We start from the raw sequence: 143,343 nt of genomic DNA on the forward strand, positions 1-143,343 counted from the left end.
GTACACGTATTCATACCGAACTGTTCATACTGAGACCTCGGTTCGGTCAGCACTGTGAACCTGAATGAATACATAAAATTAAAAATTAAAAAAATTAAAAAACAAGCTGCTTTTTATGCCTCTTGAGTAAAACATTTCAGGCTATTCCGTTAAAACAACTAAAGCCTATGCACACATTGTAATCTAAATTAAAATCTTAATTGGCGCACTTCAAACTGTCCTTTTGTGAAGCACAGACAGGAACTAGTTCTGTATAGTTCTGTACGATGGCTAGTGGTGGGTTCGATAAACGATGAGGATTCTCTATCATCGTTTAAATCTCCAGTTTGCGAACATTTTGGCTTCCCAGTAGATTGCAACAGCGATGGACAGAGAGGGTATGTCGCTGCTGCTAAATGAGAATAGCCTACTGTACGCAGCAGCCAACACCTCAAACATATTGACACATTTACGCCGACATCACCCCAGTATTCCTACCACCGGAACAAGACGGAAACGCAAAAAAACAACACGACTTCTCCCCCTCTGCATTCAAGCAGGCCTTTGCAGCTGATTCTGACCGGGCCAAATCAATTACAAGAGCGATAGGTATGTTTATAGCCACGGATATGAGCCCATTCTCGGTGGTTGAGAAGAATAGTGGGTGTCAGCACCTCATGGAAGTGCTCGAGCCACGTTACGAACTTCGCCCTCTCGCACCCTTTTCAGGAAACAGGTAGTACCCGCTCTACATAAGCAAGATAAAGCCGAAGTTGTCAATGAATTGCCCAATGCATCCTGTGTTGTGCTTACTACAGATATAGTTATCCAGGGCTACAGAGAGCTACTTAACAGTGACAGCTCATCACATCACCCCGGAGTGGGAAATTAGATGTACCACGCTACTGACACGCCCCATTTTAGAGAGTCACACAAGCGCACATCTTTTTCTCTTTGTAAGAAAACATTATAGAATAGGCCTATACAATGTCTGAGCCATGTTTACATATTGATTACACACGGATATTGCATTTTATCTTAGTGTTGTTGTTGATGAGTCATTGTGTGTTTTCATGTATGAAAATCCAAAGTGTTGTTATCCCCGATTGTGCTCTCATCAGGCATTATATGACTCATGATCATATATGGAATCAGGAATACCAACACTTAGAATGTTCTTAAATAAACAAAAATTAACTACAGTAACCTTTAAAAGGATTTGTCTTGCATTCAATATGAAATAAAGAGCATTATAGAAGGTTACATGAGTCTATTATGGTAAGGCCTAGCCCTCTTCCATAAAGCCATATCAGACAAGTGGATCATGTTCTTATATAATACGTCTTTAAAGAAGACGTCTCTCCAGTGCCAGGGTCTGGACACTCTTGGATGTCAGGGAGGAAATGGAACTTTACAAAAAAAATACTGAATGGCCGCAGCAGAACAGGTCCAAAGCCAGACTCTCCACAACACAATGAGCTGAAACCCAACCTATCACACCACAGGATGGAGAGAAGGAGTGATGGAGAGTTCCACTATATGTAAGGGAAACATCAGTACATCATGGTAAGTTTTTATTCGGCCTCAACATTTGTTCTCTACATGCTATATTTTGAGGGAGACAACATTAACCAATGGGAGCTTCATATTCCATCCCATGACACTGAAGTTACCCCAGTTGAATTGGAGTTCATGGTGTTGTCATGAGAAATTGAGACCTATGGTTTGTAATCAGCAGAGTCTACAAAGGCCCTGTCCCCTTCAGAGGTGAACTCTAGTCCCACTCCTCCTCCTGTTCTCTCCATCCTCCTCTCCTCCTTAGGCTTCACAACCTCCACCCTTTATCTACCACGTCCTCTCTCTTTCTCTCTAACTCACACACACACACACACACACACACACCTGCCATCCTGTGTAGTTTTCCACCCCACTGCTCTGATTACGGGTTACACTGTCTAGCCTATTTCTACTTACAGCACCTTGTCTTCCCTTCTCTTTATGATATTATTAGATCTCTTTATCACCGCCATCAATACTCCTCCACCACCCAGTGTGTGTGTGTGTGTGTGTGTGTGTGTGTGTGTGTGTGTGTGTGTGTGTGTTACACCATATGATAGTGCTAGTTGGACAAAGCCCTAAAGCGTTATTTAGGATTGTGTAAATACAGCATATGTTACAATCCAGCTTGTAGTTTATGTATTCTCTATCCCACATCGTCACCACTTCAGTTATGTGGAGAAGATAATCAGTATTGATCACTGGGCTTGGATGTAATTTTCTTGCATGTTAATACAGGTTGGCTGCTCAGTGCTGTCCTCTGCGGAACGCAGAGGTTCGATAATTTGACTAACCAAGCATGTGGAGGGTTTGTTATAGGCCTGATAAACAAATTAATCAAAAGGAGATTAAATAGACATCATCGAGAAACCCAACTCCATTTCTCAAACTGTTACCTTACACAGACAAGACAGGGACAGGAATAATGACAGGGAATCACAAGAAGAAGAGATGAAAGAAGAAACCAGGAAGAAAGAAAGGGAAAATGTGTTCCATCATTTCCATACCACTCCTCTCACACAGTATGTGTGTAAATCATATCACATGTTTTACACACATTTAAAAGCGGACACTTTAGAAACACACATCTCTCCTCTAGTCATTTAATATCGTCACCACAAATCAATCTGCCATTTCCTTCCTCTTAGTCCAAGTCAGTCTTTCCAAGTCCAGACCCAGAGTTTTCAACCAAATACAAAACCCATATTGAATGCAGATCATGTTTTTGGAGTCTGGAACATTTCCAGGTGTCGGCCAAAGGGGAGTGGGCCGATGAGGGATGGAGGAGGGGTAAGAGGGGATGGGGGGTGTCCTGAAAAAATTCCAATTAAATCTTGAATAAATCAAACCGGCACACAACCTAGCAAATAACTCAAATAGTACAGAGATGTTCACAGGCAATACTGTATACTGGGTCTCAGTGCTGAGTCTATGAACATTGTTTCAAAATGGTTTACAAAGACGTTCAATATCAATTGATATGGTAAAGCTATATTGTCAAAATAAACCTTTTATTATTGATATTTTATTGCTTATCTATTTCAAACACTTCTAAAACATGTGACTGAAATGGGTAAAAAGTGGGAGAATATTTTCACTATAATGTTGTTGATGGTTATCTGACCAGGGGCGTGGAGACACCAGTAGGTTGCCTGTTGAGGCATCAAACCACAGGAGATGAGGCTGTTGTCCATGACAGAGGGACAAAGTAGAACAAATGAGCTCCTATTCTGGACTACCTTAACAGACAGAGATCGATTGAGGTGAGGAGATAAATAGAGCTGGTTTATAAATACACACAGGCCTACCATGAAATGGAATAGTCACATGTACATACGCAGAGGTCATCATACATCATACTGTTGGCTGTGTTGCACACACAGAGGCACATTCAGTGGAAGCTCAAACACAACTTTAACTTCACACACCATGCAGTACATGTGTAAGTCTAAAGTCTGTGTACAAAAGGCATAATTCAAGTACATAGTTCCATAGTCTTATCAAACCAAGAACTCTCAGTAGCAGACACTACTCCATCCTTATCATACAGAACATTATGAGGAAAACCACAGCGCAGGCCCAGGCTTCCAGCTCTGTAAATAACAGTTAGGCCAATGGAAGGGAATTATGGACGAAGGGACGACAGAGGCAGGTAAGTAACAGTCACTTAGGCCAATGTAAAGGAATTAGGGGTGAGGAGAAGACACAGGATTACTAATGGGGATGAATGGTAGACATCAGCCAGAGAGAGAGAGAGAGAGAGAGAGAGAGAGAGAGAGAGAGAGAGAGAGAGAGAGAGAGAGAGAGAGAGAGAGAGAAGAGAGAGAGAGAGAGAGAGAGAGAGAGAGAGAGAGAGAGAGAGGGCTGGATCTGCCAGTAAACTGCAGAAGAAGCGGGTAGGGGTGGAACTGCCAGTAAATACCACAGAAGAAATAATGCAGCAGGAAATGCTTCCTTGGATTATTTCCCTGTTAGATAATGTTTGATTTTTTCTATCTTTCATCTAATACTGTAGATCTGCTTGTTCTCTCACAAATGCAGTGTGGGCGTGCAGGGCGTGCATGCGTTGTGTGTCTGTCTGTCTCTCTTTCTGTGTGTGTGTGTGTCTGTCTGTCCCTCTTTCTGTGTGTGTCTGTCTGTCTCTCTTTCTCTCTCTCTGTGTGTGTATGTGTGTGTGTGTGTGTGTGTGTGTGTGTGTGTGTGTGTGTAAATCCCCAAACGTCCCCACAAGGATAGTAAAACAAAGAACATTCTCCCTCGTGGGGATATTTCCCATGTCCTTACGAGGACAAAGGCTATTTTAAGCTTAGGGGTCAGGTTTAGGGTTACAATTAGGGTAAGGGTTAGAATTAGAGTTAGGGGTTAGGTTTAGGGTAAGGGTAAGGGTTAGGCATTAGGGAAAATAGGATCTTGAATGGAAATCAATTTTAGGTCCCCACGAGGATAGAAAAACAAGTGTGTGTGTGTACACAGTAGCATGCCTTGATTAAAACCGGGTGAGATTAGCATGTGCGAAGCGTAAGCACGGTTTCACAATAATGCCGTTTGAATGTCAGAGGAGCAGTGCACTCGTGGCAATTACTATTGACATCTTGCTAATTGTAGCTGAATAATTAATATTTAGTGTTGTGGAGAGGAGGGGCCAGGAAAGGTGAGGTGGATACAGCAGCCCTGAACCCTGGTGCAATAGCAGTGACGCCAGTCGCTAATTGGAAATAGAATGATAATATTGTTTTATTGTATTATTTTACTGTTCCCCAACTCAGTTCAGGTCGTAGTTCATGGTTAAGGAGGCGAGACATTATCCATATTTAAATCAGGAGGCTGTTGCTGCTGCATACAGATGACCAACAAATACAGAATGTGTTCAAATTATTCAAATATTCCCATGCTCTTAAGTGCTCGTAAACAAATTCACCAGTCACAATGTACTAAATTCCTTAGATGGAAACAGTGTGTGTACAGTATGTTAGCACGGATGTAGATATAGTGACACATTTTTCTCCATAAATTATTTGTGAAGGACTTGTCTGCCCTCTGCAGGGTGAGAAGAGACACAGTCATCTCATTATAATAATAATAATAATATGCCATTTAGCAGACGCTTTTATCCAAAGCGACTTACAGTCATGCGTGCATACATTTTTGTGTATGGGTGGTCCCGGGGATCGAACCCACTACCTTGGCGTTACAAGCGCCGTGCTCTACCAGTTGAGCTACAGAGGACCACACATTCATCAAACTCCTATGATGATGGGACCACCAAACACCTCATTTTTACTACGTTATGAAATAGAAAACAATTTGTTACATTCTAATATCTAGATGTCATTGCATTGCAAGTTTAGCTACAAGTTTAATTACAAGCTGAAAAGGGATTTTCATCTTCATAACAGATTAGAGTGGCTTGTGAGAGGAGTGACTGGAAAAACACACATCACTCTTTAGGTCTAATTTCTCCTATCTACAAGCTAATTCACACAACTGCAAATAAGATGTAATGGAATTTCCAATTCGAACATGACACTGCCAATCATTCAGTCAAATGTGGTGGAGGGGATGCATCTGTCTAAAGACCATTAGATGAGAAGCATGTGATGATGCTATCTGTTCTGATGAACAATGACATCACCTGATTCAGCTGGGCTAATGACGCTCTATTCATTCGTGGTACTGCATTAACATGTCATTAAGAATGTTGAGCATCCATCATAGAAATGCTGATCTGTGAGAGAAATGATTGAGAGCGTATAGTAGTAGGATGGAGTTGTACTTCTTCACTGATCTAAGGTTACATTTCTACCCCCTATAGTTATGGTTAAGATTGGGGATGGCTAGCTGATCCTAAATCTGTGCATGAAGCCAAGGCAACATCTACCAACAGTTTTATGTGGTGGTCTGTAGGAGAAGTAGCAGTGTAGCAACGTTTTTTTCTATGATACAACATCGCCATCTAGTGAGTGATCAACTGAACTGTGCCGTGCTGTACCGTCTCAGTCAATCTGTCCTCAAATAAACAGATCATGTAGAGTAGACTACATTAAGACCAGGGACTGGTTAACAATTAGAGGTTATATTGTTCTTTACCTTGATGTATTCAGGTGGTTCCTTGATGTCCTCCTCTCATTCCCCTCCTGTACGGCCTCAGTTCTTCATGTAGAGCCAAGCAATACAGCTCTGCTCCCTCTCTCTCTCTGAAAGTCCTGTTGTGGGATTTGCATGTTTGCATAGTGTTAGACTTTACAGCACCGAGGACGAAAATATAGCCAAGAACAGTGGTGGGAAAAGTACCCAATTATCGTACTTGAGTAAAAGTAAAGAAACTGTACCTTAATAGAAAATGGCTCAAGTAAAAGTGAAAGTCACACAGTAAAATACTACTTGAGTAAAAGTCTAAAAGTATTTGGTTTTAAATATACTTAAGTATCAACGTAAATGTAATTGCTAAAATATACTTAAGTATCAAAATTAAAAGTAGAAATCATTTCACATTACTTATATTAAGCAAACCACACGGCACCATTTTCTTGTTTTTAAAGTTTACAGATAGCCAGGGGCACACTCCAACACTTAGAGATCATTTACAAACAAAGCATTTGTGTTTAGTGTCCGCCAGATCAGAGGCAGTAGGGATGACCAGGGATATTCTCTTGAGAAGTGTGTGAATTGGACCATTGTCATGTCCTGCTAAGCATTTGAAATGTAATGAGTAATTTTGGGTGACAGGGAAAATGTATGAAGTAAAAGTACATTATTGTCTTTAGGAACAAAGTGAAGTAAAAATAAAAGTAGTCAAAAATGTAAATAGTAAAGTAAAATACAGATACCCAAAGAAATCACTTAAGTAGTACTTTAAAGTATTTTTACACCACTGTCCAAGAACATAAATATTCAAATGAATATAAAAGTTGTAGACTCTCGGACATAATATAATTATTATTAAATCGAAATTGTACATCCTACTCATATGTTTAATAACCCTTTCAACCAGGTGTACTTAGAGTATATATTTTTAAGGCTGTACAACAGCTAAGTACCATGATTCAACATATACAGATATTGATGATGAATTGGTTTAGTGTGGCAGTGCTAGACTGGGACAAAAGCCCACACACACTGCAGCTCTGCATGATCAGGAGTGAAGCACACTGGCCTAGATAATTCAAACAAGCCTGGAGGTAGAAAGTCCTGCGGTTTAAGTTGGTTATTACTGCGTCTATGTGTTATTCCTGTCAGACCAGGGAAAAGTGTTTGGTAAGGCCTTGTTACGGCTGTGTTTGGTAACACTGTTGCTAGGGGAAATTGTTTGGTAAGGCCTTTTTACGGCTGTGTTTGGTAACACTGTTGCCAGGGGAAAATGTTTGAGGTGATGTGTTTATGGGGGTTCATTTTCTCAGCCTCAGCACTGGAGATGAATAAGAAATGGCCCTGGCTGGCAGGACCTCTGCACTACAGAATATATGAAAGACATTATTGCCCTTAAATTAATTGCACGCCTACATAACTTTTCGTTGACCTGCAGCTTTTGGCAGACGTCTGGAGACATTTGCATACAAAATGTATTTTGGCAGAAATGTGCTACCTGGATCAGCAGGTGATTAAAGCTTGATTGGGAATATACTGTATGGTTCTGATTGGAACAGCCGCTCAATCCGTTTGTTGCCTTCTATTATTTGAGTGCTGGCTGATTTAGTACCAGAACAAAAACCTGCAGGCCCATGACACCTCTCGGCCAATCAGATTGCATGACCGGAACTAACTGTTTTATAAGCTTTTTGGGTGAAACCTTTTTATATGAAAAGTACAGACCATTAAACAGTTGATTCACTATTAAAATATGTATTATTATCATAATGATACAATCTTAATTAATTAATTGGGTTATGTGCGTCACAGCACCAGGGTTTTGTAAGATATCTCCTACAATGAAAAGCTTGTGAAAAGTTAGGTGAGTACTGGTACAATGTGGCCAGTCTGTTTTATTTACTGGTCAATGGAGTCTGTAAAGTCCTTTTATTTGAAGCGCTAGATGAGGACTCTGACAGGGAATTCATGCATCATGTACTGGCCATTCATTGCCTTCGAGATGAACTAGAGATGAAGACAAACAGCCGTGAAACCCTGAATGTTTCATGACTTCTAAGGTTTCCTGCCCTCCTCTCCTCCTCTTATATGTCCTCTCTTCCTCCCTACTTCCCTATCCTCTCTCTCTTCTCTCAAACTATCCTCTCCCTTAGTGTTGTCAGGCTTCTCTAGCCTCCATCCAACCTTTCAAATCGTATTTTCCGTCTGTGCTCTAGGATCCTCTCATCTCCTCTAGGTATCCTCCCCTCCCCTCTCCTCTCCATCTGTATATCCATATCTATCCTCTCCTCTCATCTATTGCCACAGGCCCTCTTTAAATACCTAAAATATAAGGAGGGGGTTCTTATGTTTTTGAACAGGGCCCATGTTTTGAAAGCACCACCGAAGAGAACACCCAGTGAGATTTCTCAGGGCATAGATGTTTTTAGCTAAGGTGATGTGTGATATTGTTCATGGACATGAATAGCAAAATTAGATTAGGAGTTTAATCAGCCATGCAAATGTTTACACAATTAAATGCAAATCAGGCACACATTTGAGATGAAGGACATTGTCTGCCTAAAGTCACATTCTATTCAGCAAGTAGTATCCTTGGGGTAATTTGAATGTTCACTGGTATTGCTTAAATATTTTATATTGTCCGAAGATAGAACACGGGGTGCAAAACGTTGATTGCAGCATGTCTAAAAGTGATATGGCCTGCATTTGACCAGCACTGCAGGACAAGCCCTCTCTTACAATTGCCTCTGCTAACATTAGCCCTAACTATAGGCCTTCTCATGAGTCATTCCACATCCCTTTTGATTAGCTGAGATGATTTGGTCAACTGTGAAATGCATATCTAGAAAGAATTGATCCTTGATTGCGATTGGAAACCTTGAACACTCAACTTAATTTTCATCCAAAAATAAATGTACAAATACAAAATATACACTTATTGTTTTTTCCAGAGTTTTTTTTTTTGTAACAGCTTCGAGCCAAAGTATTTTTTACAATGCAAAACACCTCAGTGGGAATATGTGTTAAAACAGTACACAGTAAGTGCATCTTTTGTATTTATTAAATTATTTGGGGGTGATATGAAAGTAGAGGTTCTGAGGTTTCCAAAACCATATATATTAAGTGATCAGGGCCAGTCCTAGCCTTTTGGGGGCCCTAAGCAACATTTTATTGGAGGGGGCCCCCACCTCCAGGGCAAAACATTTTAGTGGCCCCCCTCTTGATGGTGGATACTTTTTTCCCCCTGCAATTCTACATATTTTGCCATGGGGCGTAGATTTTATTTTGCAGTTTTAAAGCAAGTTTGCTGCAATTCTACACATTTCACCATGGGACGGAAATAAGATTTTGCAATTGTATAACAGATTTCAGGCAATTCTACACATTTTGCCATGGGCGGAAATACTTTTTTTTGCAGTTTTAAAGCTAATTACCTGCAATTCTACACATTTTGTCATGACTTATGCCATGTTAATATGATATGAGTGACTAACGAAATCTATGTGGGCCCCCTGGAGGTCAGGGCCCCTGGGCAAGTGCTCTGCGTGCCCGGCCGGTAATTCGACCATGATTATGTTGACAAGTTTAGATAGTTGGCTAGACTAACTTACCAACCTACAAACAATTTACATAACATGTTTACATAACATAACAAGAGAAAAAGTAATGATGCACAACCTCATTTTCAAATAGCACATTGTGTATTCTAGTATTCTAACTCTCAACATTAAAGTTAAGACATTCAATTATAAAAACATTTGGGGTGGGGGGCCCCTTAGCGACCACGGGGCCCTAAGCGGTCGCTTATGTCGTATAGCGGCTAGCAGCTAGATAGAGGACTCAAAAGCCAGTTTTATCATGGGCAGCGCCATTGGGGACTTTCACCATTTTTAAGCAGTATTCTGGGTGGGACTTCCTATGGCTTAAGGAAGGCTCAAATAATTCCTTCCAGGTCATCAGGAGGGATCAGCCAATGAATTATGCTCGTGAGCAAACATTCAATAACTGCAGGTGGCATTAAATCGCCAACCTTGGCTTTATTCCTGTTCAAAAACACACTCCAGGTGGCAGTATATTTCCCACGGGGGGCCAGTATGAAAATGTATGCACTCACTAACTGTAAGTCGCTCTGGATGACTAAAATGTAAATGTAATGTATGCACCCTTTCAGTTAATTTACCAACTCATAGAAGTAGTAGAAGAAGAGATGGCCTCAATAGCGCTGCCTGTCCGGGGAAAGAGAGCGTGAACAGGACGGGACTAAAGTTGGGGAAAGCTGAGCTTTATGCAAATGCACAGCAATATCGCGGCGTGATTGACCAATCAAAGCTCACCATAGCTTCCAGATCCTACTGGATTGGCTGTTGATACCTAGCACGACGTGCCATGCTGTCGGCGTGCTAGCACCCACATGACGGGCGAAACTAGCGTGGCTAGGCGAGGTATCGCTGTATAGGGTTCTCCAGAGCTACCTTAACTACAGCAGAGCAACCATACAGACGTCATGAAGCCAGTCCGCTTACATATCAAGGTGCAGACACGAGCAATAAAATAAATAAATAAGGAGATTAATTATTGATTTCATATTTATTCAGTTAAAGGGAGAATATTATTTCTATTTTGTATTCAGCAATATACTGTGTTTGTTCAAGGGCAGACATGCCAAGTCTCTATCTGTGTCTTATTGTGGCCAAACCATTGAACAGCTGCCGATGACAGTGTGTAGGCCGATGTCAGAGAACTCAAAATACAAAGACAATATTTTCTACGTTTCTACTCTGACGTAGTCGTTCAATTGGTTTTGGCGCCAAACATTTGTTTGTTGCTCCGCTAGCTTAATTTCTCTTATCATGCATTTTGTTAATTTAAATGTTATCACCACATATTTTGGGGTAATGAGATCACGATTTTTATATTGAGAAGTGTTTAGAACTTAGGCCTACCTGCCTTCTTCGTAGCTGAAGTGGTGAAATTTGGGGAATTTCTTTCTGTCTTGTTTGTGGGTAGGTGAATCAAACAGAGCGGCGTTCAGAATTGTTCAGAAGCTCCAATTATCACGTGGTTTGTGTGATAATAGGCCTTGTTGCTAACCCTAGGGGAGAGTGTAATGTGTCGCAGGCAGGTGCACAGATAGGGCTCTATGCACATGCCCTTTTCCCTTCCAGTCTCCAAAGTGCCCTTTTAGGTGGCTTTTGGGTAGTGGTATAATTCCACCCCCCCCCCCCCCACACACACACACAACTATTATTGTTTTTATAAACATTTTGTCATTGTTGTTCGGAACCAACTACCCGCATAGCATCATCAAGTTCATCACTCCCACCCTTCTGTTGGTTCCACCTGTTGACCTGCCCTGTAGCCTACAGAGCTTGTGTGCGCCCAGTTGCGCCTTTTTCCAAGTCTGGAAAACATGCGACTGGTATCCAAACATGCATGGCTTGAGAGATGTGGTTACCGGTCGAGTGTGTGTAGCTAGCTAGCTACCTAGTTTAAATATCAACAATACTGCCACAGCAGCATAACATTTCATTAACACTTGACAACACTTGATTTAGCCTATACCATCATCAATGTTCGGTCTGGTTGGCTGATACGCAGCAGAGAGAGGCAAAAAGACAGAGAGGTAGGCCTAAATCACAATCAGTAAAATAAATGGCACTAGCTAACTAGCAGATTTACATCAATTATCATCATCAATGATCAGCTGATAGCCCACCCTCTTTTCCTTATGTCAATCATGTCTTTAGGAGGCACTCTTACTAGCTTGCTTACAATTTGTGATTATGAGTGAGTGTGTTGTTGCAGAAATAAATAGGCCTATGCAACAAACAAACAAAAAATATGTTATGAATTTCGAGATATGATTTATGAAAGTATTTCATTTTTATTTTGAGGACCTGCCCCCTGAAAGGTCTGCACAGCCCTGTACCCCTGTCACGCCCTGGCCTTGAGAGACCGGTTTTCTTTAGTTGGTTTGGTCAGGGTGTGTATTTCTATGTGTACATTCTATGTTTGTAGATCTATGTTGGCCGGGTGTGGTTCCCAATCAGAGGCAGCTGTCAATCGTTGTCTCTGATTGGGGATCATACTTAGGCAGCCATGTTGCCTACCTATGTTGTGGGATCTTGACTCTTGTTTGGCTTGTTTGTGTGTAGCCATTGTGAGCTTCACGTTACGTTGCTTTTGTTGTTTTGTCGTGTGTTAACTTAGTTAATAAACATGTATACGTTCTACGCTGCACCTTGGTCCAATCCTGTACTCAACAAACATGACAGAAGATCCCACCACCAACGGACCAAGCAGCGTGCCCAGGAGGAGCAAACTCCCTGGACACAGGTGGGGAAGATGTGGTCTTGGGAGGAGATATTTGCGGGTAAAGGACCCTGGGCGAAGGTAGAAGCCCAGGTAGGAGAGGATCAATGGCGACGCCAACGGTGCCGACGACGAATGAAGCCCGAGAGACAGCCCCAAGAAAATGTTGGGGGGGGGCACACAGGGTGGTTGGCTAAGCAGCCGGAGGCTCGGAGAGACCTGCAGATTAGCACTCTGAAAGAAGAGGCAACCACCTTACGGGGACTGCTCGCTAAGATTGAGCAGGAGAGCTCCCTTCAAGAGGAGGCGCTGCAGGAGGCCCTTAGGGAGAGGGAGTCAATGGTTGCACGGAGAGAGGAGCTGGCCAGGCAACAAGAGAAGCTGAGAGAGGAAATAACCCTCCAGCAGCAGAGAGCTTAGTCGTTAGAGCAGAGGTTAGCAGAGCCAGCTACCCGCACTCGCTGTAAGGAGCGTGTGTTCATTGTGGAACCAGGTTATGCGGAGTGTCGCCAGTGCGCCTTCGTCCTGTGCCAGCGTCCCGCACGTGCCGTGTGAAAGTGGGCATCCAGCCAGGACGGGTTGTGCCAGATTTACACTCCAGACTTCCAGTGCGCCTCCACGGTCCAGTACGGCCCGTACCTGCTCCCCGCACCAAACCAGTGGTGCGTGTATCCAGTCCGGTACAGCCCATACCTGCTCCCCACACCAAACCAGTGGTGCGTGTCGCCAGCCCGGTACGCCCCGTACCTGCTCTCCGCACCAAACCAGTGGTGCATGTATCCAGTCCGGTACGGCCTGTACCTGCTCTCCGCACCAAACCAGTGGTGCGTGTATCCAGTCCGGTACGGCCCGTACCTGCCCCTCGCACCAAACCAGTGGTGCGTGTCTCCAGTCCGGCACGCCCCGTACCTGCTCCCCGCACCAAATCAGTGGTGTGTGTCTCCTGTCCGGCATTGCCCGTGCCTGTTCCTCGCACCAAACCAGTGGTGTGTGTCTCCAGTCCGGCCCGTGCCTGTTCCTCGCACCAAACCAGTGGTGCGTGTCTCCAGTCCGGTATGGCCCGTGCCCGCTCCTCACACCAAACCAGTGGTGCGTGTCTCCAGTCCGGTGCGGCCCGTGCCTGCTCCTCGCACCAGACCAGTGGTGCGTGTCTCCAGTCCGGCGCGGCTCGTGCCTGTTCCTCGCACCAGACCAGTGGTGCGTGTCCCCAGCCCGGTATGGCTGGTGCCAGAGCAATCCACTCTAGCGGTGCCTAGTCCAGCTCCGGTCAGCTGCTCCACTCCAGTGCCAGAGCAGTCCGCTCCACCGGTGCCCAGTCCAGCTCCGGTCAGCTGCTCCACTCCAGTGCCAGAGCAGTCCGCACCACTGGTGCCTAGTCCAGCTCCGGTCAGCTGCTCCACTCCAGTGCCAGAGCAGTCCGCTCCACCGGTGTCCAGTCCAGCTCTGGTCAGCTGCTCCAGTTCAGAGCCAGAGCAGTCCGCTCCACCGGTGCCCAGTCCAGCTCTGGTCAGCTGCTCCAGTCCAGAGCCAGAGCAGTCCGCTCCACCGGGGTCCAGTTCAGCTCCGGTCAGCGGCTCCACTCCAGTGCCAGAGCAGTCCGCTCTACCGGTGCCTAGTCCAGTCCCGGTCGGCTGCTCCAGTCCAGAGCCAGAGTAGTCCGATCCACCGGGGTCCAGTTCAGCTCCGGTCGGCGGCTCCACTCCAGAACCAGACGTCAACCCATCTCCAGGGTCGGGGCCTCCCACACCAGGGTCCAGACAAGGCTTGGTGCATCGCGGGGGGATTGCCGGTCCAGGCCCAGACGTCAGCCCCTCTCCAGGGTCGGGGCCTCCCACACATTTCCTACCATACATCTATACACATTTCAAATAGACTCTGGAGTTCCTCTGAACGCCTTAGAACTGATGTAATATTTTTCTAATGGTCCATCCAGCTAGATGCTCTTGTGGTCTCTTTCTGTTCCTGCACATGATCCTCCCCTGGCTAAAGATCACAGCATCAGCTCCAGAGTGTGCAGTGCTGAGTGTGTTGTGCTCTGGGCTGTGATAAATATTGTATTTCTGCACCAAGGGGACCAAAGGGGTTGTATTTCTATGTTGCACAATAGGATCAATACATTAGCCATCTAACCATTATCAACTTTGAATAGAGACTCTCCACAAAGGCTGGGGTTTTTTTTGTCCAGGTGTTGGCTTCATCTGGGTCCATGAAACTGGATTTTAATTCCCAGATAATTGTTGAATAAAAGGTTGGATAAAAAGGTTTGAATATGGGACATTTAGAGAATCTAGATAATCAGATATATAAAGTTGTTAAAGCTGGCTAATCCATTGATGCTGCTTTGTGACACCCCCTATACTGTTCAGAGCCTGTGTGTACACAGCACACACCCCTGCACTCAATGAGGAAGTGGGCATTTCCTGGTAGTGTTTACATAACTCCAGCTAGATGTTGCCCTTAGGAACTGATGTAGTATCTAGTTCAGCTTACACTCTTTGAATCGTAACCTTTGAGGAAAGGGGAAAATACAAACACTGACCTAAGATCAGTGTTAGGGACTAGTTTATCCTATTGTGGTTACATGGTGTTGTAGGGCTCCTGTCATGACTCCAGCTAACCTGATCCTAAACACACAGAGCATATTTGGCAATGCTAACAAGAATGTGTGTGACCATCTAGGTTTGAAACCATGTTGTATATTTACCATATGACTGTGTTAGCATGCTAGCTAAAGTCTGGGCATTTGCTAATGCAAGTCTGCAGGTCTCAAACAAGGGTGATCACTATGCGAGCGTTGCTCACCCAATCCAGTTCATTTTGCCCTCCCAATGCATTGCTTTAGAGAACATGAGAACATGCCTACCCCAGACAATGGCAATGATGAATAAAAGTAATTCACTTTTTCCCCAGCAAAGGCTGCTCTAGAACGAACAGCCACTTGAGGAGCAAAATAAATCAAAGTTCTGGGAATCTCACAGAAGGCGATAAAGCCTGAAGTTGTGTATTACTTTTGTCTGATGCCTAATGGCTGTTTTTGACTGAATCCTTTGTGGGCCACCAGGAGAGAAATTGATAAGCTATGTGGAGCATGGGGCTGCTGTGAGGAGGAATGGCTGCTGTGATAGACTGGGATGGTTCCTCTTTCCTTGGTTAAGGATTCACAAACTGTTACTGTGTGACCGCACTCTGCCTGTTCCGTGATGCAGAGAGGAATATTCAGCTCTCTGGAAAACATTTGGTGTGGTGCATGTTCCATTTCTCACACAATTGATGATATCGACTCACCATCAGGATGTTGTTTAACCCCAATTCTGGAACACTGCTCATGGCAGCAATTTTTCATTTGTGCTCAAATTATTTTTCTCACTCTTTCTGTCTTTCTCCGTCTATTTCTTTCTATTTCACCCTAACTATCTGTCATTGTCTCTATTGCTTACTCTCTCTGTCTTTCTCTTCTCCTCACTATCTCTGTTGTTTCTCCTCCTCACTAACTCACACTCTTCCTCTCTCTCTAGAAGGCTTTATTTATTCATATGCAGTGCTCCCTGCTTCTCTCTCCTGGCTACCTGCCACATGATTATGGTTTAACCCTGTTTGAGCTGAAACACATTACCCCGTGTCAGGGCCGGCCCTAGCCATAAGAAACTGCTTAGGGCCCCGTGGCCGCTAGAGAGCCCCCGACCCCAAAAAAGTAATACTTTTTTAGGAACTCAGTCTGGGTCTCAACTTACTGTTGAGAATTAGATAGTAGAATACACAAGGTGCAATTTCAAAATGTGGTTGTGCATCAGCAGTTTTTCTCTTGTTATGTCAGTCACTGACAGTCACTCAATTATCCCTTGTCAGCTATTTTTGGGGGGATTGGTAAATTAGTCTACCCAGCTGTCTAAACCTGTAGTAATCATGGTCAAATTACCGCCCGGGCACACAGGGCACGTGCCCAGGGGCCCTTTTATCCAGGGGGCCCCCAATGATTTTGTTAGTCACTCTCACTCAGATATCATATTAACATGGCATAAGTCTTGGAAAAATCTTTAGAGTTGCATGAAATTAGCTTTAAAACTGCAATATCTTGTCTCTGCCCCATGGAAAAATGTGTAGAATTGCAGCAAACTTGCTTTTAACCCTTTCCACTTGTGGAAATTGGGCTATATGTATAGGGCTAAATGTAAATGTTTCTTAAAGAATAAATATGAAAAGCAAATGCATAAGCATGGTAGCAATTGAAAGGGAACCGTTTGGAGATGATGGGAATATTATTAGACCAAAGTTGAGGACACAACAGTTCACCTGACACAAGACCGAATCCCAACATTACACTGTTGATTACATTGTGCATTTTACATTTACTGTAAAAAAAATGTTTTGCCACATTTGTATGATAACGAAATCTGAAAATACTCTGGATACATTCAGTAACATGATAAGAATATTCTTGAAAAATGTGGCGTAGGTGCAACCTAAGACAAAAAGGTGACAAGGGTTTGAGTAAGAGGACACTGGTGTCTCCAAGTGGCCACACACATTTTTACATTTACATTTTAGTCATTTAGCAGACGCTCTTAACCAGAGCGACTTACAGGAGCAATTAGGGTTAAGTGCCTTGCTCAAGGGCACATTAACGTCATTTAGCAGACGCTCTTAGCCAGAGCGACTCACAAATTGGTGCGTTCACCCTATAGCCAGTGGGATAACCACTTTACAATTTGGGGGGGGGGGGGGGGGGGGTTAGAAGGAATACTTTATCCTATCCCAGGTATTCCTTAAAGAGGTGGGGTTTCAAATGTCTCCGGAAGGTGGTGAGTGACTCCGCTGTCCTGGCGTCGTGAGGGAGCTTGTTCCACCATTGGGGTGCCAGAGCAGCGAACAGTTTTGACTGGGCTGAGCGGGAGCTGTGCTTCCGCAGAGGAAGGGGAGCCAGCAGGCCAGAGGTGGATGAACGCAATGTCCTCGTTTGGGTGTAGGGACTGATCAGAGCCTGAAGGTACAGAGGTGCCGTTCCCCTCACTGCTCCATAGGCAAGCACCATGGTCTTGTAGCGGATGCGAGCTTCAACTGGAAGCCAGTGGAGTGTGCGGAGGAGGGGGGTGACGTGAGAGAACTTGGGAAGGTTGAACACCAGACGGGCTGCGGCATTCTGGATGAGTTGTAGGGGTTTAATGGCACAGGCAGGGAGCCCAGCCAACAGCGAGTTGCAGTAGTCCAGACGGGAGATGACAAGTGCCTGGACCAGGACCTGCGCCGCTTCCTGTGTAAGGCAGGGTCGCACTCTCCGAATGTTGTAGAGCATGAACCTGCAGGAGCGGGTCACCGCCTTGATGTTGGCGGAGAACGACAGGGTGTTGTCCAGGGTCACGCCTAGGCTCTTCGCACTCTGGGAGGAGGACACAGCGGAGTTGTCAACCGTGATGGCGAGATCATGGAACGGGCAGTCCTTCCCCGGGAGGAAGAGCAGCTCCGTCTTGCCAGGGTTCAGCTTGAGGTGGTGATCCGTCATCCATACTGATATGTCTGCCAGACATGCAGAGATGCGATTCGCCACCTGGTTATCAGAAGGGGGAAAGGAGAAGATTAGTTGTGTATCGTCAGCGTAGCAATGATAGGAGAGACCATGTGAGGATATGACAGAGCCAAGTGACTTGGTGTATAGGGAGAAAAGGAGAGGGCCCAGAACCGATCCCTGGGGGACACCAGTGGTGAGAGCACGTGGTGCGGAGACAGCTTCCCGCCACGCCACTTGGTAGGAGCGACCGGTCAGGTAGGACGCAATCCAGGAGTGAGCCGCGCCGGAGATGCCCATCTCGGAGAGGGTGGAGAGGAGGATCTGATGGTTCACAGTATCAAAGGCAGCAGACAGGTCTAGAAGGACAAGAGCAGAGGAGAGAGAGTTAGCTTTAGCAGTGCGGAGAGTCTCCGTGACACAGAGAAGAGCAGTCTCAGTTGAATGACCAGTCCTGAAACCTGATTGGTTTGGATCAAGAAGGTCATTCTGAGAGAGATAGCAAGAGAGTTGGCTAAAGACGGCACGCTCAATAGTTTTGGAAAGAAAAGAAAGAAGGGATACTGGTCTGTAGTTGTTGACATCAGTGGGGTCGAGTGTTGGTTTTTTGAGGAGGGGAGCAACTCTCGCTCTCTTGAAGACGGAAGGGACATGGCCAGCGGTCAAGGATGAGTTGATCAGCGAGGTGAGGTAGGGGAGAAGGTCACCGGAGATGGTCTGGAGAAGGGAGGAGGGGATGGGGTCAAGCGGGCAGGTTGTTGGGCGGCCTGTAGTCACAAGTCGCAGGATTTTATCTGGAGAGAGAGGGGAGAAAGAAGTCAAAGCATAGGGTAGGGCAGTGTGAGCAGGACCAGCAGTGTTATTAGACTTAACAAACGAGGATCGGATGTCGTCAACCTTCTTTTCAAAGTGGTTGACGAAGTCATCCACAGAGAGAGAGGAGGGGGGGGGGGGGGGGGGGGGAGGATTCAGGAGGGAGGAAAATGTGGCAAAGAGCTTCCTAGGGTTAGAGGCAGATGCTTGGAATTTAGAGTGGTAGAAGGTGGCCTTAGCAGCAGAAACAGATGAAGAAAATGTAGAGAGGAGGGAGTGAAAAGATGCCAGGTCGGTAGGGAGTTTAGTTTTCTTCCATTTCCTCTCCGCTGCCCGGAGCTCTGTTCTGTGAGCTCGCAGTGAGTCATCAAGCCACGGAGCTGGGGGGGAGGACCGAGCCGGCCGGGAGGATAGGGGACACAGAGAGTCAAAGGATGCAGAAAGGGAGGAGAGGAGGGTTGAGGAGGCAGAATCAGGAGATTGGAGGGAGAAGGATTGAGCAGAGGGAAGAGATGATAGGATGGAAGAGGAGAGAGTAGTGGGAGAGAGAGAGCGAAGGTTGCGGCGGCGCATTACCATCTGTGTAGGGGCAGAGTGAGTAGTGTGGGAGGAGAGCGAGAGAGAAAAGGAAACAAAGTAGTGGTCGGAGACTTGGAGGGGAGTTGCAGTGAGATTAGTAGAGGAGCAGCATCTAGTGAAGATGAGGTCAAGCGTATTGCCTGCCTTGTGAGTAGGGGGGGACGGTGAGAGGGTGAGGTCAAAAGAGGAGAGGAGTGGAAAGAAGGAGGCAGAGAGAAATGAGTCAAACGTGGACATAGGGAGGTTGAAATCCCCCAAAACTGTGAGGGGTGAGCCATCCTCAGGAAAGGAACTTATCAAGGCGTCAAGCTCGTTGATGAACTCTCCAAGGGAACCTGGAGGGCGATAGATGACAAGGATATTAAGCTTAAATGGGCTAGTGACTGTGACAGCATGGAATTCAAATGAGGAGATAGACAGATGGGTTAGGGGAAAAATTGAGAATGTCCACTTGGGAGAGATGAGGATTCCTGTACCACCACCCCTCTGACCAGATGCTCTCGGGGTATGCGAGAACACATGGTCAGACGAGGAGAGAGCAGTAGGAGTAGCCGTGTTTTCAGTGGTGATCCATGTTTCCGTCAGCGCCAGGAAGTCGAGGGACTGGAGGTTGGCATAGGCTGGGATGAAGTCAGCTTTGTTGGCAGCAGAACAGCAGTTCCAGAGGCTGCCTGCGACCTGGAACTCCAGGTGAGGGGTGCGAGCAGGGACCACCAGGTTGGAGAGGCAGCAGCCGCGCGGTGTTGTGCGTTGTATGTGTAGCCTGTGCAGAGAGGAGAGAACAGGGATAGGCAGAGGCATAGTTGACAGGCTGTAGCAAATGGCTACAAAAATGCAGAGGAGATCGGAATGAAATGAGCTAAGCACACCTCTCCAAAGTGTTGACAGTTCCTAAGTCATTTCAATGCACTTTTATGACTCAAAGAAGAGTCTTCAAGGTGGTTTTTTGAGCTCTCCTAGCTGTGCCATTGAGGAACTAGAGCAAGCACACTTGTAGTTATTTTGTTTGGAACACAGCCTTGCATCCCCGCCAACACACAATTTCTGTTGTTTACGCAATCCAAAAACAGTCCATCATAAATCATAATCTGGGTCAGGTGGGCATCAATTGAAAGCTTGTTCTATTGCCAACATGACTAGCTGAGTTATAAAATATGATCTTACAACGTTAGGCTTTCACAAGGCAATTTAGAGAAACAGATTGTAATTTTGGTGCACATAGAAAGGAGTTATGCGTGCTATGTTTGTCTATTTTCTTCACAATAGACAAACATAGGCTCATTCTGTTCAGAACAACCCAGGGTATGACGCTATGTCATCTTGTAACTGTACATCAAACATAGTAATTATAAATGTTGACACTGTATATGACATGAGTTTTATGATGACGAAATGTGAAGTGCACATTTGGCTTGCTTGTATGACAACAAAGCGGGATTTATTATAATCTTCAATGTCTCATGTTTCAAAATACATTGAGTCCTCTTAATATACAGCATTTCCCTCACTCAGACAACAGAACATTTGCAAAAGTAGCCCAATTACCGGGAAGGATGGGGGCAACTTCTTAACGCATGCTGTGCGCAAGTTCAGAACAGCTGTCAGTCAAAACCCATACAGCACTGTGAAGTACAGAGCCTGAGCTCTGACGTAGTATATAGCATGTTACTGTGCAGCCACTATGTTCCAATTTAGCCGCTTATCAGTGCCCAAATCTGCCATTTTCCACCTGTCTACGGATGTGAGTGTAAAGAGTTAAACTGCAACATTATCTCTACTTCCCATGGAAAAATGTGTAGAATTGCAGGAAAATAAATCTAAACCTTACATGTTTTCTCTCCGCAGCCCCCAAACAAAATGTTGCTTAGGACACCCAAAAGGCTAGGGCCAGCCCTGTCCCCTGCTTCAAAGCTGAGGTATCAGGGATGGAATGGTGCATACCCCCTGCTTCTCTACCTTGGTTGAAGAGCCTGGAGCAGAATGTAATAAAAGTAGAGTGGACAATCTCCCAGTTCGTGTGATTGTAGGTCAATGTTGGGATTCTGCCCAATCATTCTCTGGCCTATAGGGTTGATAGGATATCATACTTGATAGGATATCACACACACACAAACACACACACACAGACACACACACACACCATCCCAATAAGTCCTCCAAACCCTCTCAAGGGTTCTATGCAGTGCACCTTTCTCAAACACCTCAGCATGTGTGTCACAGGATAACAGGTGTGCCATCATAGAGTTGAGTCTCTCAGTGACTTCAGATTATTCTGAGATATTTATCATGTGCCATATGTTTACTGCTCTGGGCAAGTGTTATGCACACATCAGTTGTCTATGAAAGGCATCCACGATAGTGCTGATAAATGTGTTGCGTAGAGGTGACACTATCTTTCTGATGGAATGGAACAACAGTGGATTTAAGAAACTGCCTGACATTGTTGATAAAAGACACAAATCAAACAATTACCTGAGTGAAGTCTGTTGGGATGACAGATTGTTTGAGAAAGACAATCTCTTCCATATCACCAAATAATGAGTCATCACTCCCAACTGATACAAGGTCAAATATATCTGTGAGGACTCTGTGGCTCAAACACAAAATAATATTGGTTTATAATGGCTTCAAGGACTGTAAAAGACAGACTGAACTTTGATGTATAAACTACAGGGGGATTAAATGAGATAGATGTTTTAGCAGATGTTTTGATTGTATGAACAAAAAGGCAAAAAGCATAGTTCAAACCTAGCTCTGTCAAAGGAGTAAGCCACATAGGCACCCTGACTTTAAAGGCTTGATGGCAAAACATACAAGTACAGATTTTCTAGAATAGATGTAGTGTAAAATGGGGTTTTAAAATCTAAATAGACTATGGAAAATGACCATTGCTGGGGATTCACACTGGTTGTTTTTTCATTAGACAAACGCTGGTATGTATGACATTTAGAAATTAATCACAAACCGCACACACCCACTACTTTCCTGCTGAGTTTGTCTGAAAACATATAGAAGGTTGGACACAGAGGCTTAAATTCACCGCTGTACAATCAAAGTCATCATTGCAGTTATGTCCCTCCCTCTTTTTTCCTTTCGGTGACAAATGATTTGGGTGTAAGGTATGAGGTGAAAGTGCAAACAGAGAGCTGACATCATGTGTTCAAAAGGGCACACTTTCCGTTGTGCCTGATAATTGTGTTGTCATTCTAACAGTGAAGGGCATAAACCCTTTGTCATGGTCTGTAAATAGCCATGGCTAAACATGTGCGTTTGCCAAAGCAGCAGTAACATGTTACTTAAGGTCAAAAGGTACGATGGGTTATTATGCAGTCATAAGGCATTGTAGCACTTATCAGGAGCACTTATAAGTTATAACCCCATTATATCTTAGTAGTACTGTACATGATAGGCCTACAGCGGTTTTGTAGAAGGTAGATGTTTGTGTCCATCATACCAATAACATATAGTGGTTTCACAACTAGAAATACAGATAATTAAACTTTTACAGGGGTGTAATTTCTTATTATTCCCTCTCCCTCTCTCAGTTTTGGCCTTGCTTTAAAACCTGTCATATAACACTTTGCCTAGTCATGCCAAATAAAATGAAATGCAGAGCCGCTGGCAGCATATGATAGACTTGGTGTTGGTGTACCTCCGGCTAAACAGTCCAACCAGTTTGGTTTTCAGCAAATGGAAAAGGTAACTTATCCTCAGAGGGATCTCATACAGCAAACTGGAATCTATTTAGACTACACTTCCTCCTCTGTCATTTCCTCATTCCCTTAATGCTAGAGATGTCCTTAATTTTAAAGGAAAAACATGTCTGAGGTCAATGTTTTAACATGCCAGTAACATCCCTACAAATCATTCTCACACATTTTCAGCACTTGTTTCATACTCCAAGAGGGTTTGTTATACAGTTATAAATGGTGTCATCCTCTGACCACATTGAGGAAACTCCAGGGTCTATTTGGCCTGTCATTTAAAATAAATGTGGTCATAAAATGGCCACGGAAAACCCATGATTCAGAATGAGGCTGTATGAACTGCAGTAGGAGAGAGAGACGCAGACAGCGGACAGTAAATGGGGTCACAGGAAGAACCACAAGCCCTAATTTCCCATAAACCGTGCTGCTGTGCTGGCTTAGAGGCCATTGTTGCGGGTGGGGTTGAAGGGTATGGTTTGTGGTCAGCCACACACAGCCCTACTGGAACACAAATAACCCTATGGTCTGTCTCTGTGGAGAGAAACCAAGTATCTCTAAATATCTGGTGAGTAGGGGCTAAATGTGTGTTGAGCATTTAATAAGAGTTTAATATGAAACAAACCACAGCCAGTTAAATGGGTATCACAGGACACCAAGTTGTAAGGAGTACCTAAAGTGCTCTCGGATTATAATCAATATAGAGCAATAATATCAAAATGATCTATCTATTTCCCTCATACACTTTCCACTAAACTGTAAACTGTCAATAATTGCATTGTGGCTATTGCCCATTTATCAAGTCAAGGCTGAGCAACCCTGGATGTGGAAAGCAACAGGTTCTGCAGGATTCTGCTTTGAAATAAAAACAAACAAATGTGAGTCCACACTATGTCAGTATCGAAAAAGCAATAATAATCGTATTCTTAATTAAATTAATAACCAGTTGAGTTTAGGCACCAACTAAAACACGAAGGTATTCAGAGGAGCAGGCCTATTTTATTCAGCATATCATTTACACCTAATGAGTAAAGGTAACCCATTCAGTATTGGAAAAGTAGGCCTATCTCATTTAGGGTAAATAAATGTTAACAACTATGTTATTACATGGAGAACATTCATTACAGTGAGTGTCAGGGTCAACATGTCATTTTAACATGGCAGTAAAATGGAAGAGGACAATATGTCTACTATAATGAGCAATGACAGTTCTCTAATCAAATGTACTACTTCGCATTACTCACAATAACAAATGTGCTAGGTGAAATTGATTATAAAACCAATTAGATCTTCAAATGATCATGTCAATCCAACTGGACAGACAGGAAAGGAAAGCAAATTGGACTCATCATTTGGTGTCCCTCAACTGAAGACGTCTCTTCATCATCCATTTGGTTCATGGAGATTGGGCTACCTCTACAGCGCAGGGGACTGGAGCGCATTTCACACATGATTACGTTCATACGTTGACTAATTTCAGTCATCCACTCCGCACTGAATAAACAACACCGCCCCAATCTCCCCTTGGTTGTTTGTTTTAAGTGAAGAGCGATCCATCGCAGAGCGCCGGGCTCGATTGACACTGTCTGATGATCTGCTACTGCGGCTGGCTCAGAATAACAAGGCTGTTCGCTAATACCAGTCTATCGGCCAAAACACCGAGCGAATAGGATCCAAAAAAGCCAACAAGGCAAGCAAGAACGCCGCGCCGCCGAAGTCCGCACCGCAGGATGGCTTCCGGAGACCTTTACGAGGTACTGTGAAACCATGTCTAAGCGAAATACTCTGTAATATCGACGAATACTGGAATTAGGAAGTAAGGGGAGGTCCTCGTTTATAGAGAAAAAACGATGTCCTAAACCTTTTAACAGGCGAAACTAACCAACCCTCTCGAGAAGATGAGGCTCGTCTTTTTTTCAATGTGCCTCGGCGACTTTTGTATCGGGTGAATTGTATAGAGTTTTGAGTGTTCGAGGTCGCGATAAGATCATAAAATATAAACTCCATGTCGGTCGCGCGAGTTGAAAGTCATGATAAAGTGACAGGAGCACTAAACGGACACGGTGAATAGCTCCAGACGGGTGATGGTTAGGAAGGTGCGCATGCCAGAGGATAGACAATTTATGATTAGCCTAGCAAACATTTAGTGGAGGTGACAACAATGTAGTGGAGAAGCTTCGATGGAGTTATTGTGGTTTAACTAGATGATGAATTTGGCGTGCCAGAATGTGCTCCTCAACAATTCCGGGGCTCAAAGTTAGCTAAATGTTGGGTGATGGATGGATGGAATAGCCTAGAAGGTCTCGATGATTACGCGCACATCCCACTGGTCACAGACTTAAGTTCAACGTCTAGTTTTGATTTAGGCCTACATTTGGTTGAGTTTTCAACTAACGTGAATTCAACGTGAAATCAATGACATGGTGCCTTTTTTTGTTGGATTTAGGTTAAAAGTTGGGTGGGAAAAAAATGCCCTTATGTTGATGACTTTTTGCAAATCCAATCAGTTTTCCACGTTGATTCAACGTCATCACATTGATTTCTTTGGGGGGTTGAAATGATGTGGAAACAAAGTTGATTCAACCAGTTTTGATCCAATGGGATGGCATGACTTTTATGGTGATAGATTGGACTTATTGCTGCCAACAACTTGGTCAGTCTTCCATGCTAGTCTTGTGCTTATTGTGGGCCTATTGTTGACAATGTTGCTGACTCCAACTCTAATTTATTGGAGGAGTGATGTCATGCGATCATGTTTTAGTTTATTTTCACCGGTAGCCGATACCAGTTGCATTACAAGGTCATAAACTAGTCGGATTGCCTGATCATCACCAGATACAGTTGAAGTCAGAAGTTTACATACACTTAGGTTGGAGTCATTAACACTCGTTTTTCAACCACTCCACACATTTCTTGTTAACAAACTATAGTTTTGGCAAGTCGGTTAGGACATCTACTTTGTGCATGACACAAGTAATTTTTCCAACAATTGTTTACAGACAGATTATTTCACTTATAATTCACTGTATCACAATTCCAGTGGGTCAGAAGTACACTAAGTTGACTGTGCCTTTAAACAGCTTGGAAAATTCCAGAAAATGATGTCTTGGCTTTAGAAGCTTCTGATAGGCTAATTGACATAATTTGAGTCAATTGGAGGTGTACCTGTGGATGTATTTCAAGGCCTACCTTCAAACTCAGTGCCTCTTTGCTTGACATTATGGGAAAATCAAAATAAATCAACCAAGACCTCAGAAAATAAATTGTAGACCTCCACAAGTCTGGTTCATCCTTGGGAGCAATTTCCAAACGCCTGAAGGTACCACGTTCATCTGTACAAACAATAGTACGCAAGTATAAACACCATGGGACCACGCAGCCGTCATACCGCTCAGGAAGGAGACGCGTTCTGTCTCCTAGAGATGAACGTACTTTGGTGCGAAAAGTGCCAATCAATCCCAGAACAACAGCAAAGGACCTTGTGAAGATGCTGGAGGAAACAGGTACAAAAGTATCTATATCCACAGTAAAACAAGTCCTATATCGACATAACCTGAAAGGCCGCTCAACAAGAAAGAAGCCACTGCTCCAAAACCGCCATAAAAAAGCCAGACTACGGTTTGCAACTGCATATGGGGACAAAGATCGTACTTTTTGGAGAAAAGTCCTCTGGTCTGATGAAACAAAAATAGAACTGTTTGGCCATAATGACCATCATTATGTTTGGAGGAAAAAGGGGAACGCTTGCAAGCCGAAGAACACCATCCCAACCGTGAAGCACGGGGGTGGCAGCATCATGCTGTGGGGGTGCTTTGCTGCAGGAGGGACTGGTGCACTTCACAAAATAGATGGCATCATGAGGAAGGAAAATTATGTGGATATATTGAAGCAACATCTCAAGGAAGTTAAAGCTTGGTCGCAAATGGGTCTTCCAAATGGACAATGAACCCAAGCATACTTCCAACGTTGTGGCAAAATGGTTAAGGACAACAAAGTCAAGGTATTGGAGTGGCCATCACAAAGCCCTGACCTCAATCCTATAGAAAATTTGTCGGCAGAACTGAAAAAGCGTGTGCGAGCAAGGAGGCCTACAAACCTGACTCAGTTACACCAGCTCTGTCAGGAGGAATTGGCCAAAATTCACCCAATTTATTGTGGGAAGCTTGTGGAAGGCTACCCGAAACGTTTGACCCAAGTTAAACAATTTAAAGGCAATGCTACCAAATACTAATTGAATGTATGTAAACTTCTGACCCACTGGGAATGTGATGAAAGAAATAAAAGCTGAAATAAATAATTCTCTCTACTATTATTCTGAAATTTCACAACTTAAAATAAAGTGGTGATCCTAACTGACCTAAGACAGGGCATTTTTACTAGGATTAAATGTCACGAATTGTGAAAAACTGAGTTTAAATGTATTTGGCTAAGGTGTATGTAAACTTCCGACTTCAACTGTAGGTAAATAAGTTGCCTTGCACTTGACCTACTGTGTGGCATGTCACCATCAACTGTTGGCCAGGTTGACATCAGTGCTTGTTCTCAGCTGTGAGCTATTTCCTGTTGTTTGTTGTCATAACTAAAATGTGTGCTTTCCTCTGATTTATTGGCTAGGAATTCTCTGTTACATTGTTTCACTATTGCTTTGAGAAATGGTTGAGTCAATTTAAATGGCTTCTGAAATGATCACCATTTGACTGTTTTCCTTAGGCTGTAGAGATTGATTATAATTCTTATTCATTACATTTTAGGCATTTAGCAGATGCTCTTATCCAGAGCAACTTACAGTATTGAGTGCACACATTTTCGTACTTTTTCCATACTGGCCCCCTGTGGGAATCGAACCCACAACCCTGGCATTGCAACCCCCATGCTCTACCAACTGAGCTATTAGTAATAATGAGTAATTTTTTGTCATGAGTAATAACATTGTCATAAGGCCTACATTTCCTTTTTGCTGACATAGTTGGAAAATGTGCATGTCCACTTTCCACGAAATACTCCTCTTCAGGAGTTTGAATCTATATTCAACCATTTTAATCATTGCACAGTAAAAGGTTGACCTTTAAAAAAACGATTTAGTCATGAGAAATGCACTTAAATGATGGGAGGTCTGTTGCTCTATATACAGTGGGGGAAAAAAGTATTTAGTCAGCCACCAATTTTGCAAGTTCTCCCACTTAAAAAGACGAGAGAGGCCTGTAATTTTCATCATAGGTACACGTCAACTATGACAGACAAATTGAGAAAAAGAAATCCAGAAAATCACATTGTAGGATTTTTTATGAATTTATTTGCAAATTATGGTGGAAAATAAGTATTTGGTCACCTACAAACAAGCAAGATTTCTGGCTCTCACAGACCTGTAACTTCTTCTTTAAGAGGCTCCTCTGTCCTCCACTCGTTACCTGTATTAATGGCACCTGTTTGAACTTGTTATCAGTATAAAAGACACCTGTCCACAACCTCAAACAGTCACACTCCAAACTCCACTATGGCCAAGACCAAAGAGCTGTCAAAGGACACCAGAAACACAATTGTAGACCTGCACCAGCCTGGGAAGACTGAATCTGCAATAGGTAAGCAGCTTGGTTTGAAGAAATCAACTGTGGGAGCAATTATTAGGAAATGAAAGACATACAAGACCACTGATAATCTCCCTCGATCTGGGGCTCCACGCAAGATCTCACCCCGTGGGGTCAAAATGATCACAAGAACGGTGAGCAAAAATCCCAGAACCACACAGGGGGACCTAGTGAATGACCTGCAGAGAGCTGGGACCAAAGTAACAAAGCCTACCATCAGTAACACACTACACCGCCAGGGACTCAAATCCTGCAGTGCCAGACGTGTCCCCCTGCTTAAGCCAGTACATGTCCAGGCCCGTCTGAAGTTTGCTAGATTGCATTTGGATGATCCAGAAGAGGATTGGGAGAATGTCATATGGTCAGATGAAACCAAAATAGAACTTTTTGGTAAAAACTCCTCGTCGTGTTTGGAGGACAAAGAATGCTGAGTTGCATCCAAAGAACACCATACCTACTGTGAAGCATGGGGGTGGAAACATCATGCTTTGGGGCTGTTTTTCTGCAAAGGGACCAGGACGACTGATCCGTGTAAAGGAAAGAATGAATGGGGCCATGTATCGTGAGATTTTGAGTGAAAACCTCCTTCCATCAGCAAGGGCATTGAAGATGAAACGTGGCTGGGTCTTTCAGCATGACAATGATCCCAAACACACCGCCCGGGCAACAAAGGAGTGGCTTCGTAAGAAGCATTTCAAGGTCCTGGAGTGGCCTAGCCAGTCTCCAGATCTCAACCCCATAGAAAATCTTTGGAGGGAGTTGAAAGTCCGTGTTGCCCAGCGACAGCCCCAAAACATCACTGCTCTAGAGGAGATCTGCATGGAGGAATGGGCCAAAATACCAGCAACAGTGTGTGAAAACCTTGTGAAGACTTACAGAAAACGTTTGACCTGTGTCATTGCCAACAAAGGGTATATAACAAAGTATTGAGAAACTTTTGTTATTGACCAAATACTTATTTTCCCCTATAATTTGCAAATAAATTCATTAAAAATCCTACAATGTGATTTTCTGGAATTATTTTTCTCATTTTGTCTGTCATAGTTGACGTGTACCTATGATGAAAATTACAGGCCTCTCTCATCTTTTTAAGTGGGAGAACTTGCACAATTGGTGGCTGACTAAATACTTTTTTCCCCACTGTAACCTAACAAGCCCTGGTCACATTTCGTATGGCATATTAATTGGCTACAACGTAAATGTGCAATTTCTGACGGTCAAAACGATGACGATCACTTATTGAAATTGACAGCACAGGTTCCTTCTAGACGTGCCTTTTTTGCACATAGATCTGTGTATTCCAGTAAGCGAGGTGAGGTGAGCTGGTTAAACCTCATGGTAATAAAAGCATGAGAGGAAGACTTCACTATCAATAGTGTCCTTCTGTATGGCTCATGAATTTGATTCAGGAAATGTAGGTCTGTAAGTGTGTTACATATGAAGGTGTGTTAGGCTACCTAACAAACTATAGGCCTATGATACACTTAGTTTAGAATAACTAAGAAGCTATGATGTGCAGAAGAGGAATTTGAACTATAGTTTTTGTACTTTCCAATTAGGAACTGAAACATCTAGGCCTATACACCCAGTTAAATGCCATGCATGTTGAATCAAAATGGTGTGCATCGAATTTGAAACATTGAAGAGCTTAGAATTATTGATATTTCAAGATCATGTCTCAACTTAATTTCACAAAGATTTCAGAGGAATATCTTTGAAATATGATAGGCCTATGATTGTACAATTATGCTACTTTCTTATGCACCATCACTCAAACATTAATTTCTCTGCTTCTCTCTCTCTCTCTCTGCTTCTCTTTCTGCTTCTCTCTGATACACAGCACTTAATGGGCCGCCAAATACACTGAAGCTGTCTCAGAGACCGTATACTCACAATGTGTTCAAGCCCATTGCTTAATTTGAGATTTGGCTTCTTTCATGAATTCTGTGTTCACCACAAACAAACACAAATTTAATTTAGAAGGACTAAATTAACCCCTATGACACCTTTTCAATTGCAGTACTCGGCCCTGGCAGGCCTCAGTGTGTTCCTGCTATACCCAGGCTCTGGGTACTGTGAACTGGAGGCTCAGAGGCTTTTGGCAGCTCAGGATAGGCATCTCCACCTCCACTGATGCCCTGCCAGCTCATAGTCATGTATTGTGTGTTGTTGAACCCCTCTCCAACCCACTCCCCTTGTCTGTTTTACTAACCTGAGGAAGGAGAGTGTTTTCCCCCTCCTCTCTCTCTCTCTCTCTGAAGTCTGCTTTGATCTGGTTAGTGTGACCGCTGGGCAGTAAGCATCGTAATGGTCTCTTCATGACACCCCTGCTGCTCGCCCATCTTAGGTTGTTTAGTCATACTAATGTGCACAGCACCTCGGGAGGCAGGAGCATTCGTCACTGCTGGAGCTCAACAGCTCCACATCCACACCTAAAACCTTCAACATTAAATATTAGCCTGATAGCCTAGTTGGAATGCAAAGGGAATGGAAGAGGTGTGTGTGTGTGTGTGTTTCTTTTTGTTTCTCGTGTTTATGTCCACTTGTCTGCAAATGTACATGTAATCAGTGTTCTTGGCTTGTGGTTCCTATTGAATAGTTGGCCAACAGGCATACAGAAAGAATCAATTTGGAAGTAAGAACCCAGCAGGGTGACATGTCAGGTCCGGCCACTAACAATGGCCCTTAACGTCAGAGTGAGAAAGAGGATGTTACGGTCTCATTACACCAGCCCAACTGTGTGTGTGTGTGTGTGTCTGTGTGTCTGTGTGCATGCGTGTGTATGTGCATGCACACGTGTGTGTGTGTGTGCGCTACTGAGATTGAACGTCTGCCCCCTGCTGATTGTCCCCCTTGGGGGTGGTCATTGTCAGAAGGAGCAGACTGGCCAGGGCCACCATGGCGCTGTAAGAAGCAGCTGGCTTCAGGGAATGAGGTGAAGACTCTCCACAGCACATGTCTCTTTAATATCACTCCTCTCTCTGGTAATGAGCAAGCTGGGCACAGACCACCATTCAGGCTTAATATGATACACTGTGTACAGTGCATTCAGAAAGTATTCAGACCCCTTCACTTTTTCCACATATTGTTATGTTACAGCCTTATTTTAAAATGGATTAAATACAAAAAAATCCTCATCAATCTACACACAATTCCCCATAATGACAAAGCTTTTATTAGAACTTTTTGCTAATTTATTAAAAATAAAAAACAGAAATACCTTATTTACATAAGTATTCAGACCATTTGCTATGAGACTCGAAATTGAGCTCAGGTTCATCGTGTTTCCATTGATCATCCTTGAGATGTTTCTACAACTTGATTGGAGTCCACCTGTGGTAAATTCAATTGATTGGACATGATTTGGAAAGGTCCCACAGTTGACAGTGCATGTCAGAGCAAAAACCAAGCCATGAGGTCGAAGGAATTGTCCGTTGAGCTCCGAGACAGAATTGTGTCGAGGCACAGATCTGGGGAAGGGTACCAAAAAATTCTGCAGCATTGAAGGTCCCCAAGAACACAGTGGCCTCCTTCATTCTTAAATGGAAGAAGTTTGGAACCACCAAGACTCTTCCTAGAGCTGGCCGCCACTGAGCAATTGGAGGAGAAGGGCCTTGGTCAGGGACGTGACCAAGAACTCGATGGTCACTCTGACAGAGCTCCTCTGTGGAGATGGTAGAACCTTCCAGAAGGACAACCATCTCTGCAGCACTCCACCAATCAGGCCTTTATGGTAGAGTGGCCAGGCGGAAGCCACTCCTCAGTAAAAGACACATGACAGCCCACTTGGAATTTTCCAAAAGGCACCTAAAGGACTCTCAGACCATGAGAAACAAGATTCTCTGGTCTGATTAAACCAAGATTGAACTCTTTGGCCTGAATGCCAAGCATCACGTCTGGAAGAAACCAGGCACCGCTCATCACCTGGCCAATACCATCCCTACGGTAAAGCATGGTGGTGGCAGCATCATGCTGTGGGGATGTTTTTCAGCGGCAGGGACTGGGAGACTAGTCAGGATCGAGGGAAATATGCAAAGTACAGAGAGATCCTTGATGAAAACCTGCTCCAGAGCACTCAGGACCTCAGACTGTGGTGAAGGTTCACCTTCCAACAGGACAACGACCATAAGCACAGAGCCAAGATAATGCAGGAGTGGCTTCGGGACAAGTCTCTGAATGTCCTTGAGTGGCCCAGCCAGAGCCCGGACTTGAACCTGATCGAACATCTCTGGAGAGACCTGAAAATAGATGTGCAGAGTTTGAGAGGATCTGCAGAGAAGAATGAGAGAAACTCCCCAAATACAGGTGTGCCAAGCTTCTAGCGTTATACCCAAGAATCGATGCTGTAATCGCTGCCAAAGGTGCTTCAACAAAGTACTGAGTAAATGGTCTGAATACTTATGTAAATGTGATATTTCCATTCTTTTTATTTTTTTATAAATGTGCAAACATTTCTAAAAACCTGTTTTTGCTTTGTCATTATGGGGTATTGTGTGTAGATTGATGAGGGGAAAAAAAGAAACAATCATCAATTTTAGAATAAGGCTGCAACGTAACAAATTGTGGAAAAAGTGAAGGGGTCTGAATACTTTCTGAATGCACTGTAACTGTTATACACAGGCCAGCATAGTATCAATGTGGAGCGGCTCTGTATTTATGTCCCGGTAATGGGCAGGTAATGGGCAGATGGCCATTTGGGCTCAGTGTCCTACTATGTGTTAATGGACTTGCTGGGAGACAGACGGCCATTCCGGCTTGCTGTGTGTGTTACACAGATGTTAATGTCGTGTGGAGCTCTGTGCTGCTCGCGCTCTCCTGTGTAGGAGCAAATCACTACTTTGTTACTCATTTTTTTCTTTTAAACACTGGACATGCATTTCATTAAACTCTCCTGTGTACACACACAGGCACACACACACACCAACACACACACATGCTGCCCCTCCCACCTTCGATGCTAGGGCTAAATCAAGCTCCATTGAAGTCATGTGGGTGGGAGGATGTTTTCTAAAGGAAAGGAGAAAAGCATTTGAACTGGAGGCAGGCAGCTACATAGCTAGTGGGGAGGGTAAAGTATAGTAGCCAGACTGATGTCTGCATGCTCCTTAGTGTGGGAGTCTGCTTGTCTTCCCACAGCATGTCATCCGCAGCATTGTGTATGAGACCACTAAACACCAAGGAAATGCTGGGGCTAAATGTCAGGGCACTTCCATCTGATACAAGGTTAACTGCTGAAGAAAAACAACTATTGGCAAGATGCGAGGTTGTGTAATGAATGGAGGACTGGATCAAGAAATGGATTACAGTATAAACAGACTCTGTTCTCTATAAAACGCCAATACTCATTTTGTTTCTATCTTAAATGTTGTACTGTCAAAGAACAACATAGGTAATCAATTAAAGTTAGTAGCTGACAATCTATAGAGAACTGTATATTCATTTGCAATCTTAAGAGCCCGTCACAAATTATTGAAAGAGGACACCATAGATATCGAGTTATGTCTATTGACACACTTAAATTCTACAGTGTGTGGCTTCCTAAAGGAAGCAATGTGATAATAAAGATTGAATGAGTCTATTATTACTTTTCTGCAGCATGTAATGATGATTATTGGAATAAACCGTGAATGGCTACAGAGAACCTGAAGCGTCAAGGTCTGCAGCTAGTTTCTCCAGTGCCATTATCAACTGCCTCCATGAGAACAGCAGATCTAGGAGGAACTAGGAACTAGGGGGAAGGTCCCTCCTGAGATGATGTGCTGGAGGGCGTGAGAGCTGCTGCCAACCAATTAGGCTTGTTTCTTTTTGTTTGTCTCTGGGGGTGGACATGCAACCGGTAAACAGGAGAGCACCTGTACCATACGCACATATATACACACACACACATAAACATACTACGAAAACAGAATGTTATACAGAATGATATAGGCTACTGAAAGGGTCATAACTCATGATCCATAGAACATAACCTTTTATTATTCATATGGGTGTCTGTGTGTACAATGGAGAAAGCTCCCCCTTGACTCTTTGTAATGGCTCTGTCAAATGTCATGCTCAACCAGTGTGTGTGTGTGTGTGTGTGTGTGTGTGTGTGTGTGTGTGTGTGTGTGTGTGTGTGTGTGACCATGAATATCCACAGTCATGTTTAAGGGTTCTCCATGATAGCAGCCTACATGTCAGCCTATGGGTTCTTATCTCCTTCCCACAGTGCAGCGGGTCCTACTGTATCTCCCACCAGCAACACGTTACAAATGTACTTTTAGGAATCAACTCTCCCCAGAAGCCGAGAGACATACACTACATGACCAAAAGTATGTGGACACCTGCTTGTCGAATATCTCATTCCAAAATCATGGGCATTAAAATGGAGTTGGTCCCTCCTTTGCTGCTATAATACTCTCTAGTCTTCTGGGAAGGCTTTCCACTAGATGTTGGAACTTTGCTGCGAGGACTTCCATTCAGCCAGAAGAGCATTAGTGAGGTCGGGCACTGATGTTGGGCGATTAGGCCTGGCTCGCAGTCTGCGTTCCAATTCATCCCAAAGGTGTTCGATGGGGTTGAGGTCAGGGCTCTGTGCAGGCCAGTCAAGTTCTTCCACACCGATCTCGACAAACCATTTTTATATGGACCACGCTTTGTTTACGGGGGCATTGTCATGCTGAAACAAGAAAAGGCCTTCCCCGAACTGTTGCCACAAATTTGGAAGCACGGAATCGTCTAGAATGTCATTGTATGCTGTAGCATTAAGATTTCCCTTCACTGGAACTAAGGGGCCTAGCCCGAACCATGAAAAACAACCCCAGACCATTATTCCTCCTCCACCAAACTTTACAGTTGGCACTATGCATTGAGACAGGTAGTGTTTTCCTGGTATCGGCCAAACCCAGATTCGTCCGTCGGACTGCCAGATGGTGAAGCTGCCCCAGAGTCCAATGGTGGCTAGCTTTACACCACTCCAGCCAACGCTTGGCATTGCGCATGGTGATCATAGGCTTGTGTGCGGCTGCTCGGCCATGGAAACCCATTTCATGAAGCTCCCGATGAACAGCTCTTGTGCTGACGTTGGTTCCAGAGGCAGTTTGGAACTCGGTAGTGAGTGTTGCAACTGAGGACAGACGATTTTTGCGCGCTAAGCTCTTCAGCACTCGGCAGTCCCATTCTGTGAGCTTGTGTGGCCTACCACTTCACGGCTGAGCCGTTGTTGCTCTTAAACATTTCCACTTCACAATAACAGCACTTACAGTTGACAGGGGCAGCTCTAGCAGGGCAGAATTGTGACGAACTGACTTGTTGGAAAGTTGGCATCCTATGACGGTGCTACATTGAAAGTCACTGAGCTCTTCAGCAAGGCCATTTTTCTGCCAATGTTTGTCTATGGAGATTGCATGGCTGTGTGCTAGATTTTATACACCTGTCAGCAACGGGTGTGGCTGAAATAGCCGAATCCACTAATCTGAAGGGGTGTCCACATACATTTGTATGTATAGTGTAAGTAATTCATGAAGTTTGTATATACAGTGTGTCTTAATCTGTGCTAGAATAGTCTGAGATGTTAGGTTTTGCTCTATTTTTTAATTGAGATGGGATATGCTGCCCTGAAGTTCCCAGCTCTCTGGAGTTGGTACTATTGGCCGGCTTGAGTAGTGTTAATATAGAGTTTAGGAAGAAGAAGTGCTTTGTGCTTCTGTCTGTGGCTCCCGAGTGGCGCAACGGTCTAAGGCAATGCATCTCAGTGCTTGAGGCGTCACTACAGATCCCCTGGTTCGATTCCAGGCTGTATCACAACCGGCCGTGATTGGGAGTCCCATAGGGCGGTCCACAATTGGCCCAGCATCGTCTGGGTTTGGCCGGTGTAGGCCGTCATTGTAAATAAGAATTTGTTCTTAACTGACTTGACTAGTAAAATAAAAAATAACAATACTGTAAGTGTCTATAGGGCAAAACCAAATGATTTGGTCAGTTTTGAAACAGATTCTTCCCCCTCAGAGATCCTTCTGTTTAGTCAGGGAAGTATGTGTGTGTGTATACTATTCCACTGACATCTACTCTTTATCAGTACATTTGCGTTCCTGTGCCAGTCCTTCTGTGTTGGAGCCAGGATGGAATTGCTTCTATTGTCAGTTTTTCTGTTTATTTGTGTGCTGTTCTTGTTGAGTCTGTGCGTGTCAGTCTACACTTTAAGGTTTGTGATTTGTATTATTTGTGTATTCCAGATATAGCCGCTGAACATTTGAATGGTTCCTCATTGGTAATGGACTTGTTCAGTGCTGCCAAACATTGTCTCCATCATTACCAGCTCTCCTGAGTCTAATTATTGTACATTTGAGAATATGTCCAAAACACCCTGCCTGTCTGTTACACAATGGACAAACTAGACTGTAGTGTAGCCACTATAATCACCCATTTCATTTCATGTTTCTAAAACAATGAAATATCTTGAGTGAATGAGAAAGTGCCCATTGCTTTCAGACAGCAGTTTGGAGTCACGCTTCTCACTTGTTTATAGCCACAACATGGCTTTCACCTCTAAAAGTGATTATAAAATAGTTTGACAACCCTGTTTGTAAGCTTTCAAATGATATCAAACCCAACTGTTTATCTTTTCCAGTGATGAAAACATGGATGTCTCATGTTGGGCGGCAGGTAGCTTAGTGGTTAAGAGCGTTGTGCCAGTAACCGAAAGGTCTCTGGTTCTAATCCCCGAGCCGACTAGGTGAAAAATCTGTCGATGTGCCCTTGAGCAAGGCACTTAACCCTAATTGCTCCTGTAAGTCGCTCTGGATAAGAGCGTCTGCTAAATGACCTATTTATTTTTTTTATTAATTTTTTCATGGTAGGGTGGGTATGCAAAATGGGTCAACTCTGAGCACCTTTATCTCCTGAATGTTTTGGCAAGTCACTTTCTGACCACTTCTACCATGGGCAAACATTCATGGAAGGTTTCGTTCAGTCAGAAAGTGATTGAATTCATATATAACTACCCTTATGCCAAAAATGCTCAGTGTGTCAGCTCCACATTTTACATTATTGAAGTTAGATAACTTTGTTGAAATGTCCCACTCTGACTTGCTGATCAATCCTATATCATCATCCACAAAACAGATATCTGGTTCATCTGTAATGGTGTGATCACAGTGCTGCTTCCATCATTCCTCTCCTAGAGCCTATCTCCCATAACAGCTCTCTCTAACGCATGACGAGAGCTTGCCTATAAGCACAGCAATTCCAGAACAGATTCACTGATAGACTGGTTATGTTAACATTAAAGAGGAGAGATTCAAAGTGGAGCTCTATCCTGGTCACACTTTATTTTACATCCCTATTACACATGCTTACTAGAGAATGACATGGTAACAGGTGGTACCTTTTTGGCTCTGATTTGAAATCATTACAAATGGTATCATGTGCAAATGTTTTGAATGAATGGCGAAGGAACTGATTTATTAGGCAAGGATAATGTCATTGAATTGTGATCATGTCATTTGAAAATCTCTTTCTTGATTTTCTCCCTCTAGGTGGAGCGGATCATGGACAAGCGGCGCAACAAGAAGGGCAAGTGGGAGTACCTGATCCGGTGGAAGGGTTACGGCAGCAAGGAGGACACCTGGGAGCCTGAGCACCACCTGCTGCACTGTGAGGAGTTCATCGACAGCCTGCGTCTACACACCCAACACAAGCAACCCAAACCCCCCAAGCTGCCCCCTGGAGCGGCAGGGGGACCAGGGAGGCCGGGAGGGGCCCCAGGGGGGGTTGGACCACACCTCCTCACCGCCTGTCCTCCAGCCCCAGACACCCCGAGAGCACGAGCAGAGGCACGCAAGAAGAAAAGGACTAGTGGTAGTACAGGGGCCGGGGTTAATCCTGGGGCAGGAGTAAGGGTGGACATGGGTTTGGGGGTTGGCACTGGAGCTTCTCAGAAGCAGAAGAAGGTGAGTGGAGGAGGAGCTGGAGGAGGAGGGGGAGGGAAGCATGTCTCTCCACACAGGATGACCAAAGCTATGCCGTACAAGGCTCCTCCGGGGGGACTGCAGTTTGTGCCCCCAGTAAGGGGCCCTCATAACGGACTACAGAACGGAGAGGTGGACCCTGACCTGTACAGGGCAGCAGCCAGGACACACAGACTGCCCCAGGACACGGTAGAGATGGTGATGGGGGGCGTGGAGACCACCGGGACACCACTGGTCAATGAACTAGGTAAGTGATGCGCTCTGAATGGAATATATACCTTATTATAGATAGTAGGGCCATGAGTTTGTCCTGGCCAAGTGACCTGGCCAGAAAACATTCAGGGCCCTAGCTATTGATTGAATGAACATGTGCAGTGAACTATAGGATTTCTAGTAGGATTGATAGACAGAGGGAGAGATAGACGGAACATTTACATCACAGCTTGAGGTGATGCTGGTTTGTTCTGTCAGCTTGCTATCTTGCCAATATGCCAGCCAAAGCTAGCTTACATAATAGCCCAGTGGAAATGACATTGTTATATTGTTGTTGTCATTTTGGTTTTCACTCAATTCCGATTCAATGTAGTTTTGTTCTCTATTGAATTACAGTGATTCCAGTGGGATGGGAATATTCATTTGAAATGGAAACGCATTGTATCCTGGACAGTTAGCTACATGCCATGGTGGATTTGGTAAACCAGGTTGTATCTCTGCAGAGTACCAGATGTATAAGATGTAGATGAGACTGCCAGAGGATGCCTCTGTGACCTACAGTTGAATACATGCTCTGTGAGGTCCTTATGGCTCAGTATTGTACTACTGAGAGTGGTGATAAGGACAGTGAATTCCACTCCTGGGTCACAGTCCAAGACTAGCCTCATTGAGTTAATGATTATATTTATAAAGTCCTTTCCACCTCTGCCAGGGTCAAATCACAATGTGTGGGGGCTGTTTGTCATCACATTGATAGTTAGATTATTTTACAAATGTCTGGATAGACTGGATGTTTGTCAGTGGTAGTATTTTGCCCTCTTATTATGATTTTGTTTTAGTCCAACCTCATACCCAAGCAAATCAGTACCATGTGGCAAATTGAACAAATTACAGCATACTGATGATCTACTGAAGGCAGTTAATTGCCACATTACAACAGTGTGTTACACTATACAACTTGAAACACAGTACTATTGTACACCTCATATTTATGTTAGGTGTGAATCATGTTCAGTAATGCATTTTATTGTTACTGTTAGTTCTCTATTAGCACTCAGGATAAGCTGGAGCCCTAGGCCACGGGAGAGCTTTGAAGATGTTGAACAATGTTTGGTTATCTGACTAGAACAAGAGATGGGAAGTCACTGCATTTATTTGCGTCAAACTACGAAGACAAGCCAAAAGCAGGCATGCTTGTATTACACTTGCACAGTGATTTTCGCAGAGCACACATTTGTCTCAAACCCTTGTAAAAAGCATAACAAATCTGTGCGTTTCCACAGAAACCCTTTGTGTGTTTCCACAGACAATACGCTGTATGGCGTGACTCATTTTACACCTATTGTTTTCCTCTCCAGAGTCACTAGACCCCAGCTGAAAGACACAGCACTGGGCTCACAACTATCTACCTTTGCTTTGCAGCTGAAAGGCACAGCAATGGGCTCATAAATGTGACCCGTTCAGGAAGCTAGGCGTATGTCATACGTCACTACTTCACAGGAGAGGCATTTGAACGTAATCGTTTTATTTTGATCAAAATATGTGTTGGGGCAGAAATGCCTTCTGGAATATGTGAACTTTCATGTGTCTTAAATACAAATAAAATTGTTAAATTACGAGCCTAGTTGGTTTAGCAACGGAAAAAGACAAGAACCTTCCTGCTAGCCATGATTGGCTGAGATAATGGATGGGCTGGACATGCCAAGAGATGAGTTCGGATTGGTCTGCCATGTAGCATGTTTCTGTCAATAACATGAGCTAATCAGTAAGTGTAAATAATCCTTCCTACCGCAGATTTTTTGAAAGATAAAACATTAGCCACAGAGAACTGCAAAAGTGTTGCTACTGCTCTCAACAACTTTGCTGCCCTGAATTGAGCAGATCAGTGGGGAAAAGTTGTAATGGACTACTTTCTGCACACGGTCAGTGTGAACCGGAGTGACTTGACACAACACGGGCCAAACAAGTTGTACAAACAAAATGGTCAGCTAAAGGGGTTCCAGACTGCTATGAAGCATTCATCCATGTTTACGGGTAAGAGTTAGCTACATTTTCAGATATTATATGTTTCTAATTTTGTCAGAAAGTCATTTTCATTGCAAGTTAAAGCGTACTGTTAGCTAGCTAACGAACGTTAACTTGCTGGCTTGCTAGCTAATGTTGTGTGTATGATCTGTGTAGTAATATTATTTGTATCTCAGAAAGCATTTTGCATTGGTAGTTGTAGCATAATGTTAGCTAGCTAGCTAACATTGAACCTAGTTGGTTAGCTTTAGCTACCTGCAGATTCATACTACAGCATTTCATGCATGGTGGCTAGCTATGTCAATCAGTTTGTATTGCTAGTAGTATGGGTTGGGATTATGGTTCATTGTTTAGCTAGCTACCTACATGTCTAAACAAAAGACTCCATGTGGTAAGGTCCTCTGTAGCTCAATTGGTAGAGCATGGCGCTTGTAACGCCAGGGTAGTGGGTTCGATCCCCGGGACCACCCATACTTAAAAATGTATGCGCACATGACTGTAAGTCGCTTTGGATAAAAGCGTCTGCTAAATGGCATATTATTTATTATTATTATTACATGTCTAGACAATAGTGACCCATCCACTTAGCTAGATGTGGCTGGGGGGTGGTTATAGCATTTCTTTCACATGACCCATCAATTTAGACAAGTGTGTCTCGGAAGCATCATCTAATAATTCTAAAATATTTATACAACATTTTTATTTGGACATGTTCTATTTTTGATATTGCTACTATGCAATTATGCAAGTAACCATTTCACTGTACCGTTTACAGCTTTGTATCCTGTGCATGTGACAAATAAACTTTAATTTTGTTTGATATAGTGTGTGTTTACCAGAGACGGTAATGTGAACAACAACATGACCTGCACCAAAGTCAGATTAGGATATAGGCAAAGGACTAGATAGTGTATTGTTACCTGGAGTTTTTCCTTATTGTAGGCTACTACATTCACCATTTTTAATCTTGAAATCTTTGGTTGTTTACTACAATACCTTACTCACTCTGTTTAGCACATGGCCTCACATGTGAATACCTAAAGAGATGGGTGGGGCTAAGGCTTAAGAGGGTGTGAACGACGATGAATAGGTGTAGACAAAGAAGAGCTCTCCAGTAGGTGTACCAAAACATTCAAGGGCCATTTCCTCAAAAGTGGGTTTACAAGTTTATCAACTTTCAAAGCAGAATTACTTTCCCATTGTTCCTCAACTGCAGTGTATGATATACCATTCGGTAGCTCTGAATCACTACTTTTATCCAATGTAAAAAACACAATTTCAAATTTTGCAACATAAGAACGAATCGAGGTGGTCGGTCCCAAATTAGCTACAGTCCCTTTTGCTTTGCATTATCGTCTCTACCTCTGTCTATCATGAAAGCGGGACAGGGTTGAGGCTTTAATGTCGTCAATCTATTTAAATCCACTATACGGATCCATTAGTGTCACTTTGCCTTTATTAAAACATTTGCCTCAATATGGTCCCATCGCAATGAGTGTAATAGTTTATTGGTCGGGTGATAACATTGTGACCTATGATGTCTAATGTCACGAGATGACAGAGGAGAAATGTCTGTCACGCTTACAGCTGGCCTTGCATTATAACATCTGGCTGGGGTCTGGGGACTCTGAAAGGTCTACCCCTGAGGGATCAAACCAAGGTTTGAACACGGTTTACCAGCATTTACGCTCTAGCTCTTTTTCTCATGGTCAAATCAGATCATAGAATACTTGTGCTGATAAATTTGTTGTTATAAAATATATTTGTAGAAATAGAATAAATGATAATTGTAGTTGGTAATTTCTCAATGGGTCAAGTTATGTTTGCCTTGGTCAGTAGCTGAATGTTGGTCCCTGTTTGGTCCTCTGTGCTCAGTAGTGCTCAGCCGTGCTCAGTAGTTTTTTATTTTTTTATTTTTTTATTTTATTTCACCTTTATTGAACCAGGTAAACCAGTTGAGAACAAGTTCTCATTTACAACTGCGACCTGGCCAAGATAAAGCAAAGCAGTGCGATAAAAACAACAACAGAGAGTTACATATGGGGTAAAACAAAACAAAGTCAAAAATACAACAGAAATACATATAATATACAGTGTGTGCAAATTTAGCAAGTTATGGAGGTAAGGCAATAAAATAGGCTATAGTGCAAAATAATTACAATTAGTATTAACACTGGAATGATAGATGTGCAAGAGATGATGTGCAAGTAGAGATACTGGGGTACAAATGAGCAAAATAAATAACAATATAGGGATGAGGTAGTTGGGCGGGCTAATTTCAGATGGGCTGTGTACAGGTGCAGTGATCGGTAAGGTGCTCTGACAACTGATGCTTAAAGTTAGTGAGGGAGATAAGTGTCTCCAGCTTCAGAGATTTTTGCAATTTGTTCCAGTCATTGGCAGCAGAGAACTGGAAGGAATTGCGGCCAAAGGAGGTGTTGGCTTTGGGGATGACCAGTGAGATATACCCGCTGGAGCGCAGACTACGGGTGGGTGTTGCTATGGTGACCAATGAGCTAAGATAAGGCGGGGATTTGCCTAGCAGTGATTTATAGATGGCCTGGAGCCAGTGGGTTTGGCGACGAATATGTAGTGAGGACCAGCCAACAAGAGCGTACAGGTCACAGTGGTGGGTATTATATGGGGCTTTGGAGACAAAACGGATGGCACTGTGATAGACTACATCCAATTTGCTGAGTAGAGTGTTGGAGGCTATTTTGTAAATGACATCGCCGAAGTCAAGGATCGGTAGGATAGTCAGTTTTACGAGGGCATGTTTGGCAGCATGAGTGAAGGAGGCTTTGTTGCGAAATAGGAAACCGATTCTAGATTTAACTTTGGATTGGAGATTCTTAATGTGAGTCTGGAAGGAGAGTTTACAGTCTAACCAGACACCTAGATATTTGTAGTTGTCCACATACTCTAGGTCAGACCCGTCGAGAGTAGTGATTCTAGTCGGGTGGGCGGGTGCAAGCAGCGTTCGGTTGAAGAGCATGCATTTAGTTTTACTAGTGTTTAAGAGCAGTTGGAGGCTACTGAAGGAGTGTTGTATGGAATTGAAGCTCGTTTGGAGGTTTGTTAACACAGTGTCCAATGAAGGGCCAGATGTATACAAAATGGTGTCGTCTGCGTAGAGGTGGATCTGAGAGTCACCAGCAGCAAGAGCGACGTCATTGATATACACAGAGAAAAGAGTCGGCCCAAGAATTGAACCCTGTGGCACCCCCATAGAGACTGCCATAGGTCCAGACAACAGGCCCTCCGATTTGACACATTGAACTCTATCTGAGAAGTAGTTGGTGAACCAGGCGAGGCAGTCATTTGAGAAACCAAGGCTATTTAGTCTGCCAATAAGAATGCGGTGGTTGACAGAGTCGAAAGCCTTGGCCAGGTCAATGAAAACGGCTGCAAAGTACTGTCTATTATCGATCGCGGTTATAATATCGTTTAGGACCTTGAGCGTGGCTGAAGTGCACCCATGACCAGCTCGGAAACCGGATTGCATAGCGGAGAAGGTACGGTGGGATTCGAAATGGTCGGTGATCTGTTTGTTGACTTGGCTTTCAAAAACTTTTGAAAGGCAGGGCAGGATGGATATGGGTCTGTAACAGTTTGGATCTAGAGTGTCACCCCCTTTGAAGAGGGGGATGACCGCGGCAGCTTTCCAATCTCTGGGGATCTCAGACGTTACGAAAGGTTGAACAGGCTAGTAATAGGGGTTGCGACAATTTCGGCGGCTAGTTTTAGAAAGAAAGGGTCCAGATTGTCTAGCCCAGATGATTTGTAGGGGTCCAGATTTTGCAGCTCTTTTAGAACATCAGCTGTCTGGATTTGTGTGAAGGAGAAGCGGGGGGGGCATGGGCAAGTTGCAGCGGAGGGTGCAGAGCTGGTGGCCGGGGTAGTGGTAGCCAGGTGGAAAGCATGGCCAGCCGTAGCAAAATGCTTGTTGAAATTCTCGATTATTGTAGATTTATCGGTGGTGATAGTGTTTCCTAGCCTCAGTGCAGTGGGCAGCTGGGAGGAAGTGCTCTTATTTTCCATGGACTTTACAGTGTCCCAAAACTTTTTGGAGTTAGTGCTACAGGATGCAAATTTCTGTTTGAAAAAGTTAGCCTTTGCTTTCCTAACTGCTTGTGTATATTGGTTCCTAACTTCCCTGAAAAGTTGCATATCGCGGGGGCTATTTGATGCTAATGCAGTACGCCACAGGATGTTTTTGTGCTGGTCAAGGGCAGTCAAGTCTGAGGAGAACCAGGGGCTGTATCTGTTCATAGTTCTGTATTTTTTGAATGGGGCATGTCTATTTAAGATTGAGAGGAAATTACTTTTAAAGAACAACCAGGCATCCTCTACTGACGGAATGAGATCTATATCCATCCAGGATACCTGGGCCAGGTCAATTAGGAAGGCCTGCTCGCTGAAGTGTTTTTGGGAGCGTTTGACAGTGATGAGGGGTGGTCGTTTGACCGCGGACCCGTTACGGACGCAGGCAATAAGGCAGTGATCGCTGAGATCCTGGTTGAAGACAGCGGAGGTGTATTTAGAGGGTAAGTTAGTCAGGATGATATCTATGAGGGTACCCATGTTTACGGATTTAGGGTTGTACCTGGTAGGTTCGTTGATAATTTGTGTGAGATTGAGGGCATCTAGTTTAGATTGTAGGATGGCCGAGGTGTTAAGCATATCCCAATTTAGGTCACCAAGCAGTACGAACTCTGAGGATAGATGGGGGGCAATCAATTCACATATGGTGTCCAGGGCACAGCTGGGGGCTGAGGGGGGTCTGTAGCAAGCGGCAACAGTGAGAGATGTATTTCTGGAAAGGTGGATTTTTAGAAGTAGAAGCTCAAACTGTTTGGGCACAGACCTGGATAGTATGATGGAGCTCTGCAGGCTATCTCTACAGTAGATTGCAACTCCACCCCCTTTGGCAGTTCTATCTAGACGGAAAATGTTATAGTTGGGGATGGAGATTTCAGAATTTTTGGTGGCCTTCCTAAGCCAGGATTCAGACACTGCTAGAACATCAGGGTTGGCGGAGTGTGCTAACGCAGTGAATAACTCAAACTTAGGAAGGAGGCTTCTGATATTTATGTGCAGAAAACCAAGACTTTTACGGTTACAGAAGTCAACAAATGATAGCTCCTGGGGAGTAGGAGTGATACTGGGGGCTGCAGGGCCTGGGTTAGCCTCTACATCACCAGAGGAACAGAGGAGGACTAGAATAAGGATACGACTAAAGGCTTTAAGAACTGGTCTTCTAGAGCGTTGGGTACATAGAATAAAGGGGGCAGTTCTCCGGGCGTTGTAGAAAAGATTCAGGGCATTATGTACAGAAAAGGATATGGAAGGATATGAGTACAGTTCAGGTAACCCTAAGCGTTGGGTAACAATGAAAGAGATAGCGTCATTGGAGGCATCGATTGAGCCGGTCTCGGCGTGTATGGGGGGTGGAACAAAGGAACTATATGAGGCAGTTTGAGAGGGACTAGGGGTTCTACAGTGAAATTGTATAATAAGAACTAACCCAAACAGCAATAGGCAAGGCATAATTGACATGGGAGAGAGGCATAAAGCAGTCACAGGTGTTATTAGAGAGAGCTAAGACACAACTGGAAATAGCGATAACGTTTGGGCTAAGACTTAACAGAATAAACAGGACAGGGTACCGTGTAAAGGAACAGTCCAGCAGGCATCAGCTGTGCAGCTGAGTGATCATAAGGTCCAGTGAACAGCAATAAGTGAGTCCGAGAGCAGTTCAAATTGGTGCTTCAGCACAGCTAGCAGGGAGCACAGTTGTAGTTTGCGTGTGCTAGCGGGCCGGGGCTGGCAGATGGATCTTCGTGGTCGTCACAACGGGAAGCCTGTTGAAACCACATCAGACTATTTCGTCGGCAAACCAGTCGTGTTGGATCGGCGGGGGCTCAGTGGCAACACTAGGAGGTCCCGTCCGGTTGACAGAGCGGTAGATAGCCGGGAGATGGGCCTGAGGCTAGCTCAAGGCTAACTGGTGCTTGCTATAGGGCAATGGTAATCAGCCAACAACAGGTTGCAGCTAGCTAGCTGGTTGTGATGATCCGGCGCTAGGGTCCAGTGATTCCGGCAGAAAGTCCAATAAGCTCTGGGTCGATAGCACGCTGGGTCGATAGCACGCTGTGCAGACTGGCCGACGAATTGTCCAGGCTAGAGCTAGAGCTGGCTGGTGGATAGTGTAGGCCACGGACAGTGGTGAAAGACGCTAACGGTGACTAATAGCAGGTAGCCATTCAGATTGCGGCTACACTCGTTTCAGCTTACGGTTCTTGATGAAAGTTATAAAGAAATAATAGAATCCTTTCCACGTTGGGCGAGGCGGGTTGCAGGAAAGTATATTTAGTTAAAGAATGAAAGTAAAAATTGAGAAATATATACAAAATAGACAAAAAAAACAAGAAACGGGATATTTACACAGGACGATGTAATAAAAGCGACCGCACTGCTACGCCACCTACTGAGCCGTGCTCAGTAGTGCTCAGTAGCTGTTTTATGTTGTCCTGTAAACAAGATGAGTCGCCTTGTCTCTCTCTGAGGATCATGGTCTTGCATTTGAATGTTGTCACATCCATAGTTTACCCCAGACTGGGGCCTTGGTGTGAATCCATTCTCTCTGCTCATTTGCAGTCATGCCTCTTTCATTGTCTGAGAGACTAATAGAATCAAGATGGGGTTTGATTCAATAGTTATGATACGCTGACAGGAGCAGCATGCAAAATGAGGATGATGTTACCCGATGACAAAGAAAATTGATATAGCCTTCTCACTCTTTCAAGGGAGTATTTTAAGAAAGAGTCTGAATAGACAACTATTGACATGCAAACAGAGCAATATAGGTGACCATGTTTTTTTGGATATCAGTAATGCACATCCCAGCTCCACAGCAGTTGTTAAAATATTATTTGCATGTCTATTGTGTCACTAGCTGAGCTGGCACTTACAGTACTACTGTATGCACAAAAGCTGTCTCTGAATAAGTCTTCCAGTGAAGAGGCTCAAGTACACCCCTTGAGATGCACCATGTCGTTTTCCAGGAAAGTCTCTCTAAAGTAGGGTACACTGCTCTGACTCCTAATGGATCCTCAGCTCATCATTCACTCTGCTCATCATTCACTCAGCTCATCATTCACTCAGCTCATCATTCACTCAGCTCATCATTCACTCTGCTCCATATGTTCCAACAGGCTCCACACTCTCCAACGGTGAGATGAATCTGCACAGTTCTGTGAAGAGGAAGCTTGGAGAGGACAAAGGCTACGTGTTCGACAAGCGGCTGAGGTACAACGTGCGGCAGAACGAGTCCAACTGTCGATTCCGTGACATTGTTGTCAGGAAGGAGGAGGGTTTCACGCACGTACTGCTCTCCAGCCAGACATCTGACAACAACGCACTAACACCAGAGGTAGGGGATACGATACACAATCACTCATGAATGTACGCACACACAACAACAACAAACATAGGTAACAGCTTTGACACACAGAAATAGGACTCATAAGCTGTGCATTGCCTTTTTGAATAAGTCAGTACCTAGTGTTTTCTTCACATGTATGTACTGTTGGACAGGAGAGCTACATAATTTACAGTGGGGAAAAAAAGTATTTAGTCAGCCACCAATTGTGCAAGTTCTCCCACTTAAAAAGATCAGAGAGGCCTGTAATTTTCATCATAGGTACACATCAACTATGACAGACAAAATGAGGAAAAAAAATCCAGAAAATCACATTGTAGGATTTTTAATGAATTTATTTGCAAATTATGGTGGAAAATAAGTATTTGGTCAATAACAAAAGTTTCTCAATACTTTGTTATATACCCTTTGTTGGCAATGACACAGGTCAAACGTTTTCTGTAAGTCTTCACAAGGTTTTCACACACTGTTGCTGGTATTTTGGCCCATTCCTCCATGCAGATCTCCTCTAGAGCAGTGATGTTTTGGGGCTGTCACTGGGCAACATGGACTTTCAACTCCCTCCAAAGATTTTCTATGGGGTTGAGATCTGGAGACTGGCTAGGCCACTCCAGGACCTTGAAATGCTTCTTACGAAGCCACTCCTTCGTTGCCTGGGCGGTGTGTTAGGGATCATTGTCATGCTGAAAGACCCAGCCACGTTTCATCTTCAATGCCCTTGCTGATGGAAGAAGGTTTTCACTCAAAATCTCACGATACATGGCCCCATTCATTCTTTCCTTTGCACGGATCAGTCGTCCTGGTCCCTTTGCAGAAAAACAGCCCCAAAGCATGATGTTTCCACCCCCATGCTTCACAGTAGGTATGGTGTTCTTTGGATGCAACTCAGCATTCTTTGTCCTCCAAACACGACGAGTTGAGTTTTTACCAAAAAGTTATATTTTGGTTTCATCTGACCATATGACATTCTCCCAATCATCTTCTGGATCATCCAAATGCAATCTAGCAAACTTCAGACGGGCCTGGACATGTACTGGCTTAAGCAGGGGGACACGTCTGGCACTTTAGGATTTGAGTCCCTGGTGTTACTGATGGTAGGCTTTGTTACTTTGGTCCCAGCTCTCTGCAGGTCATTCACTAGGTCCCCCCGTGTGGTTCTGGGATTTTTGCTCACCGTTCTTGTGATCATTTTGACCCCACGGGGTGAGATCTTGCGTGGAGCCCCAGATCGAGGGAGATTATCAGTGGTCTTGTATGTCTTCCATTTCCTAATAATTGCTCCCACAGTTGATTTCTTCAAACCAAGCTGCTTACCTATTGCAGATTCAGTCTTCCCAGCCTGGTGCAGGTCTACAATTTTGTTTCTGGTGTCCTTTGACAGCTCTTTGGTCTTGGCCATAGTGGAGTTTGGAGTGTGACTGTTTGAGGTTGTGGACAGGTGTCTTTTATACTGATAACAAGTTCAAACAGGTGCCATTAATACAGGTAACGAGTGGAGGACAGAGGAGCCTCTTAAAGAAGAAGTTACAGGTCTGTGAGAGCCAGAAATCTTGCTTGTTTGTAGGTGACCAAATACTTATTTTCCACCATAGTTTGCAAATAAATTCATTAAAAATCCTACAATGTGATTTTCTGGATTTTTTTCTTCTCAATTTGTCTGTCATAGTTGACGTGTACCTATGATGAAAATTACAGGCCTCTCTCATCTTTTTAAGTGGGAGAACTTGCACAATTGGTGGCTGACTAAATACTTTTTTCCCCCACTGTATGTAAACCTAAAATGATAAACAGGAATAACGTTTACTCTCACGGGTGGTCAATAAGATATATCGGAAAGCCAAGCTCCTAATGAGCCACACCTCCTGAAAATAACCCCCCAAAAATCATGTTGTTTTTACGGTCATTTACTGGCAGCCAGTTACCTTTACCTGTAAAATAAGGTACAGTATGTTACCATAAATTCCAAATAATCTTTGGTTTAACAGTACATTACTGTACAGTAACTTACAGGTAACTGGCTGCCAGGTCAACCCAGCATGAAGTGGCAAACCATGACTATGGGACCTAGGCCTTCAGAGGGACCAACAATTGTCCAATATAGTTCAAACAGGTGCCATTAATACAGGTAATGAGTGGAGGACAGAGGAGCCTCTTAAAGAAGAAGTTACAGTTCTGTGAGAGCCAGAAATCTTGCTTGTTTGTAGGTGACCAAATACTAATTTTCCACCATAATTTGCAAATAAATTCATTAAAAATCCTACAATGTGATTTTCTGGAGAAAAAAAATCTCAATTTGTCTGTCATAGTTGACGTGTACCTATGATGAAAATTACAGGCCTCTCTCATCTTTTTAAGTGGGAGAACTTGCACAATTGGTGGCTGACTAAATACTTTTTTCCCCCACTGTATGTAAACCTAAAATGATAAACAGGAATAACGTTTACTCTCACGGGTGGTCAATAAGATATATCGGAAAGCCAAGCTCCTAATGAGCCACACCTCCTGAAAATAACCCCCCAAAAATCATGTTGTTTTTACGGTCATTTACTGGCAGCCAGTTACCTTTACCTGTAAAATAAGGTACAGTATGTTACCATAAATTCCAAATAATCTTTGGTTTAACAGTACATTACTGTACAGTAACTTACAGGTAACTGGCTGCCAGGTCAACCCAGCATGAAGTGGCAAACCATGACTATGGGACCTAGGCCTTCAGAGGGACCAACAATTGTCCAATATAGTTCAAACAGGTGCCATTAATACAGGTAATGAGTGGAGGACAGAGGAGCCTCTTAAAGAAGAAGTTACAGTTCTGTGAGAGCCAGAAATCTTGCTTGTTTGTAGGTGACCAAATACTAATTTTCCACCATAATTTGCAAATAAATTCATTAAAAATCCTACAATGTGATTTTCTGGAGAAAAAAAATCTCAATTTGTCTGTCATAGTTGACGTGTACCTATGATGTAAATTACAGGCCTCTCTCATCTTTTTAAGTGGGAGAACTTGCACAATTGGTGGCTGACTAAATACTTTTTTCCCCCACTCTATATGTCACTATGCATTGCCTCACATTTTAAATGAGTAACAATGTGACTCGACTGAATTATGGCCCATCACAGACTATTGTGTGATGTGATTTCTATGGATATCTCAATAGGAAGATTCGGACAGAAAAATTACAGCCTTTTATTGCCTTGACATAAAACTCAGCATAGAACCGTTTTTTCTATTTGTCTTACACACTGAGAATGGGTTTGGATTGTCATTGTGTAAAATATGACTATTGTCAAAGCATGCCTTTACAGTTGTTCTCAGCAGTACTTTCTTCACTTCAAACAACTGTACTGATTGATTCAAATGCCTATCCATTACATAGCGTTAGTGGCGGTGAAAAATTTTGAGAGAGTCGATACGGGAGAAAACCCACTGCCTCTCCAATGACTCTAGTACCCACTGCCCAGTTATCAGCGGGTCCTTAACTGATCATTACCATTGCTGAAAAGCTGGTATTAATTGGCCAGTTAGATCAAATCAAATCAAATGCTTTACAGTGAAATGCTTACTTACAAGCCCTTAACCAACAATGCAGTTTTAAGAAAATTTAAAAAGTGTTAAGTAAAAAATAGATAAGTAAAAAAATTAAAATAGCAAATAATTAAAGAGCAGCAGTAAAATAAAATAACAGTAGGGAGGTAATATACGGGGGTACCGGTACAGAGTCAATTTGCAGGGACACCGGTTAGTCGAGGTATTTAAGGTACAGTGGCTTGCGAAAGTATTCACCCCCCTTGGCATTTTTCCTATTTTGTTGCCTTACAACCTGGAATTAAAATGGATTTCTGGGGAGTTTGTATCATTTGATTTACACAACATGCCTACCACTTTTTGAAGATGCAAAATATTTTTTCTTGTGAAACAAACAAGAAATAAGACAAAAAAATAACTATTCACTCAGTCAATACTTTGTAGAGCCACCTTTTGCAGCAATTACAGCTGCAAGTCTCTTGGGGTATGTCTCTATAAGCTTGACACATCTAGCCACTGGGATTTTTGCCCATTCTTCAAGGCAAAACTGCTCCAGCTCCTTCAAGTTGGATGGGTTCCGCTGGTGTACAGCAATATTTAAGTCATAACACAGATTCTCAATTGGATTGAGGTCTGGGCTTTGACTAGGCCATTCCAAGACATTTAAATGTTTCCCCTTAAACCACTTGAGTGTTGCTTTAGCAGTATGGTTAGGGTAATTGTCCTGCTGGAAGGTGAACCTCCATCCCAGTCTCAAATCTCAGAAAGACTCAAGAATTTCCCTGTATTTAGCGCCATCCATCATTCCTTCCATTCTTACCTGTTTCCCAGTCCCTGCCGATGAAAAACATCCCCACAGCATGATGCTGCCCCCACCATGCTTCACTGTGGGGATGGTGTTCTTGGGGGGATGAGAGGTGTTGGGTATGCGCCAGACATTGTGTTTTCCTTGATGGCCAAAAAGCTAAATTTTTGTTTCATCTGACCAGAGTACCTTCTTCCATATGTTTGGGGAGTCTCCCACATGCCTTTTGGCGAACACCAAACATGTTTGCTTATTTTTTTCTTTAAGCAATGGCTTTTTTCTGGCCACTCTTCCGTGAAGCCCAGCTCTGTGGAGTGTACGGCTTAAAGTGGTCCTGTGGACAGATACTCAAATCTCCGCTGTGGAGCTTTGCAGCTCCTTCAGAGTTATCTTTGGTCTCTTTGTTGCCTCTGATTAATGACTTCCTTGCCTGGGCCGTGAGTTTTGGTGGGCAGCCCACTCTTGGCAGGTTTGTTGTGGTGCCATATTCTTTCCATTTTTTAATAATGGATTTAATGGTGCTCCGTGTGATGTTCAAAGTTTTGGATATTTTTTTACAACCCAACCCTGATCTGTACTTCTCCACAACTTTGTCCCTGACCTGTTTGGAGAGCTCCTTGGTCTTCATGGTGCCGCTTGCTTGGTGGTGCCCCTTGCTTAGTGGTGTTGCAGACTCTGGGGCCGTTCAGAACAGGTGTATATTTTCTGAGATCATGTGACAGATCATGTGACACTTAGATTGCACACAGGTGGACATTTTATTTAACTAATTATGTGACTTCTGAAGGTAATTGGTTGCACCAGATCTTATTTAGGGGTGGTTATCCTGGCACCAAACAGCCAGGTCTCTGACCTCCTCCCTATAGGCTGTCTCATTGTTGTCTGTGATCAGGCCTACCACTGTTGTGTCGTCGGCAAACGTAATGATGGTGTTGGAGTCGTACCTGGCCATGCAGTCATGGATGAACAGGGAGTACAGGAGGGAACTGAGCACGCACCCCTGAGGGTCCCCCGTGTTGAGGATCAGCGTGGCAGATATGTCGTTACCTACCCTTACCACCTGGGGGCGGCCCGTCAGGAAGTCCAGGATCCAGTTGCAGAGGGAGGTGTTTAGTCCCAGGATCCTTAGCTTAGTGATGAGCTTTGAGGGCACTATGGTGTTGAATGCTGAGCTGTAGTTAATGAATAGCATTCTCACATAGGTGTTCCTCTTGTCCAGGTGGGAAAGGGCAGTGTGGAGTGCAATAGAGATTGCATCATCTGTGGATCTGTTGGGGCGGTATGCAAATGTTGTGGGTCTAGTGTTTCTGGGATAATGGTGTTGATGTGAGTCATGACCAGCCTTTCAAAGCACTTCATGGCTACAGACGTGAGTGCTACGGGTCGGTAGTCATCTAGGCAGGTTATCTTAGTGTTCTTGGGCACAGGGAATATGGTGGTCTGCTAGAAACATGTTGGTATTACAGACTCAGTCAGGGACATGTGGAAAATGTCAGTGAAGACACTTGCCAGTTGGTCAGCGCGTGCTCGGAGTACACGTCCTGGTAATCCATCTGACCCTGCGGCCTTGTGAATGATGACCTGCTTAAAAGTCTTGCTCACATCGGCTACGGAGAGCGTGATCACAGTCATCCGGAACAGCTGATGCTCTCATGCATGCTTCAGTGTTGCTTGCCTCGAAGAGAGCATAGAAGTGATTTAGCTCGTCTGGTAGGCTTGTGTCACTGGGCAGCTTGCGGCTGTACTTCCCTTTGTAGTCTGTAGTAGTTTTCAAGCCCTGCCACATCCGACGAGCGTCGGCGCCGGTGTAGTACGATTAAATCTTAGTCCTGTATTGACTGCCTGTTTGATGGTTCGTCTGAGAGCATAGCGGGATTTCTTGTAAGCGTCCGGGTTAGAGTCCCACTCCTTGAAAGCGGCAGCTCTACCCTTTAGCTTAGTGCGGCTGTTGCCTGTAATCCATGGCTTCTGGTTGGGGTATGTACGTACGGTCACTGTGGGGGACGACGTCATCGATACACTTATTGATGAAGCCAGTGACTGATGTGGTGTACTCCTCACTGCTATCAGAAGAATCCCGGAACATATTCCAGTCTGTGCTAGCAAAACAGTCCTGTAGCTTAGCTTCTGCGTCATCTGACCACTTCCTTTTTAACCGAGTCACTGGTGCTTCTTGCTTTAGTTTTTGCTTATAAGCAGGTATCAGGAGGATAGAGTTATGGTCAGATTTGCCAAATAGAGGACGAGGGAGAGCTTTGTACGCATCTCTGTGTGTGGAGTAAAGGTGGTCTAGAGTTTATTTTTCCTCTGGTTGCACATTTTAACATGCTGGAAGAAATTAGGTAGAACGGATTTAAGTTTCCTTTCATTAAAGTCCCCAGCCACTAGGAGCGCCGCCTCTGGATGAGAGTTTTCCTGTTTGCTTATGGCCTGATACAGCTCATTGAGTGCAATCTTGGTGCCAGCATCGGTTTGTGGTGGTAAATAGACAGTTACGAAAAATATAGATGAAAACTCTCTTGGTAAATAGTGTGGTCTACAGCTTATCATGAGATACTCTACCTCAGGCGAGCAAAACCTTGAGACTTCCTTAGTATTAGATTTACGCACCAGCTGTTGTTTACAAATATACACAGACCGCCACCCCATGTCTTACCGGAGTCAGCTCTAGTGATATGCAAGATTCCCTTGCACAAAATCCTTCTGCTTAAGTGTGCAATAAGGCTTACTCATCCACTCTCAAGTGCTGTATTTCCATACTGCTCTTCTGTGATATAATTCCATATATTTCCAGGCTGAGTGGTCCTCCTTTAGAAAATCTTCTCTTGGGAGATGTCTATCTGTCTATTTTTGTGTTTGACGGACAGCTGATTGCTAATTTCCCCAGGCATCAAGCTATTAATGGCAAGCAGTTGAATGCTGTCATGTATGAGTCTATGACACATCCCTGTGCGTCCCAGTAGGCCATGACATAATGATATGTTCGTATTGTATGATCTCGCCCTATGTGTCATACCATACAGAAGCCATCCTAAGGCCAGCAACTGATGACCTCAGCCTTGACGTCAATGTGTAATTTGTCCTGTATAGCATGTCCATATGGAAGACCAAAGCAAGACCTGATTGTGTGTCTCCCCCATAGGAGAAGGATAAAGAGGTTCCTTCTCTTATGTTTTCAAACAACAGGTCTCTATAGTGTCAGTCATTCACCAAACATCCACTGATCTGCGTTGAACATGAAAGGGGCGATGAAGCCGTTGATTTTCAATGGAGGGAAGCGAAGTGGGTGAGGGGACTCTTTATGCGATATTGCGGCGAGGATGACCAATCAGAGCTCACTACAGATTCCAGCCCCTACTGGATTGACTGTTGATACCTAGCACTATCTAGCATGCTTGCTAGCACCCACATGATTGCGACGCTAGCGTGGTTATCCAAATGATCACGGATAGTGGAAAACCCCTGTTACCTGGCATGCGTGTAGCGTGCATGTAGCGCAAACGATCTATCTGTCACAGTAAGCCGGTTAGCTGAGGGCTCAAATGGTTCTGTTACTCTGCCTCAGTCTAACAAGATACGTTCAGCTGAGGATAACTCTATCTTTCCCTCTCTCTTTCTCTCTCTCAGAAGAGAGGGATCTTCCTGAGCCGTTAACCAGTACTTTTACGGTTACCTCCCACGCTGAGGCAGGTTGACCATTTCGTTCCTTCGCTCCACTACTTAGCAACAGCGGTCTCACTCTTACCACCTCTCTTCTTCTCCATATTAATGTGCTCTCTCCCTCAATCACTCTCTTACCCTCTTTCCACGTTTGGACCTTTCTTTCCTTTTACCAAGCCTGTAGATGTCCATTACCCTGTATGTGGAAATGCATCTTTAACTGGCTCTGGAGTGGAAGTTTACATACACCTTAGCCAAATACATTTAAACTCAGTTTTTCACAATTCCTGACATTTAATCCTAGTAAAAATGCCCTGTCTTAGGTCAGTTAGGATCACCACTTTATTTTAAGAATGTGAAATGTCAGAATAATAGTAGAGAGAATGATTTATTTCAGCTTTTATTTCTTTCATCACATTCCCAGTGGGTCAGAAGTTTACATGCACTCAATTAGTATTTGGTAGCGTTTAAATAGTTTAACTTGGGTCAAACATTTCGGGTAGCCTTCCACAAGCTTCCCACAATAAGTTGGGTGAATTTAGGCCCATTCCTCCTGACTGAGCTGGTGTAACTGAGTCAGGTTTGTAGGCCTCCTTGCTCGCACACACTTTTTCAGTTCTGCCCACACTTTTTCTATAGGATTGAGGTCAGGGCTTTGTGATGGCCACTCCAATACCTTGACTTTGTTGTCCTTAAGCCATTTTGCCACAACTTTGGAAGTATGCTTGGGGTCATTGTCCATTTGGAAGACCCATTTGTGACCAAAATGTAACTTCCTGACTGATATCTTGAGATGTTGCTTCAATATATCCACATCATTTTCCTTCCTCATGATGCCATCTATTTTGTGAAGTGCACCAGTCCCTCCTGCAGCAAAGCACCCCCACAGCATGATGCTGCCACCCCCGTGCTTCACATTTGGGATAGTGTTCTTCGGCTTGCAAGCGTCCCTCTTTTTCCTCCAAACATAACGATGGTCATTATGGCCAAACAGTTCTAGTTTTGTTTCATCAGACCAGATGACACTTCTCCAAAAAGTACAATCTTTGTCCCCAAGTGCAGTTGCAAACCGTAGTGTGGCTTTATATTGGCGGTTTTGGAGCAGTGGTTTCTTACTTGCTGAGCGGCCTTTCAAGTTATGTCGATATAGGCCTCGTTTTATTGTGGATATAGATACTTTTGTACCTGTTTCCTCCAGCATCTTCACAAGGTCCTTTGCTGTTATTCTGGGATTGATTGGCACTTTTTGCACCAAAGTACGTTCATCTCTAGGAGACAGAACGAGTCTCCTTCCTGAGCGGTATGACGGCTGCGTGGTCCCATGGTGTTTATACTTGTGTACTATTGTTTGTACTGATGAACGTGGTACCTTCAGGCATTTGGAAATTGCTCCCAAGGATGAACCAGACTTGTGGAGGTCTACAATTTATTTTCTGAGATCTTGGCTGATTTCTTTTCATTTTCCCATGATGTCAAGCAAAGTGGCACTGATTTTGAAGGTAGGCCTTGAAATACATCCACAGGTACACCTCCAATTGACTCAAAAGATGTCAATTAGCCTATCAGAAGCTTCTAAAGCCATGACATCCTTTTCTGGAATTTTCCAATCTGTTTAAAGGCACAGTCAACTTAGTGTATATAAACTTCTGACCCACTGGAATTGTGATACAGTGAATTATATGTGAAAAATCTGTCTGTAAACAATTGTTGAAAAAATTACTTGTGTCATGCACAAAGTAGATGTCCTAACCGACTGCTCCTCCAGTTGTGCCAGATAAATTAGGGATCATTGGGGGTGAACACCTTCAGTCTGGGGAATCAGTCATGCTTTGTGTGTTTTTTTTCCGTAATATTATGTCTATCTCCGATAAGGTACCCAGGAAAGGGCAAAAAATAGCCCCTATTAATATATTTAGCCTTAGAAATAAGGTTTATGAAATCAATAACTTGCTAAAATTAGATAACATTCAAACAGTGCCTTCAGAAAGTATTCACACCCCTTGACCTGATTAAATTGAGATTTTTTGGTCACTGGCCTACACACAATACCCCATAATGTCAACGTGGAATTATGTTTTTTAAATGTATTTATAAGTCAATAAGTATTCATCTCCTTTGTTATGGCAATCCTAAATAAGTTCAGGAGTAAAAATGTGCTTAACAAGTCACATAATAAGTTGCCAGGACTCACTCTGTGTGCAATAATAGCGTTTAACATGATTTGTGAATGACTACCTCATCTCTGTACCCCACACATACAATTATCTCAGTCGAGCAGTGAATTTCAAACACAGATTCAACCACAAAAGACCAGGGAGGATTTCCAACGCCTCGCAAAGAATTGCACCTATTGGTAGCTGGGTAAAAAAACAAAAAAAAACATTGAATATCCCTTTCAGCATGGTGAAGTTATTAATTAGTATAGTGTATCAATACACCCAGCCACTACAAAGATACAGGCGTCCTTCCTAACTCAGTTGCCGGAGAGGAAGGAAACCGCTCAGGGATTACACCATGAGGCCAATGGTAACTTTAAAACAGTCTGAGTTTAATGGCTGTGATAGGAGAAAACTGAGGATGGATCAACAACATTGTAGTTACAATACTGAACTAAATGACAGAGTGAAAAGACATAAAGCCTGTACAGAATAAAAGTATTCCAAAACATGCATCCAGTTTGCAATAAGGCATTAACGTAAAACTGCAAAAAAAATTGTCAAAGAAATTAACTTTATGTCCTGAATACAAAGCATTATGTTTGGGGCAAATACAACGCAACACATTACTGAGTACGACTCTTCATATTTTCAAGCATGGTGGTGTCTGCATCATGTTATGGGTATGCTTGACATCGGCATGGACTACAGAGTTTTTTAGGATAAAAAGAAACGGAATAGTGCTAAACACAGGCAACATCCTAGAGGAAAACCTGGTTCAGTCTGCTTTCCAACAGACACTGGGAGATGAATTCACCTTTCAGCAGGACAAAAACCTAAAACACAAGGGCAAATATACAATCGAGTTGCATACCAAGATGACATGGAATGTTCCTGAGTGGCGTAGTTATAGTTTTTAATTATATCGGCTTGAAAGTCTATGGCAAGACTTGAAAATGTCTGTCTAGCAATGATCAACAACCAAGTTGACAGAGCTTGAGGAATTTAAAAAATAATAATGTGCGAATATTGTACAATCCAGATGTGCAAAGCTCTTAGAGATTCAGGGGTGTGAATACTTATGTAAATGAGATATTTATGTATTTCATTTTCAATAAATGTAATAACATTTCTAAAAACATGTTTTCACTTTGTCATTATGGGGTATTCTGTGTAGATGGGTGAGAAACAAAAATCTATTTAATCCATTTTTAATTCAGGCTGTAACATAAATTAATGTGGAATAAGTCCAGGGGTACAGTGGCTTGCGAAAGTATTCACCCTCCATGGCATTTTTCCTATTTTGTTGCCTTACAACCTGGAATTAAAATGGATTTTTTGGGGGGTGGTTGTATCATTTGATTTACACAACATGCCTACTACTTTGAAGATGCAAAATATTTTTTTTTGTGAAACAAACAAGAAATAAGACAAAAAAACAGAACTTGAGCATGCATAACTATTCACTCAGTCAATACTTTGTAGAGCCACCTTTTGCAGCAATTACAGCTGCAAGTCTCTTGGGGTATGTCTCTATAGGCTTGGCACATCTAGCCACTGGGATTTTTCTTCAAGGCAAAACTGCTCCAGCTCCTTCAAGTTGGATGGGTTCCGCTGGTGTACAGCAATTTTTAAGTCATAACACAGATTCTCAATTGGATTGAGGTCTGGGCTTTGACTAGGCCATTCGAAGACATTTAAATGTTTCCCCTTAAACCACTCGAGTGTTGCTTTAACAGTATGGTTAGGGTAATTGTCCTGCTGGAAGGTGAACCTCCGTCCCAGTCTCAAATCTCTGGAAGACTGAAACAGATTTCCCTCAAGAATTTCCCTGTATCTAGAGCCATCCATCATTCCTTCAATTCTGACCTGTTTCCCAGTCCCTGCCGATGAAAAACATCCCCACAGCATGATGCTGCCACCACCATCCTTCACTGTGGGGATGGTGTTCTTGGGGTGATGAGAGGTGTTGCATTTGCGCCAGACATAGCGTTTTCCTTGATGGCCAAAAAGCTCAATTCTCACCTTCTTCCATATGTTTGGGGAGTCTCCCACATGCCTTTTGGCTAACACCAAACATGTTTGCTTATTTTTTTCTTTAAGCAATGGCTTTTTTCTGGCCACTCTTCCATCAAGCCCAGCTCTGTGGAGTGTACGGCTTAAAGTGGTCCTATGGACAGATACTCCAATCTCCGCTGTGGAGCTTTGCAGCTCCTTCAGGGTTATCTTTGGTCTCTTTGTTGCCTCTCTGATTAATGCCCTCCGTGCCTGGGCCGTGAGTTATGGTGGACAGCCCTCTCTTGGCAGGTTTGTTGTGGTGCCATATTCTTTCCATTTTTTAATTATGGATTTAAATGGTGCTTCGTGGGATGTTCAAAGTTTCGGATATTCTTTTATAACCCAACCCTGATCTGTACTTCTCCAGGTCCCTGACCTGTTTGGAGAGCTCCTTGGTCTTCATGGTGCTGCTTGCTTGGTGGTGCCCCTTGCTTAGTGGTGTTGCAGACTCTGGGGCCTTTCAGAACATGTGAGGGGAAAAAAGTATTTGATCCCCTGCTGATTTTGTGCGTTTGCCCACTGACAAAGAAATGATCAGTCTATAATTTTAATGGTAGGTTTATTTGAACAGTGAGAGACAGAATAACAACAAAAAAATCCAGAAAAACACATGTCAAAAATGTTATAAATTGATTTGCATTTTAATGAGGGAAATAAGTATTTGACCCCCTCTCAATCAGAAAGATTTCTGGCTCCCAGGTGTCTTTTTATACAGGTAACGAGCTGAGATTAGGAGCACACTCTTAAAGGGAGTGCTCTAAATCTCAGCTTGTTACCTGTATAAAAGACACCTGTCCACAGAAGCAATTAATCAATCAGATTCCAAACTCTCCACCATGGCTAAGACCAAAGAGCTCTCCAAGGATGTCAGGGACAAGATTGTAGACCTACACAAGGCTGGAATGGGCTACAAGACCATCGCCAAGCAGCTTGGTGAGAAGGTGACAACAGTTGGTGCGATTATTCGCAAATGGAAGAAACACAAAATAACTGTCAATGTCCCTCGGCCTGGGGCTCCATGCAAGATCTCACCTCGTGGAGTTGCAATGATCATGAGAACGGTGAGGAATCAGCCCAGAACTACACGGGAGGATCTTGTCAATGATCTCAAGGCAGCTGGGACCATAGTCACCAAGAAAACAATTGGTAACACACTACGCCGTGAAGGACTGAAATCCTGCAGCGCCCGCAAGGTCCCCCTGCTCAAGAAAGCACATATACATGCCCGTCTGAAGTTTGCCAATGAACATCTGAATGATTCAGAGGAGAACTGGGTGAAAGTGTTGTGGTCAGATGGGACCAAAATGGAGCTCTTTGACGTCAACTCAACTCGCCGTGTTTGGAGGAGGAGGAATGCTGCCTATGACCCCAAGAACACCATCCCCGCCGTCAAACATGGAGGTGGAAACATTATGCTTTGGGGGTGTTTTTCTACTAAGGGGACAGGACAACTTCACTGCATCAAAGGGACGATGGACGGGGCCATGTACCGTCAAATCTTGGGTGAGAAACTCCTTCCCTCAGCCAGGGCATTGAAAATGGGTCGTGGATGGGTATTCCAGCATGACAATGACCCAAAACACACGGCCAAGGCAACAAAGGAGTGGCTCAAGAAGAAGTACATTAAGGTCCTGGAGTGGCCTAGCCAGTCTCCAGACCTTAATCCCATAGAAAATCTGTGGAGGGAGCTGAAGGTTCGAGTTGCCAAACGTCAGCCTCGAAACCTTAATGACTTGGAGAAGATCTGCAAAGAGGAGTGGGACAAAATCCCTCCTGAGATGTGTGCAAACCTGGTGGCCAACTACAAGAAACGTCTGACCTCTGTGATTGCCAACAAGGGTTTTGCCACTAAGTAATGTTTTGCAGAGGGGTCAAATACTTATTTCCCTCATTAAAATGCAAATCAATTTATAACATTTTTGACCTGCGTTTTTCTGAATTTTGTTGTTGTTATTCTGTCTCTCACTGTTCAAATAAACCTACCATTAAAATTATAGACTGATCATTTCTTTGTCAGTGGGCAAACGTACAAAATCAGCAGGGGATCAAATACTTTTTTCCCTCACTGTATATACTGAGATCATGTGACAGATCATGTGACACTTAGATTGCACACAGGTGGACTTTATTTAACTAATTATGTGACTTCTGAAGGTAATTGGTTGCACCAGATCTTATTTAGGGGCTTCATATGAAAGGGGGTGAATACATATGCACACACCACTTTTCCATTATATATATATATATTTTTTTTTAACAAGTTATATTTTAAATTTCACTTCACCAATTTGGACCATTTTGTGTATGTCCATTACATGAAATCCAAATAAAAATCAATTTAAATGACAGGTTATAATGCAACAAAATAGGAAAAGCGCCAAGGGGGATGAATACTTTTGCAAGGCACTGTATGAAAACTTCTGAAGGCATCTCTGAAACTCACTTAGATAATTCCTTTTAATGATACAGCAGTAGCAATACAGGGATCTTATGACCGAAAAGAGCTTCTGGATATCAGAACAGCAATTACTCACCTCTAACTGGACTAAGATTTTTTCTTTAACAAGTCGGCCGCGAAGGATTTACTCCAGATACCGGACCAGGCCCAAATCCCCGTCATTCGCATGAAGAAAATATGCTGATACAGGGGACGCAGGTCCGGGTGCCTTGTGAGAATTTGTTGGCGAGTGGGTACCCCGCCTCTAACATCCGTCCAAATTGGACAACGTTTAATCATTGGAGAATAAACTGTATAAACTCTGTTCAAGACTATCCTACCAACGGGACATTAAAAACTGTAATATCTTATGTTTCACCGAGTTGTGGCTGAACGACGACATGGATAATATACAGTTGGCTGGTTTTTCCATGCATCGGCAAGACAGAATAGCTGCCTCCGGTAAGACAAGGGGTGGCGGTCTATGTTTATTTGCCAATAACAACTGGTGCGCGAAATCAAATATTAAGGAAGTCTCAAGGTTTTGCTCGCCTGAGGTAGAGTATCTCATGATAAGCTGTAGACCACACTATTTACCAAGAGAGTTTTCATCTATATTATTCGTAGCTGTCTATTTACCACCACAAACCGATGCTGGCACTAAGAACGCACTCAACGAGCTGTATAAGGCCATAAGCAAACAGGAAAATGCTCATCTAGAGGCGGCGCTCCTAGTGGCCGGGGACTTTAATGAAGGGAAACTTAAATCCATTTCTACCAGCAGATTTTTAAAAAACTCTAGAAAACCTTTACTCCACACACAGAGAAGCGTACAAAGCTCTCTCTCGCCCTCCATTTGGCAAATCTGACCATAATTCTAATTCCTGCTTACAAGCAAAAACTAAAGCAGGAAGTACCAGTGACTCGCTCAATACGGAAGTGGTCAAATCAAATCAAATGTTATTTGTCACATACACGTGTTTAGCAGATGTTATTGTGGGTGTAGCGAAATGCTTGTGCTTCTAGCTCCGACAGTGCAGTAATATCTAACAAGTAATATCTAACAATTTCACAACATATACACAATACACACAAATCTAAGTAAGGAATGGAATTAAGAATATATACATATACACTACCGTTCAAAAGTTTGGGGTCACTTAGAAATGTCCTTGTTTTCCATGAAATTAGTTTGAATAGGAAATATAGCAAAATGAATAGGAAATGTAGTCATTGACAAGGTTAGAAATAATGATTTTTAATTGAAATAGTAATTGTGTCCTTCAAACTTTGCTTTCGTCAAAGAATCCTCCATGTGCAGCTATTACAGCCTTGTAGACCTTTGGCATTATAGTTGTCAATTTGTTGAGGTAGTCTGAAGAGATTTCACCCCATGCTTCCTGAAGCACCTCCCACAAGTTGGATTGGCTTGATGGGCACTTCTTACGAACCATACGGTCAAGCTGCTCCCACAACAGCTCAATAGGGTTGAGATCCAGTGACTGTGCTGGCCACTCTATAATAGACAGAATACCAGCTGACTGCTTCTTCCCTAAATAGTTATTGCATAGTTTGGAGCTGTGCTTTGGGTCATTGTCCTGTTGTAGGAGGAAATTGGCTCCAATCAAGCGCCGTCCACAGGGTATGGCATGGCGTTGCAAAATGGAGTGATAGCCTTCCTTCTTCAAGATCCCTTTTACCCTGTACAAATCTCCCACTTTACCACCACCAAAGCACCCCCAGACCATCACATTGCCTCCACCATGCTTGACAGATGGCATCAAGCACTCCACCACCAGCATCTTTTCAGTTGGTCTGTGTCTCACAAACAGGGACGGCCTGTTCAATAGGGCGATATGGGCGACGCACTGCCAAACGGGAAAAGGAAGGGATTTTTTTTCTAATCAATTATATCACGGCAACAGTAGTTATCAGTGTTGTAATCTATACGTCTGATCTGCCACAGTGCCACACTGCCACTAAATGTCGAATCAGGCTAAAGTCGTGCTTCAAATGGCTCCACCCCCTTTTGGGGCGATTTCAGTCAGATTGAAAATCACCCAGAACTTCTGTCATAGACTCCCATGTAAAATCTATTTTTTTCAAATTTCAGAGCCTTCAATACAATCTCAATGGGTGTCTGTGGGCTTGCACTTACGCGCTTTCATTTACATTTACATTTTAGTCATTTAGCAGACGCCCTTATCCAGAGCGACTTACAGTTAGTGAATATATATATTTTTTTTTTTTTATACTGGCCCCCCGTGGGAATCGAACCCACAACCCTGGCGTTGCAAACGCCATGCTCTATCAACTGAGCTACATCCCTGCCGGCCATTCCCTCCCCTACCCTGGACGACGCTGGGCCAATTGTGCGCCGCCCATGAGTCTCCCGGTCGCGGCCGGCTGCGACAGAGCCTGGATTCGAACCAGGATCTCTAGTGGCACAGTTAGCACTGCGAAGCAGTGCCTTAGACCACTGCGCCACTCAGGAGACACGTGAACGTAACTAAGAAAAGAGAGGGTAGCAGCGTCAATCAATTCACTACTCCTATCAACATGGCTAGGCTTCAGTGCAACTCGGTTGTGTCTTTGAAAGAATTTCCTTTTTGTCGGCGAACAAATGAAGATAAATTGGCAACGAAACAATTAGGACCTCCCAGACCAAATTTAATAATTCAACAGGTTTCTACTAAAGGGGGGAAGTCCTACACCCGAGGATTTTCCAAAAATTGGTATGAACGAAAAACCTGGCTAGCAAGCTGCGATGTAGCTAATGCAGTTTTCTGCTACCCCTGCTTACTCATTCACCCTGAAGGCGGCACGGCAGACAGCACCGCTTGGACAGCGACTGGTGTAACCGACATGCACCATCTTTCAGAAAAGATTAAGAAACATGAGCTGTCAAAGACCCACATGGATAGCTGTTTGAGAATTTCTGCTTTGGGGAGAGTGAATATTGCCACTCAACTGGATGAGGGATACAGGCTAGCTGTCCGCCGCCACAACGATGAGGTTAGCAAGAACCGCCATATCCTCAGCCGGCTAATCCAGTGTGTGAAGTTTTGCGGCGTGTTTGAGTTAGCTTTGCGAGGCAAAGATGAAACTGAGGGCTCCACCAACCCTGGTATTTTTCTTGGACTTGTCAACTTTGTGGCACAATTAGATGAGGTGTTTGATGACCATCTTAAAAATGCTAAAGTTTTCAAGGGCACATCAAAGACCATTCAAAACGAGCTACTGGAGTGTATGCTAGCGGTCACGAGGGAACATATTGTGGAGGAGGTGAAGTCTGCGAACTTCGTAGCTATCCAAGCTGACGAGACCACGGACATTTCTACACAGACACAGTTGGTGCTTGTGCTGAGGTACATAGATAGCAAGCACAAAGTGCAGGAGCGATTTTTTGAGTTCCTTCCCATCTCGGAATCAACCTCAGTCTCAATCGCCAGTGTACTTTTGGAGAGACTGAACGGTCTTTTTGCCGATGACGAGAAAGTCAAACTCATTGCGCAAGCTTACGATGGAGCCAGTGTGATGAGGGGAGAGAAGGCTGGTGTGCAGAAAAAGGTGCGTGAGCATTTCAAGAATGCCCATTACGTGCATTGCTATGCGCATCAGCTGAATTTGATCATGCAGCAAGCTACTTCTCGCATCAAAAAAGTGAACATTTTCTTTTCCGATCTGAGCGGGATTACAACTTTTTTTTCCCGGTCACCCAAACGCACCAGCATTCTTGACCAGACTGTTGCACGAAGACTGCCCAGACCTTCATCCACACGGTGGAACTTCAACAGCAGAGTCGTGAACACTGTCTACGAGAATCGAGACGACCTAATAGAATGTTTTGAAGCCATCCGGACGGGTTCATTGGGTTCATTTGACCAGGGCACAGTGAGAGAGGCATCTGGCTACGTGAGGATGCTGCATGATGAAGATTTTATTTTTTTCCTGCGGCTTTTTCACAAAATCATGCCCCACGTCGACATTCTGTACCAGAAGCTACAGAAGAAGGACATCGATGCTGTCTTTATCAAAAGTGCCCTCGACAGCTTCACAAGCAGTGTGCAGGCCATAAGGTAAGATTAAACAATATCATTCGATCTTTCTCAAAGCAGAGCTTTATTTGAAAATGTATGCATGAAAGGAGACTGCATTTGTGTTTGAAATTACATTATTCTCATTATATATGGCCAGTGGTGTAATCTATTTTATTTTATATACTATGTGTACTGTGCAGTGGTGCTCATAAGTGTATGAACACATTCTAAAGTTGACTAAAAAGAGGAATAAAAAAATAAAATAATAATCTTTTGGAAATTTATCTTAATGACTTAATTAAAAAAGTTGGAAAATCCAACCTTTATGGACACCAATTTTATTTTCTTTTTTATTCCTCTTTTTAGTCAACTTTAGCATGGGATCATAAGCTTATGAGCACCACTGTATACTGTGCTGAACATCCAGGCTATGTGAGACACAAAGGCTAACTTAAACACTAAAGACTTTATGCATCCCTGCCCATTTTAAGTGGAACTGAAGTATTTGTACTATACATCATGGATACATTGCATATACCTGTGCATCACATAGACAACAATACTGTACAAAGCCAACAAACACATTGGTCTGTTTGCCTTCAGGGACTCCTCTCAACAGCAGCTGCAAGAAGCAACAGGAGCCAAAAGACCCAGAACAGCTTTGAGAGAAGAGGAGAAGCAGAGGCTGTCTGAAGAGGTCTGCAACACCATCCTGGATCACATCAAAGAAAGGTTCTCTTTCTCTGGCCACCTTGTGAGTGCTACCTTACTGCAAGCAGACATGTTTGAAAGGTACTGCCATTCATTTCCTGATGAGGCTCTGAATGCCACTGTGAATGCATACCCCATGCTGAGCAAGGCAAAGCTCAAGACAGAACTATCTCTGATCTATGAGAATCCTGAATTCAAGGGAGGCTGTGGTGCACTGGCACTGTACCAGGTTCTCATGAGCTACAACCTCCAGGAGACGTTCTCTGAGACTGTGACTCTGTTGAACATCCTCATAACTACTCCCATGACAACAGCTGAAGCTGAGAGATGTTTCTCAACTTTGACACGAGTTAAGACATTCCTGCGAAATTCAATGGGCCAGGAACGTCTGAATGCACTGGCCATGCTTTCCATGGAGAGGGAACTAGTCCTCAGCATGCCTGATTTCAATGAGAAAGTAATTGAACGCTTTGCTGTATTGAAACAGAGAAGAGAACAGTTTCAGTACAAGTAATGTATCCTCTCTCTCTCTTTGTCCCTCCCTCCCTGTCTCTTTAACACACACACGCCCAAATCAGTTCACAGTTGATGTTGTTTAAAATAGTTATTTTTCATTTAAAAAAAAGTAAAACAAAAAAAAATATCTGTTCATGTTCATTATTACAAATCTATACAATTGGCCAGAATATGGTTGTTCATATTTACAAATCTATACAATTGGCCAGAATATGGTTGTTCATTTTTACAAAGCCATACAGATAGCTGTGTTTACCTTTTCTAGAAATTACTTTCAAATTCTGTTTTCAAGCAAAATGTCTATCACTGTTCATTTTCACAAATCTATACAAGAGGGCAGAATATGGAAGTCTATAAAAATGTCTTATTACCAATAACTTGCATCAATGTTTTCAGTAGCCTCTATCAAAAGCTCCTGCTTGCTTGTTGTGAATTATGCTCAGGTGCACATATTTCCAATTCAACCATGAGGCAAAAAATGTGGTAAAAGCTCTTGTTGATCCTGCAATCTGAACAAATACCAAGATGCTGTATTTTCAGCTGATATTTCATTTGTTTATGGAAATGCATATTGTTTATGCAGTGTTGAGGAATGTGAAAGAACACCCTTGATTATTTTTACTGTGATAACTTATTTTGATTTTGTAAGCCAACACTTTTGAGATCAGTCAATAAATGCTTCTGGTATTGACTTATATGCTGCCCCTGTCTTCATGTTGTTGCTGGACATATCTTTAAAAAAATGTGTGTAGGTCACCTAAATCATCAGAAAAATTGCCCCCCCTGAGAATTTTTTCAGGAGCCGCCACTGCTCACAAATGTTCTTCTTTGTGATCCGAACACCTCAAACTTCGATTCGTCTGTCCATAACACTTTTTTCCAATCTTCCTCTGTCCAGTGTCTGTGTTCTTTTGTCCATCTTAATCTTTTATTTTTATTGGCCAGTCTGAAATATGGCTTTTTCTTTGCAACTCTGCCTAGAAGGTCAGCATCCCGGAGTCGCCTCTTCACTGTTGACGTTGAGACTGGTGTTTTGCGGGTACTATTTAATGAAGCTGCCAGTTGAGGACCTGTGAGGCGTCTGTTTCTCAAACTAGACACTCTAATGTATTTGTCATCTTGCTCAGTTGTGCACTGGGGCCTCCCACTCCTCTTTCTATTCTGGTTAGAGCCGTTCTGCGCTGTTCTGTGAAGGGAGTAGTACACAGCGTTGTACGAGATCTTCAGTTTCTAGGCAATTTCTCGCATGGAATATCCTTCATTTCTCAGAACAAGAATAGACTGACGAGTTTCAGAAGAAAGTTATTTGTTTCTAGCCATTTTGAGCCTGTAATCAAACCCACAATTGCTGATGCTCCAGATACTCAAATAGTCTCAAGAAGGCCAGTTTTATTACTTCTTTAATCAGCACAACAGCTTTCAGCTGTGCTAACATAATTACAAAAGGGTTTTCTAATGATCAATTAGCCTTTTAAAATGATAAACTTGGATTAGCAAACACAATGTGCCATTGGAACACAGGACTGATGGTTGCTGAAAATGGGCCTCTGTACGCCTATGTAGATATTCCATAAAAAATCAGCCGTTTCCATCTACAATAGCCATTTACAACATTAACAATGTCTACACTGTATTTCTGATCAGTTTGATGTTATTTTAATGGACAAAAAATTGCTTTTCTTTCGAAAACAAGGACATTTCTAACTGACCCCAAACTTTTGAAAGGTAGTGTATGGGCGAGCAATGACAGAGCGGCATGGACTAAGATACAGTAGAATATTATAGAATACAGTATATACATATGAGATGAGTAATGCAAGATATGTAAACATTATTAAAATGACTACTGTTCCATTTCTTAAAGTGGCCAGTGATTTCAGTAGGCAGTAGCAGCCTCTAATGTGCTATTTAACAGTCTGATGGCCTTGAGATAGAAGCCGTTTTTCAGTCTCTCGGTCCCAGCTTTGATGCACCTGTACTGACCTCGCCTTCTGGATGATCCAGGCTCGTAGCCGGCCGCGACCGGGAGACCCATGGGGCGGCGCATAATTGGCCCTGCGTCGTCCAGGGTAGGGGAGGGAATGGCCGGCAGGGATGTAGCTCAGTTGGTAGAGCATGGCGTTTGCAACGCCAGGGTTGTGGGTTCAATTCCCACGGGGGGCCAGTATGAAAAATAAAATGTATGCACTCACTAACTGTAAGTCGCTCTGGATAAGAGCGTCTGCTAAATGACTAAAATGTAAATGTAAAATGAACAGGCAGTGGCTCGGGTGGTTGATGTCCTTGATGATCTTTTTGGGCTTCCTGTGACATTGGGTGCTGTAGATGTCCTGGAGGGCGGGTAGTTTGCCCCCGGTAATGCGTTGGGCAGACCGCACCACCCTCTGAAAAGCCCTGCGGTTGTGGGCGGTGCATTTGCCATACCAGGCAGTGATACAGTCCGACAGGATGCTCTCAATTGTGTATCTGTAAAAGTTTGTGAGGGTTTTAGTTGTCAAACCAAATTTCTTCAGCCTCCTGAGGTTGAAGAGGCTCTGTTGCGCCTTCTTCACCACACTGTCTGTGTGGGTGGACCATTTCAGTTTGTCAGTGATATGTAGCTACAGATACTAAGCTACAGGACTGTTTTCCTAGCACAGATTGGAATATGTTCTGGGAATCATCTGATGGCATTGAGGAGTATACCACATCAGTCACCGGCTTCATCATGCTGTGGGGATGTTTTTCAGTGGCAGGGACTGGGAGACTAGTCAGGATCGAGGGAAAGATGAACGGAGCAAAGTACAGAAAGATCCTTGATGAAAACCTCTAGAGCGCTCAGGACCTCAGACTGGGCCGAAGGTTCACCTTCCAACAGGACAACGACCCTAAGCACACAGCCAAGACAACACAGGAGTGGCTTCGGGACAAGTCTCTGAATGTCTCTGGCCTAGCAAGAGCCCGGACTTGAACCCGATCGACCATATCTGGAGAGACCTGAAAATAGCTGTGCAGCAACGCTCCCCATCCAACCTGACAGAGTTTGAGAGGATCTACAGAGAAGAATGGGAGAAACTCCCCAAATACAGGTGTGCCAAGCTTGTAGCGTCATACTCAAGAAGACTCGAGGCTGTAAAGGTGCTTCAACAATGTACTGAGTAAAGGGTCTGAATACTTATGTAAATCTTATATTTCCGTTTTGTAATTTTTTATAAATTAGCTAAAAATTCTAAAAACAAGTTTTTGCTTTGTCATTATGGGGTATTGCGTGTGTAAATTGATGAGGAGAAAAACAAAACAATTTAATCCATTTTAGAATAAGGCTGTAACGTAACAAAATATGGGAAAAGTCAAGGGGTCTGAATACTTACCAAATGCATTGTATGTATGATGATGAATCAACCCTATATGCGTCAGCAACCACAGCTAGTGAAATCACTGCAATTCTAAACAAAGAGTTGCAGTCCGCTTTAGAATGGGTGGCCAGTAAAAAACTATTCCTGAACATCTCTAAAACTAAGAGCATTGTATTTGGTACAAATCATTCCCTAAGATCTAGACCTCAGGTGAATTTGATACTGAATAATGTGGCTGGTGAGCAAGTTGAGGAGACTAAATTACTTGGTTTTACCTTGGATTGTAAAATGTAATTGTCAAAACATTTTTGATTCAATGGTTGTAAAGATGGGGAAAGGTCTGTCCGTGATAAAGAGATGCTCTGCATTTTTTGACACCACACTCCACAATGCTAGTCCTGCAGGCTCTAGTTTTATCGTATCTTCATTATTGCCCAGTCATATGGATAGGTGCTGCAAAGAATGACCTAGAAAAACTGCAGCTGCCCAGAACAGAGCGGCACGTCTTGTTCTTCACTGTAATCAGAGGACTAATATCAATAATATGCATGCCACTCTCTCTTGGCTAAAAGTAGAGGAGAGACTGACTGCATCACTTCTTCTTTTTATAAGAAACACTGTGTTTAAAAATTCAAAATAGTTTGCATAGTCAACCTACACACTGCTCTGACACACACACTTACCCCACCAGACATGCCACCAGGGGTCATTTCACAGTCCCCAAATCCAGAACAAATTCAAGAAAACATACAGTATTATATAGAGCCATGATTGCATGGAACTCCCTTCCATCTCAGATTGCTCAAGTGAACAGCAAACCTGGTTTTAAAAAACTGATAAAGAAACACTTCACGGCACAATGCCTCTCCCATGTTTGACCTAGATATTTTGTGTGTATATACTGATATGTAGGCTATGTGTGATGTTTTGAATGTATGTAGTTGGACTGTTCTTGTCTATTAATGTTCAGTATTATGTCATGTTTTATGTGGACCCCAGGAAGAGTAGCTGCTGCTTTCGCAACAGCTAATGGGGATCCTAATAAAATACCAAAGAAGTAGTTAGCCTTATGAAGAGTTGAGGTTGGGCTGAAAGGGAGTTGTCACAAACAGAAATCATAAAAAAGACTGCTTCATTAGATGTCAAAGGGGTTTCCTTTGTAGCAGCTATAGTGAGTTTCCCTTTCTAGTATTATTTCTTTCAGAATTCCCTCAGAGGGATATAGGATTTAAGTTGTACTAGCAGGAGTGATACCTGCCTTTAGCGTGCTAATGCTGTTTCCCCTGGTGGATAGCTCTCTGTGGAGAGATGCTTAGCTCGCTGACCTCAATCCACACACGCTGCATGGAGCGGAAAGACACACGGCCCAGAGGCCAAGCCTAGAGCAGCACACACACAGCGCGTGTGGTGCCAACACACAGGCACACTGTGCACACACGGACGCACACAGACACACACACGCTGACACATGAACACAAGCACAGTACGAACACACATGCACACAGCGCACACACGGATGTGTATACATGCACACACTCACACACGCAAAGCGTGCACAAGCACACGCTGACAAATGAACACATGTATTTTGGGTTTTACAATCTATATGCATGGCTCACCTTTACACTATTCATTCTACACTATACACACACACAGTCTGCTTTTGGCTGTCTGTCCCTGATGTGGTGTAGTTTTCATTCTCAGGGAGCTGACACATAATATGGTTCCAGTCCAGTTTGTTGTGGATGCCCCCCGCTGCTTCCCACAAATGGCTCCCAGGCAGGGCCTGTGTACAGGGCTGGCTTCTGAATGACACTGTTTGGCTGCAGTGTCTTCACCACCACTACATATTGCTTGCCATGCCAGCCCCACCCCCTTCCAGTTGTGTCAGTATCACTCTCCTGCCCTGTCTATCTTTCCTCAGGTTTAATTGAGCACCGGCACACACACAGGAGCAGGCACGCACACACAAACACACACACCACATCCAGCTGATGTTCAGGAGGGATTATGCAGTGTGTAGGAGATGTTGAATTGAGTTGACTGGGAGACCTGGGTCAGGGGGTAATCAGTAGGCCCGGACGATACCAGCGGATTTAACTTCTTTATGAAAACAGGCCTGATATTGGAACCAAACATTATTATGTTGTCATCCAGAGTCACATTTATTTTCCAAACTATAGCACATCATATTTTATATACAGCAGGTTTTTAAAATACCAAACACTTCGGTCTGCTTCGTGTTAAAATTTTTGCCATGGAAATAAATATTGAGATACTGTTATCGTCCCGGCCCTAGTAATCAGATTACATGGGTTAGGGTTAGGGTCAGTGAGTGGGGTGATGGAGGGGTTATGGAGGCTCCAGACGACCTCTGGGTTCAGGGAACAATGGTCTCACCCAGTGGGGGTTCCACATAAATACAGCATAGACCAAGAGTAAAATAAACACAATACAGAATGACTGATTGACTGCTGCTCTATGACATCAATACATGCATGATATGAATGCACCAATTTTTTATGTCGCTCTGGATAAGAGCGTCTGCTAAATGATGTAAATGTAAATATAGAGGAGGTTAAATTGCTGCTGCTATGTCAAGTTAGGATTCTGCCTTCTCTGTCATTAAGGGGAAGATTTATGCTGGAATCTAGAGCCATGTGCACTGGTTTGATGGCTCGGTCTCTAGACTCAGTTTCATTGGACAGGTGTGAAGAACTACACTGAACAAAAATAAATGCAACATGTAAAGTGTTGGTCCCATGTTTCATGAGCTGAAATAAAATATCCCTGAAATGTTAGTGAGCATTTCTCCTTTGCCAAGATAATCCATCCACCTGACAGGTGTTACATATCAAGAAGCTGATTAAACAGAATAATCATTACATAGGTGCACCTTGTTCTGGGGATAATAAAAGGCCACCAAAGCTGTTGTGCAGTTTTGTCACACAACACAGTGCCACAGATGTCAAGTTGAGGCAGTGTGCAATTGGCATGCTGACTGCAGGAATGTCCACCAAAGCTGTTGCCAGAAAATTGAATGTTCCTTTATCTACCATAAGCCACCTCCAACGTCATTTTAGAGAAACCGGCCTCACAACTTCAGACCACGGCGACTTGTGGGCGAGCGGTTTGCTGATTTCAACGTTGTGAACAGAGTGTCCCATGGTGGCGGTGGGGTTATGGTATGGGCAGGCATAAGCTACGGACAACAAACATCATTGCATTTTATCCCGATAGCGTGATGAGATCCTGAGGCACGTTGTCGTGCCATTCATCCACCACCATCACCTCATGTTTCAGCATGATAATGCATGGCCCCATGTCGCAAGGATCTGTACACAATTCCTGGAAGCTGTAAATGTCCCAGTTCTTCCATGGCCTGCATACTCAACAGACATGTCACCCATTGAGCATGTTTGGGATGCTCTGGATTGACGTGTACGACAGCATGTTCCAGTTCCCGCCAATATCCAGCAACATCGCACAGCCCACACAGAGGAGTGGGGCAACTTTCCACAGCAAATGGTGGTCATACCAGATATTGACTGGTTTTCTGATCAACGCCCCTACTTTTTTTTTTTAAGGTGTCTTTGACCAACGGATGCATATCTGTATTCTCAGTCATGTAAAATCCATAGATTAGGGCCTAATGAATTGATTTCAATTGACTGATTTCCTTATATGAAATGTAACTCAGTAAAATCGTTGAAATAGTTGCATGTTGCGTTTTATATTTTTGTTCAGTATATATTGATCTGATTGCTCAGTTAGATATAACCTGTCTTACCTGTCTCTAGCTATAGATAAAGAAGGTATCCTACAGCTACACTCTTATCTTGTCTGTAGATCATTGGGGTGATGTACAGCAGGGCTATGATCTGGTAGTTCAATCTTCTCTCTCCCTCTCCCTCCCCACCCTACCTCCTCTCACTCTCTCTCCCTCCCTCTCCCTCTCCACCCTACCTCCTCTCACTCTCTCTCCTCCCTCTCTTTCTCCACCCTACCTCCTCTCACTCTCTCTCCTCCCTCTCTCTCTCTGTGTAGATAATGAAGGAGGTGTGTCGGGCTCTGGGCAACGCAGCAGCTGATGACAGTAAGCTGTTGCTGCTCAGTGCTGTGGGGAGTGTCTTCTGCAGTGGCCTGGACCCATCCTACCTGATAGGACGCCTCTCCACAGACCGCAGGAAAGAGAGCAGCCGCATTGCTGACGCTGTACGGTAAGAGAGGAACAAAGGCTATAGACACAAACACAGAAACAACACATGATTGCCATTATACAACGGGTGGGTCTAATCCTGAATGCTGATTGGTTAAAACCGCATTCCAGCCGGTGTCTATTCCACAAGTTGCCACCAGCTAAATAAATGAAGTTAAAATGCCTATTTACACTGTTCCACCTGACTGCGCAATCCACTGTCTCATCAACCTAGTCAGGCACTTTATAAACTTGATCTCCACTATAAAAAGCATCTAGACATTATCTCACATTTCTTTTAGACTAACATTTAGTTTTCAACAGCGGAGATTTGTATAAACCTTGCTGTCTGTCTCCGACATTTGCAACATTGTTTCAATATTCAAATTCGATCTCCTGCTGTCCCATAGTATTGAACTTGTCGGGACGAGACAGACAGGCAGGCAGCGTTTCTCAGCCAGTCGAAATCATGAATCAACTGGCATCATTTTTATGGATATATACGAAAAAAGGTCCACTGAAAAAAGGTCAAATGAAACGCAGCTAATTTGCAGTCTTTCCAGCTTCAGTTTGAAGTGATTGTGTTAGCTGTGTTGTTGGCTAGCTCCTCTGTCTGAACAACAGTGTGCTGTCGAGTGAGCACATTCTCTATGCCAGGCGAAATCGTTCCTCATTAGCTCATTGTTATGAATGTATCCAAATAAATGTCACAAGAAAACAGCTTAAACAAATGCAAATGCAGCTACTTTGCTGTTATTCTGGCGGAACCTTTTGACGTGACTGTAAATTAGCCGTAGTTGGCTAGCTAGCAAGCAAGGGATAAGAACGTTGCCAGCCAGTATGGCATTGGAACGTTTACAATGAACGACTGGGTCGCGTCCAGAGATACAGAACAAAAAGAACGAACGACTGGGTCGCGTCTATATCTTGTGGAAGGATGAAATAGTAAGAATAAATTATATGTCAATCATTATTTGAATATGTTGGTAACCCGTTGTATAAAAGTGATAATGCCCTCGAAGCCGGTGTTTGTTGGATATATTGGCACGGTTTGTCTGCCCTCAACGAATATATCCAAAAAACACTGGCTTCTCGTCATTATCACTTAATTATCCACCTAAACAAGGCTACAGCAGGAACAGGGAACACGGCACACATACACACACACGCTTACCTAGATATCTCTTACCATTAGAATGCATTGACCAAGATACATTATCTTAGCGCACTGGAAGATAATTTTGCTTATTTTAACGGGAAAAAAAGGCTTGATACAAGTGGGGTAAGATAAATGATCTTATTTCAAGATATTTGATCTTAATAAGACATCTTACCAAGATAAATTATCTTAGTGCACTGGCAGATCATTTTGCTTACTTTAAACTGCTTGCCCTGATTCGCCTAAAGCAGAATAAGCTCAAAGACACACTCATATTATACTGTATAGTTTATACTCACTGTTTTGTGTCTCCTCTCCCAGGGACTTTGTGCTTGCGTTTATCCACTTTAAGAAGCCCATCGTGGTGGCCATCAACGGGCCTGCCCTGGGCCTGGGGGCCTCTATCCTGCCCCTATGTGACGTGGTGTGGGCCAGCGAGCGGGCCTGGTTCCAAACGCCCTGTGCCGCTCTCCGCCTCACCCCCTCCGGCTGCTCCTCCTACACCTTCCCCCAGATCCTTGGAGTGGCTCTGGTGAGTCTGGTTGCCTGGTCCCCTGTGCAGGTTTTTTTTCCCAGCTCTGCAGTAAAACACGATTCAATGTTTTACATTTACATTACCTTGTTGTACATAAAACAATTGATTCCTCCCTGTCTCCGCCTCTCACCCTGACAGACCAATGAGATGCTGTTCTGCGGGAGGAAGCTTACGGCACAGGAAGCCTGCAGCCGGGGCCTGGTGTCACAGGTCTTCTGGCCAACCACGTTCAACCAGGAAGTGATGCTGCGCGTAAAGGAGATGGCCACCTGCAGTGCTATGGTAGGCTTTTCTGACATAGAGATAGTCATGTAGAGCTGGCATTCTATATCCCAAGCCTTGCGCTAGGAACTTGCCTGGAGCATTGGTCTGTAAATTGAATAAAACTCTTAGATAATATTATCTAACCACAAACAGAAACCACATAAGTGAAAAGTGCAATATACAGTGGGGAGAAAAAGTATTTGATACACTGCTGATTTTGCAGGTTTTCCTACTTACAAAGCATGTAGAGGTCTGTAATTTTTTATCATAGGTACACTTCAACTGTGAGAGATGGAATCTAAAACAAAAATCCAGAAAATCACATTGTATGATTTTAAAGTAATTAATTTGCATTTTATTGCATGACATAAGTATTTGATACATCAGAAAAGCAGAACTTAATATTTGGTACAGAAACCTTTGTTTGCAATTAAAGAGATCATACGTTTCCTGTAGGTCTTGACCAGGTTTGCACACACTGCAGCAGGGATTTTGGCCCACTCCTCCATACAGACCTTCTCCAGATCCTTCAGGTTTCGGGGCTGTCGCTGGGCAATACGGACTTTCAGCTCCCTCCAAAGATTTTCTATTGGGTTCAGGTCTGGAGACTGGCTAGGCCACTCCAGGACCTTGAGATGCTTCTTACGGAGGCACTCCTTAGTTGCCTTGGCTGTGTGTTTCGGGTTGTTGTCATGCTGGAAGATCCAGCCACGACCCATCTTCAATGCTCTTACTGAGGGAAGGAGGTTGTTGGCCAAGATCTCGCGATACATGGCCCCATCCATCTTCCCCTCAATACGGTGCAGTTGTCCTGTCCCCTTTACAGAAAAGCATCCCCAAAGAATGATGTTTCCACCTCCATGCTTCACGGTTGGGATGGTGTTCTTGGGGTTGTACTCATCCTTCTTCTTCCTCCAAACACGGCGAGTGGAGTTTAGACCAAAAAGCTCTATTTTTGTCTCATCAGACCACATGACCTTCTCCCATTCCTCCTCTGGATCATCCAGATGGTCATTGGCAAACTTCAGACGGGCCTGGACATGCGCTGGCTTGAGCAGGGGGACCTTGCGTGCGCTGCAGGATTTTAATCCATGACGGCGTAGTGTGTTACTAGTGGTTTTCTTTGAGACTGTGGTCCCAGCTCTCTTCAGGTCATTGACCAGGTCCTGCCGTGTAGTTCTGGGCTGATCCCTCACCTTCCTCATGATCATTGATGCCCCACGAGGTGAGATCTTGCATGGAGCCCCAGAACGAGGGTGATTGACCGTCATCTTGAACTTCTTCCATTTTCTAATAATTGCGCCAACAGTTGTTGCCTTCTCACCAAGCTGCTTGCCTATTGTCCTGTAGCCCATCCCAGCCTTGTGCAGGTCTACAATTTTATCCCTGATGTCCTTACACAGCTCTCTGGTCTTGGCCATTGTGGAGAGGTTGGAGTCTGTTTGATTGAGTGTGTGGACAGGTGTCTTTTATACAGGTAACGAGTTCAAACAGGTGCAGTTAATACAGGTAATGAGTGAAGAACAGGAGGGCTTCTTAAAGAAAAACTAACAGGTCTGTGAGAGCCGGAATTCTTACTGGTTGGTAGGTGATCAAATACTTATGTCATGCAAGAAAATGCAAATTAATTACTTAAAAATCATACAATGTGATTTTCTGGATTTTTGTTTTAGATTCCGCCTCTCACGGTTGAAGTGTACCTATGATAAAAAATGATAGACCTCTACATGCTTTGTAAGTAGGAAAACCTGCAAAATTGGCAGTGTAACAAATACTTGTTCTCCCCACTGTATATACACAGTGCTATGAAAAAGTATTTGCCACCTTTCTAATTTTCTCTACTTTTGCATATTTGTGGTACTGAATGTTATCAGATCTTCAACCAAAACCTAATATTAGATAAAGGGAACATAAGTGAACAAATAACACAACAATTAAATGTTTATTTCATTTATTTCATGAACAAAGTTATGCAACACTCAATTCCCCTGTGTGAAAAAGTAATTGCCCCCTTAACTAATTGCCCCCCATAACTGATTGTGCCACCTTTAGCTGCAATGACTCCAACCAAATGCTTCCTGTAGTTGTTGATCAGTCTCTCACGTCGCTGTGGAGGAATTTTGGCCCACTCTTCCATGCAGAACTGCTTTAACTCAGTGACGTGTGGGTTTTCAAGCATGAACTGCTCATTTCAAGTCCTGCCACAACATCTCAATTGGGATTAGGTCTGGACATTGACTAGGCCATTCCAAAACTTCCAATTTGTTGCTTTTTAGCAATTTTCATGTAGACTTGATTGTGTGTTTTGGATGATATACTTTTTCATAGCACTGTATATATATGTATGTGCATGGGTTCTGTAACTAATACAGTACAATGCTGCCAGATCAAGGGTGTGAAAATGAAGGGCCTCGATCTATGAAGCAGGCCACCTCTTACTCTCTGTTTGTCCCTGTGTGTGGAAGGTTCTGGAAGAGTCTAAATGCCTGGTGCGGAGCATCTTGAAGTCGGTCCTGGAGGAGGTGAACGAGAAAGAGTGTCAGATGCTCAAACAGCTGTGGTGCTCCACCAAGGGACTGGATGCGCTCTTCAGCTACCTGCAGAACAAGGTGTATGATAACTGACCTCTGACCTGTGACCTCTCACTTCCACGCACCTGCAGAACTGGGCCACGAGATCTGGTCTTCAGTTACCTACTGAGCAACATCCCTGAAGATATAGGGCTTTGGTCTTCAGTTACCAACAGTCTTCTTTAACAACCAGCAGAGCGCAGTTTGCCAGTCTCCGAGGCCTTAGCTCCGCTCGTCAACATCTGGGCCTGCAGAGCACCATCATCAATGGGTTTTTTACTTTGGTCATCCCTCAACTTCCCTGCCTGTAAGAGGGGATCCACAAGGCCTACTGTTTTCTCTCCTGTGGGTCAAGCATCACCTTCTGGAGAGGATTGATGTGTAGGATTCATTCTGCATTCATATTGGCTGGCTGGGAGTCTAGTCAACCCCTTCCTGAGGAAGCATTGACCTGGAACAGGAAGCCATGACACTGAACAAGGCTCTTCAGGAAATGGAGGCACAGCGCCAGAATGTTGTGTGAGTGCTGGAGGCAAAAGAGCTCATCTGATGGCTAATGTCATTGTTCAATTATTTATTTGAAAATGTATTTAGATTTTATCCTAAATGCAAAAAAAAGATACCAAGTGTATATATTTTCCATTAGTCTGCTGTTTTTTTTTGTATCTTGCTCTAGTCTTTCTGTTTTGAGGTGGTGGGTCCACCTGGGCTCTGAGGTGTAGTGAAAATCAAAGCTATGCTTGAGATCAGAGTAGAACACAGATTTTCTCACCTTACATTCCATCCTCTCGTTATGGACAGAGTTGGACAGTGCAGTAACCCTGGCCAAAGATCCATTGAATTAGGTGTGGTGTAACTGGAGTGCCACTGGGGAAGAGTTAGAGGTAATGCCCAATGATACACACCCATAAGTGGGAAGTCACTGTGAATGGGCAGTGTTGACTGAACTCTTTCTGGATTTATAAAGACCGTTTTGTGATGCTCTCTTGGAAGTGTTTATTCAATTGCTTGTATTTGGTTTGTCAGTAAGGGTGTGTTTGACCTCTGATTGATTGTGGATGTGTAGAAGGGCCCTCTTTGACCACGACCAGCACTCTCATAGAGAACCAGAGCTGTCTGATTGCATCTTTTCATTTGAATGTGGACACTGTTGATAGATCAACAGGAGACCTCTCCCTGGCAAATGAGAGAGAGAGAGAGAGAGAGAGAGAGAGAGAGAGAGAGAGAGAGAGAGAGAGAGAGAGAGCATCATAATCATATCAGCAGCAACATGTGCACCGTCATCATTATCATCAAGGTACATATATGACATGTATTACAGTGCAAAGGTGTATCGGGGGTGGTTCGCTGAACTACTCTTCTGTGTTGACTAACCTTGCCTGAGACCTGAAGACTTATTTTGGCTCCCAGAGCTAATGCCCTGCCTTTAGCTCAGTGGGCTACTGCAGTATTGAATCGTGAAGACGACCAGGGTTTGTATCCATTGATTATAAAGGCATGTATATTACATTGTAAAGAGTGTGGTTATGATATTTGGACAGATAATTATTTTGATATTACCTTGCAATCGGTTATTAGTGAGACATTGTGTATTTTTGTAAAGCACAGAAAGATTATGTTTTGTCCCAAAGTAATCACTGCACTTTTTGTCTGTTGGCTGTCTGTGTTGTGAAGATGCAGTAGTAGTGCAGCTGAAGCAGATAATACCTGCATGTGATGATGGCTTCAGGAAATGGGAAATATATATCTACATATATTGTATGTATGGATATCTATTTTTGGTTTACCCAATAATGAAATGTAGTTTTGTGGAAATTGTTTTGTATAATTCAGGAAATTGTCAATTTTTTGCAGTCGTACACATATATGAACCATGTAGCTGGTATATTGTGTAACTAACTATATGTAACTATATGCATGTACAATATTGTAGATACATGTCTTGCCTGTCAAAATACTTTACATTTCAGGGTATGTTTTGTGTTGCCATAGTAAGCAATGTTAGAAATCTTGCACAATTATTATTTGTATTTATTTAAAGTTAGTGCTCAAGTTCCCCTTCGGGCTGCAGTGACATAATATTTCCCTTTCCCCAGAGGCACCTCTTTCCCTCTTATCTTCTGTTCCAGATTTTCTCAGTAAATGGCTTTTTTCCCTAGATCTGCCCTGTGTGATAATAGTGACACAACAAACACACACAAAAATGGTTACATGTAGCATAATTATTTTTAAAGGCTGTTGATAACCACTTTATGCAAAACTTTGAAACATTTAAAGTAATATTGCTATTAACAGCTCTGACAAATCAAAGCTCTATCAATTTCTAATCAACCATTCCCGATTATATTTGAGTAACAATTTACCTGAATTTCCCTAATTGATTTGTTTGTGTGTTGATCAGTGTATTGTTAAAGTATAGTGTAAGATAAAATGTATATTAATATATTCAAGATTTGAGTTTTGCCTGTACATCTCCCCAACCTGGTCTCAGAGCATTTCGTATAATTCTTTATGTAAATGTATACACTTCATTTAGTATGATATGTTACTTTCGTATGGTATGTATTCATTTGTGGATGTCCATCACCCATTTCGTATGATATGTTACGGAATTGCTCAACTTAATATATGTTATGAATTCTAGCTAGCTGGCTAACATTAGCCTGGGTTAGTATTAGGGGTTAAGGTAAGGGTTGAGTGTAGGAGTTATTTTAAAGGGTTAAGGCCAGGGTTAGGATTAGGGGAAGGCTTAGCTAAAAGGGTTAGGGGAAGGGTTAGCTAACATGCTAAGTAGAGCAAAGTAGCTCAAAAGTAGTAATTAGATGAAAGGTTGCTAATTAGCTAAAATGCTAAACTTTACCTTGATGAGATTCAAACTCGCAACCTTGGGGTTGCTAGACATTCGCATTATACACCAACCCATCCACCCCGACCAACCACCCTACTTTCATTTTTGCCTTAAGTAACCATCTGTCTTATCTAACCATACCAAACGTAACATATCATTCTAATTTGTACCTTGGTTTACATTTACTATGTTACGTATAGTCTGAGACCAGGCTGCTCTCCCAGGACCCAAATACAGTAATAATATAATATAATATGCCATTTAGCAGACACTTTTATCCAAAGCGATTTACAGTCATGCGTGCATACATTTTTTGTGTGTATGGGTGGTCCCGGGGATCGAACCCACTACCTTGGCGTTATAAGCGCCGTGCTCTACCAGCTGAGCTACAGAGGACCACAACATTGTGTTTGAATTATGCATTTAAACATTTGAAGTAAAACATTTATATTTATAATTAATTTGTGGAGGACTTACCCTTGAATATTATGTGTTTAGGTTTGGTTTGTAAACTCCTATCATCTCCATATTATGTTTCGATGCATCTTCCAAGCATTTACAAACCTATAGCATGTTGAGTTTCTACTCCTTTCTCTAGTCTAAAATCACACCTCGGGGTGCCTTAGAAGTTGTATATTTTGTCTGTAGGATGCTGTATCCATACGTTGTGAGAGTTTGGAGGTCGAGCTGCTTTGAATAAACTATGACATTAATTTAAACATGGTGTTTTTGTTGTGTATTTAAAAACAGTTTTGTCATCATGTCCTACTTACTTGCTTTTTGTTTGCTGAATTTGTATAGTATCAATGTCCTTGTTTGGATAAAAGCACACATAATTTGGCTCAGATAAATATATTGTAGGCAAAACTAAAAGAGCATCCATCTGTCCTTAGACTCCTCTCCATTGAAACACACCACATAAAATAAACATGAATGGGTTACTCCTCTATGGCACTCTCACGTATAACCCTCTTCAGCATTTTTTTCAGTCACTCTGCTTTCCAGAAATGACTGGGGGCCTAATGCTAAACCGCTGTGAGTCATCCAGACAGGAAGAGCAGGGGTGGATGTTTGCTCTGAATGAAATATTACAATGTTCCACACAATTACCTAGTGGCATTCATTCAACATTTAGGCAATACCAACCATGGCTTTGTCTCTGTAGCATTTAATTATGCATAATTAAGATCTAATGATCAATTAACATTTACAAAGTGCATGGTATTCCTAGTGCTAACTGCTGTATAGATGGTCATTGTAGTATGTTTCTCTGGAAGATCCACTGAGCTTATGGATGTCCAGATGCTTCCCCTCTGTGTTCGGACACACACACACACACACTGGGTGGGAGCCAGACTGTTCGTTTGACTGAAGTGCCAGACCAATAACAATCGACCACAGCAGAGAATAGCCCTCAGGTGAGTCAAAACGGCCTGCTTTGAAAAGGCCTTATTTACTGTGATAACACATGCAGTAGATTGTTCAGGCTGAATGGAAGCTGGATATGAACAACCCTCTTAAGCGTCCGTTGAGGACTTGGGTGAATAAGACTGTGAGTATGACACTGATACATTTGTAAATGAATGAAATGTCCTGTGAGCTTGGAGCTTTCACCTATAAGTAAAGCATCTGTTGACTACCCATATGAAAATAACATCAAGGCAATTCTGTGTTTTGGTACACTTTATTCAATAGGAATACAGTGTTCATTCTACATTGTCATCCCCCAGACAGAAACGCAGACAATTTAAAACAATTATTTTGTTAACCACTTTCAATATGCAATCAACCATGATTGCATGGGGATGGGGTAGCAGTCCTCGAAACAGACCCCCCATATGAGCTCTGAACACTGAGTAGCGAAATGATCACAGGACCCTTTCTCTCTCCATCATCCACCACTGTCTATGACAATCCACCCCACCCAACACTATTCAACACACATACTGAAACTGACATTATGAGAGATCTCTTGTGGCCAGATGTCCAGGCAGTAAGGTAGGCTTCCATTGGTAGGCCCCCGTAAGTCCCCAGTCATCCAATACCCAGTCCCTGTGCCCCTTCCTGGAGCATTGGCTCAGCCAGTTCTGCAACTCAGAAGTCCTCCTTAGGGCCGTCTTTCAGCCTCTGTCTCATCTCTTTAGCATGCTGTTTGCTTGTCTCCCTCTTTGCAATTCGCTGTTGATCAGAAAGAGAAACACACACACATTGTCGAAAATACCAAAGTGCTCCCATCAATGAAATATGACAATAGTAGTCATCTGGTGAGGCATCCCTTTTGAATTAAAACCAAATTGCTGGTAGTCCTCACCTCGTCCTTCAAACAAGCCCTCATGGCACGGTCCATATCATTGCAATGGCCAAAGAACTTCTTGACATTGTGCTGAGGATGAGACATTAATGTTTTTGACAGATAAGAGTGTAGCTATACTTGACTGCTCCTACACATTAGTTCAGAACAGCTACAGTGTAGAGCAATACAGTAGATCTTTCAGATGGAGGTCTATGTGAGACATGTTCTTAGACGCAGTTGAGAAATTCCACCTCAAAAAGCACAAGAAAGAGGATTGACACCCACCATCTCAGATTGTTCTGAAGTCGTTTCTGTAGTTAGAAACAGGTTAGATTAGCACTCCTGAAACATGACTTTGTTTAAATATAATTTGATCTCTGAGAAATTAAGCTAATTGATTCCACCCTAATTGGCCATTTTAATTTATAGGATTAATATATTCTTCAGTAAATGTATACTGAACAAAAATATACACGCAACATGTAAAGTGTTGGTCCCATGTTTCATGAGGTGAAATAAAAGATCACAGAAATGTGTTTTGCTCCTTTGCCAAGATAATCCATCCACCTGACAGGTGTGGCATTTCAAGAAGCTGATTAAACGGCATGATCATTACACAGGTGCACCTTGTGCTGGGGACAATAAAAGGCCACTCTAAAATGTGCAGTTTTGTCACACAACACAATGCCATAGATGTCAAGTTTTGAGGGTGTGTGCAATTGGCATGCTGAGTGCAGGAATGTCCACCAAAGCTGTTGCCAGAGAATGTAATGTTCATTTCTCTACCATAAGCCGCTTCCAATGTCGTTTTAGAGAATTTGGCAGTACTTCCAACCAGCCTCACAACCGCAGACCACGTGTAACCATGCCAGCCCAGGACCTCCACATCCGGCTTCTTGACCTGCGGCATCGTCTGAGACCAGCCACCCGGACAGCTGATGAAACGGATAAGTATTTCTGTCTGTAATAAAGCCCTTTTGTGGTGAAAAACTCATTCTGATTGGCTGGTCCTGGCTCCCCAGTGGGAGGGCCTATGCCCTCCCAGGCCCACCCATGGCTGTGCCCCTGCCCATTCATGTGAAATCCATAGATTAGGGCCTAATGAATTTATTTCAATTGAATGATTTCCTTATAAATTATGAACTGTAACTCAGTAAAATCAATGAAATTGTTGCATGTTGTGTTTATATTTTTGTTCAGTATAGTACCTAACATCCGATTTGGACCATAACTCTTCCTAGCAATGAGTAAGACATGAGAAATCCAATACCATTATCAAAAGACACCCACGGACCCCCCACGTCAATTCCACCCCAACAACCAGTATACAGTATCAGTTCTCTATGTCTGACAAGTAGTATGGAGCTGATGCTTGGAGTATTGCTTCTTCAACCTTTGTAATGTATTCCCTGTAATGTTTTTTTTTTCCTCATTCAGAGAAATTAGCCATTGAAGTCGCTTGCATTATTTAACATAAATTAGTGTGAAAATACCAGCTTTTGCCCACTAGATGCCGCTGTTCCTGCTACTGTCACCACACCCTTTTATCCATTTTGCTGGTCTCATGTGTTTATTAAATCGATCACAACATGTTCTTTGCAACTTTGGGTAGAAAACCAATATATTTTGCTCATGTTGAAAATAAATTGTATGGTCATCCTCACAATTCAAGCCAGTCCTCCATGAAAGCAATTCCGTTTGTCCTTCTCTTAGGCTTAATTTGTGTCCAGGAAACGGCCCCTCTGTGTGTGATTTATTCCCTTCAAAAAAGGTCTGGGTTAGTTAGACCATTCCTGGAGAACAAGCAAACCATTAGGCTACAGCAGATCTAATTGTTTAAATGTTATGGTCTCATGGTCTTCAATGGTAAAAGTCCCAAACACACACTGTATAGTGGTTTACCCAAACACATTTTACATTTACATTACATTTTAGTCATTTAGCAGACGCTCTTATCCAGAGCGACTTACAGTTAGTGCATACATTATTTTCTTATTTTTCATACTGGCCACCCGTGGGAATCGAACCCACAACCTTGGCGTTGCAAACGCCATGCTCTACCAACTGAGCTACATCCCTCCCTCCCCTACCATGAGCAAAAGCTATTGGTTTTCAACCCTAAATTCTAAAGAAAATGTTGTGATCCATTTAAAGGTCCAATGCAGCTGTTTTTATATCAATATCAAATAATTTCTGGGTACCAATTAAGTACCTTACTGTGGTTGTTTTCCATTCAAATGGTCAAAATGAAACAAAAATAGCTTCTTAGCAAAGAGCACTTTCTCAAGCCAGAATTTAGCTAGGATTGTCTGGGAGTGGTCTGAGTGGGGAGGGGAAAACTAGCTGTTATTGGCAGAGAGGTTTGGAACTCTTTCTTAAAACTCCATCCCACCAAAACAAGCTGAAATATCAGGCGGTCTTTTCAAACAGCTCTTACACTAAAAGGGCATTATCATTTGTTTCACAATTTCACAGTATTATTCCAACCTCAGTGTGGAAATATATATAAAACACAGGAAAATCACATCTTTGACTGCACTGGGCCTTTGATTAGAACCACAAGAGACCAGCAAAAACGGATAAAAGGGTGTGGTGGCAGTAGCAGGAACAGCGGCATCTAGTGGGCAAAACCTGGTACTTTGACACGAATTTATGCTAAATAATGCAAGCGACTTCAATGGATAACTTCTCTAAACGGGGAAAAACTATCACCAAATTCACAGGGAATACAATACAAAGGGTGAAGTAGCAATACTCCAAGCCACAGCTCCATACTACTTGTGAGACACAGAAATCTGATAGTGTATACTGGTTGTTGGGGTGGGGTTGGCCTGGGGTGTGGTGGGTCCGTGGGTGGCTTTTGACCACTTTCTTGGATTCCTTATGCCTTAAGCAATGGTAGGAGAAGTTTGATCCAAATTGGATGTTGGGTACTATATTTGTTGAATATTATGTGAATCCTATAAATTAAAAGGGCCTATTTAGGAGCAATCAATTAGCTTAATTTCTCAGAGATCAAATTAAATTTCAACAAAATAATGTTTCAGGAATGCTAATCGTATCTGATTCTAACTACAGAAGCAATTTCAGAACTATCTGAGACGGTGGGTGTCATGGCTTGCTGAAATGACATGGAATGACCCAGTCTATGGTTCTCAGGTAAGTATACAATATCTTACCTCCATGTGGCACTGCTTCAGCAGGTTTATCAGTATGTTGCACTCGTCCGTGTGCAGGTGAGGCGACAGATCAGGGTGCATTCTGAGTTAGGGCTTACCACTCAAACAATACTGGAAAGACAAACAAACAATACAAACCATGTTTGTGACTACAATGTATGCTTAAAATTACTATTTGGGTTTCTGTAATGAGTGTCTACTCTAAGGATACTCCATCCACCCAGTCCCTCTCCATCCTGCAAACTCATGTTGATGATCCGTTTTCTGTTTACACTTACCTGTAATGAGAGAGAAGACAGGTGTAAAACACAGGTGGGCAGTTTAAAACTAATACAAGCCCAGGTAAAGACATGGATAGTATTGCCTGTGTGGGTGTATGAAGGACAGACAGAGTACCAGGCACAATGAGGAGTGGCTATTGTCATAAGAGCCCATCCTTTCATCCAGATGAATCTCAAATCTGTGATTGCCAAAATGTATGCACTCACTAACTGTAAGTCGCTCTGGATAAGAGCGTCTGCTAAAATGACAAAAAATAAAATGGTATTTCAGCCTCTACTTTAACAAATAGGCTAGTAGTTGGCAGCGTTGTTGTTAACAGTCATAAAGTTGTGGTTGTTTAGAGATGGACTTTGTTACATATTCGGTTGAAATAGACTAAAATGTGTTTGCGGCAAAGGGGCCAAGGAAACAAAAATGGTTAAATTGAATGATACTAGCTAGTTAGATACAGACTGTTCTAGCTACAGTACAACTCACACACTGGTAGCTAGTACAGTAGCTACCAAAATAGACTGGAATTACCTTAAAAGCTGTGAATAGAATAAGGTAGCTAGTTGAATAAAGATATTACCAGTTCAGTTGGGATATCATTAGGATATCAATCTTCCAGGAGTAGAATATATCGTTGATAGCAAGTTGACCAAATGTAGCTAGCTGCCAATGGCTAGCGAGATATACCACTTAAGGGCAAATGTAACGTTATTTCAACCCCTTGTTTAACTCCTATTACTGCCAGGTTACTGTCGATGTATTTACATCTAGCTAGCTACAGTACAAATCTTTGAAAATGTGTTTAACATTTCAGACATAGCATTCAATTGTAAACCTAGTTATTTATTGATAAAGGGAGGACATTCTGATAGCACGCTAGCTAGCTACACTTATCTCACCCTATCGTAACAGCAAAGACAGTACACTCTGTGGGAAATGATAACCTGATTGACATTACAGCAGCAAATCAACACTTGCTCCCGTTGGATGGTGGTCCAATCACATTAATTGTTGATTACATGTGGGCGGGTACTCCCTCAACGTGCACACAGCAAATAAATCCAGTCATTGCACAACTGGAACATAAAACACATTTTATTTACATATCTCAACGTATGCATCATAGCTACATCATTATATGTAATTAATCCTAAACACTGTGCATCTATGCCGCTCCAGCAGACGGCGCCATCGCATCGGGCAGTGGAAAGACAATACATTTACAAAATCCCAGATCTTAGTTTCTATTTATTTTGTTTTGAACGTTTTTGATTTAATTTAGGCCGATCTTAAACCCCATTTAATAACCTCTAAACATCTCTAAAGCATGTGAATATATGGAAAACGTTATTTTAAGAGGAAATGACGAAACAGGAAGTCTGACACACTAAATGATTCCGATAGGTTGACTCTTGTTCGGCGGTTTTTTTGGATTTGTGTGTCTGTTGTTAGCTTGCTAATGCGTTTTAAGAGTTGTATTTGTTAAAGCATATATTTTAAGCATGGATGACTCTACAAAGCGTATATTACAACGTCTAATACGACGAATCCCTTCTCAAATGCTCCAGACAATGCTTAGCAAGTGGGCTCATCTATCAAGGGAGGACCTGCATTCGCTGGACTTCACACAACCAAAATGGGTGTTGACGGAACATCTACTGGCTCTCTGTGAGGTAGATGTAGGTACTTAACTATTTAGTTATCTATCTAACTAGCTTTCTAATGATGTGATGTTCTCTTTAGCTAACTTGTTAGCAGTAGTGGAAAAAGTACCCTATTGTCATACTTGAGTAAAAGTAAAGATACCTTAATAGAAAATGACTCAAATAAAAGTGAAAGTCATCCAGTAAAATACTACTTGAAAAGTAAAAGTCTAAAAGTATTTGGTTTTAAATATACTTAAGTATCAAAAATAAATGTAATTGCTAAAATATACTTAAGTATCAAAAGTAAATATACATAATTTCAAATTCCTTATATTAAGCAAACCAGACGGCACCATTTTCTTGTTTTTGTTATTTATGGATAGCCAGGGGATACTCCAACACTCAGACATCATTTACAAAGGAAGCACTTGTGTTTAGTGAGTCCGTCAGATCAGAGGCAGTAGAGATGACAGGGAGGTTCTCTTGATAAGTGCGTGAATTAGACCATCTTCCTGTCCTGCTAAGCATTCAAAATGTAACTAGTACTTTTGGGTGTCAGCGAAAATGTATGGAGTAAAAAGTACATTATTTTCTTTAGGAATGTAGTGAAGGAAATGTAAAAGTTGTCAAAAATATAAATAGTAAAGTACAGATACCCCAAAAACGACTTAAGTAGTACTTTAAAGTATTTCTACTTAAGTACTTTACACCACTGCTTGTTAGTTTAATCTAACTCTCCTTAACAGTTCATCGTGTGCTAAGTTTAATCATGCCTATCATATTGGGACATTTTTTGTTGTTATACAATCAACCTTTCTGATACATTCTACTTTTATGTTTCCCAGGAGAAGGGCTTGACAGTGAAACACATCACAGAACTTGAAATGATCTGTAAGTGTTATCTGACAGCGTGAATTAACTAATTTACCCCTCAGTAGCTAATGGTCTACTTAGTTGTCAGTAATAGATAATACATTTCACCAATGCTTTCCAGATATCATTGAGAATCCGAACCAGGGAATGTGGCATGGCTTCCAGCTCCTTGATGCAGAGGGTAAATGAAAGTCTCTAATACCTTGCTGTACATTTAGTATCTGGTGCTTTTACTGACACTCACAAAGTTGCCATTTAAAAATGTACCCTAATCAATATTAGAGTTCCAAGGTATTAGAGGTAGCCTAATCAGCACTACTGTTCATTTCATTATATTTTTCTTCACAGAGGATGCACCATCCATTGAGCTGACACAGTTCAAAGAACAATTCAAGGCCAACCTCACAGAGCTCATCAGCCATGTATGTATGTTTTCCAGTTTTTATATGCTTGGTAGAAAAGACAGAAAACTAACTAACATTCCTTAAAATGGACATTGGCTTGTAATGTCCCTCAATTGCTGTGCTTGCGTGTGCCATCTCTTAGTCAATGCCTGTATTTGTCTTTCCTTCAAAGGTGTCTATTAAAATAAAGAAACACACAGATGAGGCCATATGGATACGTATTGCCTGGGGGGACAACTTCACAAAGCCTAACCACCTTAAACCCACATACGTTGTCCACCATCTTCAGACCCCTTATGTCTTTGTGACCGGCTTAACTTCGAAGCATAAGCCTCTTTTAAACCAGGCAAGGATGCTTTCTGAATTGCCCCCGAGGGGATTCATAACGTCATATTGCAATGCTTTGAAATCTGTTTCTATGGTCTGTATCGCCTGTTTAACAGACTGAGTTCTGTCCTACAGGCCTTGGTTCTGGCCACCAGATATGGCTCTATAAAGGATGCTCAACTCAGTGGACGGAACCTCACCGCCATCAGAGATCTACTGATGAGGCAGTACCAACAGGTAGGCCTTGGCGCTGTGAAGGGACACGGGCCATATAAAAGCCTTTATCATGACCATCCCACTGCTTACTGCTAACAAGGAAAGCCTATAGAACTAACTAACGAGATTCTGTGTTCTGCACCTCTTCCTTCATTCGTAGGTGTTCCCCACCAAACATCCAAAACCTCTCCAGGAAAAGAATCCTGTCCCTAGAAGTATGTTTTGTTGTCTGCTTATAAAATACAATTGTAATGTATACATGAACATAATCATGGTGACAACCACAACTAATTAGATATCAATAGAATATTGACTTAGTTTATGTTTCACTGACATTCTATTTTCTCATATTAGACCCCAATATAGAGAAAGAACAGGCTGAGAATACAGAGAACCGACTTCAGATGGCCTGTGAGGCCTTCGGCGATGGGACACTGCCTCAACTGCAAAAAGCTGTCTACAAGGTGCAAGAAGTTGAACTATGGTTGTTTACGAAAAGCTTTCTTCTCATGTGCCTGCTGTGCTGTGCGTGACAATGTATTCTGCTCTCTTAGCTGGAGACCAAGTTCCGAGATAACTCTAACAAGATGTTGACAGGCAGAGAAGAGCCCTTCAGAGGAGTGGTGGAGTTTGCCAGCACCAACCTCCTAGAGTCACTCAGGCACTGTGTGTCCTCAGGTACAGTATCTATATGTCTGGGGCTGGGCTTTGTTTAATATCCCCTTTCATCTCTGTCAATATGGAAGAGCCACATCTTCTAGTTAGAGCTGCAGAAACACCAAATGATGAACAATAGCTCTCTCTCTCTGCAGTCTGTTCCATACCCTCAGGTTGAGAAGTCAAGTCTTCCAGGTGAATGCTCAGCATTAGAACGTTTTATTTGATGTGGTTTTATAATAATAATAATAATATGCCATTTAGCAGACACTTTTATCCAAAGCGACTTACAGTCATGTGCGCATACATGTTTACGTATGGGTGGTCCCGGGGATCGAACCCACAACCCTGGCGTTACAAGCACCATGCTCTACCAATTGAGCTACAGAGGACCACAAAGCCAGTTTTAGTTAGTTAACTGCTCATATGTAGCTCCACTTCTTTATTCAATTATGTCCATGGCCACAAGGGGGCAGAGGAACCATGACATACTTTCACTGTGTCCATCTCATTCTCCAGACAGATGTGCTGAGTTGTTTGATGCTTTTCATCCAAAGACTATTTGATTCGGAGGGTCTGCTATTAAGTGAGTGGATTCGATTAGACTGAACCGGGGTGAACTAGGCTATGGCCAGTCACATGACCGGCTAAAACCGGTGAGGGCGGAACACCCTGCTCAAATCAAATCAAATTTTATTTGCCACATGCACCGAATACAACAGGTGCAGATATTACAGTGAAATGCTTACTTACAGCCCTTAACCAACAGTGCATTTATTTTTTATAAAAAAGTAGAATAAAACAACAAAAAAGTGTTGAGAAAACATAGATCACATAGTCATCCGGAACAGCTGGTGCTCTCATGTATGCTTCAGTGTTGCTTGCCTCGAAGCGAGCATAGAAGTGGTTTAGCTCGTCTGGAAGTCTTGTGTCACTGGGCAGCTCGCGGCTGTGCTTCCCTTTGTAGTCTGTAATAGTTTAATAATCGAACAGTAATATGTGCAACCTGGTCAAATTGTCAACATGGCAGCATGATGGATCATTCAGACATTTTCAAACTAGCGTTCTTTGCAAAGGTAGATAGTGATTTATGTGTTTTTATCAATAGCAAACACTTTTGCATGTGAACATGAAATCCTAACTCATTACTCCACGTGTTACATCACTTTTGTTTCATGCAGGGAACCCGGCTCATGCTGCCCAGTTAAAAAAAATGAATGCAATCACTTTTAACCCTGTGCAAACTCAGCCTACCCCGTGAACAGGGCTGGCAAAAACGAATCCCCTCAGTAATTGCTTGTGCTTGTGTTTGACAGGTATGGCGTCAACCCCAGTCACCCCTCTTCTCTCATCCATCACACAGAAAGGGAGAAACAATTTTTTTATCACAGACAAAGGAGTTTAAATCAAGTTCAACTCTAAGTAGTGTATATTTGTATTGAATGTGTTAACATTGTATGTGGTTTAACATAATTTTTTTAGAACACCTTGTTTACCCCATGCACTCTGTTTCAGATTAAATAAATTGACAGATGTAATCTGTTTTATTTTGTTTTATTTAATGTAATTTGTTTCACTTATTTTGTATGAACAAAAAAACATTTTCTGCAATTATGTTGATGAATTTAGAGTGCAGTTCTGCATTTCGCAGTTTCAAACTCAATTCTTCCCCCATAAGAATAATCGTTATTGTTTCTCAATTCATATACTACAATCTGTACTCTAATAAATGTTATTGGATTAATTTACTTTGTGTTACTTGAGTAGTGTACAGCAAAGGGTCATGGGTGGCTTGTTTACATTTTTGCACATGTAATGTATCATAGAAGTAGCTACAATATTGCCACTTGCCACCCCTCTGATGTTGCCAGGACGCTTGTGTGGGAGTGGCTGTCTGTTGCTACGAAAGGTCTCCAGGAAGTCGACGCGTCGGAAGTGGACGCGTCCTTGTATTTTCCGGACCATTTTTCCTGGCTTGTTTGCAGCAGCGTTTCTGCTGCTTGAGGAGCGTTTGGATTGGTAACTTGTCAACAGAAACATGGCTGCCTCTGCGTCGGGGAAAGCAAACCGAAACGATAACGCTTCCATGGGCAGTCAAAAATGCATCGAAGAGCACCCCGCACAGACGCGGGAGATTATCAAACCGTCTATCATGGAGCTCACCAAAGAAGTGCGGACCAATATCCTCTGCACCGTGGAAGGATGTGGCAAGATTCTACCGAACACGCCAGCCCTGAACATGCATCTGGTGAAGTCCCACAGAGTAAAGGTAGCTAGCTTGTTAGCCTCTTTGCAAGCTAACCTAAGGGGCTACTGATGTATTTCAATACGTAGTCTTTCTATTTTTCAATTCATGATACTAGGATCGCTAACTAGTTGCGCTAGCTATTTAGCGGCATGCTTATTGGAAAAACGACAAGTCATCGTGCACTGTTTGAGGCCAGTACATTGAAGTTGTCTACCTATAACTATATTGCGGATAACGTTACTTTGTAACTATTGTGTTACAATGCTTTAAGCAATGTTTCAATCATCCTAGGCTAGGATCATAGCTGTATGAGACTGATTATCCTGGCTGTTAAATTAACTAGCTTTCTTGTACTGCCTTTACATGTCTGACATACAAATATATTCTCTGTTCAAACCCACACGGTTAGATGTGCACAATAATACGATTATTGTGGATAGTCAGATTAATATAATAGTTCGTTTAAAACGTTTACATGCTTTGTAAGAACAACGTCGATTTCACTAATAATCCTGTTTACATGGACATCTGAAATTACTGTACCCCCGCACATTGACTCGGTACCGGTACAACCTGTATGTCTCATTATTGTTATTTTATTGTAACTTTTATTTTTTATTTTTTTAACTTTCGTTTATTTAGTAAATATTTTCTTAACTCTATTTCCTTAACTGCATTGTTGGTTAAGGGCTTGTAAGTAAGCATTTCACGGTAAAGTGTACATCTGTTGTATTAGGTGCATGTGACAAATAACATTATTTGATTTTGATGGGACTTTTGATAAATGCAGAAAATCGACAATCAAAATAAACGTTTACCACATTGACCATGTTATTTTAACGAATACTATTTGATTCTGAGTTAGGACATATAACGTTTGTATGTGAAAAGATGCATACTTTAAGATCTTCCTAACTCGCTTCACCAACGCATGAGGTAGGTTTGCGCTAGGGGTGCTGGCACATGCGCAGATCAAATACACCGCTGGAACGCGGATTAAACCGTTTTCATGCCTTAATTCGAAGATTGCTTAGAAAACCAGGTGTTTTAATCAGCGTATGTTTACTTCGATTAAGACCTTACGCCGATTAAGATAAACAGAGTAAGGTGTTTACATGATTAATGACTTACTCGGCCTTCTGCCATAATCAGTTTAATATCGAATTATTAGTGTGCATGTAAACATACTTGTCTCCATGCCCGCATAGCCTAATTTTGTGTCGTATTATTGACAGAAGTGTCTGGAAATTCGAGCAATTAAAATAACTTTTAGTGAATTAATGTTTAAATGGCTGAAGAAGATGGCCTAAGCCTAGATGTGCAATGAAATCAGTCTCATCATACAACTAACCGCTAATGTCACACTGTCTTTAGCCTAAATATGAATATTGACTATAGTAAGGGAAAGTCTTGTAGACAAAGGTCCTCCTCTTGAACAGAAATGTATGCAATGTCCTCGCCAAGTCTTGCTGCCCCCGTGGGAGTCCTAGTGATTCCAGTTTCCCCCAAATGAATGCTGTTCTCTGCTGGGATCTAGCTGTCTTTTGTCTTGCTACAGACTGAGCTCTTTGTAAGAAAAGAAAAGGTGAATGTTTGAATTTGAATTAGGTCTGAAAAGCACTTCATGCTCCTCATTTCCCCACATAAGTACTAACTGTTCTCAATACTGAACCAATTCAAATGGGCCTAATGCAGGAGAATGAGAGATGGAGGAGAAAATGCATGGTGCAGCAGTTCATGAAGGAAACACAATGTCAATCTGAACAAAATGGTGTGGAGTGAGCATAGTCTTAGATGTCCATGACTGTGTGGAAGGACTGACAGTAGAGGTAACGCTACCCTTGCTTTCGAGAACCCAAGGCATTCTGCCTTATCACCAAGGTTCTCAGCTATAAGCACCGCTTACCGGTGGGACCATGTGACTACAATCCCGACGCTCTGTTTTAACGTTTAGAAACGTCAATAATCATCACTTGTTTTCAAAACATATGGAACTTATCTTTCATATGAATGAGAAATAATCTTTCAATAAAATACATTTACTATAGCAGGTTTGCACAGATCCATACGTCTGTGTGCCTCCAGTGACGAACTACACTTCCTCTACACTTCCTCCCCAGTTACGCTTACACACAGGTGTTCGAGCACGCTAGATAGCTAGTTAGCACAGGTGGTCGCCTGTCTTCCGTAAACAGGCACTGTAACATGGAGATATGGCCGTGTGGGAACACTAACCATTTAAAGGTGTGTAGTAATTTAACCGTTTTTGTTTTTTGAAAATGATTTCTCACTGATATGAAAGATATGTTACTTATGTTTCCAAAACCGTATCGGAAGCGATGCGTGTTAACATTCAGAATGAGTGTCTGGGCTCTTAACAAAACTCCCCCGGCCAGAAGATACCTTCATAAATAGACACTAAATGTACCGGAGTCAAATAGACACTACCCTACCGGAGTCATCAGGGCAGGACAGCACAGGCTGCTTTCTGTCCCTCCGCTGTTACTCACACACTGGTCAGGCATGTTCTTTTTTATTCCTCAACGCAGAAAGAGATATGATTTGGGTTATAACACTGTTGTCGCTGGACACTCACTGTGCCTTAGCTCTGCTGAACTGCCATATCACATTTGCTGGCCAACTGCTGTAACACAACAATCAATTTAATTTCACACACTTCTGAACATTACAACGCACACTCAAATATTAGCCTATGCACTGTACTAGGCAGGCTGTAGTGTAGACTAGTCACACTTCCTGTGTAATGGCTGTGTGGAGGGTGTTAGTGAGTCACTCAACATGTTAAACTCGCAAGTTAAATACTTTTGATGACCTGACTCCTTGATGTAGCACACTGACATATTTTCAGTTTGCATTTCCTAGCTGCGGTGCTGCCCAGCAGACCCTACCCAAGCTGTCTTGTAGCAGACAGAAACAAAGCTATCTCTGCCCTGCCTGCCTGTATCACCGTCTGTCAATGCACTGTGCCTGGTCTGTCTGCAGGGAAGGGACATAATAGTGTCATGGAGAGCAGCTCAGGGACTGTGCTCTGGCCTAGAACAGACAGTCTGAATGCTGCTGCAAGACGCCAGTTAGTCCATCTGCTGCTGCAAGACGCCTATGCAGAACTGTATGCCTCTGACATCGCCTGTACAATAGTATAAGAAACTGTGTCTATGTTCACTGTGAAGACAGATCATTTTAGCACTATGCATGATGTTTATGTATATTAGCCTAACTTACATCAAAATGTCTCTTTTTATAAGTACTGTACCAATGACACAGTAGATGTAGCCTACTAGGTGACCTTGGGCAGGGAAATACTGCAATGCTAATAATGATGGTTAGAAATACACAGGGGTCGATGCTGAGGTCTATCGGTGGCCTGTGAGGCCTACCAAGCTCTATGTCAGTGCTGTACTCTTACATAAGCATCATGCTGTTGTTCATTGAATTAATGCAATGTGCTGCTGACAGCTGCTTCGGCACGGCTATCTGGAGACTGCCAGGAGTGTGGAGTGACGAAGCACACACTGTGGAAAGCACAAGCTCAATGTGCTGTTAAGCTAATTACTTTAATCTGAACCTCTTTAAAGTCATATACACTACCAATCAAAAGTTTGGACACACCTACTCATTCAAGGGTTTTTCTTTATTTTTACAATTTTTTACATTGTAGAATAATAGTGAAGACATCAAAACTATGAAATAACACATGGAATCATGTAGTAACCAAAAAAGTGTTAAACAAATCAAAATAGAGTTCAAGTCACAGACACATCTCAACATCAACTGTTCAGAAGGGACTGTGTGAATCAGGCCTTCATGGTTGAATTGCTGCAAAGAAACCACTACTAAAGGACACTAATAAGAGACCTGCTTGGGCCAAGAAACACGAACAATGGACGTTAGACCGGTGGAAATGTGTCCTTTGGTCTTGAGTCCAAATTGGTGATTTTTGGTTCCAACCGCCGTGTCTTTGTGAGACGTGGTGTGGGTGAACGGATGATCTCCGCATGTATAGTTCCCACTGTAAAGCGTGGAGGTGTTATGGTGTGGGGGTGCTTTGCTGGTGACACTGTATGTGATTTATTTAGAATTCAAGGCACACTTAACCACCATGGCTACCACAGAATGATTCCGTATGTGTTATTTCATAGTTTTGATGTCTTCACTATTATTCTACAATGTAGAAAATAGTAAAAATAAAGAAAAACCCTTGAATGAGTAGGTGTGTCCAAACTTTTGACTGATACTGTAGATGTGGACCTACCATCTGGAACACCTTTGTCTGTGTATTTGCCATTCGCATGTTTTTCTACAAAGGATAATTGGCGTGTCCATCCGCTGGAAGTTTTCATTGTAATGGTACTCTGAGAGAGAGAGAGAGCCTAGGCTAAAATCATCACTAACTAAAGTATAACTAATGCCTAGCCTTTAGCTCTCAACGGTCTTGAGTTGTGCTGATGGCCTACCTTCCTACATGCGGTTGGTTAGCCTACATTATATTTTAGTGCTGATAGATTACACTAAATCCTAAGCCTATAGTATCACAATCTAATCATTCATCCTCTCTCTCCATAGGACGGTCTTGTCAACCCCACCATCAGGAAGGACATGAAGGGCTCCCAGAAGCTGCTCTACTGTTGTCCCATAGAGGGCTGTCCACGAGGCCCCAACAGACCCTTCTCTCAGTTCTCCCTGGTTAAACAGGTACCACATCACTACAGTCAGTTTAAGATCTGTATAATGCCAGAGAGAGCCTGACTGAAACCACCTGAGTCAGACTCATGAGGATTGTCTAATGAATTGAAAGACTGAGTCAGACATTTCCTCCTGGGTTTTCCTGCTTTGGAGCTCCCCTGAGATCCTGATGGTGGATGGGAATTGTAAATGATTGGAAAGTGTGTCTTATAATTATATCTCAATAGAGAGGCTTTTGAAGTGTAACTAGGAAATTGGAATAAGGGAATTGTACATTCCTTTACAGCTTTCTTCCAGTTCATGTAACGAGTAACTTCCTCTCATAGCCCTATGCATATTCTGTTCTTTCCAGCACTTTATGAAGATGCATGCAGAGAAGAAGCACAGGTGTTCCAAGTGCAACAACGGCTACAGCACAGAGTGGGACCTGAGGCGCCACATAGAGGACTGTGGGAGGACCTACCGCTGCACATGTGGCTGCCCTTACGCCAGCAGAGCGGCGCTACTGTCACATATCTACAGGACCGGCCACGAGGTCCCTACAGAACACAGGTATACACTCAGTGTACGAAACATAAGGAACACGTGCTCTTTCCATGACATAGACTGAGCAGGTGAATCCAAGTGAAAGCTATGATCCCTTATTGATGTCACCTGTTAAATCCACTTCAATCAGTGTAGATGAAGGGGAGGAGACAGGTTAAAGAAGGATTTGTAAGCCTTGAGACAGTTGAGACATGGATTGTGTATGTGTGCCATTCAGAGGGTGATGGGCAACACAAAATATTTAAGTGCTTTTGAACGGGGTATGGTGGTAGGTGCCAGACACACTGGTTTGTGTCAAGAACTGCAACGTTGCTGGGTTTTTCATGCTCAACAGTTTCCCATGTGTATCAAGAATGGTCCACTACCCAAAGGACATCCAGCCAACTTGACACAACTGTGCGAAGCATTGGAATCAACATGGGCCAACATCCCTGTGGAATGCTTTTGACACCTTGCCCCGACGAATTGAGGCTGTGCAACTCAATATTGGGAAGGTGTTCTAGACACTGAAACAGAGGATTTTTACAAGCCAGATGGACAGATTGAGACATGCATTGTGCAAGGAGCCAACGTTCACTTGGTAGGCTATCCTTCCTCCTTGCATATTGCAGTCACTTCCATGTGGTGTCAATGAACCGTCAGTGGGTGCTCCTAAAAGCAATAGTCTACACATGGCATTCAAATGGGTTTCTATTAGGTAAGTCTCACATTTGGGTGGACATGCTGGTGGAGGGGATTTAAAGATATTGTGGACACATGGTGGCAGAGGGGCTCAAAGTCTTCAAGTGTCATGCAGTTTATCCAGTCAACCATCATGTAATTATTCAATAACGGATCATGTTGGGACTAACACCTGCATGCACAACGTGGCTTGAGAACAGACCTTGAATATGAAAACACAGCGATTAAGTGAGAATGCTGGCACTGCACTTTGCTTTTATTAGTATTTGTCAAAGCTTTATAACTACCTACTGCTGTTTGGTCTGCTTGACATATTCTCTCCTCTGCCCTGTGTTTGCAGGTATCCACCAGTGAAAAAGCGGAAGATGGAGAGACAGATAAGTGGAGCAGAAAAAGTCAAGCCCAGTGAATTAATGTGTCAGATCATAAAAACTGACAGAGAACTTTCAGAGGGCTCCCTCCCTTCAGACAGGGTCTGCCACAACAACCCCCCAAAACACCTCCAGAAACTCCTCCTACCCAAGCCCAAAGTGGCACTGGTGAATTTCCCTGTGATGCAGCTGGCCCATCTCCCCGTCCTCCTCCCCTCCACAGAGAGCGGGGTTCTGAGGTCTGTGGTGCTGGCCGTGGACAGCCAGGGCTCCTTCAGCACCCTCCACTTCATGCCCCAGTCCATGGTGCCCCACCTGGACCCTAAGACCCTGGGCTTCAGGGGCAGCATGCCTGCCTCCCGCTCCAGTCTGGGGCCTGTCAGCATGGGGGTGCAGGTGAGTCTGGAGTCAGTGGGCTCTGGCAATGACCCAGGAGGAGTCAGGGGGAGACGTACCTCCACCAACATCCAGACAGACATCTCATACTTGTCCAGGATGCCTTTGGGGGACGGGGTGGGGATGGAGGTGTGCCCCATTGGTGAGTCATCGGTCTCATCGTGTTCTCAGACAGATATTAGTGTGAGTGCTCAGGTCCTGCTGCCGGTCAGTGTAGAGACCCAGACATTTCCCTCTAAGGCCAAAGCCACCACCACCATCGGGGCGCAGACCGACACCCACACCCTCAGCCAGCTGTCCTGCCCCTATTCCTCCCCATCCCAGTCCCCCTACATCACCAAGCAGACCCAGACCAGCCTCCCCCTGGCTGGGTCAGAAGAGAGGGCTCAGATGGACCAGGCCATCATGTGCTCAGACCTCTTCGACAGCTACTCCCTCAGCGTCTCCACACAGACGGCACTGACAGACGGACACTTCAGAACCCACGGTGTAGACGACCCCCTCTCCGGCGCCAGTAATGGTCTCTATGACGACGACAAGTCAGCAGGAGGCATGTGTTTTGGCATGCAGACAGACGATCTCCAGTCGGGCAGCATGGCGGACAACCAAACCCAGACCACCTTGGCTCTGTTCAATGACCTGGAGAACATCTTGTCGGGTCACTCTCTGTCTGGTCACCAGACGCAGACGGATTCTTCAACAGGCTGTGGATCAGGTCTGGGCTCTGTTCAGGAACAGCACACGGGCATCGACTTTGACATTGAGGAATTCCTGAACGCGGCCCACATCCAGACTCAGACGGAGGAGAGCGGGCTGGGGGCCGACACACCCCTGGAGGTCCTGGACATCCAGACCCAGACAGACTTCCTCCTTCTGGAGGGCCTGGGAAACAGTGAGGGGCCGGGCCGGAGCCAGGCCAGCGACCTGGAACTGGAGATGTTTGACACCCAGACCCAGACAGACCTCAACTTCCTGCTGAAAGCCGGAGGCCACATGCCCCTGGGCAACATTCTGCGCCAGTCCAGCTTCTCCATGAGCACAGAGTCCTCTGACACTGAGACACAGACCGACCTCCGCCAACCGCTGACACCAAACTCCAACATCCTTCCCTCTGTCTCCCAGGGCGATCAGGCCAGGCTCTTGAGCAGCACAGAGACGCAGACGGTGACCGACGCATCTTCTGAGGGCCTCGGAAACCTCTTCCTGACCAGCAACGAGACCCAGACAGTCATGGATGACTTCCTGTCAGCTGACATGGCTTGGAACATGGAGTCCCACTTCAGCTCGGTGGAGACGCAGACGTGTGAGGAGCTATTTGCTCTCTTTCAGCACTCCGAGAAGGCCAACAGCTGAATACTCCCCCACCACCTTCTCAGCCCACACAATGGGTTTCTGGTTTCCATCCAGGAGGGCCTGTCCTGGGCTCATCATCCTCTACAGTCTATGTCCCTCTACTAATGGAGGTTTAGGTGTAGAAGTGAGCCGCCTTAGAAGTCTTACAACATTCTACGGGGCATGTCTAGGATAGCATGTCCAGACATCTCCCCCCTGCTAGTTCAAAAGCACTTTATTATCAGTTCATGGATATGATTTCCCATCCTTGTTTACATGTTTATTTGCACATGTCTTACTACTTAAATATATATTTGGTCTGAAAAGCCAATTTAGTCCGTTTACAACGTTTTAAAAGTTTGAGCACTAATGTTTGCTGTAAGAGAGTATGTAATGCCTGTTGAGCCTTTCCTTAATCATATTGCTATTGAATGGCTTCCGGCAGATTTGATGTGGCATAAACGTACTAGTGAAATTCTAAGTTAGTTGCCGCACTCCCATTGTTGACATGTGATTGTGAAGTGCAGTCTTGTAGAATTGCCCTATTGTTACAGGGCCACCCACCTATAAGCTGGGTCACCGCGTTAGCAGACTAGCCTGTCATTGTCTTTGACTTATTCATTAGCTGGCTGTAAGTGTATAGCAGCACAGTGTGCTGAAGTAATACAACACTGTAGAGAAACACTATGAGGATCTAGCTACTCTCTAGTCACTGTGATTACATTGTGGTTGTGTATGTCCACCACCGCCATATACAGTGCCTTCAAAAAGTATTCACACCCCTTGACTTTTTGCACATTTTGTTGTTACAAAGTGGGATTCAATTTGATTTAATTATCATTTTTGTTGTCAGCGATCTACAAAAAATACTCTGTCAAAGTGGAACAAAAAAAATTGTATTCATGGAAAATATAACAAATATATCTTCATTAAATAAGTGTTCAACCCCTTGAGTCAATACATGTTAGAATCACCTTCGATTACAACTGTGAGTCTTTCTGGATTGTGCAACATTTGTCCATTATTCTTTTCAGAATTCTTCAAGCTCTGTCAAATTGGTTGTTGATCATTGCTAGACAACCTTTTTCAGGTCTTTCCATAGATTTTCAAGTAGATTTAAGTCAAAACTGTAACTAGTCCATGCAGGAACATTCACTGTCTTCTTGGTAAGCAACTCCAGTGTAGATTTGGCCTTGTGCTTTAGGTTATTGTCCTGCTGACAGGTGAATTCATCTCCCAGTGTCTGGTGGAAAGCAGACTGAACCAGGTTTTCCTCTAGGATTATGGCTGTGCTTAGCTCCATTCCGTTTCTTTTTTTATTCTGAAAAACTCCCCAGTCCTTAATGATTACAAGCATACCCATAACATGATGCAGCCACCACTATGCTTGAATGTTTTGGAATATTTTTATTCTGTTCAGGCTTCCTTCTTTTCACTCTGTCAATTAGGTTAATATTGTGGAGTAACTACAATGTTGTTGATCCATCCTCAGTTTTCTCCTATCACAGCCATTAAACTCTAACTGTTTTAAAGTCACCATTGGCCTCATGGTGAAATACCTGTGCGGTTAGGAAGGACGCCTGTATCTTTGGAGTGACTGGGTGTATTGATACACCATCCAAAGTGTAATTAACTTCACCATGCTCAAAGAGAGATTCAATATCTGCTTTTTTTTTTTTTTTACCCATCTACCAATAGGTGCACTTTTTTGCGAGGCATTGGAAAACCTCCCTGGTCTTTGTGGTTGAATCTGTGTTTGAAATTCACTGCTCAACTGAGGGACCTTACAGATAATTTTGTGTGTGGGGGTACAGAGAATGATGTAAATGTAGTCATAAAAAAAAAAAAATCATGTTAAACACTATTGCACACAGAGTGAGTCCATGCAACTTATTATTTGACTTGTTAAGCACATTTTTACTCCTGAACTTATTTAGGCTTGCCATAACAAAGGCGTTGAATACTTACTGACTTAAAACATTTCAGCTTTTCATTTTATATGAATTTGTAAAAATGTCCTAAAACATAATTCCACTTTGACATTATGGGGTATTGTGTATAGACCAGTGACAAACAAAATTGAATCAATTTAAAATTCAGGTTGTAACACAACATTTGTTTGGGGAAAAGGGCAATGGGTGTGAATACTTTCTGAAGGCACTGTATAACAACCCCACTAAACGTTAGGGAACATTAACTGACGAAATATTACAATTTCTATCAAACTTTTCTTGAACTATCTACTCTAAAGCCTACTGTATTGGTCATAGCTAGCTTTTGGTATCATTACAATATTTTACCTCATTTGCACATGCACCCCATTCAGATTTCAAGAAACAGGCATTTGTTGTGACATTTTCACGGAATGTGAACTTTACAAGAGCTCTCCAAGTTGTGAGTATTTCCCCATGTTCGATTTTGTTACGTTGGTGCCTTAAAGTATTTTTCATTATGTATTTTTTTGTTTTCATTGGCCAGTGATGCACTAAGCAGCTTTAAAAGGTAGGAAGAAGTTCAGGATCAAAATGTATTTAACATTTAAATTATATTTATTTGTGGAGGGTGTATTGGAAGAATACTTCAAATACTTGAGTATCTTTAATTTGCATGTTGAGTACATTTTCTGTACCACTACTTTCAAAAACATTTGGTTGCATGATGTTAGAATGCCTTCTATGAGTTGTATTTGGAAAAAGCTGTTTTGTGTTACGCATCTAGGTTCTAAGAATGCTATGCAGTATTTTGTCCAAGGCAGCATTCGCCCTACTGTGGTACACTATCAATATGTATAGAATTGTACCCAGAAACTGCAGATTGTAGCCTACATGACACTGTGCCCATACTACACAACATGGCTTAGTTTTTGCACCTTAAAGTAATCGAAACAGGACCGTTTCATTCCAGTTTATAACAGACTTTCATACTCGACCACTACATTTCATAACAATGTATTGTACTGTACTATGCTGTACTGAATACACTACTATTTAATTTATCGTTCTTGAACTTGATTATAATAGCGCTGAGGGAAAAACTGCCTTGCTTAAAAAACTACATGGCAGGGTTGGAGTCAATTCCATTTTAATTCTAGGCAATTGAGAAAGTAAACCAAATTACAATTACAATCTTTCCTCATTGAAGATAATTGGAATTTCAGTGTACTTCCTGAATTGAAATGGAATTGACCCCAACCCATGGTACATGGGGGTGTCAACTTCAGCGCTTCGGTTTTTCTCAGTAGGGAGTGCATGCAGTCTTTGGTGCCAAGATAATCGATTTCAGTTGCATTTCTGTTTGTAGCCTTATCTGTTGTATTTCAGTTGCCTGAATGTATAGAGGGTTGATAAAGGTTGCCTCTCGCTGTTTGTTTTGTTGTTGATGATATGCAGCAGACGCTCATAATAAACTCTTCAAAAAGGGTTGAGGTAGTAGCTGGTTGTTTGTACTAGCTTAGTGTTAGTTCACTTCAAATCAAAGGACAGGAATGCAGTGCTGTATAAAGCCAAGTCAAATATTTTATTAATGATTAAAGCACAGGCTACTTTTGACTTACAACACCATCCTCTACATTGCACACTCAACGTGCAATTTTTTGGTAAACGTCAGTCAGTTTTCACCTGGGTTGTATGGCAGTACAAGTTAGTTTACTATGTACGTGTATTATGCTCAGTCCGTTTGAATACAATATTGTAATTTGGACTATGATACTAATTCCTCCCCCAACACACCTATGCTGTCACAGACCCTCAGAATCACAGTGTGGGTCACATCTAGCATGTAATTCAATAGGCTACCAATGACATCTTCGCATGGGTTGGTACACTACAATCACTGACTGCTCATTCCATTAGAGTGCAATAGCACTAGCATGCTTTGGCAATGGCTCAGAGCATGTTTTGTCATACTGAGGAGCACCGAGGGGTTGTGACAAGAATAATGTCTGCAGTGTAACATTCAGGAATCCAAGAAACCGACCTAGAGCTCAGCATTGTAGAGGAGGAGCACAATTGCTGGGAAACTAAAAGCTCAAGCGTGAGCACCACAATAAAAGCACATGCAAAATGTAGAACTAAACGCTGCCATCACGCATACATATTCATTCATAGTCCCCTGTAGCTCAGTTGGTAGAGCATGGCGCTTGCAACGCCAGGGTTGTGGGTTCGTTTCCCACGGGGGGCCAGTATGAAAATGTATGCACTCACTAACTGTAAGTCGCTCTGGATAAGAGCGTCTGCTAAATGACAAAAAATGTCAAATGTAAATTCATCACTCCATTTAAAATTATTAACTTCATATGTCCAGGTGCGTGGAGTGTTTGTAATTAAGGCATGCTCATGTAACAGTTAATGGATTTCACTCTGAATAATCAGTGGTAAGAAATTAGCATAACATGTCTGCACAATGTATTCTAGTAATCTGGACTACTTTGCATTGCTGATGTTAGATTGCATATTATCACAGTGATGATGGACCAAATCCTACCTTTTGATACGCATGTAACACATGAATAAACTGGTTATACAATGAGACTGAGTTGGTATAGCCTATAAATCACATAGAACTAACAGCAATCTGTAAACTCATATGTCAATTCCATGTAGTGTAAAACAACCAAGTTGAATTCATCACAGCTTTTTTTAATACAGTCATCAGTGTCATGTAAAAGATATGAAGATATCTCACAGAAAGCTTCCTTTTAATCACAAACCCACAAAGACTGAGCATTTGGGATGGGAAAGAGTATGGAGTGCAAAGTAACAGTCTCTGTTCAGAGTAGTCTCTGTGCAGAGGCTGGGATGGGCACCCTGGTTCCAAACAGAATGGGCAGCTGGGGCTCTGCCCGTTTCAGGCTCTTGGTCTTCCGTCCAAAGTAGAGTCTATGAGCACTGCTGGTCCGGGGATCCTGTCTGAGGTGTCTGCCCAGGGGGTAGGTGGCGCGGGCTAGAGGCTCTGCCAGTGTGCTGAGGGGCATGTCACATCTCTTGGGGACGGGGATGCTGAAAGCAGACAACAGGTGGTGGCTCTGCTTAGACGGCCAGTACTTAGAGGTGAGGGATCCCTGGTAGGTGTCCTTGGGCAGCCTGTCTTTGTCTGGGACAGCGTCTGCTGCTCTCGTTTCCTCTACTCTCTCCACACTTCCGCTCTCCCCGGCAGGTGTGACACCATCTGACCCAGCCTCTGCCGTCTCCCCGTCTGAGGCGCTGCGTCCCGGGCCGGCCTCCCCCCTCCGGAGCTGGCTGGTGACCCTAGGGTGTCCGGGCTGGGAGGCCTTCACGGGCGGTAGGACGGCAAAGCTGTTGATGATCAGCGTCATGGGACACTCTGAAGCTGAGTGGTGGTGGCCCTGGGAGGGGACCGATCCCAGCAGTGAGTCACTGATCTCACACACCTCAGCCTTGTCCTCCACCATCTTGTCTCGGAGTGTCAGTTGCTGTGTGGCTTTCTGAAGGTCCCTGAAGGACTCTGGTGGGGACTCCTCTGAAGAGACGCTAGAGGTATGACTGTAGGGTCTGTTCAGGAAGTCTCCCAGGGTTGTGGGGGGGGGTTTCTCCCATTGGTCCAGGGAGGAATCACAGAAGGACTCAGGGGAGTGGGTTAAGCTGGACTCTGAGTAAGGGGGGTCCGAGAGCTTCACGAGGTCCACACACAGGTGGCGGTGGTGGCCTGTGTCTCCAGACTTGACCCTCTTTCCTCTCCTCTGGGTCTGAACCAGGCAGCCAAGTGGAGTAGTTCTGCCCCAGCCCTGGATCTGTCTCAACAACAAACACAACAGCATTAAGGGAAACGTAATTATATTTTAATCAGTGTATCGCAATTTAGAGAAAATTAGGTTTCACCTTTTAAGATGATTTCTGAGATTAAATGTAGTTATAAACAGTGAATAAACATACTGACACTGTTTCACTTTTTCTTAACTCACATGAAATGGAAGTGTGTATCTGGTGCCTATGCAATAACTTGACACTGGCTGAATATCACTCACAATCTAGCCAAAAATAAAACCGCAGTGTATTACTCACAGCTTCCTCCCATCCGGAGAGACAGAGAAACTCAAATGGCTCCTGCTCTTTGGATGAGGTATCCTCGCTGATATCCAAAAGGGCATCGACATGGCCTCTGTTGGGTAGTTGGCAGCTCTGGTCCCATCCTGTGTACTCGACTGCCACACTTCTGTCTTCAGCCACTTCTACAGGCGCCTGGTCCCATTCCTTGAATATGTCCATTCTAAGACGAGCCTTTCAGGGTGAAATCTGTTGAGAGTGAAAAAAGCATCTCTAATTAGACACTCATTATTACTGTCCATTTTTAGGCTCGCTGATAAGAGAGGAGATGCATGTACACAAACAGCAAGCAAGCTATACGTCATTGTAAGCATTGTAAAACTATTTGTAAGATATCTGAAGACCTGTAACCTTTAACGTTAACTTTATGACATGTTAACTCAGTTTACAAACCCTGTCCATAAAATTTATTATTGAACATTTTAGCTAGCTAGCAAGAGAACCTCGCATTTCTGCCTAGCTAGCTACTAACGGTAATGTTAGGTAAACTAGCAACGTAAGTAGGAAGCTTGTTCTAACGTTAGCTGAAGCCAGAAGCAAGGCTGTAAAAGAGACAACTTACCATTAAAGGGGGTCGAGTTCGACATTGGCTCCTTGATGTTTTTACATTCAACTTAATAGGCAGTAACATAGAATAGTCATCAAATATTTATTACAGTTTTGCAGCTCACAGGAGACGACCCCAAACAAAGTCAAAGATGTGCTAGGCACACGAAGTGTTTGGAGTGGAGATAGAACGCCGTTGCCATGACAACTCCGCTACAATAGGGCGCCCATAAGTGACGTATGGAAAAAAGAGGGAAAATGGGAGGGGGACTTGAGAAAGCAAGTTGCAATTGATGTAACAATTTCTACACCTGGATTTGTTGCTTGTTACAATTCGTGATTTGCATCATGGTGTCCACTATGTTGCTGACTATTTCATTCAATAGCTATAATTAGGACTAACCCTATAATTTCTGTAATCTATAGTAATATATCCTATACAATATGATTTAAAATAGCCCAGAATAACATTATTATAATATGAATAGTATAACATAAGGCTATAAAATAGTTGGCAGGGGCACATATGAATTTGATCAGTACTTGACTTGGACTGAAATAGGTTCCAGTACTCATTTTGGGATATAGGATTTGATACCAGCAACCCTCCTTTTGCCAGCTCACTTCGCACCATATTTTTTTGCCAGGTCAGACCCGGGATTCGAACTCCCCCTCAACTCTCCGATTGCGGGCACTCCTCTCTAACCACTAGGCTACCTGGCGCCCCTCATGGACAGAGCTATAGATTAAACGACTGACCATCCATGATATCAATGTTATAGTTTTAACCATGTTTTGAGGCTATACAGTGTTTGTTTACATTTGCATTGTTTACAAACATTGGAGTAAACCAACCTTATATTTTGGGTTCTGATCGGGTACGACAGTTGAACTAAGCTCATGAGGCATTTATAAGTTATATTCTTCAAGAATCAATTGGTATATATTATTAATTAAGTCCCAAAATGTATATAACAACTTAAAGATTATAGCTTTAAAAAACAGCTGATTTAATAGGTTACTCTTGATATCTATTTTAGAAGAAATGTTTATGACAGTTATCTGCTTATTGCTTCTAAAAGAGGAAGCTGTGCGTTTTTTGCTCATGGTTGAAATGAGATTGCCACATCGCTCCGGCCAAACGCCACGCCCACTAACGTTTCTTCTCCATGAAGCAATCCATACAGCAGCGGAATAAAATTCAGGATGAGTCGTTAGGCAAGAAATGAGACGTGCTATTCGGCACGTTGTGGTCCAACCAGGGACAAACCTTATGACTATAATTTCATGCCTCTCACTGGGTCCACCTAGCTCTGTGCAGTTTTATGTGCACTGTAATCTCAGCCCTTGACTGGGGCATGCTGCTGGAAATGTGCACAGTGATAAGGGAATCCCATATTTCATATTCTTTAATAATGAACGAATTTGTATGCCTGTGAATGAAATATAAAGTGACGTTAGGGAGGCATGTTTGGTATTTGTTGTTCTAGCTGCACTTGCAGCAGCTTGGCTTATTGGTTCAGAAATGCGCAGTGTCACAGTCTGACGTGGTACCACGGCGTTTATCCGTGTGTTTTTCTCTTACACCTAACGGCGTGTTCCTTTTTCCGTGCCTCTGATCACGACGACTTCGACTGAAGACCAGCGACTCTCCCGCTTTATGGAAACCGAGGCTGTGCGTTCTGTCGTGGTCATGCTGCCTCCCAAGAACTGCCTCCCGAGGAACTACAGCTGCATAGCTGGATTGTTCGGGAGCTTGGCAGCAGACCCGAGACTAGAAGACGTGGAGGGGATGGAGCTGAACGGAACATGCGAGCCCATCGAGATGCACCATGTGGTGGATGAGAGACCAAGAGGCCGGGAATCCTTCCTCAAACCCCCGCAGAGTCCGAACCTGCGCCGGAGGTGCACGTCTCTGCCGACCCCCATAGAGAGAGCGAAACTTGAGATCTCCCGCAGCCGGAGTCCCTGCAGCCAGAAAAAGGTCCGTTTCGCCGACTCTCTGGGTCTGGAGCTCACCTCTGTGAAGCACTTCAATGACACAGACATGCCCAATGTGCCGGAGCGCATAATGGCCACATTCGGCAGGGGTCCCCTCCATCTGAATCCCTTTGATAAGTTCCCCAGGGCACCTACCACCCAGTCAATTTTTATGGAGATGCAATTCAAGAACCCCGGGACCCTACCAGGCTTTACTGAGAAAGTGAAAGAAGTTAAAGTGTTGTTGGAGTGTGCTGAAGCCGACGAGTTCAGTCTGTCTGGCGTCGTGCGGGTTTTGAACATGGCTTTCGAGAAAAGTGTCTATTTGAGGTTCTCAATCAACAACTGGATAACCTTCATGGACAGTCTGGCATCATATATCCCAGAATCAAGCGACGGCGTGACAGACAAATTCTCCTTTAAGATAATCACCCCAACGACATTTCTGGAGAGTGGAGGCACATTGCAGTTTGCCATTAGATACTGCGTTGGTGGAGATGAGTATTGGGACAATAATAACGGGGTCAACTACAAAGTGCGACGCCACAGGTTTAAGATTTCCCCACCCCGTGAGTGGGAGGATGGCTGGATTCACTTCATCTAACCTGCATGCGCCCTTTGGCGTTCTCACCAGCGCACTGTGTGTGTAAAGCGCGCAATCTCTCCACGGGCACCGCTTTACCATAATGAAGAATAGCCCTAGCCTAGGCTATAGCCTCTACACATTGTGTTAATGATCCAACTGCCGTGTCCAGCTGTACACTCAGTCATTCTTGACATTGTTTGGGATATGTTTTTTTTTTCTTCACCACTGTCACATTGCTTTTGTTTCATGTCATTATGTTTGACAGATTTGACAGGATTGAGAAAGACAAGCCCTTTATTAGGAGGTGAATCTGCTATATGATCATTTGCCTTGGTGTGGGGGCTTTGTACAGTCCTGTGCCCTTTGGTGGGGCACGACCATACCCTTATGTAATGCAGGGACACGTGCCATTGAAAACGTGCCAGGAATATAACCCGTTTAAGCATCACTGTCCCTCACTAAAACACAGCGATGCTCGACTATTTTATTTAACATCTTGTGCGATGTCTTAACTGTCAACGAATGCTTTTAAGACACTGGGGGAAATGGTTATGAAAAATACAAAGACAGCCCATCTTCTCTTTGTTAATTTCAGATAGCAAGGGACTGTGCTCACGTGTATCCCGCCTGTGCACCTATCATACCGGCTTTCAGTCCAATTCTCTCTCATCTGAAAACTCCACCGGATGGGACAGCTCAGAGGCTCAGTAACACCAATATTCGCACTGGATAAACAAAGGAAATATCAAATTGCCATTTGTTTGACCAATTCCTCATCTTTTCATCTTCTTGGATATGCCTTATAATAACCCTTAGAAGTAACGGGGACCGCTGCTGTGCTTTTATCCTGATCAATATTGGGTGTATTCAGTTTTATAGCTATTACAACACGAATATTTCAATGTTGGGGAAATAATTAATACTCTCTATAGCAATGCTCAACGAGATGATGTTTGACAAAGGAAATCATCCCACGAGCCTTGTTCGCTGGTTATAAATGCATCAGAAAACGATTTTCCAGAAGAGGCAAACCAATAGCAGTAGAGTAGACTGTGGAGCCATACAGTCTAGCAGTAGGCTAGTAGGATGATCTGATATGACCCCCAAACATATAACATAATAATATGTGGATCTTTACCACTCTCAAATGCCAAATAATGCATATACTATATGCATTATGTTAAACACGCGGGCAAAGAAAAACTATTATACAGAAAAACTATTATACAGAAAAACTATTATACAGAATATTTTGTACAGGATCTTATGATAGATTTTTCTCTGCAGTGCTTTCTGCATGTGTCTAATTGATTTCCAGCACCACTAATCACAGATCTGCCTAAACTTAATGGCATGACAGTTGATATTTTACAGCATTCCTGTTGTGACACTCTTGATCTCAACCAGTCCCAATAATTCACCAGGTGTCTTGTTGTAAACAATAGTTGAGGATAGCTCTAGTCCTAAGGTCCACTGCAGAGTCAGTCACCCTGCCTCATCTACCTTCTTCAAGTTGAGCTATAATGACAAAATCCACACGGATATCACTCCATTTTATAACTGTTATTACACAATGACAACTTACAGAGACAGATACTGCTGGACTTTTGTTTATGTTCCTTGTTGGACTTGAAATGCAACGGTTGCTGTTGAAAAATATATATTTACCTCAGATCGTTTCTAGAGTGCGGACCTGACGATCTTCCAAAAAATCCAGGTTTTTCTCCTTTTATTCAGGTTGAACAAAACAAAACATTATTTTTTTATGAAATACACTAGAACCAAAATAGTCAAACTCATGGCATTTTTAAAACACATCCAGTCCAGTAAAACAGTAGCGTTTCATTGTCAGTATTTTGTAAATAACTTCCACTGTGCAGTGTTGTCTTTTGAGGTAGTACTATTACACTGGTGATCTAAACTGCTTTTACTGATTTCAAAGCTGCAATGTTAGAGTTGGCTGATGATATAGAAAAGAACAGTGTTTGTTTGGTAGGACTACATATTGTACAGTTGATACTATAGCACTGGTGCTTCATGCTGAACTCGTTTGTTGGCACATTGGCATCACAAACAGTGCCTTTGGAAAGTATTCAGACCACTTTACTTTTTCCACATTTTGTTACGTTACAGCCTTAATCTAAAATGGATTAAATAAAAACATTTCCTCAGCAATCTACACACAATACCTCATAATGACAAAGTGAAAACAGGTTTTTCGAAACATATAGACATTTATTAAAACAAAAAACAGAAGTACCTTATTACATAAGTATTCAGACCCTTTGCTATGAGACTCGAAATTGAGCTCAGGTGCATCCTGTTTCCATTGATCATCCTTGATTGGAGTCCACCTGTGGTAAATTCAATTGATTGGACATGATTTGGAAAGGCACACACCAGTCTATATAAGGTTCCACAGTTGACAGTGCATGTCAGAGCAAAAACCAAGCTATGAGGTCGAAGGAATTGTCCGTAGAGATCTGAGACAGGATTGTGTCGGGGCACAGATCTGGGGAAGGGTACCAAAACATTTTTGCAGATTTGAAGGTCCCCAAGAACACAGTGGCCTCCATCATTCTAAATTGATGAAGTTTGGAACCACCAAGACTCTTCCTAGAGCTCGCCTTACGGCCAAACTGAGCAATCGGTGGAGAAGGGCCTTGGTCAGGGAGGTGACCAAGAACCCGATGGTCACTCTGACAGAGCTCTAGAGTTCCTCTGTGGAGATGGGAGACCCTTCCAGAAGGACAACCATCTCTGCAGCACTCCACCAATCAGGCCTTTATGGTAGAGTGGCCAGACTGAAGCCACTCCTCAGTAAAAGGCACATGACAGGCCGCTTGGAGTTTGCCAAAAGTCACCTAAAGACTCTCAGACGATGAGAAACACGATTCTCTGGTCTGATGAAACCAAGATTAAACTCTTTGGCATGAATGCCAAGCGTCACGTCTAGAGGAAACCTAGCACCATCCCTACGGTGAAGCATGGTGGTGGCAGCATCATGCTGTGGGGATGTTTTTCAGCGGCAGGGACAGGGAGACTAGTCAGCAACGCTCCCCATCCAACCTGACAGAGCTTGAGAGGATCTGCAGAGAAGAATGGGAGAAACTCCCAAATACAGGTGTGCCAACCTTGTAGCGTCATACCCAAGAAGACTCGAGGCTGTAATCGCTGCCAAAGGTGCTTCAACAAAGTACTGAGTAAAGGGTCTGAATAATTATATAAATGTGATATTTCTGTTTAATTAATTTTTGTTATTAGCAAACATTTATAAAAACCTGTTTTTGCTTTTACATTATGGGGTATTGTGTGTAGATTGATGAGGGAAAAAAACTATTTAATCGATTTTAGAATAAGGCTGTAACCTAACAAAATGTGGAAAAAGTCAAGGGGTCTGAATACTTTCCGAAGGCACTGTAATGCACATGTGTCAAACTCATTCCACTGAGGGCCGAGTGTCGGCTGGTTTTTCGATCCTCCCTTGTACTTGATTGATGAATTAAGGTCACTAATTAGTAAGGAACTCCTCTCACCTGGTTGTCTAGGTCTTAATTGAAAGGAATAAACTAAAACCTGCAGACACTCAGCCCTCAGTGGAATGAGTTTAACACCCCTGACATGAGGTGAGGGAGCTCATTATGGATGGATGGCAAACTAAACTTAGGTTATGGAAATCAACAGCCCACATTACACAAACTGTTTGTCTACAGGTGTACTGGATGTACAGCATGTTTAAATTCAAGTTTGAATTTATTTGTGTTGTTATAATTTGTGGGCGTTTTCTATAACATGAATGCTTGGAATGTATCAATATTTTGTTTTGTTGAGGAAGCCTCTGAGAGGTCATCAACTTGGAGATGTATCTGTTTAGAAAATGGAATGCATCTCTGAGAATAACATGTAGTTATATAATATAGTTAGTTACTGTTGACTGACTATAATGTCAACATGGTTCAGTAAGAAAAGCCTGTGTTTACATGATCCAGGACCTGGAGGGAGCTTGGCCAGACTATTCAACCCTCGAGATTGAAAATGGAAAAAAGACTACTCATGTGACCACTGAGCATGTCCAAATGACTCAAACAATTTAGCAGAGTTGTTTGGCTTATCATAGCTGTTTGGTTTCCAGAGTCCAGTGGTTGGCTCTTTCTAATATCTAAATCTGTAGAACCTGGTTAGACCAAAATAACCTCACTTATGGTCTCATGTCCACCATGACATTAACCGACCTCTAGGGCTGCACAATATGGGCAAAACATCTAAAAGCGATTTTTTAAAACCAAATATGGCTATTGCGATTTGACGTGCAATAAAGATCAAACTATTTGGGTGAACTGTTGGAATCAAATAAATAGATGTAATTATATTAAGAAGCAAAGTGGAAAGCAGCATCGTTCTTGTTTGGAACAATTTGTTGACTGCATTGACCTAACGGAACAACATGCAAATCTATAGTCAATCAAACAGCGAGGGGGAGGAACTGCGCTGCTTGAGTGACAGGGGGCGAGGCTTAGTGTGTGTGTGGGAAGCAGCCGCAAGAGGAGAAAGAAACGGAGAAAGCTATAAAACCTCAAGTTACTCACAGCTGAGATGCGTTTCAAAATATTGCATGTGATATGGATCTCTTGCGATATGGATATTGCACATGTCAATATATGATTTTGATGTGAATTCGATTAATTGTGCAGCCCACTCTTGAGTTGAGACATGACCATTGGTTGACAGCTGGTTGGCCTCACTGTGTTCAAAAGCATGCTAGTCTGTGCAGTCAGTGAGTTCCACACATGGCAGCTGTATCTCCACATAGACTACTGTGGTTAACAAGATGTCACGCCTTGTCAGAGATTGTTTTATGTTTCCTAGGTCAGTGATTAAATGTAATGGTTATGTTTCAACATGTAGCTTTTGCTTATGATTTCTATTAGTTGTAAATATTCTCTCAATAAGTGTACATGCAGTAAAGTATGATTTCAATCATGAATTGTTTCCATCATTACATTTCACTTTGTGAATATGCCATGGAGGTTAGGGTGTAATGTTTTATAGGGGAAGGATGAAGGGCTTCCAGAAACAGACAGTATAGTGTTTGTCAACACAATGTAACCACATTTTATGAACGATAATGTTTATTTGTTTTTATGTGTTGCATATTGAATGTCTTTCTGCTACCAAATTATGTAGTGTAATAGCATTTCAAAAACAGGATTGCAAGCAGTGGATGGATATGAGGTGTAGGCCTAAAGTTTATTTTGTGTATTATTATTTATTTAAAATTGTCAAAACTACAAAGTAACTCCAAGTAAACATTTAAAATAGCAATCAAATCTAAAAACGATGTAAACATTATGTAAACATTATCACTGGCGTACCACACACCCCCGCAGGCCCCGGGGGTCACTTTGTAGTAAAACATTTTTGGGGGGAGGTTGGGGGCCCCCTGGAGGTTGCAACCCCCCCCCCCCCCCCCCCCCCCCTCCACAGATAGCATATGAACACATCATAAAAATAGAATTTCAGGAAATTTGCTTTAAAACTGCGGTACGCAACTGAACCTTATGGCAAAATGTGGGCGGGGTCTCAGAAATGATAGGGTTATTGTATAAGGTGTAACTTAAGATGGTTCCATTGCCTTATGTTTAGAGTTCATACTGAAATGAACACATAAGAGGTCTAAGCTGTGAAGGGATGTTATGGTAGGTTGATCAACATGTGCTAATAGGTCGAGCAGTCAAAGCATACTGGACAGTATGTACTGGGGCTAAGCTCAGGGGATCTTTAGGCTAAAGAGTTGCATGCATGCCACTATAGACGACATGCACTTTGGAGTATCTGAAACGTCTGAAAGGAGTGACTAATGATTGTAATATTGAGCTACTCAAAGTGCATAGCGCACTTTGAGTAGGAAAGTAGGAAAGCTAGGAAAAGAGGCATGGTTTGGTTTGGTATGCCTCTCCCGACTTGACACGTATTCCTGTGAATTGCTACTAACCAATATGTTCTCCATCCCCAGTCATGTGTTTGATACACAGCTTTCTCTCTCACTGTGAAATGTTATACATCTGAAATAGTTTCAATCAAGTTCACTTTACTCACACGCTACCGGTCAAAAGTTTTAGAACACCTACTCATTCAAGGGTTTTTCTTTATTTTTACTATTTTCTACATTGTAGAATAATAGTGAAGACATCAAAACTATGAAATAACACATATGGAATCATGTAGTAACCCAAAAAAGTGTTATACAAATCAAAATGTATTTTATATTTGAGATTCTTCAAATAGCTACCCTTTGCCTTGATGTTTGCTTTGCACACTCTTGGCATTCTCTCAACCAGCTTTACCTGGAATGCTTTTCCAACGGTCTTTCCCACATATGCTGAGTACTTGTTGGCTGCTTTTCCTTCACTCTGCGGTCCGACTCATCCCAAACCTTCTAAATTTGGTTAAGGTCGGGGGATTGTGGAGGCCAGGTTATCTGATGCAGCACTCCATCACCCAGCCTAGAGGTGTGTTGGGTCATTGTCCTGTTGAAAAACAAATGATAGTCCCACTAAGCCCAAACCAGATGCTTGTGTTTCTTGGCCCAAGCAAGTCTCTTCTTATTATTGGTGTCCTTTAGTAGTGGTTTCTTTGCAGCAATTCGACCATGAAGGCCTGATTCACATAGTCTCCTCTGAACAGTTGATGTTGAGATGTGTCTGTTACTTGAACTCTGTGAAGCATTTATTTGGGCTGCAATTTCTGAGTCTGGTAACTCTAATAAACGTATCCTCTGCAGCAGAGGTAACTCTGTGTCTTCCATTCCTGTGGCGGTCCTCAGTTTCATCATAGCGCTTCATGGTTTTTGCGACTGCACTTAATAAACTTTCAAAGTTCTTCAAATGTTCCGTATTTTCTGACCTTCATGTCTTAAAGTAATGATGGACTGTCATTTCTCTTTGCTTATTTGAGCTGTTTTTGCCATAATATAGACTTGGTCTTTTACTGATTGGCTCAAACGCAGTAAGAAGGAAATAAATTCCACAAATTAACTTTTAACAAGGCACACCTGTTAATTGAAATGCATTCCAGTTCACTACCTCATGAAGCTGGTTGAGAGAATGCCAAGAATGTGCAACGCTGTCATCAAGGCAAAGGGTGGCTATTTGAAGAACCTCAAATATAAAATACATTTTGATTTGTATAACACTTTTTTGGGTTACTACATGATTCCATGTGTGTTATTTCATAGTTTTGATGTCGTCACTATTATTCTACAATGTAGAAAATAGTAAAAAATAAAGAAAAACCCTTGAATGAGTAGGTGTTCTAAAACTTTTGACCGGTAGTGTATGTGGAGTGGAGGAAGTGAATTTCCCTTGGTTTGACCTATAAGATTATCAATCTTCTTCTTTTGAACCTATGCAAACCTTAGTACTGCAGTCCATCATCTGTCTGTGTTGATGTGTCTTGGTGTCTGACGTATTGTTTGGAGCTAATGTTTAACACTGTATTTTGGCTGTTTGCATGCACAGCTGAAGTACCCTATTCTTTTTATGGTGAGATTGTAATGTAGCCTATATTTTATTAAAACAACAGCAATAAAGGCCTTTGTGATGGGAAATTAAAACGTGTTGTAGTTTTTTCAATTTCCTTTGTCACACTACAGTCAGCAGCATGGAATAATAACCTTTACCTTAACCTTTCATTACAATAGCTTTATTAACTCAACTAGAATCAATGTCACAGCATCTTCTGAGATGACACAGGTTTAAAACAAAGCTCTACAGATTAATTTCCCTGCAGGGTGTGATTTTGATTGTATTATGAGAGACCTCATTTTTTCCTCTGAATGCTCCACTGCTGTCTGTCTGCTTTGAGATGACTGGCTCATTTATCAGACGACCGTCTAATCCACACAGGGCTCTAGTTCTGTAGGTCATCAAATGTATTGCTGCGCTGCGGTGGTCAGCCACCCAGCCCCTCACCGCAGTCATGACGAGACACATGTCCTTGAATTGATCAGCTTTGTCGGCACGCCCCTCAGTGTTCTCGGTTGGAGTGGGGTTGCATGGGTGGTTTTGGGGGGCATGAGGACAGGCTGAGGGATCTCTTGTGATCAGGAGGGTTGGCTTCAGTCACAATTTTGTCTCTGACATGTAGGCTATATAACAGAGAACAGGTACTCTTGGTGTCCTTGACTTTTCCCATTCTGATGGATGGGCATATTCTTATAATGTCATCATGGTATAGGGTATCTATTTTATATGCAAGGGCACACAGAGTGTCAGTTACAGCCATATGATTTACCATGACATTTCATTAGCTAGTCATTGATCTATTCAATAGATTGCATTTAGCGCTCCATTGACTAGTTTCCTCTTCTCAAAAGATTGATTGCTCTGATGCACACCTCTATAGGACGGAATCTTAATAGTAAAAGACTCTATAGGACTGAATCTCAATAGTGAACGACTCTATAGGACTGAATCTCAATAGTGAAAGACTTTATAGGCTAAGTCCAATCTTTACTGTAGTTAATACAGTAGTAATTATGCTATAAAATAAGGCACCATATCCATCCTTGATTCCCTTGACTCTGACCCAGTTAGATATGAATGAGGACATATTGAGCTGAGGCCTGAGCCCCTGTCATTTTTGCTAATCACAAACCAATGATGAGGGCAGAGGGAGGATGAGAGAGAAGGGAGGGAGAAGGGTGGTAGAAGGGGTTTACCCTGAGGAAACAGTCAAGCTGTTTTGCTTCTCGCCAGACGACAACTCTACCTGTGTGTGTGTGTGTGTGTGTGTGTGTGTGTGTTTGTGTGTGTGTGTGTGTGTGTGTGTGTGCAAGCGTGCAGTTGCCTCTCAGTTGCCTCTTGGCTAAATATAAAGTGGCAGTTAGAAAAGCTCAGTTCTGATTCTAGATGACATCTAAGAGTCTGTGTGGAATGGGTGGCGAGGTTGTTTTGGATACATAGTCCCTTTTTGAAATAGTTTCTGGGTATAAAAACACAACACAATTAGTTTAATTTGTCACAGATAACCTCTAGCTCACCCCTTTGAGTTGATGTGATTAAACTAAGGTTAGACCGTTGTTTTATGGCAATCGTTTCACCAAGCCAAACAGTCATCACTAGTGAATATGAGTGATAATGTTATTATACTCCAACCTAGCCTGCTGTGACTCAGTGTGTATCAGTCAGCAGTGTCTCGTGGACCGCATCAGAACACAAGTAGCCAGAGAACCAGACAAACAGAGCAGCCAAACAATTGGGGCTACATTAACAACCTTGATTAAAGCGACAGAGGATGGTAGCGGACTACTGTATATTGCCACTTCTATTTGCCACATCTTTAATCTGAATCTGGAGAGTGTTTTTCCACAGACCTGGAGGGAAGCAAAAGTCATTTTGCTACCCAAAAATGGTAAAGCTCCCTTTGCTGGTTCTAACAGCCGACCAATCAGCTTGCTGCCAGTATTTTTTTATTTTTTATTTTTTAGGGGCAAGATCAGCTTTAATGTTGCAGATAGATTTCCATCAATGTAATTGTCTGCATCACTTCCAATCCCCCATATGTTTTTTTCTCTCTCAAATATATATATATATATATATATATATATATATATATATACGTACACATACATATACACATACATGCATATATATATACACATACGTCACATACAGTGGGGAAAAAAAGTATTTAGTCAGCCACCAATTGTGCAAGTTCTCCCACTTAAAAAGATGAGAGAGGCCTGTAATTTTCATCATAGTTACACGTCAACTATGACAGACAAAATGAGAAAAAAAAATCCAGAGAATCACATTGTAGGATTTTTTATGAATTTATTTGCAAATTATGGTGGAAAATAAGTATTTGGTCAATAACAAAAGTTTCTCAATACTTTGTTATATACCCTTTGTTGGCAATGACACAGGTCAAACGTTTTCTGTAAGTCTTCACAAGGTTTTCACACACTGTTGCTGGTATTTTGGCCCATTCCTCCATGCAGATCTCCTCTAGAGCAGTGATGTTTTGGGGCTGTCGCTGGGCAACACGGACTTTCAACTCCCTCCAAAGATTTTCAATGGAGTTGAGATCTGGAGACTGGCTAGGCCATTCCAGGACCTTGAAATGCTTCTTACGAAGCCACTCCTTCGTTGCCCGGGCGGTGTGTTTGGGATCATTGTCATGCTGAAAGACCCAGCCACGTTTCATCTTCAATGCCCTTGCTGATGGAAGAAGGTTTTCACTCAAAATCTCACGATACATGGCCCCATTCATTCTTTCCTTTGCACGGATCAGTCGTCCTGGTCCCTTTGCAGAAAAACAGCCCCAAAGCATGATGTTTCCACCCCCATGCTTCACAGTAGGTATGGTGTTCTTTGGATGCAACTCAGCATTCTTTGTCCTCCAAACACGACGAGTTGAGTTTTTACCAAAAAGTTATATTTTGGTTTCATCTGACCATATGACATTCTCCCAATCCTCTTCTGGATCATCCAAATGCAATCTAGCAAACTTCAGACGGGCCTGGACATGTACTGGCTTAAGCAGGGGGACACGTCTGGCACTGCAGGATTTGAGTCCCTGGCGGCGTAGTGTGTTACTGATGGTAGGCTTTGTTACTTTGGTCCCAGCTCTCTGCAGGTCATTCACTAGGTCCCCCCGTGTGGTTCTGGGATTTTTGCTCACCGTTCTTGTGATCATTTTGACCCCACGGGGTGAGATCTTGTGTGGAGCCCCAGATCGAGGGAGATTATCAGATTGTATGTCTTCCATTTCCTAATAATTGCTCCCACAGTTGATTTCTTCAAACCAAGCTGCTTACCTATTGCAGATTCAGTCTTCCCAGCCTGGTGCAGGTCTACAATTTTGTTTCTGGTGTCCTTTGACAGCTCTTTGGTCTTGGCCATAGTGGAGTTTGGAGTGTGACTGTTTGAGGTTGTGGACAGGTGTCTTTTATACTGATAACAAGTTCAAACAGGTGCCATTAATACAGGTAACAAGTGGAGGACAGAGGAGCCTCTTAAAGAAGAAGTTACAGGTCTGTGAGAGCCAGAAATCTTGCTTGTTTGTAGGTGACCAAATACTTATTTTCCACCATAATTTGCAAATAAATTCATAAAAAATCCTACAATGTGATTTTGTGGATTTTTTTTTCTAAATTTGTCTGTCATAGTTGATGTGTACCTATGATGAAAATTACAGGCCTCTCTCATCCTTTTAAGTGGGAGAACTTGCACAATTGGTGGCTGACTAAATACTTTTTTCCCCCACTGTATATATACATATAATTTAAAAGTATATATTTCCCTTTATTACTTTCCAACCCCACCACCCCTTCCCTAATTGGAGTAAACTAGTGAACAACAATGCATAGGCCTCTACTTCCAGCTTATAAATACTATGTACACTCTATGGACACAGTCAATTTTACAATAATTATATTTTGTTTGTTTTTACTCCTGAACTTCCTCTACCCTCAACCTCTCCGATCATTTTCATGATGTCCATCCGGTTTGCGTCTATATGCCATATCTTTCTAACTGTACTCTTTCACAAAAGCTCTCAACCTATAACCTATATACTTATTATGGACACAGTATGCTTTACATTATTATCTTGTTGTTATTAGTTGTTGTTAGTTGTTATTAGTCCCATCCTTCAACTCCATTCAACACCTCCCATCTATATCTTAACACCATCCATATTGGATTTCTATTTGCCATATATTTTAAACTGTACTGTGATGTTTTACAAAAGTTCTGAACCTTTCTATTCTCATTGTTTCTATAGATTGTAAATTGAAAATAATTGTTTTTGCTAAAAGTATTATTATATTATTGATTGATTGACTATGACTTTTCAGATCACCCAGTAGTGCTATCTGCAGGGTTAGCTCCAGGTAAATATTGTAATCCTTTAGCCATTCCTGGACCTGTGTCCAAAAACAAGCTACAAATGGACAGTACCAAAACAAATGATCTAATGATTCTGTCTCTTCACAGCAAAATAACATTCTATTGGTAGCAAGAATTTTGTATAATCATTTAAATTGAAAAATTCTAAGTTTTGAATCTGGCGTCGTTTTGCGTATCAGTTCATAAACACTATGCCATGGAATCGGTACATAAAAAATCTCTTCCCAACTATTTTGCAATCTATATGGGACGACTGTCAATCCTTTGGTCCTTAAATGAAACTGGTATACTTTTTTATTTATCACAATTTTCTTTAACCAATTATGTTCTTTAATGCAGGGCCGACAGACAAGTTCCTTACTTTTTCCCCCTTCCACTTTCCTCTTCGATTTTTGCAGTAATGCTGCAATTATTTGGTTGTAATTTTGGGTAGAGCAGACATTTCCATATGTTTTTGTTAGCTGCATGTGCGACATAACTCCAGCAGTCCTACCTATGATATCATTTACGAAGATTATACCTTTTATAAACATAATATATATATATATATATATATATATATGTTTTTTATCAATTAGTTTAACCACAATATTTGTTGCATTATTTGTTCTGTCGTTTCTGGAGGATTAAATCTTTCTATGGCTTGTTTTAGAAATAGTGATATTTGGGAGATGATTTCCTTTTCAATCTATAAAAAAAATCGATACAAAAATACAATAAAACAACACCTCAAGGAACAACGAGGACTGTGAAGAGACACACACACACACACATTATTCTTTGGTTGTATTCTTTAGCTACAACAGCTTAAAAGTGTCTACATGGCAAAGCACTAGATGGTTTAAGATTAGTATTATTAATTAATTAATTTGTATTTATTTTATCCTTCTTTAAAAAAATTGTTGCATTCTTTACTCGTAGTGTTCTTAGTTTAAATATGTGTTGCTGCTCTTGTCCATTAGTGTTCTGTATTTTGTCATGGTCTATGTTTTGTGTGGACCCCAGGAAGAATAGCTGCTGCTTCTTCAACATCTAATGGGGATCCGAATAGAAATCACGAAAAATCACATTGAGTCAGCAGCAGGGATATCAACAGAGAGTCTGCCATCCAAAATCACCGATTCACTTTATGGGCACTATATCATTACAGATTCAACTTCTTCTTTCTAACATCTTGGCAACAAGGTTTTTAGAGAGCTGATATAGAACCAGAGCATGAAGTATAGTAAGGTCTTTCCACTATATGGATATCAGAAAATGAGTTGATCCTAACCCTACCTCTAACCCTGGCAGTGTTGCAGTCATAGTTCTGTGGTTAATCACATCAGGGGTCTCAGAAGGAGATGGGATCAATAAAAGGATTTCATTAAAACAATTGAACCATTAATTGACAATATTGGTTCAACCCAATACCTCAATATGTCAACATCTATCATTCTTAATTAAACATACCTAATTGAATTTGTGAATGTGCACTATTGGATTAGAATGTGTTGGTATATACTGTATAGTGACTGTTGTTATTGTACCTTCAGGGTGTCAGATGAACAAGATAATCCTGTGTAATCCTACAGTATGACACATTATCTAGGCCTAGTCTGTAACGTTACTGTATGTTAGTGTATCATGTATGTGTCACGTTCGTGTCACGTTCCACTGTGCTTCCCCCCATGCTTGGTTAGGCTGTGCTTCTCCCCAGAGTGGCGAGTGACCTGTGCTGGCTCACAGTTAGATGGGAAGGGGAGTGTGGAGTGGAGTGGTGCTTAGGCATGTTCATGTTGATGGGATTCTTATAGTTTATAGCTGTACAAAAGGCCCAACAGGTCACTATGTATACCTTATTCCAGGGCTTTTCAATCCTGGTTCTGGTGTGTGACATGAATTAATGTTACATTTATTTTTCATACATTTTAAAAGGCTCTGGAAATGATATAGCTTCATTTATAAAACATTGCACATCGGGGGGGGACGGTATATGGGTGTGTGACGCATATGTGTGTGTGTGGTTGTGTGACGCATGTGTGTGTGCTTGTGTGTGTACGTTCATGCTTGCATGCGTGTGCACTCATTTATCAGTCTCTCATCATGGGGTGGTAATCAGACGTACAGTAATGTGTTGTGTGACAATGGCCTCTTACATAACCACTGTGTTAATGTGATGATGCCCATCTGATGATTGTGCCTCCCTGCGCTGTGACGTTATCACACCATCACAGCCTCAGTGCTATATTTAGATGCTAGACAGTTGAATAGACAGATATGTTAAAAGATATGATCATCAAACTCATACACATTTTACTCGCAGGCCTTTACTGCTAAAACATGAATATAACACATATGCATATACAGTGGGGTCCGAAATGATTGACACACTTGATAAAGATGAGAAAAAAAGACTGAGCTACTGTATATTGTATGCACATTTTTTAAAATTAATTTATACTAATACTAATTAACCATTTCTTTGTGGATTTTGATGTGTGCTTTGGGTTATTGTCTTGCTGGAGGATCCACTTGTGGCCAAGTTTCAGCCTTCTGGCAGAGGCAACCAGGTTTTTGGCTAAAAGGTCCTGGTACTGCATAAAGTTCATGATGCCGTTGACCTTAACAAGGGCCCCAGGACCAGTGGAAGCAAAATAGCCCCATAACATCAAAGATCCACCACCATATTTTACAGTAGGTATGGGGTTCTTTTCTGCTCATGCATTCTCATTTCGATGCCAAACCCACCACTGGTGTGCATGGCCAAAGAGCTCTATTTTCATGTCATCCAACAAATGCAAATGCCTGGTTTGCTAAACGGCATTGGCACTTGGACTGGATGCGATGCTTTGGTCATGTCACGTCTCCTCCCGTTGCTCCCCTCCGGCGCTCTGATTCGCCGATCTACTGAGCCACCGGTCTGAGTGCACCACCTCGGCAACCTCGGAATGGAAACCCAACGCACCCTAATCACCTCTAGCGCACCTGCACCTCATCATTTCATCACTACCCCTATTTAGCCCTGGACTGTTCTGTAGGATGTTGTGTGTGATTGTTTTTGCTTCGTGTCATGTACTCTATCTTTGTTAATTCTCTTTGTCATTGTTTGAGTAAACCTTGACCTTGTTAATTCCTGCCTCTTCGTATCCTCAGTACTCGTCACAGGTCAGATGACTTGAAAATAGAGCTCTTTGGCCACACACACACCAGTGGTGGGTTTGGCATCAATTGATTAAAAAATATTACTTGTTAAAAAATATATTCCTCTGAGGAATTGTATTAGTATAAAATAATATAGTTTCCCTTTTTTTTGTTGCATACAATATAGCTCAGTATTTGAATGATGTATTTTACACTGTAGTTTATCCTCTTCTTTAACAACGGTGTCAATACATTGTAATATGCATAGATCCCCCCAGCCACCTGAATAGGAGCGATTTTCTGCAGAAAGAGGTGTTTTTTATCCGTGTGAATGTTTAATGATCCTGCCAAGCCAGGCCCATGGCAACACACATCTATTGGTCTCATGACGCCTGGTTGAATTATTCATACTTAGCATGTATTGGGGTCCCATGTTATTATGGCTGACTCAGCACTAGCATCAGTACCACTGCTGCCTACAGCAGACTCATCCCCATGCACACTGGACCAACCCACTACAGCTAGATCAAGAGTGTACCACTATCGCTAATGCAGTCCTGGTCCTGGGGACCCAAATGGGTGCACATTATAGTTTTTTCCCTAGCACTACACGCCTGATTCAAATAATCAACTCATCATCAAGCCTTAGGGACTGCATCACAAGATACATTTACTACCCAGTCAAGATTCACTACCGAGTCAAGATTCACTCCACGTCAAGATTCACTACCAAGTCAAGATTCCCTACCAAGTCAAGATTCCTCCCATGCTCCAGAAGTTAGGTGGTCTTAGTACTCTACATGACCAAAAGTTGGACTTGGTCCCCCCTTTGCTGCTATAACAGCCTCCACTCTTCTGGGAAGCCTTTCCACTAGATGTTCGAACATTGCTGCGGGCACTTGCTTCCATTCAGCCACAAGAGTATTAGTGAGGTCGGCCACTGATGTTGTGTGGTTAGGCCTGACTCGCAGTCGGCGTTCCAATTCATCCAAAAGGTGTTCGATGCGGTTGAGGTCAGGGCTCTGTGCAGGCCAGTCAAGTTCTTCCACACTGATCTCGACAAACAATTTCTGTATGGACCTCTGTATGGACCCTAGACTATTATTCCTCCTCCACCAAACATTACAGTTGGCACTATGAATTCGGGCAGGTAGCGTTGTCCTGGCATCTGTCAAACCCAGTTTAATCTGTCAGACTGCCAGATGGTGAAGCGTGATTCATCACTCCAGAGAACGCGTTTCCATTGCTCCAGAGTCCAATGGTGGCGAGCTTTACACCACTCCAGCCGACGCTTGGCATTGTGCATGGTGATCTTAGGCTTGTGTGCGGCTGCTCGGCCATGGAAACCCATTTCATGAAGCTCCCGACGAACAGTTATTGTGCTGACGTTGCTTCCAGAGGCAGTTTGGTACTCGATAGTGAGTGTTGCAACCGAGGACAGAAGATTTTTAGCACTCACCGGTTCCGTTCTGTGAGCTTGTGTGGCCTACCACTTGGTGGCTGAGCCGTTATTGCTCCTAGACATTTCCACTTCACAATAATAGCACTTACAGTTGACCGGGGCAGCTCTAGCAGGGCAGAAACTTGTTGGAAAGGTGGCGTCCTATGACAGTGCCACGTTGAGCTCTTCAGTAAGGCCATTCTACAGCCAATGTTTGTCTATGGAGATTGCATGGCTGTGTGCTCGATTTTATACACCTGTCAGCAACGGGTGTGGCTGAAATAGCCGGATCCACTCATTTGAAGGGGTGTCCACATACCTTTGTATATATAGTGTATGTTGGCAGTCTGCTGTTCAAGACATGATTTGGACACACAGTATTGTCTAGATAATCTAGTGTAGTGTGTATCATTTTGGTTATGTATGTGTCATGCAAGCTTGTCAGGCACAGTGAATGGTGCATATGGTGGCTACTCTAGCAGATGTTCATTCATGTGTTAGTTGGTCCGTAGAGGACCTTGGTAGCACATGTTGATTTACAGAGTGCTTGTTGAGCTAGCTGACCATCTTTAAATAGACTGAAATGTATGTTCTGTATGTCTCATTCAACCTCTTCTTGCTCAGTATCTCTCAATATCTTTGCATGTCTGTCTCCTGATTCAGATGGGTTGGGTTAAATGTGGAAGACACATTTCAGTTGAATGCATTCAGTTGTACAACTGACTAGGTATTCCCCTTTCCCTTTCCTTTCCTTACCTCTCTTTCCATCCCTCTCTCTCTCCCTCTCTCTCCATCCCTCTCTCTCTCCCTCTCTCTCCATCCCTCTCTCCCTCTGCTTTAGACCTCAGCTGTTCTCTTACCATTCTTAATGATGCCCCCTCTCTGTCTCGCCATCTCGCCACACACAGACACACACACACACACACACACACAGACACAGACACACAGACACAGACACATACACACACACACACACACACACAAACACACACACACACACACACACACACACACACACACACACACACACACACACACACACACACACACACACACACACACACACACACTGATGGGTATAAGGAGTGACGGCAGTCAAACTGAATCATTCTCACACCCTCTCTCCGACTGGTCTCGTCATCCCTCCTCTGCATCGCTCCCCTCTCTCTTGGTAATTGTGATTGGTTGTGCTATTGCTCAGCCTCTGACATCTCATTTAATTATTCTCCTTCATTGGTAAATGTATATGTTTTTTGAATACCCCAAAGTGTTCACAGTAAACCTCTGCCTACAGCAGTTTACCACAGTTATTCAAAGTGCAAGAGGTGACTCACTCTCTTTAGTTTCATTGCTACCGAATGTGAAAAAGCACACTCTTTATTTATGAATGTCAGCTAAGCAATACGTAGAATGGTGCTGAAAGTAATTGTGTATTCATATAATTCTACTGTAAAGGCAAGTGTATCACGAGGAGTGAGTCAGAGTGTTCATTTGGGGGAGTGGGAGTGTCTGCCTGCCTTCTGTGTGGAGCTCCATTATTGACCCAAACACTTCCACTCACACACACACACAGGTAACTCCCTCGGCTGCAGCACAGGCTCTGTTACATAACATGGCACTCAGACATAATGCTTGCGCTCACGCACACACTTATTCAGTGAGAAGGGGAGCCCACGTGCCTCCTGTTCCCATGATACTCTAAGCCTTTAGTGATTCCAGCCATGCTCCCCTAAACAGGATTCAACTCCAGTACTCTATTTATGGAAAGGCCCAGTTCTGAAGCCAGTGGAAACTCCCCTGTAATGAGAACAACAAGACATGAGGAAGCAGGCTTGTCATTGCAATCATCAATGGTTTCTCATCTTGTGGTCATTTAGATGTTTTTAATCTGAAGTAACAGTGGCCCATGTGGGAATCAAAAAAAAATATATATTGTAAAGTGGTTGTCCCACTGGCTATCATAAGGTGAATGCACCAATTTGTAAGTCGCTCTGGATAAGAGCGTCTGCTAAATGACGAAAATGTAAATCTAAAAATGTGTTGTCAACACCACATTCAGAGGTCAAAAGGACAGGATGTCCGTTAGTATGAAATTCAGGGTCAGCATTGTGAGATAGAAAGAAAATGGTTTCATACCAGAGGAAATGCCTTCAATAACTGTCCTTGTGTGTATTTGTGTGTTTCAGTAATACTCTCTCATTCAAGCAATAACAACGAGACACAATTCTACTAATATAATGAAAGCACTTGCAAAGTCAGGACACGTAACAGGTCCTCTGTCTTCTGCTGGGGACCAAGTTTGCTTGGCACTGTGTGTAGACGGTTAACTATGTAGACTGTTGTCGTGGACAACTGGATTAGGGCAGTAGGCAATGTGGTACCCTAGCTTTACCACTACTTGGTATTCCTCCTGTCTCGACCAACACGCACACACGTATGGACGCACGTACACACACACACACACACAGCTCACTGCGACAGTCTGGGACCTGTTTAGCCTCCAGAAATAAACAGTATTATGCTGACTTCACCTCTCACCCCAGCAGCCTGGCTGTAAATATTGCACCAGGATATATTGCACTGACTATCTCCCCCTCCCTCTCCCTCTCACTCGTCAGTAAATAATGGCACAAGTCATGTTTATCTCTATCCCGCTTTCTTTTTAATCGGCCGCGTGTTGTTTTTATCTCTCTATTTCTCTATTTGTGACAGGTCACAAATCTTGCTGCTGTGATGGCCCACTGTGGTATTTCACCCAATAGATATGGGAGTATCAAAATTCGATTTGTTTTCGAATTCTTTGTTGGTCTGTGTAATCTGAGGGAAATATGTGTCTCTAATATGGTCATACATTTGGCAGGAGGTTAGGAAGTGCAGCTCAGTTTCCACCTCATTTTGTGGGCAGTGTGCAAATGCTATGCTCACTGAGTCTGTACATGGTCAAAGCTTTCCTTAATTTTGGCTCAGTCACAGTGGTCAGGTATTCTACTACTGCGTACTCTCTGTTTAGTGCCAAATAGCATTCTAGTTTGCTCAGTTTTTTTCTTAATTCTTTCCAATGTGTCAAGTAATTATCTTTTTGATTTCTCATTATTTGGTTGGGTCTAATTGTGTTGCTGTCCTGGGGCTCTGTTGGGTCTGTTTGTGTTCGTGAACAGAGCCCCAGGAACAGCTTGCTTAGGGGACTCTTCTCCAGGTTCATCTCTCTGTAGGTGATGGCTTTGTTGTGGAAGGTTTGGGAATTACTTCCTTTTAGGTGGTTGTAGAATTTAACGGCTCTTTTCTGGATTTTGATAATTTGCGCGTATCGGCCTAATTTTGCTCTGCATGCATTATTTGGTGTTTTACGTTGTACACTGAGGATATTTTTGCATAATTCTGCACGCAGAATCTCAATTTGGTGTTTGTCCCATTTTGTAAATTCTTGGTTGGTGAGCGGACCCCAGACCTCACAACCATAAAGGGCAATGGTTTCTATAACTGAATCAAGTATTTTTAGCCAGATCCTAATTTGTATGTCAAATTTTATGTTCTTTTTGATGGCATAGAAGGCCCTTCTTGCCTTGTCTCTAAGATCGTTCACAGCTTTGTGGAAGTTACCTGTGGCGCTGATGTTTAGGCAGAGGGATGTATCGTTTTTTGTGTGCTCTAGGGCAACGGTGTCTAGATGGAATTTGTATTTGTGGTCCTGGCAACTGGACCTGTTTTTGAACACCATTATTTTTGTCTTACTGAGATATACTGTTAGGGCCCAGATCTGACATAATCTGTGCAGAAGATCTAGGTGCTGCTGTAGGCCATCCTTGATTGGGGACAGAAGCACCAGATCATCAGCAAACAGTAAACATTTCACTTCATATTCTAGTAGGGTGAGGCCGGGTGCTGCAGACTGTTCTAGTGCCCTCAACAATTCATTGAAATATAAGTTGAAGAGGGTGGGGCTTAAACTCATCCCTGTCTCACCCCATGGCCCTGTGGAAAGAAATGTGTGTGTCTTTTGCCAATTTTAACCGCACACTTGTTGTTTGTGTACATGGATTTTGTAATGTCGTATTTATTTCCCCCAACACCACTTCCATCAATTTGTATAGCAGACCCTCATGCCAAATTGAGTCAAAATATTTTTTGAAGTCAACAAAGCATGAGAAGACTTTGCCTTTGTTTGGTTTTGTTTGTTTGTCAATTAGGGTGTGCAGTGTGAATACGTGGTCTGTCGTACGATAATTTGGTAAAAAGCCAATTTGGCATTTGCTCAGTACATTGTTTCCACTGAGGAAATGTACAAGTCTGCTGATAATGATAATGCAGAGGATTTTCTCAAGGTTGCTGTTGACGCATATCCCAAGGTAGTTATTGGTGTCAGATTTGTCTCCACTTTTGTGGATTGGGGTTATCAGTCCTTGGTTTCAAATATTGGGGAAGCTGCCAGAGCTGAGGATGATGTTAAAGAGTTTAAGTATAGCCAATTGGAATTTGTGGTCTGTATATTTTATAATTTAATGTAGGATACCATCAACAACACAGGCCTTTTTGGGTTAGAGGGTGTGTATTTTGTCCTGTAGTTCATTCAATGTAATTGGAGAATCCAGTGGGTTCTGGTGTCTTTAGTAGCTCATTCTAAGATTTGTAATTTTTGCTCTCTTTCACTCTCTCTCTCTCTCTCTCTCTCTCTCTCTCTCTCTCTCTCTCTCTCTCTCTCTCTCTCTCTCTCTCTCTCTCTCTCTCTCTCTCTCTCTCTCTCTCCTCTCTCTCTCTCTCTCTCTCTCTCTCTCTCTCTCTCTCGCTCTCTCTTTCTCTCTCTGTCCCTCAGTGTTGGTAGAACTCTCCAGTGCGGCTGTGTATCCAGACATCAGCAGACGTTGTAAATAACTGGTCGTGGCACACTGCACTGGAGGAACAGTGCTGGAGCCACACTCATAAATAATTAACTGATCCAGACCATTCTCACATCCTCCTGGTCCTTCCAGACACATGTACGCCTGCACATAGGTATGTAGTTGAGTGCACGTATACATGAGTGCATGATGCATGCACGTACATGCACTTATGACTGTACACACACACAAACACACACTCCTATCCAGAGCGAGGCCATGAGGAGTTCAGAGGATAAGTTAATCAGAGGAGAGATCAGTGACGTCATCATCCCTCACCCAGGCTGGCAAAGGTTCTCTCTATACTTAGAATGACCTTCATCCACAGACACCCCAATGGAATACCCCAAGGAGAATACATTACTCATTAAGATAGAATGTGAAGACCAGCACTTTCTTAGACTGCCAAAAGGCTGACATAATGGCGCCGGAGGGGATGGCTGCTGTTTTACAGGCTCCTAACCAACTGTGCTATTTTGTAAGTTTGTAACTTATTTTGTATATAATGTTGCTGCTACCGTCTCTTATGACTGAAAAGAGCTTCTGGATATCAGAATAGCGATTACTCACCTCGAACTGGACGAAGATTTTTTATTTAATGAGTCCGATGCGAAGGATATACTACTTCTCCGAGACTAGGCCCAAATCCCTGTCATTCGCGTGAAGAAAAGACGGAAATACAGGGGGCGGAGATCGGGGTGCCTTGTTAGAATTGGTCGGCGAGTGGGTAACCCGCCTCTGCCATCCGTTCTATTGGCCAACGTGCAATCACTGGAGAATAAACTGGATGATCTCCGTTCGAGACTATCCTACCAACGGGACATTAAAATCCGTAATATCTTATGTTTCACCGAGTTGTGGCTGAACAACGACACGGATAATATACATTTGGCTGGGTTTTCCGTGCATCGGCAGGACAGAACAGCTACGTCTGGTAAGACAGGGGTGGGTGTGTGTGTCTATTTGTCAATAACAGCTGGTATGCGATGTCTAATATTAAGGAAGTCTCGAGTTATTGCTCGCCTGAGGTAGAGTACCTCATGATAAGCTGTAGACCACACTATCTACCAAGAGAGTTTTCATCTATATTTTTTGTAGCCGTCTATTTACCACCACAAACCGATGCTGGCACTAAGACCGCACTCAACGAGCTGTATAAGGCCACAAGCAAACAAGAAAATGCTCATCCAGAAGCAGTGCTCCTAGTGGCCGGGGACTTTAATGCAGGCAAACTGAAATCCTCATTTCTACCAGCATGTCACATGTGCAACTAGAGGAAAACAAATCTAGACCACCTTTACTCCACACACAGAGACACATACAAAGCTCTCCATCGCCCTCCATTTGGCAAATCTGACCATAATTCTATCCTCCTGATTCCTGTTTACGAGCAAAAACTAGGAAGCACCAGTGACTCGCTCAATACAGAAGTGGTCAGATGACGCGGATGCTACGCTACAGGACTGTTTTGCTAGCACAGATTGGAATATGTTCCGGGATTCATCCAATGGCATTGAGGAGTATACAACCTCAGTCACCGGCTTCATCAATAAGTGCATCGACGACGTCATCCCCACAGTGATCGTACAAACATATCCCAAACAGAAGCCATGGATTACAAGCAACATCCGCACCGAGCTAAAGGCCAGAGCTGCCGCTTTCAAGGAGCAGGACACTAATCCGGACTCTTATAACAAATCCCGCTATGCCCTCAGACGAACCATCAAACAGACAAAGCGTCAATACAGGACTAAGATTGAATCCAACTACACCGGCTCTGATGCTCGTCGGATGTTGCAGGGCTTGCAAACTATTACAGACTACAAAGGGAAAACCAGCTGCGAGCTGCCCAGTGACGCAAGCCTACCAGACGATCTAAATGCCTTTTATGCTCGCTTCGAGGCAAGCAACACTGAAGCACGCATGAGAGCACCAGCTGTTCTGGACGACTCTGTGATCACGCTCTCCATAGCCGATGTGAGCAAGACCTTTAAACAGGTCAACATTCACAAGGCCACGGGTCCAGACGGATTACCAGGACGTGTACTCAGAGCATGCGTGGACCAACTGGCAAGTGTCTTCACTGACATTTTTAACCTCTCCCTGACCGAGTCTGTAATACTTACATGTTTCAAGCAGACCACCATAGTCCCTGTGCCCAAGAAAGTGAAAGTAACCTTCCTAAATGACTACCGCCCCGTAGCACTCACATTGGTAGCCATGAAGTGCTTTGAAAGACTGGTCATGGCTCACATCAACACCAAAATCCAGGAAATTCTAGACTCACTCCAAATCGCATACCGCCCCAACAGATTCACAGATGACGCAATCTCCATCGCACTCCACACTGACCTTTCCCACCTGGACAAAAGGAACACCTATGTGAGAATGCTGTTCATTGACTACAGCTCAGCGTTCAACACCATAGTGCCCTCAAAGCTCATCACTAAGCTAAGGACCCTAGGACTAAACATCTCCCTCTGCAACTGGATCCTGGACTTCCTGACGGGCCGCCCAACACATCTGCCACTCTGATCCTCAACACGGGGGCCCCTCAGGGGTGCAAGCTTAGTCCCGTCCTGTACTCCCTGTTCATCCACGACTGCATGGCCAAGCAAGACTTCAACACCATCATTAAGTTTGCTGATGACACAACAGTGGTAGGCCTGATCAACGACAAAGATGAGACAGTCTATAGAGAGGAGGTCAGAGACCTGGCAGTGTGGTGACAGGACAACAACCTCTCCCTCAACGTGAGCAAGACAAAGGAGCTGATCGTGGACTACAGGAAAAGGAGGGCCGAACATGCCCCCATTCACATCGACGGGGCTGTAGTGGAGCGGGTCGAGAGTTTCAGGTAGCTTAGTGGTTAAGAGCGTTGTGCCAGTAACCGAAAGGTCGCTGGTTCTAATCCCCGAGCCGACTAGGTGAAAAATATGTTGATGTGCCCTTAAGCAAGGCACTTAACCCTAATTGCTCCTGTAAGTCGCTCTGGATAAGAGCGTCTGCTAAATGACAAAAAAATAAAAAAATTGTTCACATCACCAACAAACTATCATGGTCCAAACACAGCAAGATAGTCATGAAGAGGGCACGACAACACATTTTCCCGCTCAGGAGACTGAAAACATTTGGCATGGGTCCCCAGATCCTCAAAAAGTTCTACAGCTGCTCCATTGAGAGCATCCTGACCGGTTGCATCACCGACTGGTATGGCAACTGCTCGGCACCCGACCGTAAGGCGCTACAGAGGGTAGTGCGTATGGCCCAGTACATCACTGGGGCCAAGCTTCCTGCCATCCAGGACCTATATACTAGGCGGTGTCAGAGGAAGGCCCAGAAAATTGTCAAAGACTCCATTCACCCAAGTCATAGACTGTTCTCTCTGGTACCGCACAGCAAGCGGTACCGGAGCGCCAAGTCAAGGTTCAAAAGGCTCCTTAACAGCTTCTAAACCCAAGCCATAAGACTGCTGAACAATTAATCAAATGGCCACCCGGACTATTTATATTGACCCCCCCCCCCCCCCTTTGTTTTTACACTACTGCTACTCACTGTTTATTATCTAAGCATAATCACTTTACCCCTACCTACATGTACAAAAAATTACCTTGACTAACCTGTACCCCCGCACATTGACTCGGTACCGGTACCCCATGTATGTAGCCTCGTTATTGTTATTTTATTATGTTTTTTTTGTGTGTTTTTTTAACTTTAGTTTATTTACTAAATATTTTCTTCACTCTATTTCTTGAACTGAATTGTTGGTTAAGGGCTTGTAAGTAAGCATTTCAAGATTTACACCTGTTGTATTCGGCGCATTTGACAAAAACAATTTGATTTGATTGATTTGATTTGAAAGTGTACAACAACAACGGTTCATCATCGTGTATGTTTCTCTGACTCCTCAGTTGCTGTGCTCTGATGAAATGTCACATAGGTGTGTGTTGGTGTGAAGGTGAGACAGTGGGACCATGTTTGTCTGAGTGTGTGAGTATTATGGATCACACACATAACCTTGCTCTCCCTCTCTGTGCTGATGTTGCAGACTAGGCATTGGGCTCTGGTGTGCTCCAGTTCTCTGTAGTTCTCTGCTTGCTGTGTTGGCGTTGCCTGCTGTATTCTGCATACTGTAACAGAGCACACCATCTGGCCTGACGCTATATGTCCCCTGTGGTGTTTGTGTGTTTGTGCGCCGTGCTCGTGGGTGTGTGCGCGCATGCTTGTGTGTGTGTGCGAGTCTAAGACGTCTGCTTTAGTCTAGATCTTGTTGATGACATAATCTCCAGTGCACTTTCGCTCCCCCCCCCCCCCCCCCCCCCCCCCCCCCCCATTCATCATGCACTGATCACCAACAGTGCGTAAAGAACATGACTTAGCGTGTGAGAATGTTTGACGTTGCGTGTGTGAGTGTGCTTGTGTATGCATGCATTTCATTGTGTGTGTGTGTGTTTGTGTGTTTGCATGTGTTATTGGTATCACTCCTATGCTGGAAGGCAGTGCTCTGTGAGACCCATGTTGCCTTGAGGTCCAGAGCACTCAGAACAGTTCTCATTAAATAGTAATGAAACAGCTACCAGCTTTCACAGTCTCACGTCAGAGTGAGACGTTCATCCTTGTTTCACAAATGTAACATTTTGAAGTTATTCCAAACGTCAACTTTCTATCGCTGCATTCAAACTTGCAACCTTTGGAATCAAAGGCAGATGCTAACTCACATCCACCATCCCCGTCCACAATGCCCTACCAAACCCGAATCCTACTTGAAGGTAACAGCGCTCACTGTTGCCCCTAGTGGCCGGTTTCCACATAATCTCCCGACGTCCTCAGAAATGGATGGACGTCGAATACTGACTTGTATCACGGTTGACCTGGCTGCAGATATACAGTACACCACTCCATCTCTTCTCTCGATACCCCCCGTCCTCTCTCCCCTGTTCTGTCTCCCTCACTCCCCCTCCCCCATGTTTGTCACTCTCTCATTCTCTCTCTCTCCCTCTCTATCTCTCCCTCCCTCTCTATTGCACCCTCTCTCCCCTCTCCCATCACACAGATTGGGTCACGTGCAGTGTGTGTGTGACCAGTGGTGCTATGGCCTGTGGCCCACACATAGCTCTGCTGCACATATCACAGCCAGTCTGCATGATTCATTCATAAGCCTTAAAAGGAGGGGATCTTAACACACACCTCACAACTGGCACACACTCTCCTGTGTGTGTGTGTGTGTGTGTGTGTGTGTGTGTGTGTGTGTGTGTGTGTGTGTGTGTGTGTGTGTGTGTGTGTGAGTGTGAGTGTGAGTGAGTGAGTGAGTGAGTGTGAGAGAGTGAGCGAGAGAGAGAGTGTGCACACGTGCTTGTGTCCATTAGCTCTGATGTGACGGAGGGCACTGCTGCCTATTCAGATGGTTAACCTGATACCATCTGTTCAGGTAAAGGATGTGATCTATTAAAATGGACAGAGCGACTCATTGGTGCAGGTCTGCGTGAGTATGAGAGGTATGTCTATGTTAGTGTGTGTTCCTGCATGTGTCTGTCACAGTATTCTCGAGGGTGAGCATGCTGATGTTGACTCTCTGCTCCCATCTTCTGGTAAAATCTATTTATTCACAATCCATTCCGTTCACTAGGGTTCAATGTGAATGGCTAGTAGATGTTGTTTACCTGATTCAAAGACAAACCAAAGATGCAGTATAAGAGTGACAAACAACTTCAACTTCTTTCTTTTTAATGTGTCAAATGTAATTCGGATGTAGACCCTGTCCTTCTAAGGTTCCTGTGATGACTCCAGTGGAGGCTGCTGAAGGGAGGACGGCTCATAATAATGGCTGGAACGGAGCAAATGGAATGGCATTAAACATAGAAAAAACATGTGTTTGATGTATTTGATACCATTTAACTTATTCCGCTACAGCCATTACCACGAGCCCGTCCTCCCCAATTAAGGTGCCACCAAACTCATGTGGATGACTCTTGAAGAATGTTAGCCTGAGAATGCTAGCATATTTCACCCTTGTCCATACAGTGCCTTCAGAAAGTATTCATACCCCTTGACTTATTCCACATTTTGTTGTGTTAAAGACTGAACTCAAAATGGATTAAATAGTTTTTCTCACCCATCTACAGCCCATAATGACCAAGTGAAAACATGTTTTTAGACATGTTTGCACATTTATTTAAAAATGAAATACATAAATATTTCATTTACATAAGTATTCACACCCCTGAGTCAATACATGTTAGAATCACCTTTAGCAGCGATTACAGCTGTGAGTATTTCTGGGAATGTCTCTAGGAGCTTTGCACACTTGGTTTGTACAACATTTGCACATTATTATTTTCAAAATTCTTCAAGCTCTGTCAACTTGGTTGTCAATCATTGCTAGACAACCATTTTCAAGTCTTGCCATAGATTTTCAAGTAGATTTAAGTCAAACTTGGAACTCGGACACACAGGAACACTCACTATCTTCATTGTAAGCAACTCCAGTGTAGATTTGACCTTGTGTTTTAGGTTATTGTCCTGCTGAAAGGTGAATTAATCTCTTAGTGCTTAACAATTTCAAGCATACCCATAACGTGATGCAGCCACCACTATGCTTGAAAATATGGAGAGTGGTCCTCAGTAATGTGTTGTATTGGATTTGCCCCAAACATAACACTTTGTATTCAGGACAAATAGCTTTGCCACATTTTTTGCAGTATTACTTTAGTGCCTTGTTGCAAACTGGATGCATGTTTTGGAATATTTTTTATTCTGCACAGGCTCTTTTCACTCTGTCAATTAGGTTAGTATTGTGGAGTAACTGCAATGTTGTTGATCCATCCTCAGTTTTCTCCTATCACAGCCATTAAACTCTGTAACTGTTTCATGGTGAAATCCCTCAGCAGTTCAAATCAAATCAAATCATTGGTCACATACACATATTTAGCAGATGTTATTGCAGGTGTAGCGGGTGTAGTTCCAACAGTGCAGTAGTATCTAACAATTCACAACAATACACACAAATCTAAAAGTAAAGGAATGGAATTAAGAAATATATCAATATTAGGATTGAGCAATGTCGGAGTGGCATTGACTAAAATAAAGTAGAATAGAATACAGTATATACATATGAGATGAGTAAAGCAGTATGTAAACATTATTGAAGTGACTAGTGTTCCATTATTAAAGCGACCAGTGATTCCATGTCTATGTATATAGGGCAGCAGCTTCTAAGGTGCAGGGTTGAGTAACCGGGTGGTAGCCGGCTAGTGATGGCTATTTAACAGTCTGATGGCCTTGAGATGGAAGCTATTTTTCAGTCTCTCGGTCCCAGCTTTGATGCACCTGTACTGACCTCGCCTTCTGGATGATAGCAGGGTGAACAGGCCGTGGCTCGGGTGGTTGATGTCCTTGATGATCTTTTTGGCCATCCTGTGACATCGGGTGCTATAGGTGTCCTGGAGGGCAGGCAGTGTGCCCCCGGTGATGCATTGGGCAGACTGCACCACCCTCTGGAGAGCCCTGCGGTTGTGGATGTTGCAGTTGCCGTACCAGGCAGTGATACAGCCCGACAGGATGCTCTCAATTGTGCATCTGTAAAAGTTTCTGAGGGTCTTAGGGGCCAAGCCAAATTTCTTCAGCCTCCTGAGGTTGAAGAGGCGCTGTTGCACAACCTCCTGAGGTTGAAGAGGCGCTGTTGCGCCTTCTTCACCACACAGTCTATGTGGGTGGACCATTTCAGATTGTCAGTGATGTGTACAACAAGGAACTTAAAGCTTTCCACCTTCTCCACTGCGGTCCCGTCAATGTGGATAAGGGCGTGCTCTCTGCTGTTCCTGAAGTCCACGATCAGCTCCTTCGTTTTGTTGACATTGAGGTTATTTACCTGGCACCACTCTGCCAGGGCCCTCACCTCCTCCCTGTAGGCTGTCTCGTCATTATTGGTAATCAGGCCTACTACTGTTGTGTCGTCTGCAAACTTGATGATTGAGTTGGAGGCGTGCGTGGCCACGCAGTCATGGGTGAACAGGGAGTACAGGAGGGGGCTGAGCACGCACCCTTGTGTGGCCCCTCTGTTGAGGATTAGGGAAGTGGAGGTGTTGTTTCCCAGTTGCACAGGGCGGGGTTCAGACCCCCAAGCTTAATGATGAGCTTGGAGGGTACTATGGTGTTGAAGGCTGAGCTATAGTCAATGAACAGCATTCTGACGTAGGTATTTCTCTTGTCCAGATGGGATAGGGCAGTGTGCAGTGTGATGGCGATTGCATCATCTGTGGATCTATTGGGGCAGTAAGCAAATTGAAGTGGGTCTAGGGTGTCAGGTATGGTAGAGGTGATATGATCCTTAACTAGCCTCTCAACTAGCCTCTCAAAGCACTTCATGATGACAGAAGTGAGTGCTACAGGGCGATAGTCATTTAGTTCTGTTCCCTTCCTCTCCGGCAACTTTAGGAAGGACGCCTGTGTCTTTGTAGTGACTGGGTGTATTGATACACCATCCAAAGTGTAATTAATAGCTTCAACATGCTCAGAGGGATATTCAATGTAAAAACATTGTTTTTTTTTTTCTTCTTTGAGGTTGGATGGATAACCTCCCTGGTCTTTGCGGTTGAATCTGTGTTTGAAATTCACTGCTCGACTGAGGGACCTTACAGATATGTGTGGGTAGTCATTTAAAAATCATGTTAAATACTAATATTGCACACAGAGTGAGTCTATGCAACTTATTATGTGACTTGTTAAGCACATTTTTACTCCTGAACTTATTTAGGCTTGCCATATTAAAGGGGTTGAATACTTATTAACTCAAGACATTTCAGCTTTACATTTTTTATTAATTTTAAACATTGCGCAAAACATAATTCCACTTAGAGATTATGAGGTAGTGTGTAGGCCAGTGACCCAAAAAATCTCAATTTAACCCATTTTAAATTCAGAATGTAACACAACAAAATGTGGAAAAAGTCAAGGGGTGTGAATACTTTCTGAAGGCACTGTATGTCACACCAGTGTGGCAATGTATGTTGGGTCTCAGATGCTTCAGCGGTCAGTAGATTGGAGAACATGATAGCCAGGAATGTGTGCCTGAGGGCGGGAGAGAGGAGCAGGCGAATGCCCTGGTCTCTTGGGCTTAGTCATCAGACACTGCATCACTGCCTCCAAATATCTTCACTGAACCTCTCTTTTTTCCCCACCCCTCTCTCCCTCCCTCCCTCCCTCCCTCCCTCCCTCCCTCCCTCCCTCCCTCCCTCCCTCCCTCTCCCTCTCTCTCTCTCTCTCTCCCTTCCCCCCCTTCTCTCTCTCTCTCTCCCTTCCCCCCCTTCTCTCTCTCCTCTCCATCCCTCTCCCCCTCCCCTCCCCCGTCTCTCTCTCTCTCCTCTCCATCCCTCTCCCCCTCCCCTCCCCCCTTCTCTCTATCTCTCTCTCTCTCTCCCCCTGCCTACTGTGGCTCCATCTGCTCTCTGTTCTCTCCAAATTTAACAAGGCATGTGGGGCAGGGCTGTGAATGGTGGTGACATCACCATAGAGATAGGTCTATGTCTCTGAACACATCACACATCCAACTTCACACTTCCTGTACAACACCTGAGCAGCCAGATCACTAGGGCCCTGAGGTTTCCCTGGTCAGTTC

General features: G+C 43.1%; 5 protein-coding genes across 6 annotated transcripts; 4 read left to right on the forward strand and 1 right to left on the reverse strand.

Moving 5' to 3' along the window:
- Positions 1 to 24,545: 24,545 nt before the first annotated feature.
- On the forward strand, positions 24,546 to 83,773 carry LOC311111110 (chromodomain Y-like protein 2). Its single transcript, XM_084153783.1, has 7 exons — positions 24,546 to 24,782; positions 38,129 to 38,807; positions 48,016 to 48,233; positions 75,534 to 75,706; positions 77,165 to 77,375; positions 77,517 to 77,660; positions 80,108 to 83,773. The coding sequence occupies exons 1-7, from the start codon at positions 24,759 to 24,761 to the stop codon at positions 80,264 to 80,266; spliced, it is 1,608 nt and encodes a 535-aa protein (XP_084009909.1). The 5' UTR covers positions 24,546 to 24,758; the 3' UTR covers positions 80,267 to 83,773.
- Positions 83,774 to 84,725: 952 nt separating this feature from the next.
- On the reverse strand, positions 84,726 to 89,724 carry LOC311111149 (COX assembly mitochondrial protein 2 homolog). Its single transcript, XM_084153837.1, has 4 exons — positions 89,386 to 89,724; positions 88,533 to 88,643; positions 85,372 to 85,443; positions 84,726 to 85,238 (listed from the first exon to the last, which is right to left on the reverse strand). Exons 2-4 carry the CDS (start codon positions 88,611 to 88,613, stop codon positions 85,155 to 85,157), a joined length of 237 nt encoding a protein of 78 aa, XP_084009963.1. The 5' UTR covers positions 88,614 to 88,643; positions 89,386 to 89,724; the 3' UTR covers positions 84,726 to 85,154.
- A 465-nt stretch (positions 89,725 to 90,189) lies between these two features.
- Positions 90,190 to 94,675, forward strand: LOC311111176 (centromere protein N-like). 2 transcript variants are annotated; one of them, XM_084153867.1, is made up of 10 exons: positions 90,190 to 90,478; positions 91,297 to 91,342; positions 91,446 to 91,505; positions 91,673 to 91,746; positions 91,901 to 92,074; positions 92,191 to 92,292; positions 92,432 to 92,486; positions 92,626 to 92,735; positions 92,826 to 92,949; positions 94,245 to 94,674. In XM_084153867.1, exons 1-10 carry the CDS (start codon positions 90,308 to 90,310, stop codon positions 94,331 to 94,333), a joined length of 1,005 nt encoding a protein of 334 aa, XP_084009993.1. In that variant the 5' UTR covers positions 90,190 to 90,307; the 3' UTR covers positions 94,334 to 94,674. The 2 variants fall into 2 exon arrangements, with proteins under 2 accessions (XP_084009993.1, XP_084009992.1); XM_084153866.1 differs by having other exon boundaries at positions 90,217 to 90,484; positions 94,245 to 94,675.
- A 252-nt stretch (positions 94,676 to 94,927) lies between these two features.
- Positions 94,928 to 105,215, forward strand: LOC311111253 (ATM interactor-like). Its single transcript, XM_084153967.1, has 4 exons — positions 94,928 to 95,197; positions 99,761 to 99,889; positions 100,233 to 100,432; positions 101,448 to 105,215. The coding sequence occupies exons 1-4, from the start codon at positions 94,967 to 94,969 to the stop codon at positions 103,225 to 103,227; spliced, it is 2,340 nt and encodes a 779-aa protein (XP_084010093.1). The 5' UTR covers positions 94,928 to 94,966; the 3' UTR covers positions 103,228 to 105,215.
- Positions 105,216 to 111,400: 6,185 nt separating this feature from the next.
- Positions 111,401 to 114,307, forward strand: LOC311111480 (protein phosphatase 1 regulatory subunit 3E-like). Its single transcript, XM_084154215.1, has one exon. The coding sequence runs from the start codon at positions 111,475 to 111,477 to the stop codon at positions 112,396 to 112,398; it is 924 nt and encodes a 307-aa protein (XP_084010341.1). The 5' UTR covers positions 111,401 to 111,474; the 3' UTR covers positions 112,399 to 114,307.
- The last annotated feature ends 29,036 nt before the right edge of the window (positions 114,308 to 143,343 follow it).

Source organism: Coregonus lavaretus (genome assembly GCF_964263955.1).
Source record: "Coregonus lavaretus genome assembly, chromosome: 37".
Classification (NCBI taxonomy): domain Eukaryota; kingdom Metazoa; phylum Chordata; class Actinopteri; order Salmoniformes; family Salmonidae; genus Coregonus; species Coregonus lavaretus.

Coding starts and splice junctions, on each gene's coding strand:
- LOC311111480 (XM_084154215.1), top strand. CDS start 111,475: ATGGAAACCGAGGCTGTGCGTTCTGTCGTGGTCATGCTGCCTCCCAAG.
- LOC311111110 (XM_084153783.1), top strand. CDS start 24,759: ATGGCTTCCGGAGACCTTTACGAG. Junction 77,376..77,516: donor AGATCCTTGGAGTGGCTCTG/GTGAGTCTGGTT, acceptor TCACCCTGACAG/ACCAATGAGATGCTGTTCTG. Junction 77,661..80,107: donor TGGCCACCTGCAGTGCTATG/GTAGGCTTTTCT, acceptor TGTGTGTGGAAG/GTTCTGGAAGAGTCTAAATG.
- LOC311111149 (XM_084153837.1), bottom strand. CDS start 88,613: ATGCACCCTGATCTGTCGCCTCACCTGCACACGGACGAGTGCAACATA. Junction 85,444..88,532: donor TGAAGCAGTGCCACATGGAG/GTAAGATATTGT, acceptor TCTCATCCTCAG/CACAATGTCAAGAAGTTCTT. Junction 85,239..85,371: donor GGGCTTGTTTGAAGGACGAG/GTGAGGACTACC, acceptor TCTGATCAACAG/CGAATTGCAAAGAGGGAGAC.
- LOC311111176 (XM_084153866.1), top strand. CDS start 90,308: ATGGATGACTCTACAAAGCGTATATTACAACGTCTAATACGACGAATC. Junction 92,075..92,190: donor ATAAGCCTCTTTTAAACCAG/GCAAGGATGCTT, acceptor TCTGTCCTACAG/GCCTTGGTTCTGGCCACCAG. Junction 92,293..92,431: donor TGATGAGGCAGTACCAACAG/GTAGGCCTTGGC, acceptor CTTCATTCGTAG/GTGTTCCCCACCAAACATCC.
- LOC311111253 (XM_084153967.1), top strand. CDS start 94,967: ATGGCTGCCTCTGCGTCGGGGAAAGCAAACCGAAACGATAACGCTTCC. Junction 95,198..99,760: donor TGAAGTCCCACAGAGTAAAG/GTAGCTAGCTTG, acceptor CTCTCTCCATAG/GACGGTCTTGTCAACCCCAC. Junction 99,890..100,232: donor AGTTCTCCCTGGTTAAACAG/GTACCACATCAC, acceptor TGTTCTTTCCAG/CACTTTATGAAGATGCATGC.